General features: G+C 33.1%; 19 protein-coding genes across 29 annotated transcripts; 11 read left to right on the top strand and 8 right to left on the bottom strand.

Annotated features, from left to right (window-relative positions):
- Positions 1 to 3,220: 3,220 nt before the first annotated feature.
- Positions 3,221 to 4,906, bottom strand: LOC8278535. The gene has a single exon (XM_002518799.3). The coding sequence runs from the start codon at positions 3,964 to 3,966 to the stop codon at positions 3,325 to 3,327; it is 642 nt and encodes a 213-aa protein (XP_002518845.1). The 5' UTR covers positions 3,967 to 4,906; the 3' UTR covers positions 3,221 to 3,324.
- A 274-nt stretch (positions 4,907 to 5,180) lies between these two features.
- Positions 5,181 to 6,638, top strand: LOC8286244. The gene has a single exon (XM_002518800.4). The coding sequence runs from the start codon at positions 5,338 to 5,340 to the stop codon at positions 6,466 to 6,468; it is 1,131 nt and encodes a 376-aa protein (XP_002518846.1). The 5' UTR covers positions 5,181 to 5,337; the 3' UTR covers positions 6,469 to 6,638.
- Positions 6,639 to 9,856: 3,218 nt separating this feature from the next.
- Positions 9,857 to 12,088, bottom strand: LOC8286243 (B2 protein). Its single transcript, XM_002518801.4, has 5 exons — positions 11,004 to 12,088; positions 10,794 to 10,894; positions 10,598 to 10,681; positions 10,373 to 10,483; positions 9,857 to 10,279 (listed from the first exon to the last, which is right to left on the bottom strand). Exons 1-5 carry the CDS (start codon positions 11,854 to 11,856, stop codon positions 10,238 to 10,240), a joined length of 1,191 nt encoding a protein of 396 aa, XP_002518847.2. The 5' UTR covers positions 11,857 to 12,088; the 3' UTR covers positions 9,857 to 10,237.
- Positions 12,089 to 19,404: 7,316 nt separating this feature from the next.
- Positions 19,405 to 22,727, top strand: LOC8286246 (3-oxoacyl-[acyl-carrier-protein] synthase I, chloroplastic). Its single transcript, XM_002518803.4, has 8 exons — positions 19,405 to 19,991; positions 20,544 to 20,902; positions 20,999 to 21,430; positions 21,520 to 21,693; positions 21,809 to 21,922; positions 22,008 to 22,109; positions 22,202 to 22,268; positions 22,382 to 22,727. Exons 1-8 carry the CDS (start codon positions 19,850 to 19,852, stop codon positions 22,447 to 22,449), a joined length of 1,458 nt encoding a protein of 485 aa, XP_002518849.1. The 5' UTR covers positions 19,405 to 19,849; the 3' UTR covers positions 22,450 to 22,727.
- Positions 22,728 to 32,278: 9,551 nt separating this feature from the next.
- Positions 32,279 to 36,986, top strand: LOC8286247 (auxin response factor 9). Its single transcript, XM_002518804.4, has 14 exons — positions 32,279 to 32,962; positions 33,076 to 33,191; positions 33,381 to 33,476; positions 33,735 to 33,791; positions 33,911 to 34,066; positions 34,142 to 34,226; positions 34,368 to 34,458; positions 34,547 to 34,711; positions 34,844 to 34,957; positions 35,043 to 35,115; positions 35,239 to 35,392; positions 35,505 to 36,109; positions 36,192 to 36,379; positions 36,481 to 36,986. Exons 1-14 carry the CDS (start codon positions 32,914 to 32,916, stop codon positions 36,617 to 36,619), a joined length of 2,088 nt encoding a protein of 695 aa, XP_002518850.2. The 5' UTR covers positions 32,279 to 32,913; the 3' UTR covers positions 36,620 to 36,986.
- A 2,053-nt stretch (positions 36,987 to 39,039) lies between these two features.
- LOC8286248 (cellulose synthase-like protein G3) lies at positions 39,040 to 42,989 on the top strand. The gene is made up of 6 exons (XM_048375130.1): positions 39,040 to 39,732; positions 40,522 to 40,671; positions 40,754 to 40,879; positions 40,984 to 41,427; positions 41,525 to 41,872; positions 42,325 to 42,989. Exons 1-6 carry the CDS (start codon positions 39,118 to 39,120, stop codon positions 42,871 to 42,873), a joined length of 2,232 nt encoding a protein of 743 aa, XP_048231087.1. The 5' UTR covers positions 39,040 to 39,117; the 3' UTR covers positions 42,874 to 42,989.
- A 6,401-nt stretch (positions 42,990 to 49,390) lies between these two features.
- Positions 49,391 to 53,183, top strand: LOC8286249 (cellulose synthase-like protein G3). Of its 2 annotated transcripts, none has more exons than XM_048375117.1 (6): positions 49,391 to 50,011; positions 50,808 to 50,957; positions 51,030 to 51,155; positions 51,322 to 51,771; positions 52,023 to 52,370; positions 52,541 to 53,183. In XM_048375117.1, the coding sequence occupies exons 1-6, from the start codon at positions 49,436 to 49,438 to the stop codon at positions 53,084 to 53,086; spliced, it is 2,196 nt and encodes a 731-aa protein (XP_048231074.1). In that variant the 5' UTR covers positions 49,391 to 49,435; the 3' UTR covers positions 53,087 to 53,183. The 2 variants fall into 2 exon arrangements, with proteins under 2 accessions (XP_048231074.1, XP_048231075.1); XM_048375118.1 differs by having other exon boundaries at positions 49,877 to 50,011; positions 50,791 to 50,957.
- A 2,653-nt stretch (positions 53,184 to 55,836) lies between these two features.
- LOC8286250 (cellulose synthase-like protein G3) lies at positions 55,837 to 60,855 on the top strand. Its single transcript, XM_002518807.4, has 6 exons — positions 55,837 to 56,577; positions 58,320 to 58,469; positions 58,773 to 58,898; positions 58,986 to 59,432; positions 59,565 to 59,912; positions 60,122 to 60,855. The coding sequence occupies exons 1-6, from the start codon at positions 55,954 to 55,956 to the stop codon at positions 60,668 to 60,670; spliced, it is 2,244 nt and encodes a 747-aa protein (XP_002518853.2). The 5' UTR covers positions 55,837 to 55,953; the 3' UTR covers positions 60,671 to 60,855.
- Positions 60,856 to 61,540: 685 nt separating this feature from the next.
- Positions 61,541 to 65,391, bottom strand: LOC8286251 (probable E3 ubiquitin-protein ligase RHA4A). Its single transcript, XM_002518808.4, has 3 exons — positions 64,553 to 65,391; positions 64,364 to 64,449; positions 61,541 to 63,229 (listed from the first exon to the last, which is right to left on the bottom strand). The coding sequence occupies exons 1-3, from the start codon at positions 64,775 to 64,777 to the stop codon at positions 62,740 to 62,742; spliced, it is 801 nt and encodes a 266-aa protein (XP_002518854.3). The 5' UTR covers positions 64,778 to 65,391; the 3' UTR covers positions 61,541 to 62,739.
- Positions 65,392 to 67,477: 2,086 nt separating this feature from the next.
- Positions 67,478 to 69,676, bottom strand: LOC8286252 (30S ribosomal protein S6 alpha, chloroplastic). Its single transcript, XM_002518809.4, has 2 exons — positions 69,241 to 69,676; positions 67,478 to 67,968 (listed from the first exon to the last, which is right to left on the bottom strand). Exons 1-2 carry the CDS (start codon positions 69,616 to 69,618, stop codon positions 67,729 to 67,731), a joined length of 618 nt encoding a protein of 205 aa, XP_002518855.1. The 5' UTR covers positions 69,619 to 69,676; the 3' UTR covers positions 67,478 to 67,728.
- Positions 69,677 to 70,069: 393 nt separating this feature from the next.
- Positions 70,070 to 73,003, top strand: LOC8286253 (26S proteasome non-ATPase regulatory subunit 8 homolog A). Its single transcript, XM_002518810.3, has 6 exons — positions 70,070 to 70,319; positions 70,423 to 70,501; positions 70,664 to 70,766; positions 71,255 to 71,518; positions 72,156 to 72,267; positions 72,586 to 73,003. Exons 1-6 carry the CDS (start codon positions 70,215 to 70,217, stop codon positions 72,724 to 72,726), a joined length of 804 nt encoding a protein of 267 aa, XP_002518856.2. The 5' UTR covers positions 70,070 to 70,214; the 3' UTR covers positions 72,727 to 73,003.
- A 1,484-nt stretch (positions 73,004 to 74,487) lies between these two features.
- Positions 74,488 to 77,921, top strand: LOC8286254 (protein ABIL2). 2 transcript variants are annotated; one of them, XM_048374941.1, is made up of 11 exons: positions 74,488 to 74,847; positions 75,123 to 75,173; positions 75,249 to 75,384; positions 75,510 to 75,592; positions 75,717 to 75,867; positions 76,177 to 76,276; positions 76,488 to 76,577; positions 76,704 to 76,746; positions 76,821 to 76,906; positions 77,071 to 77,171; positions 77,411 to 77,921. In XM_048374941.1, exons 3-11 carry the CDS (start codon positions 75,274 to 75,276, stop codon positions 77,579 to 77,581), a joined length of 936 nt encoding a protein of 311 aa, XP_048230898.1. In that variant the 5' UTR covers positions 74,488 to 74,847; positions 75,123 to 75,173; positions 75,249 to 75,273; the 3' UTR covers positions 77,582 to 77,921. The 2 variants fall into 2 exon arrangements, with proteins under 2 accessions (XP_048230898.1, XP_002518857.1); XM_002518811.4 differs by having other exon boundaries at positions 74,490 to 74,847; positions 75,123 to 75,384; positions 76,497 to 76,577.
- LOC8286255 lies at positions 76,417 to 83,695 on the bottom strand. Of its 7 annotated transcripts, none has more exons than XM_048374937.1 (15): positions 83,253 to 83,695; positions 82,934 to 83,174; positions 82,780 to 82,833; positions 82,568 to 82,642; positions 81,951 to 82,048; positions 81,427 to 81,670; positions 81,101 to 81,198; positions 80,340 to 80,481; positions 80,082 to 80,144; positions 79,930 to 79,959; positions 79,729 to 79,842; positions 79,091 to 79,252; positions 78,940 to 79,001; positions 78,180 to 78,436; positions 76,417 to 78,031 (listed from the first exon to the last, which is right to left on the bottom strand). In XM_048374937.1, exons 1-14 carry the CDS (start codon positions 83,355 to 83,357, stop codon positions 78,281 to 78,283), a joined length of 1,644 nt encoding a protein of 547 aa, XP_048230894.1. In that variant the 5' UTR covers positions 83,358 to 83,695; the 3' UTR covers positions 76,417 to 78,031; positions 78,180 to 78,280. The 7 variants fall into 7 exon arrangements, with proteins under 7 accessions (XP_048230894.1, XP_048230892.1, XP_015574527.2 ...); XM_048374935.1 differs by having other exon boundaries at positions 79,091 to 79,339; positions 83,253 to 83,690; XM_015719041.2 differs by having other exon boundaries at positions 79,091 to 79,339; positions 80,340 to 80,472; positions 83,253 to 83,689.
- An 837-nt stretch (positions 83,696 to 84,532) lies between these two features.
- On the top strand, positions 84,533 to 87,859 carry LOC8286256 (cyclin-dependent kinase E-1). 3 transcript variants are annotated; one of them, XM_048374738.1, is made up of 3 exons: positions 84,533 to 84,703; positions 85,292 to 85,516; positions 85,630 to 87,859. In XM_048374738.1, exon 3 carries the CDS (start codon positions 85,753 to 85,755, stop codon positions 87,184 to 87,186), a length of 1,434 nt encoding a protein of 477 aa, XP_048230695.1. In that variant the 5' UTR covers positions 84,533 to 84,703; positions 85,292 to 85,516; positions 85,630 to 85,752; the 3' UTR covers positions 87,187 to 87,859. The 3 variants fall into 3 exon arrangements, with proteins under 3 accessions (XP_048230695.1, XP_015574522.1, XP_002518859.1); XM_015719036.3 differs by having other exon boundaries at positions 85,345 to 85,516; XM_002518813.4 differs by lacking the exon at positions 85,292 to 85,516.
- Positions 87,860 to 95,031: 7,172 nt separating this feature from the next.
- Positions 95,032 to 99,834, top strand: LOC8286258 (protein NLP7). The gene is made up of 5 exons (XM_015718982.3): positions 95,032 to 95,561; positions 96,350 to 96,921; positions 97,123 to 97,170; positions 97,303 to 98,245; positions 98,429 to 99,834. The coding sequence occupies exons 1-5, from the start codon at positions 95,042 to 95,044 to the stop codon at positions 99,565 to 99,567; spliced, it is 3,222 nt and encodes a 1,073-aa protein (XP_015574468.2). The 5' UTR covers positions 95,032 to 95,041; the 3' UTR covers positions 99,568 to 99,834.
- Positions 99,835 to 100,677: 843 nt separating this feature from the next.
- LOC8286259 (bidirectional sugar transporter SWEET4) lies at positions 100,678 to 102,692 on the bottom strand. Its single transcript, XM_002518816.4, has 5 exons — positions 102,566 to 102,692; positions 102,391 to 102,427; positions 101,656 to 102,034; positions 101,171 to 101,290; positions 100,678 to 101,013 (listed from the first exon to the last, which is right to left on the bottom strand). Exons 1-5 carry the CDS (start codon positions 102,606 to 102,608, stop codon positions 100,807 to 100,809), a joined length of 786 nt encoding a protein of 261 aa, XP_002518862.1. The 5' UTR covers positions 102,609 to 102,692; the 3' UTR covers positions 100,678 to 100,806.
- Positions 102,693 to 106,616: 3,924 nt separating this feature from the next.
- LOC8286260 (protein KINESIN LIGHT CHAIN-RELATED 1) lies at positions 106,617 to 110,485 on the bottom strand. Its single transcript, XM_002518817.4, has 3 exons — positions 109,362 to 110,485; positions 107,629 to 108,537; positions 106,617 to 107,096 (listed from the first exon to the last, which is right to left on the bottom strand). The coding sequence occupies exons 1-3, from the start codon at positions 110,033 to 110,035 to the stop codon at positions 106,862 to 106,864; spliced, it is 1,818 nt and encodes a 605-aa protein (XP_002518863.1). The 5' UTR covers positions 110,036 to 110,485; the 3' UTR covers positions 106,617 to 106,861.
- A 9,828-nt stretch (positions 110,486 to 120,313) lies between these two features.
- LOC8286262 (luminal-binding protein 5) lies at positions 120,314 to 123,959 on the top strand. Its single transcript, XM_002518819.4, has 8 exons — positions 120,314 to 120,548; positions 121,165 to 121,432; positions 121,517 to 121,731; positions 121,825 to 122,067; positions 122,153 to 122,632; positions 122,764 to 122,918; positions 123,002 to 123,084; positions 123,177 to 123,959. The coding sequence occupies exons 1-8, from the start codon at positions 120,494 to 120,496 to the stop codon at positions 123,670 to 123,672; spliced, it is 1,995 nt and encodes a 664-aa protein (XP_002518865.1). The 5' UTR covers positions 120,314 to 120,493; the 3' UTR covers positions 123,673 to 123,959.
- A 705-nt stretch (positions 123,960 to 124,664) lies between these two features.
- Positions 124,665 to 130,828, bottom strand: LOC8286263 (glutamine-dependent NAD(+) synthetase). Its single transcript, XM_015719018.3, has 13 exons — positions 130,375 to 130,828; positions 129,980 to 130,285; positions 129,622 to 129,845; positions 129,360 to 129,463; positions 129,023 to 129,157; positions 128,223 to 128,391; positions 127,594 to 127,729; positions 127,048 to 127,186; positions 126,515 to 126,691; positions 126,049 to 126,216; positions 125,603 to 125,698; positions 125,390 to 125,518; positions 124,665 to 125,302 (listed from the first exon to the last, which is right to left on the bottom strand). Exons 1-13 carry the CDS (start codon positions 130,566 to 130,568, stop codon positions 125,096 to 125,098), a joined length of 2,184 nt encoding a protein of 727 aa, XP_015574504.2. The 5' UTR covers positions 130,569 to 130,828; the 3' UTR covers positions 124,665 to 125,095.
- Positions 130,829 to 139,726: the final 8,898 nt, after the last annotated feature.

The following is a 139,726-nucleotide window of genomic DNA, read 5'->3' on the forward strand; positions in this document are numbered from 1 at the left end:
CGTTCACTAGAACTAGTCCACAGCAACTTGTGCGGCCTAATCACTCCAACAAACGCATGCGGTAAAAGGTACTTTCTGCTCATAGTCGATGATTTTAATCGATTTATGTGGATTGAGTTGCTCAGGACGAAAGACGAGGCATTCCGGTGTTTTAAAAAGATCAAGGCAGTAGCTGAGGCAGAACATGAGTGCAAATTGCTCGCGTTTCTCTCTGATCGCGGCAGAGAGTTCAACTCCGGCCAATTTGTAGAGTTCTGCGAGGAGAATGGCATTAAGCACAACACCACAGCACCTTACTCGCTGCAACAAAATAGCGTTGTGGAAAGGCAAAATCAAACTGTGGCTGAAATGGCTCGATGTCTTATGAAGTCGATGGCTATGCCCGAAATGTTTTGGGGAGAGGTTGTGAGAACTGCAGCATAGCTTCTCAACCGCGCGCCGACGAGGAGTTTGGACGGTAAGACGCCCTACGAAGCATGGCACAAAAAGAAGCCGAGCGTGCACTATCTGAGAACCTTCGAATGCGTCGCACATGTCAAAGAGTCAGACCAGGAATACACAAACTTGCAGATCGCTCGACGTTGGGGGTGTTCATAGACTACGAGGATGGTGCAGGCCTACCGGGTTTATGACCCGGCAGAGAAGCGGCTGTACGTGACATGAGACGTTGTCTTTGAGGAGGGCTGCACCTGGAATTGGGAAACATCAAGCTTGGAGACAACAACAACGTCGACCACGTTCATAGTGGTTTACTCAACGGAGACCAGCGCGGCAACAACAGGTGCACCACGCACACTGGCAACTAAGCTAACCACACGGAAGTCGAGCCGTGAACACCCATGCCCGTTTAGACGTAGGTTCAGTGGGCTACGCCACCCACACAAGATGAAAATCTTGACACCAACTCAGGACCTCGCAATATCGACGAATCTCAGACTTGTACAGCACCACCAATGAGATAACAAATGTCGAAGAAAATAGTCACTGTCTCTTATCAGCGGAGGAGCCGGCGAGCGTGGAAGTTGCACTTGCAGATGCGTCTTGGAGAAGTGCCATGGAGGACGAGATGAAGTCGATCGTTGACAACAAGACGTGGGAGTTCGCATCACTTCCGGCAAACCACCGCGCCATTGGGCTCAAGTGGATATTTAAAGTAAAAAAAGATATCGTCGGTAACATCGTGAAGCACAAGGCAAGACTCGTCGCCAAAGGGTACGCTCAACGTCAGAGAGTGGACTTCGAGGAAGTTTTCGCTCCCGTGGCAAGGATGGAGACAGTGCGACTGTTGCTAGCACTAGCCGCACACGGAAAATGGCAGGTGCACCACATGGACATGAAGTCGGTGTTTTTAAACGGTGACCTTGCTGAAGAAGTCTACGTCTAGTAACCACCAGGATTCATTAACAATGCCAACAATGGAAAAGTACTCAAGCTAAGTAAGGCATTGTACAGGCTCCGACAAGCACCGAGAGCATGGAACTCAAAGCTAGAAGCCTCCCTTATCTCACTTGGGTTCACGAAAAGCCAGCTCGAGCACGCTGTCTATAAGAAAGGTACAGCTCAATGTTTTATGCTTGTGGGTGTTTATGTGACGATTTAATCATTACAGGGACAAGTGTTCAAGAAATTATCAAGTTCAAAGCACAGATGCAGCAGGTGTTTAAGATGAATGATCTCGGTCTTCTCAGTTATTACTTGGGAATCGAGGTGCGTCAAGGCGATGGTGAAATCACGATATGCCAGGGAGCATACCTGGTAAAGATTTTGGAGTTGCCGGCATGGGTGGCTGTAACTCATGTCACACGCCAATGGAGAATCGACTCCGTCTAAGCAAGAAGGATGGGAGCACTGCAATGGACGCAACGAAGTATCGGAGTGTAATCGGAAGCCTCCGTTACTTGGTCAACACGCGGCCTGACATTACTCACGCGGTAGGGATTGCTAGCCGATACATGGAGGCGCCAAGCACACAACACTGGGTGGCTATCAAGTAGATACTTAGGTACATACAAGGTACACTAAGCTACGGGTATTGTTACAAAACAGGTAGAGAAAAAGTGGCATTGATTGGCTACAGCGACAGTGACCTCGCCGGCGATATCGACGACCGGAAGAGCACCTCCGGGATAGCTTTCTTCGTCGGGAACAGCATAGTGACATGGACTTCTCAGAAGCAGAAGATTGTTGCCTTATCATCCTGTGAGGCAGAGTACGTTGTGGCAGCGACTGCGGCATGCCAAGGCGTTTGGCTCAATCGTCTCATCGGCGAGCTAGTCGGGCACGAAGAACTGAGCTTCAAACTATTGGTGGATAACAAGTCGGCTATTGTGCTTTGTAAGAACCCGGTGTATCATGCGAGGAGCAAGCACATTGACACAAAATTTTATTTTATCCGGGAGTGTATCGAGACCGAAAAAATGGATGTTGATCACGTCAGCACCGATGGGCAGCTAGCGGATATTCTGACGAAGGCATTGGCTCGGAACAAGTTCATCGAGATGCGTCAGAAGCTCAGCGTCGTTCGAATCAACAGTGTAGCGAGCTTAAAGGGGTGATTTGTTGGATAAGCTCGTACTCTAGAAGTTCTAATTTCAGCAATGTGTTTTTTAACTAATAGGTGTTAGTTACTTTTTGACCTAGTCTTTAGGAATTTGCTAATTAATTGAATAGTGCCATGCACGTAGGAAGAAGGACGTGGTCATGAGTCCTATTTGTAGCTTTCTTTTCAGTATAAATAAAAGGCAACAACTATGAGAAAAGCAGTAAGTTACTGCACCAAATACTTGCATTCTCTAGCTTTCCTTCTTGTGCTAAGTTTTTCTTCTAAAGTCCAGCAACAGCAATAGTTGGTGGTTATGTATTTTGACAATAATATTAGTGGAGAATGTTAATGATGGTGGTGATTAGTTTTAAGTGGAGGCATTCGTGATTGGGTATAGGTTTTTTTTCTTAAAATAGAAAATGAAAGATTTAGATTTTAATTAATTTAATTTAATATTTATTTTAATTTTATTTAAAAGAATAAAAAATGAGCCACATGTTATAATATGATTGGTTTATATTTTAAGTGGTATCATCTTTAATAGAAATATTAACTTTGTTACCGATTTGGGCTTATTTGCATGTTTGAAAAAAAATAGGGTGGCATTGAGCTATAAGGGGTTTTCTTTGTACCTTATGTCAAAGAAAAATAGAAGACTTAAAGAAAAACGCACGCACGTAAGAGCATAAGCACATGCTGTGTAATCAAACATTACATCTACCTTAGTTCCCATATTTACATGATACTCAAAAGATCATTTTCCAGTATCCAAACATTAAACATCAGTTTTTATTTGCTTCCACATCAATAGGGGACACCTTGAATACATTAGAGATGCAAGGCTTCCAAGCCACTCCCCAAGAGCTCTTGCTTTTCCTCGGTGCCAAACTAGCTGCTGATGAGCTTGCAGCAGCAGCCATTCTCATCTTCTCAATCAAGGCTTCAGTATTCCTTTCTTCTGATAAGATTTCCTCTAATTGCTTTGGACTAATCATCAATTTCACCTTCCAAACTCCATTACTTTGTGACGGCAGGACCTGAACGGCCGGCCCAGCCACTTCATCATTTTGGGTAGCCAATGCTGTCTCAAATGACACTTCTGGCGACTCAGTCGCCAAGATATTTTTCTCCTTTCTTGCGAATCCCACGTCATGAACATGACTAGTGACCATAGTATCACATAACACTGGTAAATCTCGAAGAGGAAGCAGATAGTAAAATTGCCCACCAATTAAGTACTCATGGCTAGACAATGGAGATGACGAGGCATGTCCCTGCCTGAAAATGCCATAACCTGGGTGCCCAACAAGGACATCTTTAGCTAACTTAGGACCTCTGAGCTGTATAATTCCACCGGTATCTGTGAGTACCCGGACATTACTAGGTAACTCTTCAGCAGCCGATTTTAGAGAGCAATTCCCCATTTACAAATTTTGGTTTACAACTCCAACTTAAAAAGAATATCACAATTAAGCTCATATATATTGAGGAATCTAATTTAAGCAAAAACAAGTTGAAAGACAGTGAGAAGTGACTGTCAGAAGAGACAACGCAGGTTTGCTAATTTTCAAAAACATTAATCGGCGCCATGTGATAATAGACCGTTGAGATGATTAATAAAATGAAAAATCTTAAGGTGATCCGAGGCTAAAAGAATAGAATACATAGTTAAAATAATAGTAAGTAACGACATTTTCATAAGCGGCTACGTTCGAATTTCAGTGCTAGGGGGCGTGCATTTTTTACCCTTGAATTTGATTCTCAAATAGGCATCTATAATCCACGACAAAAAATTATGTTATCTTTGTGTCTGTCTGTTCTGCATTTGTCCTAAAGTAAACTGAGGACAAAAGTTATTACGTGTTCCATCATCATCCATTGCAACATGCATAAAGTTGTGAATTTTTGGATTGCACCCTAGTTGATGTTCTTGTATGCTAAGCATGGTTTGGGCTTTTCTCATCCTATCTTAACTGTTCATATCTCTCCTCTTGCTAGGCCGATTGGGATGACAGCAATGGTTATGGTCTTCTAGGATAGTTTGGGCTCATTGCGCCCAAAGCCTTCATGCATCCAACTAAGTAGAAACCAAACCCATTTTTTGTGCACTCCTAATTGAATATCCCCCTAATAATCTAAGAAAATAGAAATTTGCTAACTGACAGAAGACTAAAAATAGTATTAATTAGTATAAAATATCACGATTTTAATTTACAGATAATTTTTTGATTGTAAAACTTTTTGAGTTCAAATTATATGTGCTCGATTAATAATGCAAGAGACTACTAGCTATCTTAATTAACTAACACAAACAATTGAATAAAAACCACTGAATTTTGAGGTCCACATATTTCCTTAGATATTGCTCTCATTCTTGCCTCTATCTTTCCCATTTCAAATTTAGATTTTACCAAAGAAACTTGAACCCAATTATTCCTGTTTCATTGTTTTGTCATTTTATGAAAACGAACCTTCATAACTACAAGCCACTTAAAGAGTTTTTAACACCATGCATTAACAAATCCATCTTATTCTTACTTGGCACCCATCGGTGCGTATACTTGGCCAATCCACGCACCATACACCAATCCTAAGGCTGAAACACAATATTAGCAGACAGCTACACTCGATTAAGCGTAAAGTGAAAGATAAAGAGAGCCAAGCCTCCAATAAATCCCACCACAAAAAACATTCCTCTCCCGCCTACAAACCCTACCATTCTTCTACTTAAACCTCGATAAATTAAAGAAAGAACCAACTTGAGAAATTCATCATATCATTGCACGGAAATCAATATGGGGTGCAACTCCTCAAAAGCAATTGAAGCCACCACCGTAGCTATCTACCGTCCACCACCTTCAAGCTTTGCTGTTTTTGATATCAACTCAATACAAGAACCATGGCTTTCCATGGACAATACTACTCAAGAAAACCAAGAAAAGCCTACCCATCTGCCAGCTCCTATATTGGAGAAGCTCAACAAGTTGGAAGCTGATACTCCTCATACTTGGGACGAGGTTAGCAAAGCCCTTGAAGACCTCAAACCTGCTCTTGATAACAAAAGCCTTATCGTCCTGCCGCCACCACCAAAGCCTGATACTATAAAACAACCAACAAAAGATAGCACCCAAGAAAAGAAGCAAGCCCCAAAAAAGAGCTCGTCTTTTCACACAGTTGAAGAACTTGACGCGAAGTTATCTTCAAAAGAATCAAGACCCAAGAACGAGCTGAGAAAGTCAGAGTCCATGGGAACTGGGTTCAAGAAAACAGAAGTCATGAACAAGACGACTGATCAGTTATCAAGAGTGGCAGTTGAGCCAGAAACAGGGTCAGGGAAAGTTATCAAGCCAGTAAAAGAGAACATATTCATACTAAGAGATAGGCAAGAAAGAGAAAAAGAAGGGAAAATGGCGAACTATGACAAAATGAAAAGGTTGGATCCATTAAGTGAGTACCCAGAAAAGATTCCACCGAATGGAGGAGCTGAGTCAGTGGTGATTTACACGACGTCGTTACGTGGCGTACGCAAAACATTCGAAGATTGTAATCGTGTGAGGTCTTTGTTAGAAGGGCACAGAGTGGTGTTTGATGAAAGGGATGTGTCTTTGCACGGTGATTTCCTGAACGAGTTAAGGGAGTTGTTAGGTGAAGAAGCGAGTGTCCCAAGGGTTTTTGTTAAAGGAAGGTATTTTGGAGGGGTGGATAATGTAATTGAGTTGAACGAAACGGGTAGACTCGGCCGGATAATGAGTTGGGCACGTGTGGAAAGAGGGGTAGGGAGACAAGCGTGTGAAGGTTGTGGTGGTGCTAGATTTGTGCCATGTGTGGATTGTGGTGGGAGCTGTAAGGTTTTAGTGGATGGAGTTAAGGAGAGGTGCGGTGAGTGTAACGAGAATGGACTGATGCTTTGTCCTGCTTGCCTATAATTAATCTGTGGTGTTCTTTTGTGTGCTGGATTTTAAATTTTAATTATTTTGGTTTTGGCATTTTCTGGTGCAAGTGGATGAAGTGGTGCCATGGAGGAGCTTCTGAAAAAGTTTGTATTTGATATAATTTCTTCACATATTGTAAGAGAAATTGTAAATTACTGATCGTACATGCTTTCTCGCCTCTTTAATTAGAAGATTAAGTGATATCAGTAGCCTTAAACGGTTGTCACTCGAAACTAGCGGTCCTCTTCGCCACACAAGTGATATACAAATTATTAGCTTAAAGAGGAGCGACAGGTAAGGTATAATGAGCCCCCCTGACATGTTCCTATCAAGCCAAACTACAGGTACTCCAAGTGAAATAAATTAAATTCTAGATTTTTATAATTATTTTTAATAATAAATATAATTAAAGTAAAAGAAATTAGTTATAATATTTCTAATTATTATAATTATTAATTTATTTTATTTAACAATAAATTATATCATGAATGATATTTAACATACTAATAATATTGGCTAATAAAATTTTATTAAACATTTTAATTTATCATCCATCGACTACCGACTATTAGCCGCCAGCTACCAGTTATATTGATCATCCAAACCAAACAGATTTCTAAAAAACAGCAGCTGAAAACTAATTTAGTCACTTCAAGGCTGGTTCTGAACGCTGTGTAACATCATCTTCAACTCTCAATTAGCTACTAATTAAGTATCAATTAGCTACTGATTATATCAGTTATATTTTAAATTTTTTTCATATGAGCTGATATCTTTTATTTATTTATTTTATTTATTTAGACACTATTATTTTTATTAAAAATTATTAAAAATAATTTATTTTAAATTAATCTCATATAATTAAATATTTTTATTTTATAATAAATAATATTATTTTAAAATTATTCTTAATACTTAAATAATTATTAATATTTATAATTATAGTATTTGAAATTAGAAATATTTATTAGTATGATTAAATTTAAATTTTTACTTTTAAAATAATTTTTATAAATTTTTTAATAATAAATACAATTGAGCTAAAAGAATTAACTATAAAATTTTAATTATTATAAATTATTTTTATTAATTTGTAACATTAAACATAATATTATAAAATAAAATATATTTACCGATAAATTGTACATTCAATAGTCATTTAACATACCAACAATAACTGCTAATAAGATTTTACCAAATAGTTTAATTTATCAGCCATCAGATTCTAATTATCAACCATCAACTACCAGTTATCAGCCACAAGCTACCAACTGCCGATTCAAACATGCCCTAACCCTGACAATGGTCACTTCAGACGTGTATTTCTATATAAAGATGAATAGCGAATTAAGAAAACATAAGATTTAGTCAAAAAAAAAATGAATTAAGAAAACACAAGACTAGTAATAGTAATTATAAACAACAAAAGAATAAGGCATTTGCATTATTTCACCTATGGATAAATTATATTTAACATTAATTATACTTTCAATAGTCATTTAACATACTAACAACAACTGCTAATAAGATTTTATCAAATAGTTTAATTTATCAGCCATTAGGTTCTAGTTATCAACCAATTACCACTTATCAACCATCAACTATCAGTTATCAACTAGCAGCTACCAACTGCTAATCCAAACAGACTCTAACCCTGATAATGATCACTTCAAACATCTATTTTTGTACAAAGATGAATAGCAAATTAAGAAAACACAAGACTTCATAAAAGAAAAAAGAATTAAGAAAAAACAAGACTAGTAATAGTAAATATAAACTACAAAAGATAAGGCATTTGCATAATTTCACCTATGGATCGTGCAAATATGAACTCTAAAATATGGTTGTTGTTTTGTCTTTAGGATAACTAATGACATACAGAAATCTCATTACATGAATAGATATGTAATAACTAATTAAGTAATTAGTTTTTGCAAGATATAATCACTTCTATTTCTATTTTATAAATATTAATCAATTATTACAATACCATTTATATAATAATTCGTTACACTGTCTTTTTTTTGTTTGATGTAATGTTGTGATGGTTTGCTTATTGTACATACTTTTTGGTTGCTCACAAAAAAAATAAAAAAAATCTCCAAAGGCCTCTGTATAAACATGCAACATCTCTCAGGAATCATGAGTCTCAGCTTCAAAGCGGTAGTTATAGGTGTTAGGCTTCATCTGGGAACTGGAGAAGAAGGAAAATGTGTTTCAAATTAAGCATATGACTACTTGCATGACGAAACAAATATCAAAATCTTATAATAATAATAATAAAAAAAGTATGTTAATTTTTTGGGGTTGGAGACGAAGAACGCATAACCAATAAGTAAAAGTTCATTTGCTGCCTTAATTTATTTTCTTAACAGAAAGAATCGGATAGCTACTCAAGATTTGGTGAAGGAGCAGCAGTTGCTCCGGAAAGCAGCTAGAACATATTTGGAATGCACTTTGATATCTTGTTGGCTGCCCATTTATCACGTAATTGAGCTTAAAATCAACAACTGTGTTTTCTAAGTCCATCCTAAAGAAAATGATGATAGTCATCAGATGTCTCGTCGTTGATGGAGTAATAATAGTCAATATCTGAATAGGTCACTGCAATTGCTTTGCTTTTAACCATCACCGCCCTTTGAAGAAGTCCACTTCTATTTCCTTTCACCGTTTCTTTTTCCTCTTTGATATTATCAGCACACATAATTACTGGTGAAGAATTGGTCCATCCGTATACATACCGCTAAGTTTAACACATTTAAATGTTGGAGTTAGGTACAACATAGTTGACAAGGATATGCAGCGTCTATTCTTGGACTTTAAGTTTGATATGGCTGGCCTAACTACCCATTCAGACATCGGTTTTCTTTGAGTGGTGGTTTATTAATGCTTCCACCGGGCGACTGATTCAATTTTCAATTACCCAACGAAGGCGCTACCTATCTTGTCTCTGTCAGTGGTGCAGTGTTTCGGCTGCAACAAAAAGCTGTTGAATTAGGTTTTATTTTGTTTCTGGGTCTTATTGAGAATTGGATTATACTATTACCCTGACCCTACTTGCCAGTCTAAAGAGGATTCATTTCCTCAAAACCACAAGAAAAGAGTTTCAATATTTCCCGGCATTATAATATTCCCCTTTGGAAAAGTTAAATCCGTAATGGACCATTCTTTAAGTTTTACTTTTACGATTTGTCTATCTTAATGGATTCTGTCAATATTGCAGAACACTGGCATGAAACCCATGACTGGTTCCAGGCGCAAGCAGTCTCAATCCTCAAATCTCAAATCAGATCTAACCAAGGACCATAGCTTAGAAAGAGGCTCTTCCATGCATATCATAAGACACATAGCAACACAGAACTAGCTAATATTGAAAACTAAATCAAGTTTAACCTCAAGATTCATTTATTTTCAGTTCTCCATGTAACTACATGCAGATGCAAAAACCATTACTCTGTATATATAAAATACTATAACAAATATAGAAGTTCATCTCTTTTAGCATTGTTTTACTTATTTATGCCATTCCAGAGAACAAAAAGAACCATAACAGCCATTCATACAAAAGAAAATCATACATCACATTAGGCTGCTCTTTATGTACAGCCTTCTTCTAATTCCCATAATTCCTCCTTCCAGACTCTCCTTAAGCTTTCAATATATTATAGCTAAACAACTCTGTTTTTTTTATCTTCTATTCTGTATCATACTCTTCTTTTCACCTTGTACGTATATCTGTATGTCTTTTTGTATAGTAAACTGTTCAAGGGTTTTGTTCATCAAATATGTCCAGGAGAGAGAGTACCTGCAAAACCAAATAAAAAGATGAGCTAGATGAGGGTATGCCAACTAACCAATGTCAGCTTAATACATTCATCATGTTAATAATGTAATTTACCTCAGGAATGTTGAGTTCAAGCCTGAACTTAGGGCCATCATAGTGGTGGAGAATTGGCCTGAATGAGTCCTCTTCAAGTGGTTCACAAATTTTCCTCGTAACAACTCTCACCTGTATACAAATAGAATTGTATATTTTAGTCCAAAATGGTTTAATACTAAGCAAGACTTCATTGGTGTGTTAATATCTCTTATCCAACGAATACCCGTTTTCCAAGATATATACCTGAGCAGGGAATCGTGATTCTCCAGGGCATTTCTTGTCTTCCCAGGCTGTAGGATCAATGTTTGTTCCTCCAAAACTTGCAGCCTATACAGACAATTACAACATACGGTCAGTTGATTTGCGAAATTAACAACTAGTATTTTAAGACATAATAAGAATAATATTGAATTATGAAAAGGAAAGAAGAGACGCAAACCTCAAAGATTCCATGGAGTTGGTGAGTGGAGTAGTTATAGAGGAAAAGAGGCAGTCCTGGTGTAATTGCCCTCACTGAATCTCTGTAACGAGGAGGCAAACCTACGCATGGTAATTCAGACAACAGTTTAGAATACTAAATTCCAACATCAAAATTTAAGAACCAACGGTAAAACAGAAAAGAAGTGAGAAATTGGTAAAAAGAACTTACCAAAAAGCTGCCTCTTGAGATTTTCTTGCATAGTGTCATTGTTGCAAACAAAAATATACCCACCAACAGTTTCATTCCTGGGAAGAGATTCAGATGGTGGAAGTGTCTTAAACCTTTTATCTGTACCACTCTTGCTGTTATCCTTACCATCATTATTGTTGTTATCACCGCCACTATTTTTCTTGTTATTGTTCTTCTTGCTAGTTTTGACTCCAAATTCATCTTCTCCTTTGTTCTTATAACCCTTCAAATTAACATTGATATTGTTATTGATACTATAATTATTCTTTGAATAGATCCCCTTACTGAATCCACCATTGATCCCCACATGTTTTTGAGATCCACCACCACCGCCACTAATAGGTCCAATTGGCCCAAGTCCATAACTTTTAGATCCCATCTTCCAATTATCATTGAATCCATTCACATCAGAAGAAGTAACGTTAGATCCCATCTTCCAATTATCATTGAATCCGTTCAAATTAGAAGAAGTAACGTTAGATACCATCTTCCAATTATCATTGAATCCATTCAAATTAGAAGAAGTAACATTAGATCCCATCTTCCAATTATTGAACCCATTCAAATCAGGAGAAGCAACAGTAGTACCTGCTCCTGTCTTCCAATCATCATTCAGTCCATTCAAGTCAGACCCTTTTAGCTTAGTAGAAGTAGGAGCAGAATTATTAACTTCCCCTCCAACTCTTATATCAAAGTTCCTCCTTTCGTCCGGCCTTTTAGATCCATAAGAATTGCTCCATATAGAGTCATTGAGTGACAGATTTGCTAAATTTGAAGTCTGTACTCTAAGCTGATCACTGAATTGCCGAAATGATTGCTGATTATTCTCCATCTTGAATACAAACTCACTTCAAAATTAATCAAAACAAATAAAACAGAAACTGGGTATCAAAGGTATAAGAAGATGAAGTTAAAAAAGAAAAAAGAAACAGGAAAAGTGAAAGGTATGAGCTTTGTTCTTGATGACAAGAGGTAGAGGAAAGTGGGTGAGAAAGGAAATGTTAAATAAGAGAAGTGGAGATTAAAGAGAAGGGAAATTTCGAGGAAAGTGATGCGATTTGGGGAAATTAAAAGGGATAGCGTGTGGATTTGTCAAAGTGCAAAAACTTTACAAAAAGGAAGAGTGAAATTAAAAATAATGGTATACCGTATGTGTTAGTTTTTCAGGAGACAGATAAATTATTATTATTATTATTATTATTATTATTAAGAATTTAGTTGAGCTGAATAGGAAAGTAATTATGATGTGATGAGTGATGAAGATGATGGCGGCAAAAACGCGGTTTTCTACTGTGTGTGGGGTCAAGTGGTGAGCTGAGGTGGCAGGCGGAGAGTGAATGAGAGTGTTGATTTATCACTTACTTTCTAGAAGGTCTTCTAGGAACTTCTTTGGTATTGGATTGAGTTCACACTTAACACTTGACAATAATTTCTTTTTTTTTTTTTTTTTTTTTATAATTGTGTTTTTCTTTGTCTTTTTTAGTTTTGCTTGCTTAAGTGTTAAGGCTTAGAAAAAACTAATTAATTTCACAACTTAAATAAAATAAATTAGCAATATCTTAGTTATTAATTATATTTAAAATAATTTATCTAATATATAATTTAATTACAAAAAGTCAAAATATTCTTCTAAATTTATATTTCAAAATTAAATGAGTCTAATTTTTATTATTTAGCAATAAATTTATAATTTTTTATTTAAAAATTAAATCTTAATTTTAATTAAAACTGATAAAATTGATGGTAATTGTGTCAATAATTATATGAAAAGATAGCCAAAAGCAGTAAAATAAAGAAAATAATTAATAATTTTAATTTTTTAATAACATAAAAAATTAATTTTCAATATTAAAAATTAATATTTATTTGAATTTTATTTTATTTAATTAATTCAAATAAAAATTATAATAGAATATTTATAATTTACAAATTATAATTTTATCTAAAATCTAAACAAAAATTTTATATTTATTTATTAAATTGCACTTATTCTATAAATTCAGAAAATATTTAACCATTTTTTATAAATTTGTTTCTAATTTTATGAGTTTGTTTTGATTTTTTTAGAAAATATATTATTGAGATTTGCAAATTTAAATTTTAAAATTTAATCAACTAATTGAGATTAAGACATGTGAGTCCGAGGGAGAGAGGGGAGGGCACTAGTACTACACACGTGAACGGCGGGGCCTTATTTACACGGGTGTCGGCAGAGTCTATACGTAAGATTATTAGCGGACAGGCTTAGGAAAGTGTTTATTGTGTCGGAAATAGCCTCTCTTATGTCCAAATTGTTCTTAACGGTTAGACTTGTTCAACTCGCGGCTCGGGTTCCGTTTCGATCGGATCCAATCGGGTTAGAAATTCCAACTTTTTATTCGAATTAATATTTTCTACCGGGAAAACTTATTTATCATTAACAAGTTATAACTTATATGTAAATAATTTTATTAAGCCAATAACGTGAATCTGAAATCCATATAATTTAAATTGATTTAAGTTTGCCATAAGAAGTTCCTAGTCCAAACTGAGATTTTCTTTTTATGGTGCAAGCTCTCTCTCTTGTTCTTTTTTTTTTTAGCTTTTCCAAATAGTTGCGGTCGGCGGCTTTTTGGCCATCGGCCATTGTCTGTTTAATTATTTGTCCGGGTGTAATCGTTTTTCTACAAGATAACTCTATAAATTTATCTTGATATCCTGCATAAACTTGGTCCTAATATCTTCAGTAGTGATCCAAATACATTAATCCTTTCTATGATTTTATTTAGTTTCTTTTTTCGTTTTTTTTTTTTTTTGGGTGTTATAATCACCATAAAGATTAGTCATTGGATAATCTATTGTTCCTCTTTAAGGTATTTATTTAGGTTGCATGGGCAACTATTTTACACTCTTAATTTAGACTGTTTTTCTTTACCTACGAGGGTCATCTTTATGTTTGTTTTGCTTTGGTGGCGGTTGTTCTTCTTGTGATTGCTTTAGCAGCGCAGACGGATAGGCAGAAGCATATGGGCCATCTACACTCATGCAATGCAAAGTTACAAAGAAATAAAAGATCCACGTTCCAACGGGGCTCCACCCTTTAGATAATATCTGGACATATAATTATTATTATTATTATTATTATTCTTCGTGTAATTATCTTCAAGTCATTAACAAACAAAAAGCTATGATTACGGACCCGGGTAACACTTCTTCAAAGCTTTATTCTCCATGATGGACTGCATTAAGATAAGGACCACATGCATTAGAGCATTTGCCTATGATGTCCTTATTAGTCTACCATACTGTCTGTCTCGGTTGAATCTCAACGAAGCGGCAAGAACCGCTGTCCTCCCTGCCAGGTAAGAATAAATTTGAACGAACTAACTATCCTAGCATTTTCGACATTGATAATCCAGAGTTTATGTCACCTCCTCAGTATTTGCTTCCTCACGAACCGCTTGTTGGTAAATGAAGAAGACGTATAGTGGACAAAATCCTGAGATTACATCAAGGTCCAACCTTATATAAACCTAGGATTCGTTTGCCCAAGTATTGCAATATTTATATGCTGCTTATCTTGACTTGGACAAGCTAATTATTGATACTGCTTTGGAGCTTGTGATATCACGTGCTTGGAAACTGCAATTGACGATATCTCATTCGGTGGAGTTGGAGTTGGAGATGCATGCACTTTTAATTCATTACTATTCCTTTCTTATACATACCTTGTGCAATCAGGGATGATGAGTTAATTAATTAAGTTAAATCTGAGGTCTTACTCTTACTATATATGTTTCGACTTTGATTTCAATACTCTTAGGCTTTTTTAACACTTTAAATTTCATTAAATCTACTACAACAAATAGAAAAAGAAAAAAAAAAAAACAGATTTATAGAGGCTGAACTCAATATAATGCTTTTAGATATTACTTGGTACGAGATAAGTATATTTGAGGAAAGTATATATCAAAAAAAAAAATTGTTTTATTCGGTAATGCACTATCAAATTAACTTTCCCAGTTCTAATTCAGGGGAGATAGTTGAGTTGCACATTTATGACATATAATTACGTTAAATAACAAAACTTGTACTTTTGGTGAGTTCACAGTTCACTTGCGTGCTAAGTACATTTGTACTATTTCTTACAATACCCATTGGGATTCCAGTTCTTTATGCATATTCCAACATCACTGTTTAATCACCATCAAATCTTGGAATTCAGTTTCTTATACAAAGATAGATTTATAAAGAAAAACATCAAAGAAAGCACTCGCATACTTCAGCTACACAAGTAATTCTGAATGAAGTGCAAATTCATAGATTTGCCTCGAAGGGAAGAAGGACAAAATGGCTATATCTATGGCCCAAAGGCAGCACAATAAGAAAACAAAGGAAACAAAAGAAACAAAAGCTAGCAAGGTCAGATACTGTGGCATCCCAATCCACAATTCTAGAAAACAATTTAAGAAATTCGCATCCGAGATTTGAACCTCCTCTTCACTTGGGCAACTAAGACAGATTGTCTGTCTTGTTTAAAGTGAAAAGCCCAAAGGCTAAACACATGGGCCCTCTTTCAGGCCGTGAAGAAGTAAAACACTTATTTAAGAAATTGAATACTACAACTAAAACAACATTTCTTCCATTTACTAATTACTGTACTTCCTTAAAATTGAATAACAACACTTATTTATTAGTTAATGGATTTTTAAATTATTTGTCCCCTAATTGATAATATACAAATCGTATAATTTTTAATAGAACTTATGGTCCATAGTAAGAGTATTAGTGTCTGTTACAACATATGAGCTAAACAATAAAATTTCTTGTAGCACTTAACCAATTATCTTCGCTTAAAATCAGTTGAAAAATACATTACTTAAATTCAAATGAATAACAATTCAGATAAATAATTACATAATTTATTTCCTTTTAGACTTCAGATAACATCATTAAGATTTGGAATCGATAAGAAAATTGAGTGAAGCATGTACGTTAGTCTTTAGGAATTTCAAAATGGACTACAAAAGAGAAAATACTAGCTAATTTTAAAGCCTTTTCTTGAATTTCAGGACAGTCAAAATCAATGGTGCAATGTTAAAGGTATGATTAAATTAGTGGATTGATTGTTGATATACTTATTTATCATATTATCTACCCAATCTATTGATTATTTAGCCAAGTCGGTCTGTTGGGGATTCTTCAATAACAACTTCTCATAAAATATTACAAAGTTTTTTAAGTGTGGTTCTTTAATTGGAATTGCTTCAAGTGTGCCTTGTGACATGTCTATCAATTTTATCAGGGTTATCCACCGCTGCCTATACTGAAAAACCTAAAGCAATTGCAGCTCTCATTACATGGAGATGCCACCGCCAATGTAGTGGGTTAATGGAAGCTTGTCCCTTGTTGAGCAGAGCATCACTGAAGTTGAGATGACATCCAAATAATAATCTTGAATTTCCATGGCAATTTGTCCAGTAGATATGTGAGTATTTTTAAATAAGAAATTTATATCTTACATCGGTATGAGAAGGAATAATTATAAATATGGTGTTTGAACTTGTCAGAATTTAACGTATCTAAACTCATAAAAATAACAATTAAGTGTGTCAATTTGTCAAAAATGGCAATTGACTACATACCTTGCCCCCATACAATTTATGCAATCTTGCACATAGATGGCAGATCTGAGCAATATATTGACAATTGATATAACAAAGAAAAGTATTTAGAGGCTTATGTACATATGACACAACCAATGAACAATAAAAAGTTTTGGTAGAAATCTAGAAATGATCCTCTAGAGTCACCTCCTTTTAAAAAAATGCCCAATAAACCTGCTAGAAATAAGAGAAAGAAAGAATGTGGGAACGGTAGTAGATATAAGCTTTCAAGGAGAGGTAGGAAAATGATGTACCAAGTATGTTTTGAGAAATGATACAATAAGAAAACATATCCCATATTGAAAGCACAGCAGGCAGTACAACCTGAAACTCAATATGGTCCATTACCTCCATGGCAACAGACTGAAAAAAGCTTCCAAACTAGACCTTCAAAGCTTTTAGTAAGCATCTATCTATTTCATATTCTATTTTAGAATAAATATGATGTTATTAAATGTTATCTTGTATAATATGTGCACATTTTAAGCAAAGGTGGTAAAAGAGTTGTTGGAGTTGTTGTCCTAAGGGAATGCAGTGGTTCAAGTATTCCATCTCAAGTTGAAGTGTCCGCTGTCACTAATACTCAAGCAAATGAAGCTCAATGTATGTCAGGTATTGTATCTGATGTGAACATGAACCTACGCAGTAATGATAAATTTAGAAATGCATTGCCATATCAAAGGAAGAACCTGAAGAATCCACGGAAACAATACATACCTGGATTTGCAGTACAACCAGTGAGAGGTTATGGTATCTTCACAGATCTAGTGACAGACCATGTGGCTATAAATGTAGTAATACCAGTTCATTTTACTACTTTTAATTAGTAAATATTAAAAAGTTATATGCTTATAATATGTGTTTTGGTTGGATGTGTTATTTGCAACTAAAGACTAGTTCTCAAAGAATCATTTACAATGAGAGTATAAGAAGAGAAGGAAATGAAGCCGAGCCATCATTCATGACACAAAGAAAAGCAGGATTTTAAAAATTAGGGTAAATAGTTTACACTACTTCTCAATTAGAGGTAAATTTATCTTTAGTAAAAAAAATTCTTTGGTTAAAATGTAATGCACAAATACTTAACATATAATTATATTTTTACTATATCATTAGAAGAAAAAAAGGCAGAAAAAGATCTCATCACTATCTGATAAAGATAAAGAGAAACAAAGCACATAAGTTTCAGCAGAGAATTTTGTAAAAAAAAAAAAAAGAAATCAAATCACGATGATCGTGGCAAAAAAAGAAATAAAAGTAAGCTTGGAGAAAGTGGTACCAGTTTCACAACCTAAGAACCTCCAATGGGAACCCAAGAATCCATTGCTAAGGGACCAAATTAAAGAATCTCCAAATATCATGTGTTTATTTTGCTAAAACTTATTTTTTCATTTCTGTCTATTTTTGGTACAATTTATGATAGTGTCTATTTTAGCACAATGTAATATTAATCAGGACTAGTTGTAGACAAGTTGAGATCTCTTTCATTTTGTTTCACTAATTTATGATGTGAATCGATGGAACTAGTTATTAGCAAATTAATAAATATTTATTTTTTTGACAATGTGACTAGTAAATGTCTTAAATCTTGCTTTTTCTTTTTAAAGCTTTTCCTATATGTTTTGGTCATTGCTTTCTTACTACATATTTTTTACATTTCTTTTGAGCATTTTATTAAACACATAGTGAATACAACACCAATTATATCAATAAATCATTAATAAACAAAATTATATCAACTCATTCTTTTAAAACATAAATTCATCATATTTCATTCATCAAACAACAAATTACAAAGCTTTCTCCTTCTATTTTACATAATTAGCCCTAAAATACATATCATAAACACTACACTTTAGGAGGTAAAGTAGCAGTGAGTAACAATAAAAAATTACTTCATATTTTCCATGCCCATCAGTATTAACCAACCATTCAACATTGTCATTTTAGGATAGCCACCAATAATGAGAAAATTGCCCATGCCCATAACCACTTTTTCCTTCTCTAATTCCTTTCGAGTTCACCTTCTATGTTATTGATCTTCCGTAGTAGCCTAGATATGATTTGCCTAGCTCTTTCACATATTGGAGGACCAATCCACCCGAAATAATCGCAACCTCCATTTGCAGTATCAAATTTAGACAACATGAATCTCCTGCTTGGATTTCGGTACATCCAAGAAGTTTTAACCATGCATTGCTTGTCATGCGAGCAAAGTGAACCAACCCCGTTGATCTTTTAGTGCTTTATAGGGTTGTCTTTAATAAGAGAATAAGAAAGGTGAAGAGATGAATGAGAGAGGGAGAGTATGATTTGATATGAAATACAAACCCTAACCTATTTTATTTTTTCTTTCATCCAAATGGGTGTTTTAGTCTAACTAAGCCTGCTAAATCTTCTCTTTCTTCAACCTAAGCATGCTAAACATTATCTTTCTTCTACATCAGTTACTACTGTAGAGTAACCGGTTAGTAACCTGTAAAACAAACTTGTTCGTTTATTTTTAACAAGTTAACACACTCAATTGTTATTTTTAAAAGTCTAGACACTTAATTGTCAAATTTTGACAAGTTCAAACACCAAATTTATAATTATCCAATAGGAAAAACTTTGCCTTCACAAAAGTCGAATTAGAAGTCCAAAAACCCCCAACACTGCGGTGCTAACTAATTAGGAGGCTGTCTCTTCTCTTCCTTTTTTTTTTAATGTGATATATTTATTTTAGAATGTTATAATATGGGCACAAGACGGTTTGCACTAAAAAAAAAAAAAACAGAGTTTAAACCTTTCAAGTCACAAAAGAATTTTGAGTTGAGCAGATTTGTATGAAAAAACTTGTACATGTTGGCAAGTAGAGCAATTAACTGCCGCATGAATAGGTAGGCTGTAGGCATTTATATGGCAGGCCAAAGATTGAAGCTGGTGAGGGTAGTTAAGCAGCCAAAACAAAATGAGGAGACTACAACAACAACACGTTTTGCAATCATCGCCAAGCTTTTATTTCCCTACCAAAACAGACCTTCAGGCGGAGTCTCCAAACTCATATCTAACCAGCAAACAAAACTCTGTCTTCGTTAACTCCTTCTCTTCTGCTGATAACCCAAAGTTTGCAAAAGTTTAAATTTTTTTCACGTTTTTAAGAGTGAGAGAAGGAAAAGAGAGACTAATTGACTGCTAGAAATGGCAAGCATTGCTGGTACTTGTTCTTCTAATGTTCTGTGTATGAAAAATGGAGCTTCTCTTGGTCAGTTCAATGGTCTTAGGCCAGTGGAGAATATGCAGATGGCTGCAACTAAGCCAACCGGGTTCCTTTTCACTTTAGGTACAAACTCTCCATTTTCAACTCATGGACAGTAACTGTTGTCCGATAATGATCTATATATAATTTTCCTTAAGTGACAAGGCACTGAGGTTTTCCATTTATGTTAAATGCATCTCTCTAGCTCTTTTCCTGCCTAAATTCAAAAGCATAATGTACCTGTTCTTTAGCATAAATTCTGAACAACCTTCGTTAGATGTCTACAATATTTATAATAAATTAGCTTATCCGGAAAGGTCAGAGCTAAATGTCATGCCTAAACATGTTTATAATGATAGATTGCAAAAAAGAATGCCAAATTATTTTACCTCCAATTTTACTTTTGATGAGCCCTGACTACTTCTTTGTTTGATCAGGTGCTTTCTTATTGTTGCTTGATAGCTTAAAGATTAAGATTCTACAGTTGCTTGTTGTTGATGTATCAATTTTTTTTCCTTGGGATAAACTTAGCTACTTTTGCTTAAATTCTATAGAAGAATTAATCAGCCTATACTATGCCAAATCATTTGTGATGTTGCATGGAAAATAGAATCTGATTTAGTACAATGTGTTCAGCTCCAAAATCCGGAATAATCAAAGCAATGGCATCTCCGAATATTTCTGCTCCCAAACGCGAGAGAGATCCTAAGAAACGAGTTGTGATAACAGGAATGGGACTAGTCTCAGTTTTTGGCAGTGACATTGATACATTCTATAACAAACTTCTTGAAGGAGAAAGTGGGATCAGCCTAATAGATAGGTTTGATGCTTCTGGTTTCTCTGTCCGCTTCGCGGGTCAGATTCGTGATTTTTCTTCCAAAGGATACATCGATGGGAAAAATGATCGCCGATTAGATGATTGCTGGAGGTACTGTCTGGTTGCTGGAAAGAGAGCCCTTGATGATGCCAACCTTGGCTCTCAAGTTCTTGAGGACGTAAGTCATTTTTTACTCTTTGAGTTCCTTAATGTGATTCACCTGTCCATTAAACGGGAAAGTAGTAATTATAGCTTGTCAACATATGTTCTCTAGATGGACAGAACAAAAATTGGAGTGCTGATAGGAACAGGGATGGGAGGATTAACAGCATTTAGCAATGGAGTTGAAGCTCTTGTCCAAAAGGGATATAAGAAAATAACTCCGTTTTTCATACCTTATTCTATCACCAATATGGGTTCAGCATTGCTAGCTATTGATACTGGCTTAATGGGGCCTAATTACTCCATTTCAACTGCTTGTGCAACTGCGAATTATTGCTTCTATGCAGCTGCTAATCACATCAGAAGAGGCGAAGCAGATATAATGGTGGTTGGTGGCACTGAGGCTGCTGTCATGCCTACTGGTGTTGGTGGTTTTATAGCTTGCAGGGCACTGTCTCAAAGAAATGAAGATCCCAAAAGAGCTTCAAGACCTTGGGACAAAAATCGTGATGGTTTTGTCATGGGTGAAGGCGCTGGTGTGCTGGTAAATACAACTGCATTCTCTTTGATGTCCGATTCTTTTAACTTTAACTCAGAGACTTATTGGTACTAATTCTGTTTGAGTGAGAACAGATAATGGAAAGCTTGGATCATGCAATGAAAAGAGGAGCTAATATAATTGCCGAGTATTTAGGAGGTGCTGTAACTTGTGATGCTCATCACATGACTGATCCTCGGTCAGACGGTCTAGGAGTTTCGACTTGCATAAGCAGGAGTTTAGAGGATGCCAAAGTTTCCCCTGAGGAAGTAAGATTTCTGCTAATTTCTCAACAAAAAGAGAACTTTGAATTGTGTTTTTTTATTGAGATATCAAACTGGGCGTGGGTTGTAATATGCAGTTGTCTGAATTGATGGTTTACAGGTGAACTACGTTAATGCTCATGCAACCTCGACGCTAGCAGGAGATTTGGCTGAGGTTAATGCAATCAAGAAAGTGTTTAAGGACACATCGGAGATGAAGATGAATGGAACTAAGGTAAGACATCGTTATCCTTTTTCACATACTTGAAGTTGATGAATAAAATTTTGGCAAACTATCTTATGCTATTTTCTCGGGTTAGTCAATGATTGGACATGGGCTTGGTGCTGCTGGAGGACTGGAAGCTATAGCAACCATAAAAGCAATTACAACAGGATGGCTGCATCCAACAATCAATCAAGATGTATGATATCACCATATTTCTCATTTCTCTTTCGATAAATTAGTTTGCAATTTCTAAACAGATTCTATGTGTTGGATTACTAATAATTGTAGAACTTGGAGCCTGATGTCACAATTGACACAGTCCCTAACGTGAAGAAGCAGCACGAAGTTAATGTTGGTATGTGATTTTGTTCTGTGCAAATTGCAGGTTTTAAATCTAGTCTACGTCTGTCTGCTTATACACCTTGAAGTTCTGACAAATAAATTCTGATTTCATCAATTTCCTTGCAGCTATCTCAAATTCATTTGGCTTTGGTGGGCACAATTCGGTGGTTGTTTTTGCTCCATTCAGGGCCTAGCTTGATAGAAAAACTCAAGCCAAGAACAAATTATTCTCTTTCACCTTCGGTGAGACTTATTGGGTTCTCGGGTGTCATGGATTGGTAGAAGGTTGGTAGAGGGGTCAACAAATTGAAACATTCATTTGCATTTTTGCTGCTGTGATATCAAAAGACAGCACACATTCAAATGATAATTTTCCTTTCGACATTTTGTAACTCACAAAGGTAATGGTGGATTCAGTGTTAAGGATTCGTATCAGTTTAATAAACTACTTTGACCAATAAATTTTAATTCAGTCAGCAGCAGAATCACCTCTAGTGCTAGAGTAAATCTGTGATTTCAAACCCGATTAACTTGAAGTAAAGAAATATATGTATTTGACCACTGATGCCTTTACATTTCTAAGGTAACAAAATTAGTCGTGTGTCACTCTCGCTATGTACGGATGCGGGCGTAGCCGCAATTCAATGTGTCACTCTCAATCCTCCATTGATGGAACTAACAGAAAAAAGGTTTACTAAAAGCAGGAGTGAAATGAGAAATAAAAAAAAAAGAGAGAGAGAATAAATTCAAGATTATATACAAATATATTTATATTTGGCATAATTAATTAAGAAGTCTTTACATGGAATGACAATCTTTCGCAAGTTGCCCATCAAAAGATATTGTCGAAAAGAATAAATGCAAGAAAAGAAATCTTGTTGCTTGCTTCTCCTTAAAGGGGTTCTATTAGTACATAACCGGCATGATGCACTAAAATTAAAAATAAAAAGCTTTGACACCGACGTTAAGAGATAAAAAAACAAAAGAAAGATAGTGAATGAACCCACTTGGTATTAGGTGCTAATTACTGTTTTAGACGGTGGATTAGAGGAATCACCACATGGGAATGAGATAGTCCTTGTGATGGTGACAATGACTACTGGTAACTCGAGTATCTCTGTTTTATTAATTTAACCCCACATTATGCTTAGGGATAGATTAGGCCATCATTAGCTAAACTGCTCTTCTATGCCTATTTATGTTTGCCCTTTAAAAGCCCTCGAAGCCTAAAGCCATTATGAATTATTAGCTTTCAAATAAAGCCAAACAGAAATATGATCCTTTGTTTAGTTATGGGAATATTCTTTTACAAGGAATCTTCAACCAAGCGATGCATTCTTAGTTAATATTCACTTAATTCTCTCTCTCTCTCTCCATATATATATTTTGCAATATTTTAAAGGTTTAATTTTACAAATATTTTTTTTTTTTTCTGACAAGTTGTGCACGATGTAGAATTTTAAGAGGCGGGCTGTCTATTTAGAAGGCGACTCTAAAATGCAATTTTCTTCACCTTTCCATAACTTGAGCAATTATGATAACTACAGACAATTAATGCATATATACATATGTGCGTGTGTGGTGTAACTTAAGAAATATCAAGAAAAAAGAAAATGTGTAATCACTAACAAGTGGGAAAACAAGCGTGCCAAGGAAACCATTGATACTGGTTTAAGTGATATGGTTAATAATTACAAATAGCAATGTAGGTGGTTGGGGGGCTTAATACACAAATTGGGTCGTATTGTGTAATCCACCAAAATTTGACCATAATTTTAGCCTGATTGATACAGTTCAACCACTAATTATTTTTACCTTCAAATTGTTGGTAGGTAAGCTAACACCAAAGTGCTCAAACTCATAGGAAATTCCCATTCTCTCTCCAGAAAATCATATTATAAATTGCCACATTCATATATATACATATATAGTCTACTTCCTCAAACTAGGGAGAGAAGCATTTTACAAGTGTTAGATGTTAAGTAATCGTGTTCTCACACAAGCATTATATAAAATTAAGTTAATATATAGAAATACATAAGAGAAAGAAATTCTAAATCAAGTTTAATTTACACACTCTAAGAGTGCTCAATGATTAGTAGACACATCTTTAGCCCCATCATGCTTGATCGAGTTCGCAAGTAATTACCGCTCGATTGGATTTGCAGGTAATTACTGTTAGAAATTCAAATTGTAAAATTTGAGTCTCAATCTAAAAGTCAACCAAATCAAACTATAACCAATAATTTAAAATTGAAGTCTATTATATGACTCATTGAATTTTAATGATATCTTATGTAAATATTAAAGGTAGCTTCTATCGACTTTCAACAAGTACTTAATTTCATGCAACATTTAATTTCATATTCGAATTAGTAGGTTGTTTTAATACCAACTTCGAATCTACATAAATTACTGATTCAACAACTAGAAGTAATATTGAATCCGTCTATATATTTCAGAAATTAATCTCTAAGTATTAGTAGTAATTTATTTAGACTTTTATAAGCATTCTAATTCAAAATCACTTTTTAATATTAGATGGGATGTTATGCAAATAGCTTATAAGCAGACCGAATAAAAATCTTTTCCCAAAAGGAAGAAACAATTTTCCCTAAAGTAAATGCTTCGTACGGTCATGCCTATTGTGGTAGCACTTGTAAAAATTATATTCTCCAATGATCAATGATGGCATAAAGCTTATCACAAGTAAAATGGCAATTTAGTCATTGTTGGATGCGGATACCTTCTTTGACCTACTTTAAGCACTAAATTCATTGCTAATAGGGCTTTGATTAACCAATTAGCGAGCATTAACATGGATATTGACTTGGTTAGTGCTAAGTTAATTAGTGTTATATGATTTCTTTCCTCTCATTCATGTGTATTATAATGCCACTAATTACGAGTTCAATTTTTTTCTTTTACATTTTTTTTCCCTTAGGGAAGTTAATTAGTTTTATAGGAGGTAAATATTACTATGTATTTGGCTTAATTTTAAAAATATATAATATAAAAGATATGTATTTAGATTAAAATATTTATTTATTCTTCACAATTAATTAACTTTTAATACGTAAAAAGAATTTCTTTATTTCTCAGGCTCGATTTACAGGAGTTATATCATTTCTTTCCAAGAAGACTAACATGAATATGAATGGGTCAAGCAGCAATAAGTAATTTCCACATAGGATTTAGTGTCATTTCCTACGTTTGCAAAGGTAAGGAAAAAGGGCAAAAAGTTGGATGAAATTAGGGTCCAGTAGATCTCAAGATTTTTGGAATAAGAAGTAGGAAGTCCACATCCAAGGCAATGAAAATGTTTGGTACGAGATCCAACGGCTGGAAAAGCTTCAATTAGGTCAAAAGGAAGTCAATCTATAGGGGGGACGGGGGGGGGGGGGGGGGACCAAAATCCCACTTGGCCTTCCTTCAATTTAATTATAATAAGACTAATTATATTCTTACATGGAAACAATTAAAAGGGGTTTTATATTATATAAAACAATTTTAAAAGGGTATCATACAATCCCACTAATTGATCCATTTCCTAATAAACCCATGATTGTCCTCACATGGATTCCAACCCAAAATGCCACATTCTTTTATTAATTGTTTCCAAGAGCCATCCACCAAAACTTCATTATACCCTTGATTGCAATTTGCATTTTTAATTTCCAATTTGGCTTAATTAAACCCCACATGAGCAATGCTCAAGTCCTAGGCTGGGCGATTAGAAAGACAAAAGAAATGGGATAGGTCAAACTTTTTAACTTGTGGGGTCTCCCCATATTTTTGTGCAGGCTAGGGGCAGCCATGAAACACCAACCAAATTGGTCTCCACATGGGGCATACATTAATTTTTATTTTTCTTTTTCTTGAAATGAAAAAAAAAAACATATCTCTAATCATAGTACAAATCAATTTCAAAGGGCTTTAGTGCAATATAAAATAGATTATAATTAGGTGTCTATACTTTAGTGTAGTTTGTGTTAAGGAGAGTGTAAAAGCATCCTTGTTTTAGGGGCTGGTGGGGAATTCCACAGCATGTCCCTTTAAAAGACTGTAGCCTTGATTAACAAGAACAAGTCCCTTTTAGGACATCATTGATCATGCCTGCGTCTCAACCCTATCTACCTTCCGACGAGCCATTATTCTAACATTTCTTGTTTTAGTGATCAAACTAATCCAATCAAATTCCCTTGTGCATATTAAACTATTAATTTGAAATTAAATTTAAGTAAGAAATTATAAGCTCCAATATTTCCTAGTTACTTAGAAATTTACTCGTGTTTGCAATATATTAATATTCTCATGGTTTGTGGGTTTCACAGCCTTTCATAACATTGTAAAATTAACTTTAAAAAAGGAAAAATATATTGACATAAACTCTTCAAGGAAGCAAGGGCCGTTATTAAGCATTTGCCGTTAATAATTAATTACCATAAAGCAATAATTGAAAAAACATAATCAGGATTATATCATAATAAAAGACAGGTGTCGAGCAATAAAGTAATTTATAAGAAATCTCCCTTTGTTGCACAATTATGCATTGAGACAGGCAAACACTCACATATATAAACTGTGATTGGCTTGTCCTTATTCTCTGTTCATATTTCCTAACAAAAAGGGCTTTTAACAACTAAACTGAGAATGCTTATCCACATCATTAGAAGTTAATTACTATACAAAAAACAACAAACGGATGATGTGGACACACCAATTCTTTGTTCCACTTACTAGGAAATTTTTTGTATTCAGTATCAGACCAAACACAGATTAATTCAATAGCAGGTTAATCCTAGATTAATTTAACACTTTGGTGGGCATAATAATTTAATCAATTACATCACTGCACTTTATTAAGTGTATAAACCAAATTAGAGGTCATTAGATTTTCAAATCCTCCTTTTTCTTATATTTTGTGATGCATAGCTCTCTTCTTTGTTTGGAGAGTGGTGTCTACGCCACTAATTAGGAATTAGACAGAAGAAAGATATGTGTCCCTAAAAAGAGCAGAATACACAACAGACACATCTACTTGTAGGTATATATAGACATTATTATATACGTATGTGTAGTTATCATTCCCTCCTTTCCTTTTCATTTAAGAAGATTACCCAACATTTGGTTTGATATTTTACTAAGGTTTATTATATACTTTACAATAAATATTTTAAATTTTTTATAATAGTAAAGTAATGAAACATATCACCTTCGTTAATTAGGTGAGAATGACGAATTGCCTACTAATATGTTCTTTTTTAATAGGAAAAATTGGATCTTTCATCCAAGGGAAAATATATATATATATGTCCTCATATACAAATTCAATAATAAAAGTAATAATATAAAAAGACACAAAAATTATAAATTATAACCTGATGGGTAAGCAATTTCTAATTTTTAAAGGAGTCTATCAATAAGAAATTCATAGTAAATTTCTCACATTAATCAATGGTTCCGTAAATGATAATTTTATTAGTTATATAAAAGAATAGGTAATGCACCCATTTTAAAGAAGAAAAAAAATCCAACAAGATAATAAAAATAAATAATTTAATATTATATATTGAATAAAAATATGAAGAGAAAGGAATTCAACAAGAAAATTTATAAGAGAAGTAGAACAAATTAAATCTTTAAAAATCAAGACAGAGAAAGTTACTTTATAGATTAGCAATGTATGTTTTGAATGGACCGTGCTAATAGTATATACGTTTTGCCATCGTATAAGATATGGTTAAATTTTAAAATTAAATAAGAAAAATTGAAAGTGATGAAGAAGGAGCCCAATTATTTTAAGGTAGTGGACATGGAAGGCATCTTATTAGACTTATATATCCTTTTGCAGGGGACAAATGGAATTGCTTCTTTGTGATAAAAGGTGTGCTAATATATATTTAATTAAACTAATCTTCTATCAAATTCCTCTCTTCCTTCTTTAAATATCTCTGATTGAAGCTGGAGAATGAAACTAATACTTAATACTATAGCCCTACACATTATTGACCTATTTATTTTTATTTTGAGATTTATTAAGTTACAAAAATCTTTAGATATATAATAAAATTACGCTTTTAAGATATAGTATCAATATTATAAATTATATCAATATTTGCTAGAAATAATTACAAAGAAATACCATCCTATATGTTTCTTTTTTAGACAAGAAAAGCTTTTTACTATAAATTTTGACAAAAAAAGATATCTCACTATTAAAAAGCTTCGATTTGTAAAGATTTAACTATGTTTATTTCAATCAGTTATTATTATTATATTATTTGTGTTTGATAATATAAATTTAAAATTTAACAGTTTCTAACTCTCTTATGAGTTTAATTCGACGATTAAATCATGAAATTTTAATTCTAAAATTATATTATTAAACACAAATAACGAGATAACAATAATTAGTTGGAATAATTATAGCTGAATGCTTACAAATTAAAACGGTTAAATAATTTTTTATTATCACAATTTGTAACAACATATTTTTATTTGTCTGAAAAATATACACATTTAAAGTTGTAAATCATCCCTATTTATTAACTATTACCTTATTGTTATGTTTGGGGAACGCACATATCAACTCTCTGTATTATGTTTAGGTGCATATATATACTTAAAAAGAGTTTTTATCCAACTCTTATAATTGCTTTCTTATCAGAGACCAATTTGAGACTTTTTTTTATAATTTAGTATTATTTGTTAGTTTGATTAATTTCGTAGAATAAAAATAATTAGAAAATTCATATGTAATAGATTAGAAAGAATCTCTATTATAAAATCTAAGTCTAATAGGACTAGAAATTATATTCTTAATATGCTCTAAGTGAATTATTTAAATGTAAATTTAACAAGAGCCAAAAATTAGTAAATTTGAAATATATTATTTTATAGGATAAGGATTAATTAACACAACTGCATAATTTAGTATCATATTGCTAAGCTGAAGCATAAGAGGGTTTTTTTCTTGTTCAAAAGCAATTTTGTAAAGAATATTGAAAATCTATTTGGCCTGCGAAGCTTCATCCAAAAATTAGAATTTTCTAGAAAGCTGTTGGAAATAGCATACAAGTGGTTAAGAGGATGTTAATCATGTTCTTTAGTTCATTAAGCAAATAAAGCTAAGTGTTGACACCAAATATTTAGTCAGGGTTGTGTCAATCATCTTCCTAATTAATATTGCTACAACAAATAACATTTCTGTAATTATTAGTGTCAAAAAATGGACAAATATCTATACATACTCTTAGAATGTTATATTTTAATTCTTAATTTCTTTTTATTAAATTGTGAATTCATTTATTGTAAGGAAAGTGAGTAGAAAAGACGAAATGATCTTTAAAAATAATATTTGATCCAATTCTTTTTTACGAAAACAATTCACATATTACCAATTTTAACACTACCTTGGCAAGATTATATTTATTATAAGTATACTTTGCAATATATACATAAAACTGAAACCACTGCATATCAAAAAATTACTTTAATATACACAAAAAAAAAAAAGAAATATATTGATAAACATAAATATATGTTTATATATAGGCCTAATTATCAATTAATTTCTGACATTTTGTGCTTTTAACAAAATTATTTAATTTTTTTAAAGTTTACAAAATTAGATAATTTCTTTCAATTTTTTAACAAAAACAATTTCTGATTATTTAATTTCTATGGTGATGACACTTACGTGGCAACCGGAGCTATTAGTATAAAAAAAATAGCTAGTCAATAAAAATACATTTGGTGACTCATCACTTTATCAAAACGCATCGTTTTGTTAAGGGATTTAAAACAAACAACAAATGAAAGAAAGAAAAACCTAGGATCTGAGTGTTGTCTTCTTCCTCATCTTCTCAAATTGGGTTTATGGTTTTGATAGAATAAGAAGAATACAAAATCCTCATCCATCGTTTGCAAATTGTAAAGGAAGAAATTTGAAGCCCATCCTCTTTAGTCACCTCTTCTTCAAGCCACACGTGCCCTCTCATGTTGTTAGGCCGCCACCACAACAATATGAATTTTTGTGTATTATTTCTAGAGCTGCAAGGATCCTGTTATGCTGCAAAAAGAGGAAAAAAGGGATTGATTTGTTTCTTTTTTTTTTTCTTTCCCATTCCTCATTATTTATGAAGTTAAGCCGATTGTTTTGGATACAAAGCTTTTGAATATTTGGCATCAAACTCAATCTCAAATGGGGATCTTTTAATGGCTATAGGCAGTGATGGGAATTTGCAAAATAAGTTATCGGATCTAGTAGACTGCCCTAATGCCAGGATAGAATGTTGAGGTTGCCTTTCTATTTTCTGAACTGGTACCAATAACGGATTGTGGTTCTGAAAAATATGAGAGATAGCCACGCAATGATAAAAACAAGCAGTGTCGCCACTACAATGACATGAGTGCCGGTGTGACTATGGCGCCAATCTACGGCTGCGAGTTTCAGAAAGTGAAATGGGAATCAACACTAGATCTAGATGTTTTTTTTTTGATAAAGTGATGAGTCACCAAATATTTTTTGCTGACTAAGCTTTTTTATTTGACTATTAATTATGTCAATGCCACGTAAGCATCCTCACAGTAAAAACTAAAAGATTTGACCGGAAAATGTCTTTGTTAAAAAAATAAAAGAAATTTTATAATTTTATAATTTTTTTAAAAAATTAGATAATTTTATTAAAAGTGTGAAATATCTTGAATTAATTAGTAATTAGGCCTTATATAAGTATACCGATTAGAAAAATTGAGTATACCTCACTTAATAAAAATATATTAAAAAAAGATTTATTGACAATAGTCAATCATAAAATTATTGTTTGAGATTTTTGTTAGAATGATGATTCAAATAAAGAATTATATAAATAACCAAATATAATTATAGTAACAAGATAGATATTTTAATTAGAACAAAATAATTTTAACAACTTAATAGTTGATAACTAATAATACTAATATATTTATCAGTAATTATATTGTTATATTCTTTTTCATGTATGGCGTTAAAATTAGCATGTTATTTACTAATGATTGGAATAGTTATATATGTGATTATCCAATTTTGCATTTAGTTTCAATTAAAAATTATTTAATTTTAATTTATTTCATGAAACTCACTTAGTTATAATTTATTTTATATAATAGTCACTTAATTTTAATTTGAGTTGCATAATAATTATTTTAATTTGAGTTTCAATTTGTTTTATGTACCATCAGAATTTAATATTGACTCTCCTACTCAAATTATTCTTTTTTTATATTTATTAATGTTCCTCACTTTGCTCGGTATCCTCATCTAAAATTATTCCGCATCCTCATGTTTTTTATATTTATCATTTTCATTATTAAAAATTTTAATTTGTAAGAATTCAACTGCCTTCACTTCAATCAGCTATCATTATCATACTGTACATGTTTGATAGCATGAGTTTTAAATTTAATAATTTCTAATTTTATTGTTAAATAGTAAATTATAATTTAAAAATTAATTCGATTTGATTGTCAAATTATAATATTTTAAGTTATTATATTCGAAACTAAATGACCGAATCACAGTGAATTAGAACTTTTTAATAATGAAATATTTTTTATTATAATTTTTAATCATATATATTTTTTTATAAAAAATTATATATTAAAATTATCAAATATATACATAAAACTAGAAATTATTCTGCAAGTCTTGTGGTCCAATCGGCATCCAAATTACACCTATTTTTAATTTTAATTTTAATTTTTTTTTTTTTGGTTAGTCCGAGTTAAACATACAGAAACTCAAGTCTAAATCCAACCTTTTATTTTTTATTTATTTCTTTTCACGATATGAGTACGTATGAGTTAGTCAAGTACCTGAAACCACAGGTCTATTAAGATTTAAGAACAATAATCCAACCGTGATTTAACGGCAGTCATCCGTCACCTCGAACTTCTTCTATTTAATTGTCCTTTTTGAAACTTCCGTTACTTTAGCCGTCCAGTTAACCAGCGTCTCAAATAACCAGGGTTAGTTAGGTTAGCATTACCTTCCATTTACATAACACAACACAACACAAAACCAGACAAAGGAAGAGAGAGTGTGTCTCTTGTGTAGTTACAGGTGAAGCAAAAGAAAGAAAGAAAGGAAGAAAGGACGCGTAATATAAGACGCGCGCAAGGCGGTTTTTGTTTGGGATTCCCTTGTAACGGCGTTTTTATTGTGAGATACTTACTTAATTGTCTATACACTTTACACAAAACAAACTACTTTCTAGAGAGAGAGATAACAAGCAGCAGCTCCTCCTTTTGGAGAGAAACAGCGATATTTGTAGAGTGGTTTTTCGAGCTGATAAAAGTGGCTTTGTAACCGTTCAAAGTGGTTTAGCGTTACGGGTTTTGGATCTCTGGGATCGTTACGGAGACAGAGAGAGTAACGGGTGTGTTGTAGAAGAGGAAAAGTTTGAGCCTAATGTAAAAAAAGTGAAAATTAACGGCTTTGTTAATAAAAAATTTATAATTAACAGTAATAACAACAATAATTGTATTTTTCGTTGATGCTTGTTTTGGTGATTTAAGTGTATATAACGAGGAAAAAAATTTGAGGGTGGTAAGAAGCTTTGAATTTTTTTTTTTGGTGGGTTTCGTTTTGTTGTTGACTTGGTGGTGGTTCGAAAATGATGGCTGCAAATCGGGTCGGGTCGTTTTCTCAGGGTAACAGTGAAGGTGAAGTATGAAATGGCTTCTTGTTTCTTTTGATTTGTTTTACTTCTATTTTTCATTTTTTTTGTTTCTAGAGGAAAGTTTTGAACTTTCAGGATTCATTTCTTGGGTTTCAGGTAGTTGTGGAGATGATCTGTATACTGAGCTGTGGAAGGCTTGTGCGGGCCCACTTGTGGATGTTCCTAAAGATGGGGAAAGAGTGTTTTATTTTCCACAGGGTCATATGGAACAGGCAAGACAGATTTATTTTTTTAGTTTTGTTGTTTGGGGAAAAGTTTTGATTTTGTGGTGAAATGATGAATGAGCCTAAGTTGGTTTCATTAGGGGGTGAAAATGATGAATTCGGGATTGGTTTCTATTAATGGGCCTAATATATTTTTGGTTGAGAATTTAAATATGTCGCTATTTTTGGGCTGTGTAGTTGGAGGCATCAACAAATCAGGAGTTGAATCAAAGGGTTCCTTTGTTTAATCTGCCATCAAAGATCCTGTGTCGTGTCATTAACATTCACCTGCTGGTATTTCATTCTCTGATCTTAATTTCCTTTATGTTACTTTCTGGTTCTTGAATTTTCTTATTTGGATTGTTTGGATCCAATTTTTAAGTTATTATGGGAATAATATACTTAATCTGAGCTAAATCCCTCGACTTGGGCCCTGGAGAATATATGATTAATTTACGCAATTTATATATCTTAGTTACGGAGTGAATCTTTGATTTTGATTGAAGCAATGTGTTGGCTGGAATTTGTATCTGATTTCTTCTATTTGTGTAGGCGGAGCAAGATACTGATGAAGTTTATGCACAAATTACTTTGCTGCCAGAATCAGATGTAAGAACCAATTTTATTTCTTTGTATTTTGGATCTGCAGTATTGATTAGTTCAAAGTTTGATGATGTTAAGGCAACGACTGCATTTTGATGTCTTTGAATCATTATAAAACACTGCAGCAAACCGAGCCTACAAGTCCTGATCCATCCCCAGCTGAGCCATCAAGACGTCCAGCAGTTCACTCGTTTTGCAAAGTGTTAACAGCCTCTGATACAAGCACTCATGGGGGTTTCTCTGTTCTTCGTAAACATGCTACTGAATGCCTTCCACAACTGGTAATTTTTGTTTGTGTATTATCCCTTTGACCTCAAGATATCTGGTTACTTATTTCATCTGTGGGTGTTCTTCAGGACATGACTCAACCAACTCCAACACAGGAACTGGTTGCCAAAGATCTTCACGGTTATGAATGGCGGTTTAAACATATTTTCAGAGGTACTAGCTTGTATATGCCTTGTTTCCTTAGAATGATATGATTCTTAGGAAGAATGTTGCTGGCCCTTTGACCACTCTTTCCCTTTCTTGGCTTGTTGAATTACTACTCATGTTTCTTTGATCCAAATATCAAATGAACAGGCCAACCACGGAGGCACTTACTTACGACAGGGTGGAGTACATTTGTTACTTCTAAGAGATTAGTTGCTGGGGATTCATTTGTCTTCCTCAGGTATTCAATTTGGTTGTTACTCCTCCCTTCAATTATCTTTTCTAATACAAGGGTTAAAGCTCTATTCATTTAAAATTTAACTATTCAGGGGGGAGAATGGGGAGTTGCGTGTTGGAGTGAGACGTCTTGCACGTCAACAGAGCAGTATGCCATCATCTGTAATTTCGAGTCAGAGCATGCACCTTGGAGTGCTGGCAACAGCATCTCATGCTGTTGCAACACAAACTCTTTTTGTGGTCTATTATAAGCCAAGGTATCGCACAACTTCTTATCAGTACATCTTTTAGATTTTCTTTTGTTGAAAAATCTGTATGGTATATGTTGCTTGATTTTCTCTCTTTGTTTTAATTAGTTTATTCTCACTGCTCCTTGTTTAATTCATCAGGACAAGTCAGTTCATCATAAGCTTGAATAAATATTTAGAGGCTATAAACAATAAGTTTTCAGTGGGCATGAGATTCAAAATGAGGTTTGAAGGCGAAGACTCTCCTGAGAGAAGGTAGAAAGCTTTTCTTGTTTAAGATCTGCTGAATGAACTAAAAAAATTCGGAAGGATTTGTCATTAGTGTTTGTTTATTGATCAGATTTTCAGGTACAATTGTTGGAGTTGAAGATTTTTCTCCTCACTGGCTTGACTCGAAATGGCGCCAATTGAAAGTAATCCATTTCTAGATTGACATAAAAATAATATCTTTACCCTTCAGATCTGTATTTGAAATCCTACAATTGGAAACGTTGATATCAATAATAATCTGTTCGTATTTCTTTCCTCTTTCTCAGGTTCAGTGGGATGAACCTGCATCTATTCCAAGGCCTGATAAGGTCTCACCGTGGGAAATTGAGCCATTTTCAGCCTCGGCACCGTCAAACATTTCTCAACCAGTTCCATTGAAAAACAAAAGGCCACGACCACCAATTGAAGTTCCCACCCTTGGTAAATAGAACTCACGTTTTTCTTTTCAAAACTTTTTGCTTACAATTCAATTGTTTTCTTTTCTGACCTGTCACTGTCACTGCTGTTGTTGGTTCTGATTTTCTCATGGTAGATTTATCTTCAACTGCATCACCCCTTTGGAACTCTCGATTGACACAGTCCCACGATTTAACGCAATTAAGTGTTACTGCTGAAGGCAAACGAAATGAGAATCATATCATGTGGCATCACAAGCAAAATGATATTAACAGCCATAGCAACTCTATTTCAAGGACTCAAACTGAGGGTGGTTGGCTATCCTCTCCTCTTGTGAATGTTTCTCAGCATCTGTTTCAGGAAGTAACCGAGGATAGCAAAAGTGTATCCAACTGGCCCGTTGTCTCAGGCTATTCCACTCCGCAGTCATCAAAGTTGAATGACTCAATCCTTGACCCTGTGGAGAAAGGTAGAAAATCAGATGTGGCTACTAGTTACCGATTATTTGGAATTGAGCTCATAAATCATTCTGCAAGCTCACTCCCCACCGAAAAGGCACCTGCACAACCACTAAGTGTCTCTAGTGGTACTACTGAAGCACATGTTGTCAGTACCCTGTCAGCAGCTGATTCTGACCAAAAATCTGATATCTCCAAAGAAAGGAAACCAGAACAGTTACATGTATCACCTAAAGATGCTCAGAGCAGGCAAAGTTCTGCTTCCACAAGAAGTCGCACCAAGGTAACAAAGATGTCTTGTTGAAATACAAGTTCTTTTGTGAAGATTTTGATGCTTTAGCAGGTTTCTGAGCAATTGTCAACAGGTCCAAATGCAGGGGGTTGCTGTTGGCCGGGCCATTGACTTAACTATGATAAAGGGGTATAATCAGCTTTTAGATGAGCTGGAGGAAATGTTCGACATTAAGGGACAGCTTCACCCTCGGGATAAGTGGGAAATTGTCTATACTGATGATGAAGGGGATATGATGCTTGTTGGTGATGACCCATGGCCGTGAGTATTCTAAACTGTTAGCTCTCAATTTTCGATGCTACTGTTAGTGACAGTATCCACTGCATATTTATACTTATTGTTCAATTTATATTATGATTCAGTGAATTCTGCAACATGGTGAGGAGAATCTTTATATGCTCAAGTCAGGATGTGAAGAAGATGATGCCTGGTAGCAAACTCCCAATGTTCTCAACGGAAGGTGAAGGGACTGTGATAAGCTCAGATTCAGCTGATAACTGAATCATGGGACCCCTTTCTTCCTGTTTCATTTTTGTTTTTCTCTTTCTGTTTGCTGTTGTTGTTTGTTTGCTGGGATAAAGTAGGCTCTGGTGTGTATTTGGGCTCTGGAGGATAATATGCTTGGAGAGGAAATACTGGCTAATTTAGCAAGGCTCAGTTTTTTAGAGCTAACTACCGAAGGAAACTCTAAAAGATTATATTGACTGGGTTCTAAGTAGTGGGGTTTAAACTGTAGGGCTAGTCTGTAAATTTTTTGGTAATTTGCTGGTAGAGGGTGGGGTATATGTTTCTTGTGTTTGTAAATAATTATGTGATTTGGCAAAATGTAGTCTTGGTTTTTAGAGTGGAAAAATTTTTCATGCAAGAAGTTGCTTTGCCAGCTCTATTGTACTGGGATTGTTATAATTTTGTCCATGGGCTCTACCAATAATTACGTATAAAATGCCAACTTAGTTGAGGTGGTGGCTAACACTGCAACTCCAGTGACCCATCAGTCTGCTACTCTGAGCTCTCCCATGTTAGTGGCCCAGCGAGTGAAAATTTGTGGTGAAATTTTCGTGATGATGTTAACAGGTTTATCCCTTTTTATTGCATTATTTGGGCAAATGACGGCCCCATGAGGGATGATGGGAGGACAGTCTTCGGTAGGGTTGCTTTGCGTTATTACATTACCCTCTTCTTGCCTGATTGCTTCTGGAATAATTTCACTTTCCCAATTGGGCCCTGATTCTGAAACACTCTTGTGAAACAATATTCATTAAAACTTTTCTTTTTGGTTTCTTTCTTTGTCTAATGGTTTTAGTTGTCGGACTCCTCAGCGGACTGAATGTGCTCTTTAATACAAATGTTTTATATACTTTTCAATGGGAGTTGCAATAAGAATGTCGAGCATTTAGCATCTTTAAAGTGGAAAAGGACTTGATGATGATGGTTCTATGTGCTTAATTATGTCCCCAAGTGCAATCCAGAAGTATAGATAACCTAATCTTAATCTTTGTTTAATCCAATCATCTTTCCCTTGGTGTGAATTTTTATGGGGTTATCATCATATTCTCCTCGTGATTTTCTCGCTGCTTCAGAACTGGTTCCATTAAAATGGGCTTGAACGGGAGGTTAGCATCACATGGTCCATACTGTTCATTATTTTGGCATTCGTCTCCTTATAACATATGGGTCTCCTCTTCTAACATTATGTTATAAAAATGGCTGCAAATGCTGCTCTTTTTTTTTTTTTTTTTTCTTTTTCATATGTTATAGTCAGTAATGCTTGCACATGTGCGTTAGGATGCGCTAAATGAGAAATTATAATGACGACCACCAAATCTCCCATATTCTTTATTTAGTTTCTAATTAAATAAGCTGGTGGATTAAACACTACCCACTTGACTCACTTTCACATGCTAATATATCCTTTCTTTATTGGCAGCCACAGAGTGTTTGGTTGACGGACTCTGACGTTCCCCCCTTGGAATTACTTTATCATTAAAGTTGAATCCTATTTAAATAACTCTAGCAATTTAATTTTGCCTTGTTTAGTTAAATATAACAGTCTGTGTGAAATGTGTAATTATATTAGGTTAATATACAGAATAATAATTCAACGGATTACTATTAGGTGGATTTTTATAATGTAATAATTTAGAAAATTGTCTCAATGGGTATAAAATAATAATAAAAGTAACGTAAATTCCTTTTAATAAATACAAGGATAATATTTAGGATTATTGGATGGAGAACAATATAATTTTTCTAAAAATAATAACTTTTAATACACTCATTTAAATCATATGTTTTAGTTTTGCATTCCAACTTATATGGGAAAGAAAGTCTTTTCTCACCTAAGTGGGAAATTAACAGAATGGTAATCGGGAATTTAACATTTGAAAAATATAACTTACTTTAATTACGACCTTGAAAGGGAATTTTGTTATGTCAGATTCTACATCATAGGTTATATAAAAATATTCTTAATTATAATTTTGAAATGAGGTCCCTAGTCAATTTGCTTACTGTTCACGGTCATAGAAATAGAAGACTTTCATATGCACGTTTATTACTGTGTGTTGAAAGGGAACTCAATAGTTTACCCAATTCAATATAATAATTTTATTGAGAATATGTAATGATTTTGACCACCTAACTTCCCACTACTTATCTTTACTTTCTCCTCATGTCTTATGAGGAACACACATAATTTCATGTATCAAAGTATATATTATCCATAACAAATTAACCAATCAAATTCTCTCAAAAAAATAAAATAAAAATTAACCAATCAAATATTAATAGATCCTATGTGAGATGTTCATACTTTTTATTTTATTTTATTATTATTAAGATAAATAATGATTTCCGGTATAAGACCCATGATTTATACATTTAACTCAAACGTAAAAAAAGTAAACTATCCTACACATTTTATAAGCCAACAATAAATAGAACTAAAAGTGGACTTCATTAATTATCAAAACCTTGGAATACAGCGCCGACAAGATACTATGGAGGGTCTAAGACATAGGGTGTTCACCACCACCACCACCACTGCACCTCCTCTTCACACCGTTAGACCCATGCCCCAAACACTCTTCAACCGTTTATTTTCTCCAACTTACTCTTGTGCCATCCTCATTTTGCTCTATCACCATGCAGCAAACCTTCTCTTCTCCACAACCCTCATTTCTTTCTCTATAATCCTCATCTTGCTAGTCTCCGATCTAGTTCTTGCCTTCATGTGGATCAACACTCAGGTTCTTCGCATGTATCCAGTTTGTCGCGAGCAATTCCCCGAAAACCTCAAACAAGTAATGAAGCGAAGCGAATATCCTGGACTGGACGTGTTCATATGCACTGCAGATCCGTATAAAGAGCCACCAATAAGTGCAGTAAACACTGCTTTATCAGTAATGGCTTATGATTATCCAAGGGAGAAGATTTCTGTTTACGTTTCGGATGATGGTGGCTCTGCTTTGACTTTTTTTGCTTTAATGGAAGCAGCTAAGTTTGCTACCTACTGGTTGCCATTTTGTGAGAAGAATAATATTGTAGAGAGGAGTCCTGAGGCATATTTTGAATCGAAACAAACTTGTTTTTCATCAGAGATAGAGAAGCTTAAGGTGAGATTAATTTCTGTTCAATTCAAACTTAATTTCTTTTCTAATGCGTTGATACAAAATTAAGTTTTCTTCTTTTGTATATTTCTTGAATTGCCATTGATATTATTTTACAAGGAAAGTCATTTTGTCATTTTGTCATACTCATGATTATGATTATGGAGAAAATAAAAGATCAGTGTTACCTACCTATTTTCTTCAGAACTATTGAATATTTAATTTCTTTAAAAATGTTAAGCAAAAACAAATAACATATGATTTGATTCAATGTGTATAAATCAATGGGATCCTAATGCAAGACTGGAATATGCTAGGGTGTATTCACGTGTTAAGATAAGATTACTGGTGGTGTACTGATTGGCTGGACAATAATGCAACAAGTTGTTCTTACCCTTAGTCGTCACTACTTTTATCTTTTTTCCTTGGATTCTGCCTGCTTATTACAAAGATTGTTTGGTCTGGTCCGGAATGGTCATTCTTTAGTATACTTGTATATAACTTTACTAACATAGTGGGGGCAGTAGTCTGGTTATTGATAAGTTACTGCTTTGTTATATTATTATTGTAGAAATTCTTTTTGTACATATATATGTTAAACACTGAACATTTATAAATATTATGTCATGATTGGCCGAATTGGTATGTTACCAAAGGAGGACGCAAATTCAATTTGCAGCATTAAAAGATTAGATACTTATCATATAACTTATGAGATTTAAAATTCAACATTAACCAGAATTGAATGTTGATATATATTAGAGAAGTAATGAGTTTGGAAATCATTTTTCACAGATAATGTATGAAAGCATGAAAATCAAAATAGAGCACGTTCTTGATAGAGGAAGAGTTGATGATGAATATATAAATGGAGACCGAGAGCGTGAAGCCTTCAACAAATGGACCCATAAATTCACACGTCAAGACCATCCCACTATCATTCAGGTTTTGCATTTTCTCACCCCATTTTTCTTGCAGGTTTTATTTATACCTTAACATCTAAAGTATGTAGTTAAACTGTGATCAGGTCCTTTTAGACTCAAGCAAAGACAAAGACATCAGTGACAATCAGATGCCCAATCTAATCTATCTCTCTAGACAGAAAAGCAAGAATTATCCTCACCACTTTAAAGCTGGTGCTCTCAATACTTTGGTATATGCCTTTTCTTTTACTTTTTTTTTTTAAAATTATTATATTTTTCTGTGTAATCATATCCTTGTAATAATGTTTTAATCACTTGGAAAAAATATTTGCAGCTAAGGGTATCAGCTGCCATGACCAATTCGCCAATAGTGTTGACCTTAGATTGTGACATGTACTCTAATGATCCACAAACGCCATTGCGTGCACTTTGTTACTTATGCGACCCTGAATACGTTTCCAAATTAGGGTATGTCCAATTTCCTCAAAGATTTCATGGAATCAACAAATATGACATGTATGCTTGTGCATATAAACGTCTGTATGAGGTACAGCCAATGGGATTTGATGGCCTGATGGGCCCCAATTATCTTGGAAGTGGTTGTTTTTTTCCACGTAGATCTTTATTTGGTGATCCTTCAATTCTAGTGCCACCAGAAATCCCTGAGCTAAGGCCGGACCATGTAGCGGACAAAACCCTTCAGTCCGAATCAGTTTTGGCACTTGCTCATCAAGTTGCAACATGTGATTATGAAGAACAGACCATGTGGGGCTCCAAGGTAGGAAATCATTGAGTGTTTATTGATTGAGCCCTATGGATTCAAATTTCTTACCCGACCATTTAGCATATTAATTGTTGTTGATCAACCTGTGCAGATAGGATTTAGGTATGGATCATTATCCGAGGACTTCTTGACGGGTTTGCGGATGAATTGTGAAGGGTGGAAATCTATATTTTGTCATCCTAAAAGGGCAGCGTTTTTGGGTGATGCCCCACTCACCTTGATTGATCTATTAAGCCAACAAAAGAGATGGACAATTGGGGTTCTTCAGGTTGGATTTAGTAGATATAGCCCAATAACCTTTGGTGTTAAGCATATGGGTCCTCTGATGGGTTTAGGTTATGCACAGTCCACGTTTTGGGCAAGTTGGTCAATCCCAATCATCGCATATGCTTTCCTTCCTCAGCTAGCCCTTTTTAACAAAGTTTATATATTTCCAAAGGTATGTCCTAAAACTCATCAAGTAACTATCAATGATTTGATCAAAATTAACCTATCTTACTAATAAATCTTGACTGCATAATTTTATAATCATCTCTAAAACTATAAATTCATGAGTTTGACCACTGCACCTGGCCTAATTAATAATGATTATCACCCATAAACAAATTTTGAGTCTTTTGATTATTTCCTTTTTTTTTTTTAACAAAAAAACTTTCTCTTGGTTTCTTTTAAGTACTTTTTAGTTTTATTTAGTTAAAGCTTTTAAATTTAATATACTTTATTGAGTTTTTATGTTTTTATTTTATTTTTTTTATTTAAAATAAAAAAATAAGAACTCAATAAATTAAAATAAAGATTTAAGAGTTTAATAAAATAGAACTGAAAAATTTAGGAACTTAATAAATGGATTTTGCCTTCTTTATATTTATTAGAATGAAACTTATTGTGCAGGCATCAGAGCTTCCATGGTCTCTTCTATATGTGTTTCTATTTCTTGGTGCCTACGGACAGGATTTCCTCGACTTTATCTTGGTAGGTGGTTCAGCCAAATCTTGGTGGAATGATCAAAGGATTTGGCACATAAGGGGACTGTCATGTTACATATTTGGTTCGATAGAATTCTGGCTTACAACTTTAGGATTTTCAAGATTTGGGTTCAATGTGACAAGCAAAATAGTTGATAATGAACTAAGCAAAAGATATGACCAAGGGATCTTTGAGTTTGGGGTTCATTCACCTATGTTTGTTACCCTAACAATGGCAGCATTAACTAATTTGATTGCATTAGTCAAAGGTCTGGCTGATGTTTGTAGAGGAAGCAATTTGGAAGGATCACTTCTGCAGATGCTTATTACAAGTTTTGGCGTGCTGAATTCTTGGCCAATTTATGAAGCCATATTCTTGAGAAGTGATAAAGGGACAATGCCTATTAAAACTACTCTTATGGCAATGTTTTTTGTTTTTTGGTTGTACTTGGCTGCTTATTTCATACTCAAGTGAAAAGAAAAAGAAATAAGCTTGATGGAGATTATATTTTCTTTGTAAAAAAATAATAATAAATGCCAAACCTTGTAATACCAAAGAAGTTTGTATTTAAGGTAGGCCCCATTGCTATAGTCATGTTGCATTAATTCCAAAAGAAAATAAAAAATTTATGGGCTTGAGACAATTTTTTTTCTAATATCTATGTCAATAGAACTGAATTATGATAAATAGAAAATAGTCATTAAATAAGTTAGAAATAAAATATATTAAAGTATTTCATTTTTTAGTTATAAATGTGAGGATAGAAAATCTAACTTAAAATTTAAAATTTAGCTTAAATTGAGATATGTATAAGCTTGCATATCAAAATATAAGCTTTTGAAACAAATTCAAAAAAATTATTTTGCTGACAACATATATAAGCATCTTAGTTTAAGTTTAATAATTCATTTAATATTATGTTTAGTTAAAATTCATTAAAGAACTGATTGTATTTCAAAGAAATATATAAAATAAAAAATAAAATTGAATTGATAAAATTAAAGAAAATATTTTAGTATTATGAAATTGATTGATAAATTAACATGAAATTCATTTAAAAATTCTGATTATTTTATTAGAATTTAATTTAATTATAACCAATTTCATATAATTTTAAATCTCTAATTTTTTAATTAATTTTTACTTTATTCAGAATACAGAATTTAAACTTATAAATAAGATTTACAATTATTATGGATTTTAACCGATGATAATGTAAGTATCATTTTGTGGCTACCTTGTTATACATATGACAATCTTTTATTGTCTTGACCTAAAGCGACAATGTGATTGAAGTTTTTATTTTATTGTGGTTAAAAAGAGTCGGGTAACCATTTTAATTCCAGCGACAGCTTTCCGTATCACGAATTATATTTACAGTTGGAATTTGTTTATAGGAAAATATGGGGTGAAGAATATTTGTTGGGTTTTCTCTATAAAAGGAAAAGAAAAAAAAAAAAAAAGAAATCGTTGGATAGCAAAGAGCTTTTCTAATCTTTAGCTAGATTCCATATGTTTTGAGACTATAATTATTTTATATTTTATGTTATAAATCATAAGATAAAATTTATCTATGTTGAAATAAATAATAAAAAAATAATTAAATTACGGAGTAAATTTGTTCTGTTTATTTAATTTTTTATACGAAATACTAAATAATAAAATTGTTTTGGTTATCTTGGAGAGAAATAGGAAATGTATAGAGTAATCATGGATTAAGAGAAAGAAAGGTGGGAAGAAAAGAAAGTTAGAATTAACTTGTTGAACAAAGGTTCAAAGAGGGAAGAAATAAAGTTAGGTGTTATTTTCAATCTTCTTCTCCTTTGGAAGTATATAGGAAACAGCAGACATGTCTTTGTCTGGGCAAGCAACACCAGAACACAACATATCTTTGCATGAAGTCAGATCACGTGATTGACCACATGTCCTAGATGACGGGTGCAGTGCGCCACCATATTAACCGTTGGATCCATCGCACCAAATGAGGTTGAGCCCCCACTTGTTATTCGTCTAGACTTTCTCTCAACAATTATGAAGAAAACCTATTGCGAGTTTTAATTTATCTTTCTTGCTATTGTTTTTTGGTTACATATTTATTCCAGTCCTTCTCCAATGCACTTATGGTTGTTTGCATTTGGAGGTCTTTAATCTTTACATCATTTATTTTTAGGACAATGCTAAGTGCCTATAATCTAGCCAATTATAATTCTTGAAACATGCATTGACTATTAATGGAACTTCAATTATATTTCATGAATAATTCTTTTACTTTTTTAATAATATTTTTGTAATTTTATTTTTTTTATAGAAGGTATTATACATTAAGTTTTGTTAATAAATTATTGAATTTATAGTCAATTAATTGCAATATGGTATTAAATCATTTTCATGAATTATTATCCTACCATTATTAGAGCATACGGTAAGTATTTATTTATGAGAATTGAATTAATTTAGAATGGTTAGATATGAATGGCATCGATTATGATATGGTAAAAAATGGTAAGTGATAATTTAATCAATTGAAAACAGTTATATATTTTGATTACCTAGCGCATAGTAAAATTTTTATTTGTGAGAATTGAATCAGTTGAAAATAGTTAGACATGAATTATATTGATTATAGCTCAGTGAATATATCATAGCTAATTAATTTAATCAACTCAAAATATTAAAAGATAATAGTAAATAGTAATTATATAATTATGTTATTAGTTAGATAAATTAATTAGCAACTAAAATTAATACATAGCTACTATATATTTATATACAGTAAATTGAAATATTGAAAATTTAACTTGTTATGAGATATATATAGCATGCACGATTATAGTCAATATTGTATTTTATGTGGCTAAATAATTACATACTTTAAGACCATAAATAAATTTAAATATAACCTTTTACTTTTCCTTTATTACTTTTAGTTAAATTTTTTATTTGATACTCTTAATAAATTTAAGAACACAATTTTATATATAGAATAATTTTCTTTTAGAATGAGAAGCATAGGTAAACTTGTGCATAATATGATAACATACCAACTTTATATTTAGGATTGGTAGCAACATTTTTATTCTAATTTTTATTAATTCAAGTTTCATATAAATATTAAAAAATATTTTATTAAATTCGAAAGAATTAATATAAATTTATGTAATAATTACATATAAACTTAAAATTTATATGAATAACTTTTTAAAGAAGTTTTCTTCTTTTATTGGGAGTTGAATTATTAATTAAATAAACTCTCTTGAAAATATACCATAGAATAAATGAAGTGAAAGAATAAAATATATATATTAATTAAGCTTGTTGAATAAGCTAAAGGGCATAATAGTTTCTATAAAATACAAAAAATAGTAAATGATTCTACCATTGTTACTAATATACCAAAAAGGACACTTCTAGCTGGCCAGAATCTAGCCATCAAGATTCATCCTTATTTTTATTCTCACACTTAAATTTTATACAAATTATTTAGTTTTAAGAAGTCATTCTATAACCTTTAATAATATATTAAGCACAAATAAATGGACTATGACCTATTTTATCTATTACAGGCTCATACTAATTACTAATATAAAATAAAGTTAGTCCATTACATTGAACTAAGTCAATGGTTGAAATACAACTTATAATAATAAGTAAAAGATGGGTACGTCAATCAATCTACTAAATGTTGAGAAGTTAACAAGATAATGTTTTTTTTTTTTTCCTGTGAAGTAAGAAGGTTTTGGTAAATAGCGATCGGTTAATTTGTTTAATATACTTTATGCATACTTATATTTTCTTGACATGTCTCTGTTTTTCTTTTTCTTTTTTGTCGTTTCAAACAACGTCTAAGTTACGAAGGATATGAGATATACGGATCAGAACCTCTCAGTTTCTCCTAAACATGACTGGTCTTCTCTTGTTATCTTAATCTTAACATCCACTTGAGTGGGTGGATTTAAACTCCTATTACTAGCAAGAGCTCACATCTGAGGTTACCCGTCAATTTGATTTATATATACATCGCCATTACTAAACAAACCAATAAAATATAATGTCATGCATAGGTAGCCATTACACTGGAGCCACTAGCAAGACAAGTCCCACACAGTTATGGTCAGCAGTCAATTTGGTGTGCATTTCCATCGCCATAATAAATAAACAAACCGATAAAAATATAGGGTCAGGCATGTCGAGTCTGGGTCAGTTTCTGAATGAGCCGAGTCCTCCCCACCCCGAACCCAATACATAACTCCACTACAAACTTCAGACTTTCTTCCTCTCTTTTTCACAAGACAGACGCCTCAAATTCAAAGTGCATGCTCAGCTTATACATCATCTCAATCAAATTTTGTACCATTTTATTTTTTTAATTACCTATTGGACTTAATTATTCTGTTGCTGCCACGTTAGCTCTGCGCACTGTTAATTTATAACCAAGCACGAGTAGGTACTATCAGTGAAATTATTGTAATACGTCAATGTCAAAAGGATATAAGATTATTATTTTATTTAGGAGTTTTTCTGGTTTGTAATAAAATAGAGTGGGAATGAAAATGAAAATGACTGATTTTTATTATTGGTGTTTAGTTTATAAAAAAATCATTACAGAATTGAAATAAAATTATTCTATTAACGAGAATCATCCGTTCTTTCCTCTTTCTTAAAGAATAAAAAATTAATTCCTATTATAATCAATTCAAATTAATTACAAATAGTCAAATAAATAAATTAATAATTTATTATTTATATAAATATTATTTTTTTTGAAAAATAAAATATTTTTCTATTCTCATTTTCATTTTCAATAATTGATTCCCATTTAGATATTATTTTCACTAATAAGTGCGGATCAAATATATAGTTTAAGTGCTGAGATAATGGCTTTGAAAATGAAAAATCTCCATGTTTATATTGCTCGACTCAGGGACGGTATCATTCTCGCTACTGGCTTTTCAAGTAGTCTAGCTACGGAATAGGTCAACATAAAATTTTGTATATAATTTTAATTTAATTTTTAAATTTTAATTCATTCGCATCAATTATTCAGCTTCAATATTTATTATAATGTATTCATGCTTATTATTGATAAATTGACACCTTATTTTTTTAACTATTTTTTCATGTTTTAATTACTTTTTCTAATAAATATTTTGTGATGTATTATTCCTCATATTGATAAATTAAAATTTAAGAAATTAAATATAAAATTAAGTGATTGTTAATATAGTTAGCGTTTTAAAACGAAAATTCCAGAAATAAAAAACATGAGGACAAAATATCTAGGGCTGAGCATGGATCTCGGTGATTCCCGCCCGAACCGAATAACCGTACCGAAAAGTACCAGAACCGAAAAAAACCGAAAGTTTTTATAACCGAATTGAATTGATCCGAATTTTTTTACTATTACGGTATGGTACTGGTTCTTTAGTAAAAACCGTACCGTAACCGTACCAGAACCGATCCATCTTGTACTGATCCGGACCAAACCGTAGAACCGAATTTTTTACATATATTTATAAATAATTATTTATATTATATAAATAATACATATATTAAAAAAATAATACATATACTCTATAATATTTTATATTTATCATTTATATAATTCAAGCAATTGCTATCGGAAATATAAAAAATAATACATATTAAAAATAACTATAATATTATAATATACTTTATACTCTATAAAAAATATAAGTTACATATTAATATGTCACATAGTATATTGATACTAGTAATCTAGTATACATACTATAATACTAGATTTAAAATTTATTTACTATCTAGAAATCTTTGACAAGTTAATTAAAAAATTACTTAATTTAATAAAAAGTTATATAAATTAGTAAGATTTATAAAAGATATTATTATATAAATATAATTTTTGTTTACACTATTTATTAATAAATTAATTTTAATTATATAATATTTTTATATTAAGAATAATAATATTAATTATACTAAAAGTATTAATTTATATAAATATTAAAATTAAGAAATAAATATTATAAAAATAATTTTTATATTATTATACTAATAAAACTTAAAAAATTAAATATTTAGAAATAATTAATTTGTTAACTTTTAAAATATTATAAATTAAAATTAAAATATAAAAAATATATTAAATTATATTTATAAATTTAATTTTTTTTTGAAAAGGATCAAACAAAACTTGAGAAAAAAATTGTCAAAACATCTTTTAACAATATAGAAGTTCTTTACTTCCTACAACAGCGGAGGTCCTCATTTGTTGTCAAGATTGGCTTAGAAGTTCAAATAAACCTATCGAACTAGAAGAATCAACAGAGGATATTGAAGCATAGAGTCAGGTAACATTTCTTTACTTCTTATATATATTTATTTATTGTTGATGCTGTTAAGTCTTATTGACGTAATCTTTTACTTTTATTGTAGAAATTATTCAAGATCTTGAGATTGGTGAGTCCCTTGTGCCAAGATTAAATGTGGAGTGCTAATTTTGAGGGGAGGTAATAACATTCCTTTGCTAATTTTGGACATTTATTTTAGTGCTACATAAAGTTTGTAAATTTATTTATTTTAATGATTGTCATCATGAAATATTTTATGCTAGCAGTAATATATATTTTAATGGTTTGTATTTGAATATTGAATGAATTATTGTATTTGCAAGTGACTGAATTGCGAAACAGGTTGTTCAAGAATGTGATTGCAATTTTAATTCAGATTTTCATGCTACTTTTTTTAGGTTGATAATCATATTTTATCTAAATGTATTTGATTGAAGATAAAATTAAAGTTGTATTTTTTTAAATTTTTTAGAACCGAAAATAGCACCGAACCGAACTGTATTGAATCGTAAAATTGGTACAATACGGTATTGAATCCTTTTATGTTTGGTACGGTACTGGTACCTTCAATTTTAAAATAACCAAGGTTTAGTATGATACCGGTGATTTATAAATAACTGAATTGGACCGATCCGTGCTCAGCCCTAAAAATATCTATATATAATTGCCCTACTGTGATCACTTACAACACCAGACCACCAAGAACCATGGATGGCCATACTCCACTTCACACTGTTAAATCCATGCCCCATACACTCTTCAATCGTTTATTTGCTCCAATCTACGCTTGTGCCATCCTCGGTTTGCTCTATCACCATGCAAGAAACCTTCTCTTCTTCACAAGTCTCATCTCTTTCTCTATAACCCTCGTCTTGTTAATCTCTGATCTAGTTCTTGCCTTCATGTGGATCAACACGCAGGCTCTTCGCATGTATCCAGTCTGTCGGGAACAATTCCCCGAAAGCCTCGAGAAAGTAATGAAAAGAAGTGAGTATCCAAACTTGGACGTGTTTATATGCACTGCAGATCCATACAAGGAGCCTCCAATAAGTGTAGTGAATACAGCTTTATCTGTAATGGCTTATGATTATCCAACCGAGAAGATTTCTGTTTATGTTTCGGACGACGGTGGCTCTGCTCTGACTTTCTTTGCTTTAATGGAGGCAGCTAAGTTTGCTAGCTGCTGGTTGCCTTTCTGCAAAGAGAATAACATTACAGAGAGGAGTGCTGAAGCATATTTCGAATCAAGACAACCTTGCTCCTTAGAGACTGAGAAGATTAAGGTGAGATATATATATCTACAGTTTTCTTTGATTAATTATTAATTATTACAAGCTTTTAATTTTTGTTATGTGTATAGTGTTATACCGTTCTAATTGCATTGATGCGAGATATCCTTCTGTCGCTTTCATCAAAAAGTTTGTCGTTTTTGTTTTAAGTCCGTATGTTTAGACCGCATATTCCTGTCTTTTATTCTTGTACGTCCTGTCTAATTATGAATTAAAAAATGTTAAGTACATATTAACATTTAGTTTTAATTTTATCTTAAAGAAAAAAGAATAGCTTTTAAAAGATCAAACTGGTAATAGCTAAAAAGGATAAGAGAAGACTGATAATGCTTTAAAGGATAAGAGTGGATCGACAACTTTAATTTTGCTGAAAATTATATTTCGATATTGAAATAGGAAAAAGGAAAAGGAAATTGGTCACTATTGGGTCATATTAGTTGGACTTTGAAGAAATGGCGAATCAAATGTAGCAACGAGACAAATTAATCATGTCATCTTGTTCACCATTTCGGTGTCATTTCGTCATCTATACTGGGCACCCATTCCTTTAGACATGGAGTTACTAAATGCATATAGTTATTTATTAAGATTTTAGTGAATTGCCGTATTAACGCCGAGATTATTTTTTTTTTTGGAAAAAAGTTTAATTTAATTATATTATTTCAAATAATAATTTCGTATATATAATAATAATAATAATAATAATAAAAGCAATTTCCCCTCTTATTAAATATTTGGTGTGGTGTTTACAATAATCGTTGGTTCTTGATTAGTTGATTATGATGCACAGATGAAGTATGAGAGCATGAAATCTAAGATAGAACAAGTTCTTGAGAGAGGAAAAGTTGAGGATCACTATGTCAATAGAGATCAAGACCGCGAAGCCTTCAACAAATGGACTGATAAATTCACACGCCAAGACCATCCTACTGTCATTCAGGTTTGTTCTTTCCTGTAACCATTTCTCATATACCTGAAACTTCTAACATAGATATGTAATTGAGCTGAGCAGGTTCTTTTAGATACAAGCAAAGACACAGACATCACCGGTAGTCAGATGCCAAACCTCATTTATGTCTCAAGGCAGAAAAGCAAAACTTCAACCCATCACTTCAAAGCTGGCGCCCTCAATGTTTTGGTATGCCTTTTGCCCATATAAAATCCTGAGAAGCGATAAATATAACTAAATGAGCGATCATTTCCTAAGAAAAATGGTTTTCCTTTGTGTATGACTGTTTCTCTCGTGTGATAATTTTAATTTATTGCCATGTGTTTTTATCTTTTTGCTGTTGATACTTTTGCAGGTAAGGGTATCAGCAGCTATGACCAATGCACCAATGATCTTGACATTAGATTGTGACATGTATTCTAATGATCCCCAAACGCCACAACTTGCCCTTTGCTACCTATGTGACCCTGATCCTACATTTGTTTCTAAATTAGGATATGTTCAATTTCCTCAACGATTTCATGGAATCAACAAACATGACATCTATGCTTGTGAGTATAAACGCCTGTTTGAGATACAGCCAATAGGTTTCGATGGACTGAAGGGACCCAATCATGTTGGAACTGGGTGTTTCTTTTCTAGAAGAGTTTTCTTTGGAAGTCCATCAACTCTAGTGCCACCGGAGATCCCTGAGCTTAGGCCCGACCACGTTGTGGGCAAACCCCTACAGTCACAATCACTTTTGGCATTGGCTCATAAGGTTGCAAGTTGTGACTATGAGAATCAGACCGAATGGGGCTCCAAGGTAAACCATTGAATTTTGATTTTGCTTTTAGTTAATTCGGCTATACTGCCAAATTTTGGAACCCATGAATATGAGATTTTATAATTCTGACTTTAAAACTTTAATTGGAGTAATTGGTCCCAATAAAATAATAAATGCTAAGTTCAAAACCATATCATATCAATGGGTAAAATTTGAGAAAAGAAAATCACTAGAGCCTAACTCATAATTATTTATCTCTATCAGTACATGATTTGGTGTCAAATGTGCAGATTGGATTTAAGTACGGATCACTGGTTGAAGACTACTACACAGGTTATAGATTGCAATGCGAGGGGTGGAAATCTGTATTTTGCAACCCTAAAAGGGCAGCATTTTTGGGCGATGCTCCAGTCAGCTTGGTTGATTTGTTGAACCAACAAAAGAGATGGTCCATTGGGCTCCTTGAAGTTGCATTTTCTAAATATAGCCCAATAACCTTTGGTGTTAGGTTTATGGGAACTCTAATGGGGTTAGGCTATGCACAATACTCATTCTGGGCTAGTTGGTCAATACCAATCACTGCTTATGCTTTCCTGCCTCAGCTAGCTCTTCTCAATAAGGTTTATATATTCCCGAAGGTATGTCCTAAGAACTTATCTACTGTTGTGCTAATAGGTACCCGACTTTACTAGCAAGTTTTAGTAACTTTTTAGAGCTGTGAAATTACGAGTTCAAACCTGAAAGTGTGCTTGCTTTGATCGAGCTTGGATTTTATTAATTAATTTTAGAACTGGAATTTGATGTGCAGACATCAGAGCTACCGTGGTTTCTTCTGTATGTATTTCTATTTCTTGGTGCCTATGGACAGGATTTTCTTGATTTTGTCTTGGTTGGTGGGTCGGTCCAATCTTGGTGGAATGATCAAAGAATTTGGCACATAAGGGGACTGACATGTCACTTGTTTGGCTCCATTGAGTTCTTTCTTCATACTTTTGGCTTTTCAAGATTTGGGTTCAACGTGACAAGTAAAGTGATTGATGATGAGCTAAGCAAAAGATATGGCCAAGGGATCTTTGAATTTGGAGTCCATTCACCCATGTTTGTAACCCTAACAATGGCAGCATTAATTAACTTGATCGCATTTGTCAAAGGGCTAGTTGATGTTTCAAGAGGCAGCAATTTGGAAGGACCATTCTTGCAGATGCTCATTGCAGGCTTCGCTGTGTTAAACTGTTGGCCAATTTATGATGCCATATTCTTAAGAAGTGATGGTGGAAAAATGCCTATCAAAACTACACTAGTCGCAACTGTTTTAGCATGTTCTTTTTGTTTGGTAGCTTCTTTCGTTCTCTAAGAGCTCAAGAAAATACACCCAGAAATAAAAATTTATATATGGCATTATAAAAAATTATTTAATCAGCAATTATAAGATATATTTCCCTTTTCTTTTACAGATGATACACATAACACTAGTGTTGTTAATTTATACTCGATTTAATTAGTATAAGATAGCCATGGTATCTATTGAGAAATAAGGCTAATAATTACAGGAATATGAACAAACAATTAAGAAAAATAAGAACACAAGGATTTAACGAGGTTTGGCAACGTGCCTATGTCCTCGGAAACGATGAACGGCTGTATTATTTTATTAATCCTCTAACTAGATTATAAATATAAAAGATATATATAATTCTTGGCACAATTACAAAAATACCTTGCACTGTACTGCATCACATTTGGGCGTTGCTTTTTGTCTAACAAGGCCCACTCGCTCACTCCAATTCCGCTCCAAAGATTCTGTTCCTTAAACCCAGTATATGAGCGATACCTAACAGTATCAATTAATAGACGCTGCACACATGTGATGTATATATACACACACACGTAAGCTAGCCCTCTCAACAACCTAATAGAAGCGAATACTCTTTATATTTAGATGTCCTGAATATATGGCCAACTGCAACTATAATGTCATGTTAAGGCTCGAGGAGTTTAACCCAAGTACCGAATTGTCAGGCCAGTTAGCTAGCTAGTGGCATGGATGCACGGACCACATCGAGTCAGTCACATGGAAACCATTAATTCCTTTTGTACATTATGATATTTCTTTCATAAGGAACTCAGCTTAGCTTATCGACATGTGTATGGGGACTGGCACTAGTTGCATTGTTAATTACCAGAGCGTGAGGGTACGACATTAATTGTTGTCGTTCCATCCGTTCCAGATAGTGGCTCTCATCTTCGCTCAAGACATCAAACATGGATGTTCTATTTTCTCTCCTAATCTAAAATTATTTTGCTATGGTTGGTATGATGTAATAAAAATATACTATTATATTCATTTTTTTTTATGTAATATAATTTTCAAATAATTATTATATGTTAGAAAAAAGATTATTATTTTACAATATGAAATTTTCTTTTTCATATGTATATTTAACACATGAAATTAAAAATGATATGTAATTTTATAATTTTTTATATCGATTTATTAATTAATAAAGTACTTTATGAATTAAGAAAAAATTTTAATTTTAGATGATAATATTTTAATTATGTTTTACATACTATACTAATTAATGAAATAAATTTCTGATTATATAATAGTTTATAATTTAAAAAAGTTATTAAATAATTATAAGATATTTGATAATTTTTATATAAATTAATTGATATTGTTTACACTGCAAATATATGTAGATTGATTCTTAAAACAACAGTTCTACATCTCAGCTTATAAGAACCCTTTCTTTATTATGCAAATTTCAAAACATAAACAGATTGTTTTGGTGGCAACTCAACTTTATTTATGCAATTCAGTTAATTAGTTATGTCAAAATATTTATGCTAATACAGATATAAATATATTAAACATATTATATAAGATCATAACCGGATTTAGTGGCTTTATGACAGAGTTCTTTCCAAGTCTAAATTGATTAACATAAAATATTTATTGCAAGTCATTTTCATGTTTTTATGAGAAAATGACAATACCAAAATAATAATAATAATAATAATAATAATAATAATAAGAAAAGACAAAAAGCCATTTGATCCTTCTTTTCCGTTGCTTTCTAGGAGTTATAACATAAAATTTTATATTATAGTTTCCTATTCAAGGGCTCGTCAACTCAACTTATATAATCCGAATCCTCTCCACTCCAATATGGGTCTTCGCATAACTATTATCTATAGCACAGGTGAAAGATATATATATATATATATATATATATATTATGTTTTAATATTTGATTATTATTTATATTAAAATATTAAAATTAATTTTTATTACTATCAATTTAATATATAATCTGAAATCAATATTTAGACTAAACAATAATACTTTTCATTACATACTCAAGATATAAATATTATTTAGATATAGGTGAAAATATTCATATGGATTAAATAAGAATATTTTTTACAATATATTTAAAATATAATATTATTTAAATTTATTGATAATTAGTTATTTATTAGTGTGTTGCATTGTTGTTATTATTATTTTGATTATAAAATTAAGTCGATTGATATAATTTATTAAATTTTTAATAATTAATGTTAATTTATAAATTTAAAAAAAAATAATAAAATAATTATATTTTAATATTTTAATATTTTAATATTCTTAAATTTTTATTAATATAATAATATAAAAATTATTTATTTATTAATTTAGATACTATATAAATTAAAACCGATATTAGTTTAAAATATTATTTTTTTATCTAGAATTATTATTTAGTTATAAAATTAATTTATTAATTAAATATAATATTAAAATATAATTTATAATTATTTTTACGATAAAATTATATAATTATCTAATTAAAAAATTATTTATTAGTTAGTATAATATTAGAATATTTAATAGAGTTAGAATTAAATTTTGTGTTTAATTAGAATATTTTTTTTATTAAATAATAAAAATAATAAAAAAATTATAAAATTGAGTCCCGTCGTGAGTGAGTAAAAAATAAATACATATATTAATATAAAAAAATCTTAAATCTCAAAAATTAATATATAAATTATAATCTCAAAAAGTTATTTAGTCGACAATTCCTCAAATACCACCGCCACTGTTCTTTAAATATCTCCGCCCGTGTACTGAATAGGGTCTTCTACTGCTTGCACGTGCCTTCCCGAAATTGCTAATGCATAAGCAACTTATATGAACTCCTTTCGATCCATTGGCAGCACCACCTGAAAAACATGGAGGGTCTAACAGGCGGTGCCGCCACCGAAAGTACCCCTCGTGCTCCTCCTCTACACACAGCTCAACGTCTCCATATTGTACCCTTCAACCGCATCTTTGCCCTAGTTTACATGTTTGCCATCTTAGCTTTATGTTATCACCATGCCCAAACACTTTACAACTCCACAACCCCATTCTCTTTCTTTATCACACTTGCCTTGTTTTCCTCTGACCTTGTTCTTGCTTTCATGTGGTCAAGTGCTCAGGCTTCACGATTAAATCCAATTAAACGAGAAGAATTCCCTGAAAACCTTGACAAGGTGATTAAAACAAGTGATTATCCAGCTCTAGATGTGTTTATATGCACCGCGGATCCTGCTAAAGAACCGCCCATGAGTGTAGTGAACACAGCTTTATCAGTTATGGCTTATGATTATCCAGTGGAGAAGCTTTCGGTTTATGTATCGGATGATGGTGGCTCTGCACTGACTCTTTTTGCTTTCATGGAGGGCGCTAAGTTTGCTAGCTACTGGCTACCTTTTTGCAGGGAGAATAACGTTATGGAGAGGAGTCCTGAAGCATATTTTGAATCAAATTATCTTCTTTCTTCTTCTTCGTCACATGAGATCGAGAAGATTAAGGTAAAACACTCCTGAATCTTCTTAGTATTCATTTTGTTATTACCGCCATATGTGTTATGTTATTTGTGTTTGAGTGTTAATAATAATTTACTGATCTACGCTAAAATATTTCAAGTGGGACTAAAGCAATGAAAGAATGATTATATATATATATATATATATATAACAGTATTAAATAGTTCAAGTGTTAATGTTATTGACTCGATGTACTGAGGCATATAGATATAAAATAAAAAAACTTCATTAAATAAATATAACATTAGGGTTAACATATTTTGTATTAAATTTTCGCAAATAAAGTTAAACAACCAAATATTGACCAATAAAATATTAAATAGAAAGAAGAAGACAGATTAATTTAGTGGGGTTTGTTTCAATTATTCAAGTAACGACAATAAATACTTCAATTCTTTATCTTGATAGATAATGGGAAATCGGGAATCGCAAATATCAAATTTTCTTGTACCGCTCATGTAAGCATGACCTATAACTTGTGTAACAAAGATAATATTTAGGCGATAATGCAAACGTATGTCCAAACAGTCTGGCCTGATTTTTTGGAGATCTTATTAGGCGGCCCCTATTCGCCGGAGTTCCTTTCTACTTATTACTGTAAAGAGAAGAATCCCAACATCTGCTCCAACTTAAAACCGATGACAGTCGCTCCATCAAAATTTATAATTATTTTTACAAATTATTAAATTTTATAAAAGCAATAATTTTTTATTATATTATTTTCTTTACAATTAGTAACACCTAAAAAAAAATTTAATTTATGAAAAATAAAAAAAAATTATCAATTTTTATAATTTAGTAATATATAATATTTTTTATAAATTTATCAATTTTTTATAATCATTAAATTTTATAAAAATAATTATTTTTTCACATTTAATAACACTTACGAAAATTAAAAATATAAAAATAATTGGTATTTTTTTTAAAATATTAATTATTTTTATAATTACAAAATGATAGAGAATTTAAAAGGTTGCGGATCATTTTTATTCATAAAATTTAAAGAATAAAATTTAAATTAATTAAAAATAAATAGTGTTTAATATAAAATAAAATTACTCTAAAAAACACCATATATTATCATAAATTCATATATAATTATAAAATAATTAATAGTTAGTTATTGATTTACTAGTAATAAATATATATTCCATGTACATAAGCGAATTTCTTTTTAGAAAAAAAAGAAACAGCTTTAAACCGTTGCAATCTTTTTTCTTGGGTTCACTTTCTAGTAAAGGAAAGTCTAATAAAACCCAGTTGAAACTTAAAAGTAAAGCATGGAGAGGAAGAAAGTAATATAGTTTACTTGTTAAAAGAGAAAATCTCAAGAATTTAATTAAAAAGAAAAAGAAAATAAAAATCCAAAGAACACTCTCTCCACTACCACGTTGTCTTTCTATATCCTCTCTCTAAAGAATCTCGCCTTTCTTTTCTTGTCATTTTATCTCTTTTTTTATACTTTAATTAAATTAATTTTTTTGTAGTAAATGTATATTTAGACAGAATATCAATCACTTTTTATATTTTAATTTTATTTGTAATTTAATAGACACATTAATTTACTTTTTTGTAATATTTAAAATTTATTAAAAAATAAATTTTAATATATGATAAATTAAACTAAAAATTGAAAGTCTCTAAAAGATTATAAAAATAGAATTTAAATATTATTAAATTAAAAATTAAAAGGAGGAATTAATCTGTATATGGTGATATAACAGATGATGTATGAAAGCATGAAAATGAGAGTGGAGAATGCTGTGGAGAGAGGGAATGTTGATGATGAGTACATCACCAGCGATGATGAACGTGAGGCTTTGAATCAATGGACACATAAATTCACTCGCCACACTCATCCCACAATCATCAAGGTTTGCATTTTCTCTCCATCACTATAACCTTCTTCTAATTGCTCAAGAATTACCCTTGATTCTGTTCAATAATGCAATGCAATTTCGTCGCCTATCCTTTCTCATTCTGATTTCTAGTGTTAAGATAACCAGTTGAGATGTTAAAAGAGAAATCAATAATGACAAATCGTTATGTTGCTTCGTCCGAAAAGAACAATTTGCGCTGTTCCATTTAAGTATTCTCTTACTAGCTAGATGTTATCAACCATGAAATTGACCGATCTACATTTGCCTGCTAATAATTTCATCAATTTTTCAAAGTAGGTTTTGTTAGAAAATAGCAAGAACAAGGACATCAATGGGCATTTCATGCCTAACCTTATTTATGTTTCTAGAGAGAAAAACAAGAATTCACATCACCACTTCAAGGCAGGAGCCCTGAATGCCCTGGTATGCTATGTCACATTATTTACAGCAAAACTGTTCTTTCTTTTATATTTCTCAGACTAAATACTTTATATATTAATCTTTTTGAAGATACGAGTATCAGCTGTCATGACCAACGCACCAATAATCTTGACACTGGACTGCGACATGTGTTCAAACGATCCACGAACCCCTCTTAGGGCTCTATGTTACTACTGCGATCCTGATATGCGAACCAAATATGCATTCATTCAATTTCCACAGCATTTTCAAGGGACCAACAAAAATGACATCTATGCTAGTCAATTTAAACGTTTGTTTCTAATTCAAGCCATGGGGTTTGATGGGATAAAGGGTCCCAATTATGTTGGAACTGGCTGCTTCTTTTCTAGGGGAGCTTTCTCTGGTGGCCCGTCAAGTTTGATCTTGCCAGAAAATCCTGAGGGCAGTCCAGAGCATGTGGCAGATCACAAGTCCATACAATCACAAGAAGTTCTGTCATTGGCATATCATGTGGCAGGTTGCAATTATGAGAACCAAACCGCATGGGGCTACAAGGTAAGTTCGTTTCTTTGAATAAAAAGATTCTGGCTTTTGAATAAGTAGCCTTTAGTTTAATGATTATCTTTTTTATAATGCAGAAAGTCAATGAGCTCAACCTATATTTACCTTTCATTAAATAATGTGCAGATGGGCTTTCGATATGGGTCCTTGGTCGAGGACCTCTTTACGGGCTATCGGCTGCATTGTGAGGGCTGGAGGTCCATATTTTGCAACCCAAGTAGGCCAGCATTTTTGGGGAATGCACCAATCAGCCTGACAGATTTGTTGAATCAGCAAAAGCGCTGGGCAGTCGGTGTCCTTGAAGTTGGCTTCTCAAAGTATAGCCCACTTATCTATGGCATCAGACATTTGAGCCCTCTCATGACACTTACTTATTCACAGTATGCGTTCTGGTCCATCTGGTCCGTTCCAATAGTCATTTATGCTTTTCTTCCCCAGCTCGCCCTGCTCAGCAAAGTTTCTATATTTCCAAAGGTATGCAATCATAATCTACAAGTAGTTACAATCAGTAGCATAATAATCAAAATTTCTATATTAATACTTACATTAGATAGATAGACCCTTGATCATTTAGCTATTAATCTTAATGACACAATCATTAGACTCTACCATTAGCCAAAACTCTAGTATTGTCTATGCAAAATTGCTCGACTGTTTAAACATTTTGCAACTTTCTATTGTAGTTTTCAGAACCATGGTTCCTCTTGTATGGATTTCTTTTCCTTGGGGCATATGGACAAGATCTTTTAGATTTTTGCTTGGCTGGAGAAGGAACAATTCAGATGTGGTGGAATGATCAAAGGGTTTGGACAATAAGAGGAGTAACGTGCTTATTATTTGGGTCTATTGAGTTCTTCCTCAAATGCTTAGGCATTTCAGCACAAGGCTTCAACGTGACCAGTAAAGTAGTTGATGATGAGCAAAGTAAGAGATATGACCAAGGTATTTTTGACTTTGGAGTGTCATCGCCTATGTTTGTGACATTATCAATGGCAGCATTGATCAACTTAGTTTCATTTATTTGGGGGATAGCACGATTGGCCAAGGGCCACAATTTTGAAGGACTGTTAATCCAAATGTTCATAGCAGGATATGGGGTTGTGAATTGCTGGCCAGTCTATGAAGCTATGTTCTTGCGGAAGGACAAAGGTAAAATGCCTGCCAAGATTACTGTCACTGCAGCATTTCTTACATGGGCCCTTTATATCATAGCTTCTTTCATTTTCAAGTGACAAGTGTTTGTTAAACCTTCTTTGCATTTCTGTATTTTATTTGATGCGAAAGAGGAATATGTGTACATTGTCATACTACAGCGACAGTACTCTCCTCGTAATATTAGACAAAGATTGTGTACATTTGACCTTTTCTAGAGTCAGCCTAGAATGCGCCAAGCCTAAGGGATTGAGATGTTCCTGTCGATCTCTTGCCTTCTTTTTTTTTGTTTTTTTATTCTTCAGTCTCCTGTCCTGCCAAAAGCCCACTCCATCACTGCTAATTTACTTACAATTGATTATCTTATAATTAGTATGCTTGGTGAATTAAAATTACTAATTATTAAAATTTTTAATTTATTGAGTTTATAAAGAATGAAACTATAGAATGATTTGAGACTATTGCATCTAAAGTAAACCATATATATATATAAACAACACATTGTTTAGAAGTTACAAGTTAAATACTCAAGTCACTATAACTGACTCTTTTTAATAAGAAATACAATAGGCAGAATGCATATAATTTCGTTTCATTTGGTTTTAAATCTTTTATATATTATAACTTTTAAAATTCTCTGTGTTTGATAATCTTTAGAACAAAGTTTATCACCACTCATGATTAATAATAATTATAAATAATATTCTCTAAATTTTATTAATTATTGAATTGTAGAATTATTAATATTCAATAAGGAAAAAGTTGGTTTCTTAAAAATCTATTAAATTTATAGTTTTACTAAATATCAAATATAAGAGGGTCCATTATATTGTAAATGAAGATAAAATTAAGAAACATAATAACAGTCAAAAAAAAAAAAAAAGAAACATAATATATAGTAGGAAGTATTTAGTGAATCAGAGAAAGAGAATGATGAAAAGAGAAAAAAATAATTTTGAATAATATTTATGTATTGATTATTATCAGATTATATACAGAGAATATTAGTAACACTTTAAAGTGTCAATATAAGATTGAATCAGTGAGTTATCACAGTTGCACAGTGATTCATTTAATAGAAAAGGAGATTGCTATAATTTGTATTTTCTCTGGAGATGCCCCTCTCGGACTGACGGGTCTTTGGGAAAACTGCCAGTTTTGGTTCTGAAGTTGAGGAACTCAAAGGTGTCAAGAGCCTTGGTGAGTGCTTGCAATTTGTTGTGAGCAAGGAACCAGATGAACTTGGAGCTTTCTCGAATAAAATAACATAGGATTTGCTGCTAAGTATATTGAGCTACTGTTATCACAGTAGATAAAGAGGAGTTGAAATAAGAGAGATTCCAACTTCTTTTACATTTGCTGCTGCTGCCTATGCCTCTATACACAAATTCTGCACTTGAGCCAGATACAACTTTATGCTTCCATGATGACCGAGATTTATAAGGTTAGTACAAATACAAAAAGAAAAAAAGAAAAATCAATCACCTCCTAGAAAGCTTATATATAGAGAATGTTAGTAACAATCTATAGGTGTCAAATGTCAATACGAGATTAGGTCAGTTAGTTATAACAGTTCGCAGTGCTTTTTCCTTGGCTTATCAAATTCCAGAAGGACTCAACCGATTTACCAGTCATTTTTAGTTCTAGATTTTAAAGGAATGAAATTTAATATTCTACAAAACCATGGTATATAAAATAAAGTAGATATACTTTGTTTTAAACAAAATAACAGTAGAAAATACTTCGTCGGTATGTTTTCATATAAGAATGCAATTTCAGCAATTGCATGCGACACTCAATTCTCACTACCACTGATCTCTCCCTCCAAGTCCAACCTAAACTGCCTCCAAGAAAATTCTGGGAATAGAATAACTAATGCAGCAAAAAGAATGCAACGGGGTTAATTTTGAGGATCAGGCATCTGTATACAGTGTATGCCTTGAGGGCTTTCTCCTAGCTATTTTTCTTTTTCTCTTGTACTTCTTTTGTACTTGGAAAACTTTTAAAGGAGAAGAGGCCTAACAGGATTTGAACTTCCGACCTTCTGCACTAATGAGATAGGCACTCGGCCACGAGGTTCCTAGCCCGATGGGTTTCCTAGTTACTTTATTTCAACCTCATATAGAAGGAAAAAAGAATTTTGTATATGTTACTGTATTTGGATATGTATGGCAACGGATTCTTGACTTGAAGAACCTCTTTCATTCTCCACGGAAATGGACAAAACGGGACAGGAATCAGCAGCAGCAACAGAGTTCATTGGACATGCTCCTTCTGCACGCGAAGACGATTCTTGGATAGGTAAGAGAAGTTGCTGCTGCTGTTGTTCTATAATTTGGGTGTTGATGAACTCTTGTTGTCGTTGCTGCTGCTGCTGCTGTTCTAATGATGCAATCTGAATATGGTGGTTGGAGTTAGCATGGTCTTGGTTGTATGGTGGTGGTGGTGTATCAGGTCCACCAGATTGGTCTTGATTATCAAGTTTTGTGGTGGGGATTATGACAAAAGATCTACAGAGTGGACATGTTGTGTTTGAGTGAAGCCAATGATGTATGCATTCAATGTGAAACACATGTTTGCAGCTTGGTATTTGCAGCAGCTCTTCTTTCATCTCAAACTCTCCCAAGCATACACAACACCTGACCAAAGAAATTATCAAAAGTTAGAAATAATGATCATAGTTTAAAACTTATGGTTTGAGAGATTGGCAAGTGTCATGAGAGTAGAACTTTTTTATTATTCTCTAATAAGTTCAATGTTAAAACAGTAAGTAAGAAATCTGATTCAATGCTCATACATACTTACATTTATTATCTATCATTTTGATTCAACGACTGGCCTTACAGTGCACACGCCTACTGCTTTTACACGAATATAAAAAAGCTGAAAATTCTTAAAGTTTTATGGTTGTAATTTGTTCAAAGCCTAGTGTTCCGGACCAACTTTGGAATTTGATTCTCTAGCACTTTCCTTGGATTATAGGAGTTAGTACATATTAATTTTACCAAATCTGTGTTCAACTGTTCCCCACATGAAGAGAATCTTCAGTCTTTCGGCTAGGGTGCAAGTTCAGATTTCAATGATATATAGCCCATTTACATTAAAATAGAAAATTGGCAAGCAGAGCTAACTAAAACAACTCAAAACAATACACCAGAACTTGACTCGAAACAGCAAAAAGAACCTAAAAAGGTTATTAACTTCCATGGGCCAAAAGATTGCAAATGGCTCATGGCATTACTACACTGTACAAGTTTTATGTCATTAAATGCTTTTTTAAAGAATCTTTAAAAGGCCAACAGAGCAATTAGTAAACTGTTTTCAATCAAAGGTGTCATTTATCAGAAATTTCAACTTCTTTAACCAAAAATTCACCAAAAGTGCCTGAAAGGAGAACATAATTAATGGGTGTTATTAGAGATTCCAAATGCCACGATTGACTACAAATAATTTTTTTTTTCCTTCAGTTATAGCTTAATTAAAGGCGGGCGGTTCATGGGCACAACTTAGATAAACTTTACAGGAGTCACTTTCAAGGGTCCATTTCAAAATGATTTGGCCTTATCAAGATTAAATGTGATATAACACCATCTTTTGGACAACGCCTGTAGTGCATTAGAAATTATAGACAGCACTATAATATCAATGCCATAACCAAATATGATTATTTTATATGATCTTTCTGTATAGCATTACATGTTGAGAATAACTTGCTGTGCTTCCCTGTCAAATATTTTTATAAGAAAAAAATTAAAAGAAAGGGAATAACTTACTGTGACTCCCTTGTCTTTAAATCTTCATCAAACAGTACAATTGGAAGCTTGTCCTTGATCTCTTTTTTTAAACCAATCTGACAAACCTATAGATGTAGCAATTTAAATGGAAAAACAGAAAAGGTAGAATCAGAAAAACCAAAATTTTGGATTGCATGAGAGAAAGAGGAGGAGGAGTAGAGGACTTACAGATGGCAGTTGTTGAGCTGCTTGATTGGAGCTTGTAGGAAGAACCTGAGATGGAGAAGAGAGTGAAGTAGCTCTTCTCTTGAGGTAGAACAAGTAAAACAAGAGGAAAAGAATAATAGAAAAAAGGATAGGAATTGAAAAGATGAAAGCCTGATAAAGTTTGAGTTGAAGTGCTTGTGGATAAAGATGAGCATTAGGAGATGAAGTTGGAGGAAAACCCATCATTCCTCGAGCTTCTAAAGATTATGATCAGAAACTAATGTCTAGTTTAGAGTTGGAATTGACAAACATATATGGGAAATACAAATGGCTTATAGAATGTATTTATGGAGAGAAATAGTTGGTAATTTTACTCAAAAAGAGCGACAGAGAGAGGTAATTAAAGCTTGCTATTAGATTGGGAAAAAAGGATACTTTAATAATGCACACTTATGTTTAAAATATAGAAGCCAGCAGAGAGCTTTTGAGATGATCAAATTTACATGATGGTATATATTCTCTCTTTATCAGTGATGGGACAAGCCCATGTCTCTCCACTAAGACATGGGTCCTCACAACAAGCACTAGGGATCCATCTGTCTTCATTCTTCAGGCATGGACAACATTATCATTATACAGCAAAACTGCTATCCTAGACTAACTAATTGATATACACGAGGTGAAAAATGATTGATTTGGTAAAAGTAGTTGCTAAATTACTGCTGTTTTTCTAACAAATCAACTACATCATTAGATGGTAGGAGAGGACAATTAGTAAGTTAGTACACAGCCGTCCGCAACACTCTGAAGCTTTCTGAGTTGTGATTTGTAACATGACGACTGAACCACTCCAGTGGGTGGCCTGAACCTCCTTAAGTTCTCCCACATCAGTGTGGTTAATGAAAATAATTATAGTAGTCTTGCTTAAGGAAGATTGAGGGAGGGAATTGTCCTAAGTGGTTAAAGGCCTTATCCATGGTTGGCAGGTCACTAACCTAACAACTTTCAGAGAGACAAAATAGGGTTAGCGAGGTGGGTTTTGACTCAATCTCAAGTAATTGACATGTTACTGCATTATAGGTAACATTTTAAACATTTAAATAGAAAGATTAATGGAGACTGGCAATCCACTTTGTAAAATTAGGTGGGCATATGCATGCCTCCAACTGGACATTATGGTTTTGTTGTAGTTAGATGTTAACCTAACCTAATGTTCTTTTATTGTTGAGATACTCAAGGCAGAAAATGATTGATTTGGTAAAATTAGTTGCCAAATGCAAACCTGTCCAAGCTCAACTTGAAATTTATAGTTCTTTGCAATTAAAGCTGATGCAAGGAAATGGATAGATGTACAATAATGGCTTTCCCTCCACAGACAAGTGGTTATTAGATTTAAGGCCAAACTTTTCGTCTATACTTCAAAATAAAATTAAAGTAAGAAAATCAAGAATTTGTTCTTGTGGGAGATGAATGGAAGATCTATCTCCATGTGTTACATTTATTTAAAGAAGGAAGAAAAGAAAAGAAAAAGACAACAACAAAAAGAAAAGGGAACTTTTAATCATTACATAAACACCAGAATTAAGCATTAAATAGTCACTAAAGAATAGTCTTCAGTTGTATAATGGATACCACTAAAGCATTTGCTAGTTGACCCCATATTAGAGAGCTTATCTTGCCCATTTCACTATAACAATGTAAAACAGTTGCTTAGATTAACAACTGGGTTTTAATGTCTGGAATTTGAGTTTAATTGAAGCCAATTAGCCCATTGTATTATTATAAAATATAAAACCCTCTCAAACCTAGATTTTTAGTAAAATTTGATGGGAAGTAAAAAGAAAAAAAGGTTTAGGACAACAATGTTTTCAAGTGCATGCGTAGAAGAGACAGCATATTTGAAAAATGTAAAATGTCGAAATTCTTCCTTCAGATACTTGAGCACATTTTAGGCTTAACAAATATCTTGGCTTATATGATTTAAGACCTGCATTTACTTTTTGTTAATTAAATCAGACTATTTTAATGAATTTGACACATATTTTATGACACAAAATGGTGCAACTTGTCCTCTTTTATAGGATACAGTTTGATGTGGGCATGCTTTTCACTTTTAATATATTGAGAAGATCTCACTGTTGCTGGTGGATAATGGAGGCAGCTCTATCTCTCACACAAAGTGGAAATTATAAGATAAGATATATATCTCTAACTTCACCACTATATCAGATTCTTTTACATATAAAACAAATAAAAATAATTCCCTACGTACAAAAATTTTCATGTGTTAGTTTTTGACTGACCAAAGTGCTCTTCCACTATTATTAATTCCTAGTAGTCAGTCCCCTTTTATAATGGCAGCTATAGAATCTCTTGGAAACGAAAAAGTGAGTTCAAAACATTATTAGCTGACGACTCAAATCCTATCTGGAGATGTTTTAATTCGTTACTTGCTTCATACAATTGGCAGAGGCCAACATTGGAAAATCTTTGTGATTCAACTATAATATTATGAACTTACTTTAAGTTTAGTGCTTTCCAAGAAGGATCAACCACCACCCATAAAGGATCAACAGCAACCCATCAAGCTTATCAACATTTATTTTATTTTCCCAACACAGATACGAGGATTTAGATTCATAAAAGCTCACCCAGGACTCTTGCTTTAACATGATCCATCATAAAAGTAACACCATTTGTTATTACAAGGTTCAAAAAGCTAGAGAAATCCACTAATAATACCCCTCATGCAATTATCAGAAGAGAAGAACTACTTGTAAAACTACAACATTTCTTTTCAAAATTTCCAAAAAGAAGAAAGAAAAGCATCCTTTCTTTTTCATAGAGGCTTGGAATGGGGATTCCAATAATTAGTTAAAATAAGTTTCGGAAATGAACACCCTTGCATAGCAACTCATAGTTGCTTGATAGTTAGAGTACAAAAAATGGCTGAAACATGAAGATGTGAGATTTCAATTGCATTCCAATGCAAGACAATATTCCCAATGACAGCATACTTCTTGCATAATCTTTCGCTAGTATCATTGCTGATCTCATTATCTTACAAAAAAAAAAAAATGATGATTAGGAAGCAAGAAGATCCATAAGCATACAAGATCCCGTAGCCACTATAATTCTTCTCCTAATAACAATCTTTCCTCTCAGGGCTGCACAAAAGATTGAGAAAGCAAACAATTTCAAAACTTCCTCTTTCTTATCTTGAAACTGGATGATCGGATGATATCATCATCTGTATTTAAAGTTGCCTCAAGCATTTCAATGGACTCGGGTTTCGTGAAGTAGGTGAATAGGAGATAGATGCCGTCCAGATAAGTATTAGTCTCTCCTGCTTTATTTTTCTTCTTGATGCTGTAGGCTAACGGAATGACACCTCTGTTGAATACTTCCACATACATGCCACCTCCAGCAACAAGCAACTGCAAGAGGACCATCATTAGAAAGGACTATAAGAAAAAAAAGTGGGCAGGAGTATATTATTTTTCACGCAGTATTATACTACTTCACGATTTATTTGCATCTGATGGCTTATCACGAGTAAAAAATTATTTGAGAATGCAACTTGAGTCTTACTTAAATCCAAAATCTCTTTGCTAATTATATCTTAAATGCCTCCTGTTTAAGAAATCTGGCATTGACCATCTTTATGACGGATTATATGTCAATCTCGACGTCTGAACAAAGAACTAAAAACCTTCAGACCAACAATCAAAGATCTTTATGTTACAAATAGGCATGCTCCTACTGACTCTGACTAACTACCATTGTGCTTGACACTCTCTTAAATTAGAGTACTTACTATGACTACAAGAACACAGAGAATGAAGTTGGAGCCCTGAATAAACATTTGCTTCTTGAACAAGGCCAAAACTTTCTTAACAACTGCAAGTTTGGGTTAATCATCATCCAAGATGTACTTATCATAACTTGTTATTTAAAACCATCTAAATCTTTAATTTCCAATGTAGAAGTCATAATTCTACAGATCGAACAGAAAATCCCAGAGATTTAGAAGCTCTAAGAGGGTAAGAGCACATGATGATGCTCATTTTTATAACACACGATATCTGGGCTTCTCGCCACAATTTTCAAAAATTATTCAGTGCAACAACAAAAAGGGTAAGCAATGTCCATCTCATGCTTTAATTATTCATTCTGCATGTAACATTCCCCCTTTAGATTAAAGTATAATCAACTTCATTACTACAGAAAATATACAGTTTGGGAGTTAAAAATGGCATAAGGTAGAAGTGAAGTACTCCTCTAAAAGAGAGATTAGCAACAGACAGAATGCATATTCTCCTACTCTTACAGGAATCAAAGTCAAACACATACATATACAAACTTCTCTCAGAACAACCAACCTATCGTCAAACACATACCATTGTAATTAAACTAGATAGCAGCCATCCTACATATGCTTAAACAAGACATCCTTTAAAAAACACATTACTTCTGCAACAAAAGCAGAGGCCTTTAAGGTAATAACCCATTAATTCTTACATGCCATAGAGCAAATCCTTCATTTCGGCAGACCAACATATATTAACCCACAATAAATTTCAGAACTTATTGCCACATAATTATCTATTCAGAACACATTTACCAACCAAATACAAATAATTAAAGAAAAGATATTTCTTTTTTCCTTTTCATGTTTTATTAAAGCAATAAAAATTAGAAAACGTTACCTCCTCGTACTTCTGGGTAAGCGCAAGCCGTTCATCTTCAGACATATCTGGTCTCAAAACCGCCATAGTCTCGTACTGTCGGAGCCCAGGTGGACATTGTGGCGGCTCCTTGTCCTCGACAGCGGTCATACCCGACCCAGTTAGCGTCGGTGGGTCTTCCTCCGAACCGAACCCAGAACCCTCATAAAATGATCCAGAAAAGTCTAAAGCTTGAGACTTTATAGTCAGACTACGAACACTGTGCCTCTTCTTGATGGTGTGAGCGAAAGATAGCGATGGAAAACATGGGAATTTGGAAAATAATTTGGGGCACAATGGGGACGAATTTATTACAGTTGGTGTAAGTAAAGAAGAAGAACAAGAAGAAGAAGATGCCATCGATTCGAGCTCTGTCCCTTTTTTCTTTTATTTATTTAAAGAGCAGAGTAGCTTTACAATTGAATTATAGTCTATAGATAAGGAGAGCGCGCTGTGCGCATCATAGCGCGCATTAGCAAACAGATCCTGGGCCGAGAAATTAGGCCCGATATGATTTTTGGGTTTGATTTGGGATGGAATGGGATGGAATGGAAGATGTATAAAGCCCTCTATAGGCCCATACATGATTATTAGCTTGAGCTCGAACTTGATTTTGAACTGATGAGTAAAAGTTCGAGTTCTTCAAAACTCCATTTGATTATAACTCTAATTGTATAAAGATTTATCTAAAATTACTACAATTTAATGATTCTTGGATAATTCTTAGCCCATATGTTAGGGTTGGATAAGGGACCCGACAACGTAAGACCCAAATACTTATGGACCAAATAAACAGGGGGTTTGATTTTGAGGGGGAATATTGGAAGTTGGAACTGTAAAAGCCCCTGATATATAGAGACAGAGAGAGGAAAGAAAATTCTTTTCTTGAAAAAAAAGCCAAGAAAAAACTGAGCTCAAAAGGCATCAAGAAGCAGAGAACAGAGAGAGGGCGAGAAATGGATCCAAAGATAACAGAAGCATCGCAGCTATTCGAGAGATTCAAAGCGGCTTGTGTTAGAGAAGATGTTGATACTTGCACCAAACTTCTTTCCTCCCTCAAGGTGATTAATTGACTATTTCCCTTTATACTAATCATCTAAACCAAAAACCCTAATTTTTTGAAGAAAAAAAAATTTATGCGTGTCTATTTTGGTTTGTTTGCAGGTGATGTTGACAGAATTTAGAAGCTTGCCTCCATTATTTGAAGATACACCTAATGCTATTCAAGAATTGACATTAGCAAGTAATGTTCTTTTTGACTTTTGTCTCCTTTTGTTACTAAAGAGAGTGAATTTGAAAGTTCACTGAATCAAGCTGCTCTTAGGAGTTGAATTGTATTTTTGTAGATTATAGTTTCGTGTTCTTTTTTCAGTCTTAAATTAATTTATGAAAAATTGCTTTTTAGGGGATATATATGAGCATGCGGTTCTTCTTAACGTAAAGATCGGGGATCAGGATGCTTTTGAAAGGGATTTCTTTCAGTTGAAGCCTTATTATACAGATGCCAGGTTCACTTTTCGTTGCATTTACTTTTTATGTGTGAAATCAGCTCGAGTACAATGCTCGGTCCCATGCTGTTTGTTCTTTCTATATTATTCTTACAATAGCTCATAATGCAATGAGTACGACAAGCAATTCATAGAATAGCTTTACTGGAACACTAAGTGGATGCATAAATATAGGCTATAGTTTTACCATAATATCTTGTATGTGTCTTATAAACACTGTCCTGAAATGGAGGGGATCGACATTTGTTCTTTTAACTGAGTGGTGCCTTTGTTTAAGTGATATCTGAGTGGAAAGATTTAAATTTCATGTCAAATGACGCATTCTCAAGTCTGCCTGTACAGCTGTGCTACATTGCTTTTTAAACATTCCTTGCAACTAATTACTACTTCATATTAAGTTTGAGCAATGAATTTCCTGCTTTTTTTTTTCTTTTGGTTAATTACTTACTATTTTCGTGACGTATTTTTATTTGTCTTTGATGGAGCAGTGGCCGTCTTCCACCATCTTCCCAGGAGTACATGATCTTAGGTCTCAACCTCTTGAGACTCCTTGTGCAGAATAGAATTGCTGAATTCCACACTGAACTGGAGTTGTTGTCTCCTGCTGCTTTGGAAAATCCTGCCATCAAGCATGCTGTGGAGTTGGAGCAATCTTTCATGGAAGGGGCTTACAACCGTGTACTGAGTGCAAAACAAACTGTACCATACAAGGGCTATGATTATTTCATGGACCTTTTGGCAAAGACAGTAAGGTAATTTGCTCCATTTTATTGTGACAATAGCTTAACTAGCCATTGATATGAAAATATCATCAATTTGTTTGTCAGTAGTAATGGATTATTGGGTGATAAATGCGATATCTTGTTTTGTGCATAAGAAAGATAAGGTTATTATTTGATGAGCTAGGGAAATTGGTTGAGGAAATGATAAATTGGCCGCACCAGGTTTAGTTAGAATGACTGGTTAGATTAAAATGGACTCATTTAAAGTGCATGGTGATGGATTCTTGCTTATGGCCAATCTGTTCTCATGGATAGGTTTCTTTTCAAAAGCTGTTTGACTATTTGGAAGGATCTATTTATTGTTTGATATTTGTTCTTTTTAGCTTTGTCCTGTTCAAATATTTATCTCCTCATATCATTTTTCTTTTAAATCTTGAAACCTCTTTGAGAAGAGTTTTCTGCTTTTAAGTATTTATAATCAAGTGAATCATCTATTTAACATTTTAGTTTTTACTATTCTGGGACCGTATTCTTTTCTAAATGGAAATATGTATCAAGTTGGTACACTAGGGATTTCTTCTACTGCAGATTTATTTGATCCTCGGTTTTTTTCCCTACCATAATAGAGTAATTCTGGCTAGTTTATTTGTATTTAATTAATTCCCAGGGATGAAATAGCTGGATGCAGCGAGAAGGCATATGACTATCTTTCGATCAATGATGCCCGTCAAATGTTGCTTTTCTCATCTGATACTGAACTGTTGCAGTACATCAAGGAGGTACCAGATTACATCTCATATATTATGCTTATTTATTTCATTGCCTGTTGAGCATCACACATTGTTGAGTTGTTTTTCTGTAAACTGAACTTTTGAAATGCCTTGGGTGGTTCCTTTTCTCAAATATTGTAACAAGGCCTGAGGAAGCCTTTGTCACGCGCAAGTTTGCAGTGGTTTTGAATGCGGAGAGTTAACCCAGCATCTGAGATAGAAAAGCTACAAGTCTTAGGGCGCTGTTTCTTCAAGAGATTTAAATTGGTTTGCTCTTTTTGTTCTTCCAGGAGCATAAATATGACATTGTTCTGTTGGATTATGCAGGACCACCCAGAGTGGGAGGTAAAGAATGGCGTGGTAATTTTCCAGAAGGCAAAAGAATCTGCCCCTTGCAAGGAAATACCATCTCTACAACTCATCAACCAGACTCTGAGTTATGCTAGAGAGTTGGAGCGAATTGTGTAGAGTAGCAATCAGTGGCTGTGGACACAAACCTTCAACTCAAAATTGTTCCGCTCGAGGACAAGAACATGTTAATTTTCTTTTTGTAACACCAGTAACAAAATGTGTTGATCACTTTGTTTTCTTCTCTTTTTTCTGGAGTAGTTCTATTTTAGTTTTCAATGCTCTCTACTCTCCACATCTAAACTCCGGAAATTTAGACTGCATTGTTTACTACTGGTAGAAAGTCACATTTACCTATGTGGCAGCGCCTTTAATCGGAGAATTTGGATGGTTATCATGTTGGCTCTCTTGTTTTTATTAATTTTCTACGCAACTGGTGCCTTGTGAGCACGAAAGTTCACTATTCGCTTCAGTTGTTGAGGTTGGGAAGATGAAACCCGTTGTTGGTTAGAATTGATTGAAACTATTATGTTGCACCCACTGTGAATCGAGCACATCCCAGCTATCGCGGCAACTTGGGATGGTTCTCCGCAATCTGACTGCAAATGGTGTTTCTTCAGGCTTTTCTCAACTACGAATCTGATGCGTCAACTGAGTAAGGGTGTTCTTATTGGTGTTGGGTGTTAATTTTTCTAATTTAATATTATGATATATTTTAATATTTTATAATTTTTTTTTTTAAATCTGCTTTTCAGAAAAAAAATATTCGCATTTATCTGGTTTCGTAAAAGCATTTTTTTAAAATTCAGAAAAATAAAATACAATAAAAATTGATATTGAAAAAACACTTTTTTACTCTAAACAAATTCATGTTGCCAAACATAATGCTCTATTTTAATGGCTGTTGAAATGTGATAATCAGTCGCGAAGACCAGCATTCTGATAACGAGTCCTCAACTAACCTACTACGTCATTTTGTTATGTTTAAACAATCCTACCCACTGGTCTTTTAAAAATAATACACACTTGTAAAAGAAACCTCAAACATTGTACCTCGTCTTACTAAGACGGGCGAACTTATTACCGGAAGAATTGGTCTGCTGTTACGATTAGTATTATCAAATCTGTTAGGCTAATCATTTTTTTAAAGTTTCCAATTCAACTGGGTATCTGGCAAAGTTACTTACAGAACTTCGAAAGATAGTGACCGCGGACAACACTGCTTGAGAACACACCACAGTTTCAGTAAAAGAAATGTGTCTCAGCTTTGTTCCCGCATATAATTCAGAGCTCGTTAGTTCAACATTATATGCTTTTTATGTGGTGTGCTGGTGGCGTGTTTTAAATTTGTTTTGCTTCTTTTGTCAATTACTACTGTGTTTTAAGTCAATGTAATACAGTCACGTAGGCTACGTAAAAAATAATGGTGTTAATGCTCTAGTGCTCTTGCTCATCTCACTAGATTGACTTATTTAAGAAAAATAAATAGAAAACTTGTTACTAGAAGTTGATTCATTTTGGTGAGTATATGAATTACTACTTTAAATTATCTCTTCATTTACATTGTTGTATTCATAAATCACTCTCAATTGGGATCAGATCATGTCTTCTGGGTCTTATGGGTCTTATTCATGAATCATGAGCATATGCATGCCTTTACCAGCTGTATTTATCGGGGATTATATAGTTAACCAATATTGCAATTACTGATCCAACTAAATATAAGTGGGTCCTAAATTTGAAAATGATCAAACCACCACATGCCTTGTGGCAATTTATTGCATATTAATGATCTTCCTAACTGCAGAGGAAACAAAGTCTCCCTACTTTAAAGGAAAAGAAAAAATAAAGGGCAACGGAACTGTTAGTATTTTGCTTTCAAAACAGCAAGGAAGTTCAACTTTTACCTACAAAAAACAAAAGGCTTAAGATTCCCATACCTCATTCTCCTCTTGTATAGATTTCTGTCTTGTTCAAATCATTATTAGATATTTCTCTTTCTTTTTCTCATACACACAGGCTTAGAGGTATCATCTTCATAACTTAGTCTAGTGAAATTTCACTGTCCCCTTTTGTACTTATCTGACAATAAGTCAAGAGAAGAAGAAGACCTCTATTATGGCTCTTTTACAATATTTAGTCTGTGATGCATATGGCTCTCTGTATGGAACAATGACTTCACTTCAAATGAGAAAAGGGTTTTAATTTGCAATTTAGTAGCTTAAGAACAATAGGGACCAGGTTTGTGCTCCATTTCTACTACTTACAGCTTGTTTTTGTTTCCCATATAATCAACCATAACTTGGTCATCCAATGTACTTCCCAAATATACACAACAATTTATTGTATGATATTTATGCTTTCTCTAGATCTTCTGGTTTATAAAGGCAAGTCTTTGTTGATTTGCACACATGCTTTAATGAGGAAAGTTGTAGCAACAAATTGAGCCATCTCATTCTTTGTTTAGTTTATAGATTATGATGCACAGCTGACTTCAGGATTCGTTGGTTTCTCAGATTCCAAACGGTGGTTCCCAACTCTTCTTCAAGGTTTCGACTTCAGAACAGGTCAGCTTATGGTGTTGGCATTTTCTTTAGGGGAATTGATCTAATGAGTTGAGGTGGTTTATACAAGTTGAGCAGCTCAAGAACGGCAGGTTTCACTTTTATGGATAACAAAACCTCATCATCTTGGGTACCTGGCCCTGATACCGAAGAAGCTTCCAATCACGATGAACTTTTCATGAAACAGAGCATGCTCTTTTCTGATACTCTCAAGGTGCACACTCTAGTAATCTTACAGATTATGCGACTCTATTTCTTGGATTTTGAACTATCTTTCATTTAGTGTGACCCTGAAGTTTCATGGTTTGGGATAATGATTATTCATTTTCGCTTCTTCAGGATTTGAAGAGTTTGAGGAAACAGTTGTACTCTGCAGCAGAGTATTTTGAAAAATCGTACAGCAAAGAGGACCAGAAACAAATGTAAGTTGCACTTTTCAAACACCTTTACACACTTGTGAAAGCTTCTTAGATTTTGCGGGATAGAGAATCTCATGGTTTGTGTTGTTTTTTTTTAATTTTAATATTTTTCTTTATCCAAATGGAGAGTGGTGGAGACGTTGAAAGATTATGCTGTCAAAGCTTTAATCAATACTATCGATCACTTGGGTTCTGTAGCTTACAAAGTTAACAACTTGTTCGATAACAAGGCTGATGAAATTTCAGCTCTCGAGCTTCGGTTCAGTTGCCTAGAACAGGTAATCCTCTTAAGTTCCACTTCCATTCAGTGCTAATAAAGCTTTTTCAGCTCCACTTCCCTGTGTACTCGCACACAGCACACATAATAAATAAATAAATAGAATAAAACAATTATGAGTGTCCTCCTAGAGACATCATCATCATTTCATTTATAGCTATGGAGACCAAAATTGTACTCTTTAAATCTGTTTATCCTTGTAGTAGTACTAACTTACGAATCACTGCATACTCGTGAAATCATTAATAGTGACTTTATTTCTAAGCCGTATAGATCATTTACCTTCTTTTTTTTTTGGCTGGCATCTTAGAGACGGCAAACATGCCAAGAATATATCAACCATGGGGGACTTTCTCAACAATTTTTGGTGGTACAAACTCCCAAGTACCATAAACGGTACATCTTTCCAGGCAAATATCTCGACCTCCGCTATTAATTGTCCCCTCTTTCCTACTCCATGTAATATCTTGACAAATACTGTCGCCTGCTATGACACAAGGTTGATAATATAATAAATCACTACCATCTATAATTTACCGGTGGATATGAATAATAACAAACAAATACTTTGAATAGAATAACTGAGACAGTGAAAGTTTTGTAAAAGAAATTTCATTTAAGACTTTTCAGCTGAGGAGACCTTGGATACCAAATCAAACGTTCACAGGAGAAGCTTCAGTGCTGACTACAACTCGCATCAGTTTGAAAATGGTACTCCACATTTCTTTCATCTAGAAATTAAACCTAGCTGATCGAGTAGTCTATCAAGAACTATAATTTCACGACGCAATATCTTGCCTCCAACATTCTTTCATGATTGTCTTTTTTTCTTGCAAGCTGTTCGAGCAACAATTAGAGGGACTTCTCCATCTATTTCCAGGTAAATATTGATGCTGCTAACTTATCATGCATGTTTCACCATGATCAAGCTCTATATGTGTAATCTTAATGCAGAGGGAATTCTAGATTACAGTCTCCACAGCTTTCCTCAAAGCAAGGAAATTTTGTATTTGCACCTACTTCAACCAAAAAACGAGCAGGTTTCACAAATAAACTTTTCTTTTTCTCATAACGATCAAACTACTGATACATGATTCCTACCTTTCCCTTCTTAAATTTTTTTTGTGGGTAAAAGCTGCCCTGCGTAGTTTTGCCTTAATATTTTATTACTACAAATACTGTGCTGATGAACTATTTTAACCAGATACAAGAACTTCCTCTCCCCAGCGATTTCAACTTATACATACTGGAACTTTTATCCCTAGGAGATCAACATCTCCAAATAATCCTAATGCCAAACGACGGGTAAGCACATAACCGAACAAAATCTGGAATCACTTCTATATGTCATTTTTTATTTCCAAGGCAGACGATTTCCTCCTTTCTAATAATCCCTCACTCCAATGCCAATATGAGATAGAACAATGAAACTTTCTGCTACATAACTACTATAAAGTGGTTGAATGCAGCAGACGTTTAGAAGGAGGAATATATTCTGTGAATAGTAATTCTGACCTTAAGATGATCTTATCTGATCTTTTCAGTACCCATCAGAGCCCCGAAGATCAGTTTCATTGTCTACATATCCTGGAAGAGACAGGGGAAATGAGATTGAACAGTATTCCAGCAAAAGTAAACGCCTCTTTAAGGCATTGCTTAGCATGCGCAAATCCAAAAGGGATCGCACATTTTACAAATATTTGGATGAGGTTTGAAAGAAAGTCGAGACACAGCAGGAAGCAGAGAAAACTCTGTAGTCGTTAGCCCTATTTTGTTGCCTCTTTTCTTTTGAAGCTTCAATAATTGCATGTCGTTTGCCTGTGCTAGCGTGATCAGCCTTCCCTTGTCGCACTTCTGGCAAACATTGCTCTTTATCTCAAGAATTTGTTGGCCACATATAAATTTCCATTAACACACAACAGCACTAGTTTCTATTATTAAATGTACGGATTTTAATAGGAACTCATTTTCAACATTTTTTATGGTTCCATCAAATTGTACATATAAGCCTGATCTAATTCTATTACTTATACAAAAATCTCCGATTTTCCTGCAGTCCGTCATGCCAATTTATCTGCTGTTGGTATTGCTAAAAGAAATTACTTGGTTACCAGACTTAGATCCACCGTATAAACTTGTTTCTTCGCTTAGGAGAGATCAGTAACCTGGAATATAAACACATCAAAATTATTTGTGGATCCAAGGCTAAATAAATATTTAAAAGAACCAAGCATTTAAATTCCTATGTAATTGGACAGGTTATTTCGTGCATATACATGGCAAAATGGTGAGCACAATCTTAATTTGACTAACCTGTGCAAGGCAATTACCAAGGATAACCATCAAATCAATACTGTTGTAAGGTATGCGTAAACCCGAGATAGTTATTATAAGGATGTCATATCAGCCCATGCTCAAAATCCAAGATCAAAAGTTGGCCATTCATGGATTTCCCTTGCACTCTTAAGCTGCTCAGTCCTCTTTTTATGTTCATGGGCTAAACTTGAAAAACCAGAAGCAAAAGCTTCATCACGTTGTTTGATGTCAGCCTCAGCATTGTGTGGATGAGACTGCAAATGATTTCGACAAATCATATTGTTTCATGACCAAGCTAAATAGCTACCTAACATATTAGGCAATTAAATCCCATATAAAATATAAGCTTGTGCACTTGGTAAGGAATTAATTGATTAGTGATCACATAATTCGGATTTAAGGAAGGTTGAAATAAGATTTCTACAAACCCATTTTAGGTCCATGAGTGCTCAAGAACATTAACATTTAATTTTGTTCAGCTGCAAAGATGCCAGAAATTCATGTCATCAAGAGTCGGTCTGAAAAAAGTATTGGATGTTAAAACACTGTAATCATTCTATCTATATGCATGTGAGTTACTTTTCAGTCTTTTACTCATTTGTTCATGAAGAAAGACTATCAGATTCAGGCTTGAGACCGGATCAGAAAAATCACAAGATACCAAAAGGAACAGAAAGAAGTTGTACACAGTGAACAAACACAACATTTTGGTTTTAAAATTGAACTTTTTGGAGACCAAGGCGCACATGGCCCATACCTGGTCAGAAGTTCCAATTTGACTGTCACAGAAGAGTTTACCACCTCCAGTAGTAGCTATTTCTGCAAAAACCAATACTCATAATCTAGACATGGCGACGTAATCCAGAAGATCCAGTAAAGAACATTGCAGAATAACATCTACAACTTGCCTTCGTTAGGCGTAGGATTATAGTATTTCTCAATGCCTGCACTTTCACTTGATCCCCTATTATCCTTATGTTCACTTGGTCCATCATCTAGTAAAGGTGCTTGACAATCTTCAGGATTATGTATCTTGGTATCTGGATTCTGAAGCCCCTCAGCAGAGGAAACTGGTGCAGTCATGTTCTTGTCAGTACACTCCATGGCAACACGCCCGTGAGCTACAGGCTTTTGAAGAATAGACAAAATGTGATGGACTAGCAATGGTAGATGAAAATTCAATTAGTTTAGGATAAAGGAATGCGGCAAAGAATTATGGTGAGAACAATTGCCAGTAGGATACAGCTACTATTTAAGAAAACTTTAATGTAATACATCATCTCAAAATTGGAAAATGTGCTAGTAATTATTACTTTTTGTTTAAAGAAATGCTGATAGGTATGCAAAAATTTGAAAAGGGAACAATTAATAGCAGGATCAACAATGAAATATGTTGACCTAATCTAACTATGAAATGCTTAAATTTAGGTAGCATACGCAGACATGCAAGGATTTGTTGTCGCATGCAAAGCCCTTATTGTAAAAAGACGTCTTTTATGCAATCAATAATTTGCAAATATGATGAAGCAAGTAAGCACGGACTCACTGTCACGTAAGGATTTGTTTGTCGCAGCAATCTTGCTTGTTTTGGTCAGGTTTCCAGTGTAGATGCTACTTGAATCTTCATACTTCCCTGAATGAGCAATGTTTTGAATTTTTTCTGTCACAAAAGTCAAAAGAAATTTCAGAAGTTGTCATGTCTAGTAGGATCAAATTTCCAAAAAAGAAATAATAGCAAGTGAAATACCAAAAATTGAATTTGCAAAAGAAGAGTATGCTGTCAACAAAAGGACCGAAAATTAGGATGCTACATCCAATGTTCTTGTTATATTTGATGCATGATCATGTGAAGATTCATAGGCTTGTTCATAAGATCTGTTTTAGAAAATATGGCCTCACCTACATTGGAAATGTTAAAATTTGAACCTGCATCTTTGCTTGAATAAGCAATGTTTGCGGTTTCTGTAGAAGTCAAACCAATTAACAAGGAAAGACTTATAATATCAAATAAAGAACCAAAAGCAGTTAGATAGGAAAATTGCAAAGGTAATCACCCAACTGAAAGTGCCCTTTGATCAACATAAAATCCAAAAACCTTCAACACCAATAGTAAAATAAGTAAACGGTTGAACAAAACTATTTACTGAAAGATCATACCTCTAGGGCTATGCGGCTCACCAACTTCCACTAAATATTTGAGCAGCACAAATGTGCTGCCACTTCTGACATCTTCAGATAAATTGAGGAATTTACTGCTCAGAATGGTTTTATCTTCATTTAGTAAAGTCACCTGCCATATCTGAAAGGATTACTAAATCTAGGAAGTAATGGGAGGAGTGAAAAGAACTGAGTGATTCATTCCTTTATTTATCCTATGAGAATATGTGAGTTCAGTTATCATATAAGAATAGTGAAAGAGAAAACTGAAGTGACAGAACACTTCATGGCAATACCAACCAGATAGACCCTTCATTTTTTGTTTTCCTCCCACTACATGGATAGTTAATAACTGTGGTCTTCTCAAAATCACAGCAGTTCTTGCACAAAAGGATGCCTCATAAAATAACAAGCCACTTAAATTATCAACAAGTAGACATCTCAAAATCCAAAGACTATTTCCAGTGCAACAGGTTTTAGCATCAAAGATGAGTATTTGAACTTAACATAATTCCAAAATGTTAAAACAACTTTCCGCTTCATGAAGTTGGAAGTTTTTGTATATTTGCAGAAGATTGCCTCAACAGATTGCAAGAAGATACCATGTAAAAGGATATAATACCCTGCATCTTTCAACATTATTAGAAAACACTTACGGCTAAAAAGCAATTAAGAGTAGAAATATCCCAAGTTGTGCACCTCAACTTAAGTAAAGATAAAACTTATTGCTGGGAGCTATAGTAATGTAAAGCTAAACCAACCTGCATTCTGCAAGAACCAGAAGTCGTCAGCCTAAGGATGCCATTATGGAACTTCTTGGCCTTCTGAGTTATCTGACTAGTATAAAGCGTATGCCACTCTGCATCATAAGGAAATTGAGTGGAAAAGCAGTAATGATAGGACATGGGTCACGTATTTTACAGAGACTTTTCAGACAAACCACAGATGATGCTCTAACCAATGATGATCAAGAAACAGAAAGGAGCAATGGAAATGTGAAAACAAATCCTCAATGAATAAATGCATATAGATTAAAATAAGAACCATGTGAAATATGACATTCAAATAGAAGTTCATGCTGACTGACCTTTGGCCACAGAGCTGTTGGCTTCAAGATAATTCCGATGTTCATGCTTTATTCCTTTTTTGCCAACAACATTGGCAGTGTTACCTTGAATATTCAAATCTCCAGAGATTTGAGTTTCCCCTTCAGGTTCTCCAATGTCAACCAAATGAGCGTTAAATGTTATGGATTCATGAGATCTTAATACCTCATCTTTCGTAAGGAACCTGCTATCTAAAACTTCTCTCCTTTCATCATACAGCATAATCTGAATGAACACCCACCAAAATGAAGTTCAAGTCAACAAATGCCCTTACAAGGAAGCAAATATAACAAAGTGCTCCTTTGGAATACTCATCGGCAAATACACATCACCGATTTAAAGATGGGCTGTTATTGCAGATTTTTCTTGCAAAATTATCCACCCAGTCAACTGGCTATTTATTGCCAAAGGCAGCATTTGACGAGAATGCTTTTGCAAAATTGCAACAGCAACCCCAAACAAAAAATTCATAAATTGAGTAGCTAAAATGTTGTTAGAAATTAACCTGCCTCCCAAAGGATCCACTACTTGTAAGTCTCAAGAAACCATCATGATATTTCTTGGCCTTTTGAGTAATTTGTGTTGTGTACATGACCCGCCACTCTGAATTAAAATGGAAAACAAGTTAGGAGAAATTCCCTAAAAATGGGGCGGACAGAAGAACTCAATCGTAAGAGAAAACCAGGAAGACCATGAAAAGTTTGTTGACGGGGGATTCAAGAAAATATAAATGTATTCTTTTTCCAGAGAAGGTGAGCATAAAGTACTGCTTTTGAAGGCCGACTTTCGAGCTGTAGCTTTAGAACGACCCTATTATTAGTAAGATAGGTTGTTTGAGCGCATCTAATCCCAGTACTACTCAAAGACTGACTGATCTTTGGGAAGGCATAATGTGATCTAGAATTCAATAAGGCAAAGTTTTTCCTCAATGAAATTGGTTACGTTATTACAGACTGAGCACAGCTTTAAGCGGGCAAGCTTTCCACTTTCAGTAGAAATAAATGAAAACTGTCACTGGTTCATTACCAAATACTCAATAGTTAAGTGCGATGTAAACCAAAAAAAAGTAAAAAAATGGAAAACTTATGAATATGAGAGGCAGTAGCAGATTCTAGAACTAACCTGTGAACCCCGGTTTTACCGTATCTGGACAACTCTGAAATGCTCCATATCTTTGCAGTTCACTTTTCTTGAACTCTGAAATGTAAATTGTTTATTACAATAACACAATCAAGCTCTTACACAAACTGTTCTCTAACTTATGCCCTTTTTAACTATAATCCCGATAGTACATACAAATGTCAGGCCAAAATAAACAGATAAGTAGAACTAACCTCTAATAATTTTCTTCGACGGACTTAGATTATTCACCAGCGCATCATTCTTATCTTTTAACAAGATTAAAAAGAAAAATAATAGAATTTGGCCAAATCAAAGAAGTTCAGTGAAACCAAGCGGAATCAAAAGGCATTATTTGTCGCACATTACCAGAAGAAGAAATTGAAGGACTTCGAAACTTTCTTCGATGAATGAAATTAGGTCTAGGTCTCTCATCAGTTTTCTTATCTATGCTATGCAGAGACTTATTATCAAAATAAACCTCGCCTTCAGGATCTCCAATATCCACTAGATAACCGCTAAATGTCAATGTTTGATCGGAGCTAACAACTTCTTCGCCTTTTAATATCTTGCACTCTAATAGCTTCTCGCAGTCGTCAAACAGCTTCACCTAATAATCACCGATTTTAAGCATCCGTCAATTACAAATTAAGCAAAATATAAATATAAGTATGAAGCAGCAATTTACTTTGTTGGTTGCGATGTGATGGTCTAAGAAACCGTCTTGATAGACTTTCCTCTTTTGCTTCATGTGTTTCGTATAGGTTACGCTCCATCTCTTCTTCGACTCCATTGTTTGTTTGTCGTTGCAGAAATGAAAGTGTTTTTTTGTTTAAAATTTGAGAACTATTTATTAAACAAATTTTTTAAAAAAATTAGGTGGCGGGAATAAATTTAGGAAAAAATAATAATTTATCCAGTTTTCGAAGTAGAAGTAGATCCACCGAAATGATGTCGTTTCCTTCATGTCTCGTTTGAGATGGCTTGCTGCAGTCGCGATACGGCATCATTTCAGAGAATAGAGAACCGGGCTATGAGCATTTATAGTTATCCGATCCGGTTCGAGTGAAAATTTGAACCACCAGGTCTGTCTGATTTGTAAAGGAAAAATAACAAAAATATCTATTATATTCTTTATTTTTTATCAAATTTTTAGTGCAGCTGTGAAAAGCACCATTTATTATAACTAGACATATTATTGTTGGGGTAGCTTCACAACAGTAATTAAAAGCATTAAAGATTTGTTTATGGTATTGATGTTTTGTAAGGCTGCCAATTTTTATACCATCTCATTAAACGATACTTAATTCAATGAGATTAGATTTAGGATAAATAAATTCACCTCATAACATGTTCATTTATTTATATCATGAGAAAATGAATTAATCTATTTAATTTACGAGTGATATTAATAAATATGTTTATTTAAATAGTTTATAGATTAATATATATATATATATATATATATATATATTTATTTATTATTTCTTTTTATATATTTATATAAATAATTTTATAATTTATAGAGATACAAGTATGTTAAAGTAATAATCTAGATTTAAGTTATTTTATAATTAAATAAATATATTGTTTGAAGTTATAATGATTAGTTTTTTATTTTAAAAGATATTTATTTTAAAAATTAAATTTATTAAACAGGTTATACATATTGTTCAAATTAGTCAATTTTTATATTATATTCTTATCTCTGCGTGACATTATTAGATACGATACTCAATAATATTAACTTATTTTTTTTAAGTTGGATGTTTTGATATTAACTGATTATCACCCTTTTTTTATGTTAAAAAAGAAAAGAAGAAGACTGGTTGGTTTTACCTTGAATTGGAGAGCTGTGTGCTACAATTACCTCAAAAGTTTAAAAGGGTTAATTTCATTTTTAGCAATAAGTTTAGGGACCATATTGAACTTTATTCCGAACAAGCAAAATGACTTTTTATTTACATGAAATGAACAAAACGGTTAAACGACACAGAAACGAGGGATTCTTCTCTGCTCGACTTCTCTGCCCCTTTCTGAGCTCAAAATCAATCGCTCTCTCGCTCTTTTGATCTTAAAGCATACCAATACACTACCAATATAGAGATCGAATCCGCTTCTCTCTCTTTTTGATTTGAGGTATTTTGCAATCTTTGTGCTTTTTGTATTATTTATGTTTGAATAGATTTAAATTCAATAATTATGTTTGTATATGTGCTTATTAGTTCAATTGAGTTTCTAATTTGGGAATTTGATGTTTGAATCGATTTTTCTCTTTTTACTCCCTGTGGGAATTGGTATATTATTGCTGTTTAGTTTTGCTATGTCTTATGAAGAATCTTATGTTGACTAATGGACAATAAAAGTTGAAAAGTTTGAACTTTTCTTTTCAGTAGTAGATTTTTAGCTAAATATGACTAATTTCTGAATTTATCATGCTAGAACGTAAATGTGAAGGATTAGTACATAATATATAAAACCTCTGTAATTTAAAGTATAGGTGTCTATAACCTTTTGACTCACAAAATGCTATTAGTTGTTATGTGCGCGTTTTGTTTTCAGATTGTTGGTTAATCATGTATCTATCAACAAAGCAGCTGATATTGTGGCTCCCTATGCAAGATTATTTCTGTCTAGGTGTATGGACATATTTTGTCATGTCTTTCAAAAGTTTCCTCTATGAATTTGATATCGTTTGTGAACATAAGTTTTTTAATCCTTTTGCAGAAAATTTTTCAGTTAGGTTTTGTGGTTTTAGTCTTTTAGATTTTGGTACACAGGGAGAAAGGACTATATATTACAATATCAATGAAAACCTGATTAAAAGACAATGTTGCTCAAGGAAAAAGAGAGGGAAGGAAGGAAGAAGTTGATGTTTCTCAGAGTTTCAATCATGCAGAAATTTTTTGTATCTTTTGAAAGTTTCAGTATGTAAATCTAGCCTTACAAAAAGTATGAACATTCTCAACAAGAGCTATGCATCTTTCTAATTGTTTGACGTTTATATGTTATCTTTTGGATAATTTTACCGTTCAAGATTTATGCTCTTGCCTCGAAAACTTCAGGTGGCTAACGACTATATTACAAACTTCTTCGGCAAAGAGGTTCAACTTTTGCTTTTCAATCTGAGTGCTAGCGTGGCATTTATGTTTTAGGGCACCTACGGCCAAAGCTGTTATGCAGAAACCATGGGAGATGGCAACACTAGCAACACCAATAGAGGCATCACAAGTAACAGCAACACCAATGAGAAGCCAGAGTGGCTGCAACAGTATAATTTGATTGGCAAGATTGGTGAAGGTACTTATGGTCTCGTATTCCTGGCAAAGACCAAGTCTCCTGCTAATCGTGGAAAATCCATTGCCATCAAGAAATTCAAGCAGTCTAAGGATGGAGATGGCGTCTCCCCCACTGCTATCCGTGAAATCATGTTGCTTCGGGAGATTTCTCATGAAAATGTTGTGAAGCTTGTTAATGTACACATTAATCATGCTGATATGTCACTATATCTAGCTTTTGATTATGCTGAACATGATCTTTATGAAATTATTAGACATCACAGAGATAAGGGTCCCCATGGTATCAATCAGTATACTGTGAAATCATTGCTGTGGCAGCTGCTCAATGGACTGAACTATCTTCACAGTAATTGGATAATACATCGAGATCTGAAGCCATCAAATATCCTGGTTATGGGTGAGGGAGATGAACATGGGGTTGTCAAGATTGCTGATTTTGGACTTGCAAGGATATACCAAGCTCCCTTGAAGCCCTTATCTGATAACGGTGTCGTGGTAACGATTTGGTATCGTGCGCCTGAATTGCTTCTTGGAGCAAAGCACTATACGAGTGCTGTTGATATGTGGGCTGTGGGGTGCATTTTTGCTGAACTTTTGACTTTGAAGCCACTTTTTCAAGGGGCAGAAGCCAAATCCATGCCAAATCCCTTCCAGCTTGATCAACTTGACAAGATTTTTAAGGTCCTAGGCCATCCTACGCTTGAGAAGTGGCCAACTCTTGCAAACCTTCCACACTGGCAATCCGATCTGCAGCATATCCAAGCACACAAGTACGAGAATACGGGACTGCATAATGTTGTGCATCTCTCTCCAAAAGGTCCTCCATTTGATCTCCTATCTAAGATGCTTGAATACGATCCTCGAAAGCGAATAACAGCTGCACAAGCTCTAGAGCATGAGTATTTTCGGATTGAACCTCTACCAGGGTGCAATGCCTTGGTGCCCTCTCAACCTGGAGAGAAAGTGATCAATTATCCTACTCGTCCAGTAGACACAAATACAGATTTTGAAGGAACTACTAGTCTACAGCCTCCACAAACAGTATCATCTGGAAATGCAGTTTCTGGAGGTATTGCTGGCGGTCATGGAGTGGCAGGCAGATCTGCTCCTCGACCAATGCCTATGGGCATGCAGAGAATGCAACCTCAGGCTATGGCTGCTTATAATATTGCATCTCAGGCAGGAATGGGTGGCGGAATGAATCCAGCTGGCATACCAATGACAAGGGGTGTTGCTGCCCAGCCCCATCAGCAGCATCTTCGAAGGAAAGATCCACCAGGATTGGGGACTGGATATCCTCAACAGAAATCCAGGCGCCAATAGAGAAATAACTTCTTGATTGACAACTGTAATTCAACCTTTATTGAAGAACAACCCCGCTCTTTGCGGAAGGATTCTGTTCAAGGCATCCAAGGGAACTAAAGAATGTTTTTTCAATCATGCCTTGTATTGGGAAAGCTGGTTTATTGTAGACCTATTTTGATGACATGGCAACCACATCTGTGATTGAAGAGTATCTTAAATGATGCTTATGAAGAAAAGTTTCAAGTTACTATATCCAACAGACAATGAATCATCGCTCTAGCCAAAGGTTACTTGAAATAGTTGTATTTGTGCTCATTCTGTGGAATGTCATTCCTTATCCTTTCAAGGGATGTTTATGCATGTATGAACATGATAACTGAAAGGGCAAAAAAAAAAAAAAAAAAATGGGAAATAGGTTTTTGTTGCTTCTGGAGCAGAATACATTTATGGCATTTTGGAAGTGAAGCAGGATGAATTTCAGCGAGGCCTTCAGCCTATAACTCAAGAGAATCTGTTATATTAATAGTTGCAGATATACTTTCTTTCAGTGTCTCGATATTAACATAGTCTAGGGGAAAAGAAAGAGCAACCTTTACTTGTTATATAAGATTCTTAAACATCTGTACACTTGAATGCATGACAGGGTTCCTTTTGCACGGCTGATAAAATACAATCACTGTTGGCTGAGAAAGAGTGGTAAAACTTGCATTATGATTGGAATGCTGTGTGGTATATATTATTTTGACAGGCACTCATCTTCTCAACTTGCAACCGAGTATGAAATGATAGGATTAATTTAAATTCTTTGATTAAGCAAGTTGTACCTACACAAAAAATGTAAACAACATAGATCTAAATAAAAATAAGCCTTGCTTACAAGATAAGTATAAAGATACAGCTATTTGCAATGAAGATAGATGATGACCCCTTGAATAATCACCATCCCCAAAGTATTGGAACAAGGCTTCCATGTTCCACTTGACTATTGTTCTATTTATTTATAGTTTCTGTTTCTTGTACAACTTGCCAAATGTTTTCTTCATTTTCTTTAATTTTTTTTAATTTTCAATGTCTCAATACATACATATATATCTTCAATGTCCCTAATACAATCATTTTATTTCGTTTTCAATTGTATATTTTATAGCTGCCAAGTCGTTGTTGCAACTCTTCAAATTGTTCATCCAGCTATAACCTGCATCGGCTTTTCTCTTTTTTCTTTTTAATCTGACTCGTAATATTTAATTTTTTGGTTGACCCCAGACCATTGGAATAATATATTACATCATAAAACTTTGAATAAACCTCCATCCTTATTATTAACTGTAGTATATATATATATAGTAGTTGATTTCATAATTATAATTGCAAATTTAAAAGGCTTTTCTATTGACATATAATGTGCATATTATTATGTCTATGCTTTATACATTTTATTTTTGTCAATAATTACAAGCCTATATGCATGACGTTCCGAGTTTTGTAATTCAATTTAGTTTTCTTTGTCAACCCATGATTAACTTTATGATTTGACATATCCATTTCGTCTTGCCATAGATGGAAAGGAGGTGTAAAAATTGAAATTTAATTATTATGAGATCACCAATAAGGATTGACTTTTGTTAAAAAGGTTCTTCCATTTTTATTATGTTTTATTGACGTGGTCATGCACTATCAAAACTTATAGGAGCACTGAATAAAGGTAATGTGATGTCACTTTTTTAAAAAATGTATATTATATTTTTCATTTTTATTATTACCTTTTCTTTCATGTGGAATTTGTTAAATGGGTGCTTTAGGGGCACTTGTTAATAACCATTAATTACAAGAAATTCTGAAATTTCACATGTTGAATCCATTAGTTGGACTATTATTTAGCACTTAATTAATATAATAATCTTTGCTTTTATTTACAGCCGACTTCTCATCTATGGTGTTCTTAACATATATATTTCACTTGTCTTCTTGTATTATATAATCTTGTGCCAAAAACTATAGTTGGTAATGATGTAGTTTATAGGAGAAGGTGGGGGTGCCAATAGAGATGATTGGCCATGGATGATTCGGATCTTAATTAGTGAAATAGTTTAAAGTCTAATTATGTTGAGTTTGTGGTGGGTTTTCAAAGAAGAATAATAAAATCTTGCATTCATCTAATTAGTATAAAGATTGATTTATGGAATAAAGAAAATGCTTCCTATAAGAATAACAACATATTAAAATTTGATGCGCCATCCAAAGAAATCGGATGAAAGGAATAAAATCCAAATATATAGCATATGATATTGATATTTCTAAGTATCCGACCATATTTATAAATTTTTTTTTAAAATAAACATATTAATTATTTTTAAATTATCATATGAATATTCTTATTTAATGAAAAATAAACAAGTGATATGATGGACATAACATGCAAGAAAGATTGATAGGTTATTCGACTTCTTGTTAAATCTAAATCGCCAATTAAAAAAATCAACATGCTCACTAAAAATATATATTATGAAAGAAAAATTAAAAAGTAATAATTTTAAATATTTTTAGATATATTTTGATAAATTTATTTCAGAAGAACTCATTCAAAAAATTATTAATAAATCAAAACTGTGAACCAGTCTAGAATTATTTATCCTTAAATTACAAATCAGATAATTTTTATTAGAATTTGAGTTGAAGATTGAGGACCTATTTGAAAATTTAGCCCACCCAAATCTATCATAAAATTGTGATTAATATTAGAGGAGGATGTGGACGAAGAAACCTCCAATCCGGTTTCGTAATTCTTGGATAATGAAAAATAATCATCAAGCCAAACTCTAATTACTATTGTTAAAGATCTACGAATGATACAGATATGATATTTTAAAAGTAAAAAAGCACACCTGAAGCACAAAGTAATTAGCAAAAAAATTAAATCAGAAAACTCCAGATTTCAGGGTCTCGACAGTACTGCCAGTAGATAACAAGAAAATCACAAGTAGATACCAAGCAAGCATCAAAATGCAATTAATTTTCAAAAACAGAAGAAGAAACAGGAAAAAGAAAAACTTGTGCCATTTTCTATCATAAATCTTAATATTTCTGCCCATACTCTCTGTAAGAGAAATTGTGAAACAAAAAGATATCAATATTCTATTTCTACAGGAATTGCAGTCAACAGCTTGCAATGGAATGGAATATTTAGATCCCTTCACCACTAGATGAATTCTTCTTGCACAAAGATTCCTAGTGTCGTCATAATTATCAAAATTTAGAAAAAGAGAAACCCAACATTGAGTAACCAAAAAAGAAAGAAGAAGAATAAAATACCAAATTTAAGGCAACATTGACAGGAATTGACCATTGCTTGCTCCTGGCTCAGTAGAAGACAAAGAGAGGAGCAGTGAATGGGAATTGCAAGTTTGGGTGCAGAATGCATCATCAAACACACAACAACCCCACTTGGACGAGATCCAATTCTTTCTTCTATGATTGCTCATTTTGGGTTGATTTTTCAAAGAAAAATATGCATTTCTTAAAGAAGAGATTTAACCTTATTTTCAACTAAAAGTTCTTATTTCTTTATTGCGCATTTCACCATTAGTGTTATTTCTCTTCTCTTTTTCACTTGTCCTAATTTAACTAATGTTATTGGTGGGGAATTGCGTAAGCTTTTTTTTTTTTCTTTAAATTATACTAAACAATAGCGCAGATCAGTATTTCAGTGTGATAAATGTACCTTCCCATGCTATTTCTTTGGTGGATGTTTGCTTTTAATACAACTGAAGTTTCATTTTATATTTTCCTTCAACACCCGAGAAGGCTTTGGCATGTGTGATATCAATAACAAATATGATTGGAGAGGGTGGCTCATGACCCTAACATCAGGACCATAGGCATCTCCAAGTGCAAACAAACACAAACAATTTGGGAAGCAAGTTGGACTAGTGGGTCATTTTTGCCCACCACAAAGGGTAGTTGTAAAACTGTTGTCATTTACCCACAAAGAAAAGAAGAAGAAAAAAAAAGCATAAATACCACATGTTGTCTTTTGTCTTCTTTCTTCTTCCTTTTCCATTGAGAGAGACCTATATTTTATTAAATTCCCCATTTTAGTTTAATTTTGGACATGATTAGCCAAAAGACTCCCATCGCATATTTTGCTAATAATCAACCAGGTTCTCTTAACTTAAAAAAGAAAAAAAAAGAAGATGAAGATGCCTAAGGAAATTCATCAAATCTCTGAATGATAATGTCTTATAAAATAAAAATAAAATATTAAATTAAATTATAAACTTCACAAATTTTTACATTTTATTCGTAAGAGACCAGTAAAAGTTAACCTCACATTCAAAACTTCTTTAATTATCACAAATGTGAATATCAACTAATCACTGTTAATTGATTATGATAAAACTTTCTTATATAATATTATAGAATAAGCACTAATGCAAGGAACCAATTTTACCATAATGATTATAATAGTAAAAAGGATGTTTTGTCGAAGTGTGAGTGATTAGTGCTAACCAATGGTAGTGAAACTAGAAATCGGGACGGGTAATCTATATTTGAGTTCAGTTAAAATATATGTATTCGAATCTGTCTCAAATCTGTTTAAGAAATTGTCATTGTTATGGAAATACATTCCACACCCGAATAAAATTAAACGTATACTATCCGAACCCGATTAAAATCAGTTTAGATTAAATAATTAGTAAATATATTTATGGATATTTAAATGGGTAAATAATACTCTACCCATTTATATAGATATTCAGATAATTAAATAGATATCCGTTTACTGACCTGTTTATAATAAATAAATTTTAAAATATATTAATAAAAAATAAAAAATATAAACTAATCAAATTTAAATACTCAATATATTAATACAATTTAAATATAATCTAATAAAATTTAAAAATAAAAATATACTATAATATAATTAGATTTAAATAACAATAAATATCGGCGAATTCAAATTCAAAGCCATCCGAAACCTTTTCTAGTCAAACCTGTGGCTGCGTAAAACTGCCGAGGGAGGCTATAACTGGGAAGTAGGAGTGGAGACATAAGGTAGGAATTAAGGCCAGCGAACACCTTCAAATTAATTTATCTCAGAATCAAAAGAGATGAGATGTAAGAAGAAGAAAGAAGCAGTGTCGAGATATCCCTCATGCAGAAGTGAAGTGATTGGTGGAGAAAGGTTCCACGTGGCTATTACGGGGAGTGGTACCATACGTACTCCCATGATATCCTCCTCCATCGTCAACCTCATACCTCCTGGTCCAGAGGCAAAGATCAATTCGTATACACATTTCTTAATTGGACGGTGATGGATATTTTTTGTTGGCTGTGTGATATCCTTCCCTCCAGGGATGGAATGTGTAATTACAAACATGATAAATGAAAAAGAAGGGTTTTCTTCTTAATCTATTATTATATAAAAATAAATAAATAATTACTCGATACATAATATTTAAATTTAAAATTTCACTTTTACGAGAGTATTTTAATTAAATTTTGAATATAAAATTTATTAAGTCGAAGTCATATACCCACATCTCCAAAGTTAGGGTTGATAAGATTAAATTATCATTGTCGAATATTGGCCCCATCATATCTCCAAGAAAATAATTTCTATAGATCCTATCCAAATAAACAGCTCTCATTTTTATTTGTTTCTACACTCTTTTTTTTTTTTTTTTTCTCATCTCATTATCATTAGCACATCACCATCTCTACACATTGTTTTTTCTTTTTATTTATTTCTAATTATTGTCATTAAGATCATTAAACAATAATTATCAAAGGAAACTTCATGCTCCTCCATTTTCGCGACTATTCTTTCTCTACATACTTTAAAATAATAATCTACCACATTAGGGTTTCATTGATAACAATTCCATATGGTGAAGGATTCAATGAGAAAGATGTAACCTTTATTATTGGCATCATATTTCATACACTTCAAGTTTTATGATATTCTGCTAACTAATAATCTCAATGTATTTTGACTGAGAAACTCATATTTCCACTAATAAAACTCTCTTTTCTTCTCCTCCTGAGTAATACTTCCACTAAAAATATTGCTTTGCATATAATATAAATACTCCACTTGTAATTAAAATAAAATTTACAAAGAATGATGTAATGATTTAGTGGAGTCATCATAACAAAAAGAAAATAAGTGAAATGTAAAGTTAATGTTTATTAATATTTTTTCTTTAGTTTGTCCATACACTAGCTTTTGTTTTTGTTTGATTGGGGGACTAAATACTTTTAATAATCTGATTTCTGTCTTAATATAGTGGATGTCAGAATTTTAATTTTATAATAAGTCTTTCCCTCTTCAATTTTCTTTTTAAAAAGTAAATCGAATAAAAAAAAAAAGAATTCTCAAACTTTGTCTAGATCTCCTAATTTTTGGCGAAGGATTAATATTTTATATTTTTAAAGGACAATTTCAATCAAGTCAAATTAACCACTCATAGTATATTAAAAATAACTTAAAATTTTTAATATCCAACGGATAAAAAACCCACATTTTCATATGTATTAATAAATCTTTTCATTATACTTTATTAACATAAATCACTATTTAGTGTCGTATAATATTGTTGTCATAAATTTTTATATTTTAATAAAAATAAAATTAATATTTTTAAAAAAAATTTATACAATAGTGTAATTTGTATTCATTCATTGTAATATAATTTAATAAATTTAATGACTTAAAATATAAGTGATACTGATATCACATGATACTAAATCAATTATCCATTAATATATAATAATTCATAAACTCACATAAACTACAAGTAAAACCGTCTCAGCTTGAACAAGAATTTTTTTCAAACAAATTTAAATAATATTTTAAATTTAAATTATTTTCCTCGCATTTGGAGTTTAATATGAGAAAAGTGTTACTCATATGCTTAGTTAATATGTGCAATAAATTTTAAATTTTACTGAAACATTAAAACAATATTAAAAAAATTCAGAATAATATATTTAGTGCATCAACTTCTTTTCAGAAAACATATTTCTCCAACAACTTGTTTGTATTTGTTGTCTTTAAAATGACAAAACCATATTCCAATGCAGGAAGAAAAGAAAGGAAAGAAGTGAATGGACACTGTGCGACAACATCATAGTTAATGTTTTTCAATTTAAAAACATGCATCACTGCTGTTAATTAATTTATCACCACATACAATTAATTGTTGATCAACAGATTTTAAAGGTAAAATTAGATTAGAAAGGGACCACTGTTGACGTGATCCTAACATGTTCCCCTATGCACAGTTCCTCAAAAGTATTGCTCCACCTGCATTTTGATTGGCCCAAGTAAGACCACCGTCTCTTTCATTTAATTTTTTTTTTCTCCTATGGCGTACATTATTTCCACTTTCAATAATTTATATTTTAATTATCACCTTAAATCAAATGAATACTATTATATTTACATAAAATTTTAAATTAAATAGTTGTTTTGTCTAAAGCTAAATCAGTTTCATTCATCTAAATTAAAATTTAATATTTTTTTATTTTTATTTTTTTATATCTTCTAGGAACTTTACTAGATTTGTATTCACTTGGTTAGAAGTCAAATTAAGAAAATAAATAAGAAAGATTGGAGTTAATATATAAATTTTGTTTCTTAATTATAGTATAATTTCTCATTGGATTGCAAACAAAATTAATAATTCTTAATAGTATTATTTTAGTTCACTTTTGGAAAATGGTAGGTTAGGTGAAATAATAATTGTTTACATTATTAGATTAAGAAGAAAAAATTAAAAAAGCTTATAATAGTAATGGCAACAGAGAATAAAACCTCGTGCTTTTAGCATTTTTAATTTTCTTGCAACTAGTACAACTGTAGGATTCCATGGCAAAATGGAATCACAGTCTGCAAATTACCCACAAAAACACAAACGCACTTCTCTTTCTCTCTATCGTATACGGCAACATCATCCATATCTCTCAATACCCAGAAAAGAGAGAGAAAGACAATAATTTTCCTGATTTTCATAGCCACCGTTCCAGAGAAAAAATGCCTGAACAAGAAGACGATAACAAGTCAAAGGATAACAATACACCAATTCTTGGAGTTGGAGATAGAGAAAGAGGAGAGAGTTTTATGGACTTGGATCTTGATCTTGAAAATTCATGGCCTCTAGATCAGATCTCTTATCTTTCTAGTAACATCAATAATAATAATAACAGTCTTTTGTCTCCTTTTCTTTTAACTTCTTCTGACCAGCAGTTGCCTTGTTCTCCTCTTTGGGCTTTCTCTGATGGTGATGATGATAATAGGAATGCTACTTCTGCTTCTTCTCATGCTAATACTACTCCTCTTGCTGCTTCTGCTGGCCTCCGTTTCTCTGATTATCCAATTTTTGTCACATGTCAGTTGCCTGTCTATTCTTGTACAAACTTTTCTTCTTCTTGTTTTCTCTGAGTTGGATAGAGTGATAGTTTTATGACCTGTACCATCCTAACTTAATTGAAAGTTTGATTTTTTTGGCCGATTCTTACTTTTTATCCTACCTGCCTTTGAAAAATGTATTGTGAATCTGATTTGTTATGTATATGTTTTTTCTTCTTTCTCTGATTTTATTTCTGATTTTATTTGGCGGTTTTGTTGACTTAAATAGTGCTTCAGTTTTTTTTACCTTTTTGGTTTTTCCTTGAAGTTCTTAATTTTGTTGATATAATGTTGTAAAGGAAGTTTGTAACTATGGAAAAACTTTTCCCATCTTGTTATGCAATATCTTTTCTCTTAGCTTGTGATTTGTCAGAATTTTAAAGTTTATTTTTTAAAAGCTCCTGTTAAATACCATCTGAAACAATGAAACAGAAATATTAATCACACTTCCTTGTTGTTTCGGTAGGCTACTCCACAGTCTGTTGGAGAAGAAGAAACCAAAAGATAACTGTCAATTTGCTTGGCTTGGTCTCTTATGGCCTTATTTTAGTCTACCTTTTGTACTGGATGTTGCTCCTATCCAGCCTAGTGTTTGGTTTGGTGACTTTGTTCCTTTTAACAACAAAGTCATAAGCAACCTAGTCTTACTCGTCTTGTAGATATCTTAGTATTTATCATCTTGCACTTTCTTCGTGCTATTGCAGCTCACCGAGCACGATGTGGATGCAAAATGGTTTTGTTTTTGACTGGAGATTTTACTCAATGCAGGCAATCCTAATTCAGGTTATAATGTCCCTGCGGAAAATGATGATAAAAGAAAGCTTCCTTCCCCACTTTTGGGATTGATGCCCATTGACAACCCAGATGGGTATTGCATAATTAAAGAGAGGATGACACAAGCACTTAGAAAATTCAAAGACTCAACTGAACAGCATGTTCTAGCTCAGATATGGGCGCCCGTGAAGAATGGGGGAAGGTATGTGCTGACGACTTCAGGGCAACCCTTTGTAATTGATCCTCATAGCAATGGACTTCATCAGTATAGGATGGTCTCTGTGATGTATATGTTCTCGGCGGACGGGGAGAGTGACGGGGAACTTGGGCTTCCTGGCCGTGTTTTCCGGCAAAAATTGCCAGAATGGACTCCTAACGTGCAGTATTACTCTAGCAAGGAGTATTCACGGCGTGATCATGCTCTAAATTACAATGTTCAGGGAACCTTGGCCCTGCCAGTCTTTGAACCTTCAGGACAGTCCTGTGTTGGTGTTATTGAGCTCATAATGACTTCACAGAAGATTAATTATGCACCTGAGGTTGATAAAGTCTGCAAGGCACTTGAGGTTGGGTTTCACTTCCCTTGTATGCTTATTGCGTCTAATGTTTTTACCCGTTATCAAGTGAGCTAACAACCTCTATGTGTGGGTATTTCTTTTAGAAAACTTGTGCTTATTTTTTATATTCTATATGTTCCTTGGCAAGAACTTATTGTCTTGTGAGCATATTGGTACACCTCAGTCACATAATTTTTAGTTGTTCTGCAGGCAGTAAACTTGAGAAGTTCAGAAATATTGGATCATCCAAGTACACAGGTGAGCTCCAACAAGATAATGTATGATAAATCTGATATTCTTTTGTAAATCAGAAAGATAAATCTTGTATGCTTCTTTCATTCTTCCTCCCTTGTTCTCACAGATGTGTGCTTGGCACTGCTTTTAAACCAGATTTGTAATGAAGGTCGTAAAAATGCACTGGCTGAAATATTGGAGATATTGACAGTGGTTTGTGAGACTTACAAATTAGCTTTGGCTCAGACTTGGATTCCATGCATGCATCGTAGTGTTCTAACCTATGGTGGTGGTCTGAAGAAGAGCTGTACCAGCTTTGATGGTAGTTGCAATGGCCAAGTGTGCATGTCCACAACTGATCTTGCATCGTATGTTGTAGATCCTCATATGTGGGGTTTCCGGGATGCTTGTCTTGAGCATCATTTGCAAAAGGGTCAAGGTGTTGCTGGGAGGGCTTTTTTATCCCACAATGCATGCTTCTGCCAAGACATTACCCAATTCTGCAAGACTGAGTACCCCTTAGTACACTATGCACGCTTGTTTGGATTGACCGGATGTTTTGCAATCTGCTTGCGTAGCAGTTATACTGGAGATGATGATTATGTTCTTGAGTTCTTTTTGCCCCCTACCATCTCAGATAGTTATGAACAGAAGTCTTTGTTGGGATCCCTATTAGCAACAATGAAGCAGCATTTCCAGAGTCTTAACGTTGCTTCTGGAATGGACCTTAAAGAGGAGGAGGGATTTGTTGAGATTATTCAAACTTCTACAAGTGGGAGGCTTGATTTGAGACTTGAATGTATTCAAATTCCCCAGTCTCCAAACTCTCCGCCTAATACTAACACATTTCCAAAGGATGGACACGTGACCCTTCCACATTCATCAAAGCATCCATTAATGGTGGACTTGGATGTTGTAGATAATGGAGGAAACATTGGTCATGCAGAGGGAACACATACTTCTCCTCCTCCTGTGGAGAACAAAGGGACCAGAAAGCCATCAGAAAAGAAACGTGGGAAAGCTGAGAAGTCTATCAGTCTAGAGGTTCTCCAACAATATTTTGCTGGAAGCCTTAAAGATGCTGCGAAGAGCCTTGGTGGTATGCTTATACACTTGCATATTCTTGCTTGCAATTTTTGTTTTGCCATTTCAAAGATGTATGTATTCTGTGGCATATAAGTGGAAGTTGGTATGCTTATATACTTGCATGTTCTTGCTTGCAACTTTTCCTGTGGCATATAGTATCTTTCTTAGATAAGTTCTTGTCTTTTTTACTTTACAGTCTGCCCTACTACAATGAAGCGCATCTGCAGGCAGCATGGGATCTCTCGTTGGCCATCTCGCAAAATCAACAAGGTTAATCGTTCCCTCACCAAGTTGAAACGGGTGATTGAATCCGTTCAAGGTGCTGAAGGAGCATTTGATTTGACACCTCTTGCTACAAGTCCACTTCCTGTCGCTGTTGGTTCTATATCTTGGCCTTCAAATCTGAATGGGTGCAATCAACAGAACTCACCGAACTGTAAATCCCCCGAACCTCATGGTGAAAAGAATGGATCACCCATATGCAAAACACCGGAAAGTGATGGACGAACTGGGGCTGTCGATCAATTGCTTGGAGTTAGAATATTGAGCCAAGAAGAACTGGCTCAGCAAAATGGGTTTCCACCAGAGTTAGGCCAAGGCGCAAAGAGAATCAAAGCAGGGAGTGGCTCAAGGGAAGAGAGTGTTGGGACTCCAACCTCTAATGGTTCATGTCAAGGCAGCCCAGCTAATGACAGTATGCCTGCAAAGGATGCATCCGTTTCTCCTGTACATAAACAATGCATCAAAGCTGGTGGCTCTCCTGAATTGGCATTCCAAGCAAAGGGGGAGCTGAATCTGGCAGCTGCATACTCAATACCTGATGTTCTTGTTGCAACAGAAGCTCGAGAGCCATTTGGAGAAATGTTACTTGAGGGTGCTGGAAGTTCAAAAGATTTGAGAAATCTTTGTCCCTCAATTGCAGATGCTTTTCTAGATGAGCGGATTCCAGAAACTAGTTGGACAAACCATCCTTGTCAAAATTTACCTTCGACACAAACAATGGTGGCTCTTGAATCGGCAATTTCACTGCAAGAAATAAAGAGTGTAACCATAAAGGCAACATACAGAGAAGATATAATAAGGTTCCGGATCTCTTTGAGTTCTGGGATTGTTGAGTTAAAAGAGGAAGTGGCCAAGAGGCTGAAGTTGGAGGTAGGTACTTTTGACATAAAGTACCTCGATGATGATCATGAATGGGTTTTGATAGCCTGCGACGCAGACCTGCAGGAGTGTATTGATATTTCAAGATCATCAGGCAGCAATATAATCAGATTATCAGTTCATGATATGAATGTCAATCTTGGAAGCTCCTGTGAAAGCACTGGTGAGTTATGATTAATTTGTATATATTGGCAGGTTTAGGGCACCATTTTCAGAGTCATAGGTTCTAGGGAAATGAAACTGTAGATTTTGGTTGCAAGAATTTGCTTCAGTTGTAAGAAAATTTTCCATGAAATTGTAGAAATCCCCCATTCCTCTATATTTGTGATAGAGTGACTGGTACAAGTTAATCCCAGTCGATATATATAAGCAGTTTTCGTGTAAACTCTTGTACGCAAGTAAAAATGCATCTGATATTTATGCTGACATTTTAGAGGTTAATCTACGACTCATTCCACTTTAAACGCAAGTCAGACGCATCTCATTTTTGTGCCTTGAATACACTGATTGATGATAACCTTTCATGGGCTAATGGCGAACTTTGGACATTGAATATTCATTGCTGGCATTTGTTCATAAACAAAAATGAACCTCTCTGGCTCTCTCTCTCTCTCTCTCTCTCTCTCTTGTTTTTCTTTAAAGAAAAAAGGAAAAGGAAAAGAAAAATACAGATATACAAAAAAATTGTAGATGGCAACCGTGATGTAAAGCAAGATCATAGCTTGTGAAATTTGAGTCAAATTAAAATAAAGACATGTTAATTAATTAGGAATATAGATGAACCTCCTCTGTATTATTGACCCTTAATTTCCTTGATACTAAAAGAGGAATCACTCCCAACATTTGACCCCAACAAAGCTTTTAATAAAGACTTGGTTAGTTGGCTTTTCGTACTTTGAAGTTGAATCTTTATGCGTAAATGAAATCAGATGAGGAGACAAACCAATACAAAAGACTTGTATTTGTTCACTATTTTGTCGTATTTTTCTTGGTGTGGTAGGAACGCAACCAACTTCTTCTTCTTTATTGAAACAGCAGTGGAAAGTCTTCTTGATTCTGAAACTTTCTCTGAGAGTTTGTGGTTTTGTTTCAACTTAATTAAGCTATTGCATCTCCATTATTACTAATAGTGTTAATGGATCAGTAAAAGGAGCACATTTCCCTGATAGTATATTAATGATCGAGATAAATCCAAATTTGTAATGTGTTATTCATCCATTTGGTTGGTGTGTACACTTAGAAGTAAATAAAATCGTATCAAACAGCTCAAATAAAGAAAGAAACTAGCAAAACAGAGACTTGATTATAAGGCAAAAAGCCAAGGTTGGGTGGGTACACACAGCACATTGTACTTTTCGTATGTTACCCAATATTAATAAAAGTACGGATGTATAATTAGACAGGTCAGTGGGTTTATGCCCCATTGATCTCAGAACCAAAGGCGTTCAGAGGTTCAGGGCCTGTCCTTTTGGAATTTCCATTGCCATTCACAACTACTTCCGATAGACCCACCTCCGCTTTCCCTTGCCTTGCTTCTATCTGCCTCTTTGTAGATTTGTAGAACACTGCATACAGTGCCAGTTGGGCCAGAGCAAATAGTGTACCCAGTCCATTTGGAATCTAAGAGAAAAAGAGAAAAAAGACCAATGCCACATGGGCCTGTGTCAATTATTACAAGGCACTGCAAGAGTATGGGTGTGCTCCTAATATGCACGTGCACGGTAAATAAAAAGCTTTGGTAAATGATTTAAGGAGAAAATTAAAAAGAGGGAATTACAAAGATGAAGGGGTCAAAACGGATGAAAGCATAGGAACTCCAGGCAACACCATTGGCTAAGGAAGCAAGAGATAGGAAGAATGGCATGTACTCCACACTTTTTGTTGTAATCACCATTTTCTGCATTGCAACCGTAAAAGAAAATCAACTAAAAAAGGTATGTCTTTTGCCCATAAGGTAACATAATCTCTTAATATACACACTATTCTTGCCATTTATATGACCAAGTGAATTCATGGCCATGTATAAAATATACAGCCCAAATACACCAAATGAGTGTACCTCAATTAAGGACGTCTCTAGATCTGCAAAGTCTTGCACTTGAATATTATCTTTAATAAAAAAAAATATACATATACAAATTCAAATCCAATACTTACGCATACTATATATTGGGTCAAAAAGTGATTGAAGATGATGAACCGTGAACGAAACAAGTAAGAAAAAAAAAAAGATTTATGTATGATTAATAGGAGATCGCTAACCATGATTGAGAGTGGTGAAGCATACATCATGATGTTAAAGCAGATGCAGACAAATCCAACAATCATAGACCTCTTCTTGGTGGTGTGGGCTAGAGTTAGTACCAGAAGAGCAAGAACAGCTACGAATATAACTTCGACAAGAACAGCTAATACTACTTTCAACCTCTTTTTCTTGTCTGAATAGACAATAAAAATAATTAGATAAAGAATCTCAATGGCAGTTCCTGTTCCATTAATGGTTATCACCAGCAAGCTATTAGGATGCACCATTGGCAAACCGTACAATACCCAAACCATGCAGTTCACTAGTGTCGCAAGATATGGAGTTGCTGAGTACTGCTCCACCGCCCTTTTCTTCCATATTTGAATAAAAGTCGGCCTGAGGAGAAAATGATCACAAAGCAAGAATCAGACTCACTTTTTAAAACAATATATATATATATAGCTAGTTCTTAGACATGGGATTGTCTTAGCTAGTTATGGCGTTTGGTTTCAACTCACAAGAACAGGTGCCTTTTTTTTCTTTTCTTGAAAATTATTTTTCCAGTTTAAGTGACCTTTAGGGTGAAAATGTTGGTTTGCTTTTTGGGTTCTTGACCATCTTATCTTTCTTCCTTTCTTCTTATAATAACATGTTCTTTATACAGTGTGTCTGTGTGTGAGTGGGTGGTTTGTTTTTCCTTTTTCTTTTCCCCCCTCTTTTATCTCTAAATGCAACCATCACTCAAAGCTTACACAGGCGATAAGAACAAGAAGAATGAGATGATGTTTCCTGAAAATAAGAAAACAAACACATCAGAAAAAACTTGAAACTACAATAAACATGATGTATATAGAGGTAATAAAAAAGATGAAACATTTTCTTTTAAAAGGAGAAAAGCATAAATGAATAAAAGAATAGAATGTATACCAAGGATGCCAACCACATTTCTAGCAGTGTCTGAAGAAACCATGGCTGTGAGGTGAGAAGGAGAAGAAAGAAGAGCAGAAAATAATACTTATGCTTATTTTGAAGATTTTATGATGAAAAGAAATGGAGATATGGGTCTTATATATAAAAGGAGGGGTCCAATGACTGTCGCTCGTGTCTTTTAGTTTAGTGAACTATATAATTACCGAATGTTATCTATCACCGTTTACCTATTTATGGTTTAATTGGATTTTTAATCTGTGGGTAATTATGGTTTTAGGGGTGTGTTTTACTAATTATGAGAATTTTGTAGAATTAGTCTGACTGTAATTAGATAAGATTATAGAAGCTTTATTAGTTTAAGCTTAATTGTTGAAAACAAAGGGATTCTATCTTCTGCTAAAAACATAGTTTCACCTCTGTAATAAGCTTAACTATAGTATAGTATTAGTACGTGAATTCCTGTGATCTCTACTACCTACAACGTGGAACAACATCTTTAAACTCTTTAAGAAAAAAACGTAACGATGTTTCTCAAAAAATGTGTATAATGATAAAAGAAAAACTTAATAATTTGTTATATTTTAATAAATTTATTTTAAACTTTGTTTGATCATCGCTATTTATAGGTCCAATTCACACTTGAAAACGACTTAGACATGACATAATATTTATATATTAAAATTTTCATAATTTAATCACTTTATTATTTTAATTTTAATGAGAAAATATTAATAATATATAATTTAAACACTAAATAAAATTTAAATATGTAGATTAAATTAAATTAAATAAATAAAAACATTTATTGGGCTTTTGATATATATGGGAAGTAGATATATATGGATGTAATTGTCAGTTGTCACTTGCTTGCCCCGTATTGTAGCCAATGAAAATTGTAACAACACATGGAAATTGTTGTCCTTGAGACACAGAGAGAGTTGGCACAGCAATCAAGAATATTTCAGAACCCAACCCTTCAGAAAACGACCGTTTTCCCTTTTGTGCTTTTCTTAGAAAATGGCCAATTGAGAATTCAATTGCAGCTCTGTCCAAATTCATGCAAGTTTTAATCTCTTGTCAGTCAGGTCTGTTACTCGAGTGCCCCCGTTGTGAATTTCTCATTTCTCTCTCGAAATGGCACATCCACTGCTGGCTGTGACCTTATTTGGAAAGGCTAAAATTGGATTCTAACCCTTAAAAGAATGGACCTTTCATAATTTCGCACCAACTTCATGCAGTAAGTAGGACAGCAGCATGTAATACTAATAATACATGAAAATACATATTCTTATATTGTTTATAATGACATTTATTTTTATTCCTTTTCCTTTTCTGGCATTGGAGAAAAGGATTGCCCGATTAAGTATACGAAGTTTTTAGCAAACTTTTTTCGAATTCTGATTATGATATGGTAATTGTGAGCAGGTAGATCATGGTTCGAATGTGAAATGGGCATGCAATTAGTGTTGGATATCAAATTATCTACTCCAAAAATTTCCTTTTCTTTTTCAATTTAAATTCATTGAATCTTGAGATATGTAATAAAAATAATTATTTATAAAATAGTAATGTTTTATTAATGTTCCCTCTATTTCCTTCTAACTTTTTTTTAATTTATTCGAATTAAAAAAGTATTTAATAGAAAAAAAAAACTAGTTATTACATCTATTTTAATATAAAGATGAAATAAAAAATAAAAAAATTAATGTTATATTGAATATATAAAAATTATTAAAAAAAATTATATCATTAAAGTTGAATGGCATTAAATAATGGTAATCAATTTATGGAAAGTGCATCAGAATGTTTATATGACTTCACAAATGGCTCCCGTGAATGCTAAAAACGATTAGTGTTGCTTCCCATAAGTGGGGTCCATATCGACTTGTGACTGGTAAACGCATAGTTTGCAGTAAGAACAGTTTCTGAAATTAGTTTGAATTAAAAGAGATAACAGATACCATAGTAGTTTCTACGCATAGTAATAATAATAATTGACTATAACTAAGTATTATAGAGTCCCTTAGTAATTACCCACTGGAAGTGAAATTCTATTTGGCATTTTTATTGTTATCTATGTAAATTCTAGAACCATAAAAGATTTTGTTAAGACTCTAGCAAGAATGACTTGCTTACTTTACTAGTTATATAATTGATGATAGCAAATGGCAGCAGCATTATAATGGAATAGTAGTAATTATTGAGCATCCCAATTCATTTTTTAAGTTTGCAAAACAAGAAGAAAAAAGGACAGAAAAACAAAGATCAATAAAATAAAAAATAAAAGAGCAAAACAGGAAGAATACCATCGTAAAACAAGAAAAAACAAAAGAAATGGAAATCAGGAGAGGAGGGAGGGAGGTGTCGGGTAGCAGTATCACAAGGCACATTGTGTTAAATAATGGAATGGAATAAAATCATTCGTGGAAGTCGGTGTTCAAACTGAGTCCCTTACGTTGTTTGAAGTTACTTTGCAGCAAGAGCAACACACCCTTCGGCAAATGGTCGGTCACGGGTCATATGCATATATCACCATTTGTCCATTGCACTCAAAGTTCCCACCACTCCCTTACGTTTCCCTTTCTTTTATTCCTTTCTCAAGAGAGATATCCGAATTCAATTTCTTCTTCTACATGCATCATTCTGTCCTTTATTCCTTCAATTATCAATTTACAGTTTCAGCCTTCCTTTTTCCGGGCAAACCACACACATCACTAGAGTTCACTAGTTTAACATTTATAGGAGTCGGCAGGCACCACTTCTTACCACACTCGTTGCGTTTTCTAGGGACCTTATTTGCGCATTTTAAACCAGTGGTGGCATCTCATCTCATCTTGCCAATACATCAATTAGTGGGCTGAAATAAGTCAGCCCTGTCATGTCAATAAACAGCTTCCAATCCTAGCCTAATTCAGGCCTTATATTTTATAATACACGAACAAATTCCTTACCCACGAGAATGTTCTGTTTCTCCAATGAATCAAATTCTTATTTGCCTCTTCTTTTCTTTCTTTCTTTCTTTTTTGCTTTAACGTTTGACGCATGAAAGTGATGGTGATGATTTTGGTGGTTCGAAGAAAATGAAGCTGACATATGAGTATTATGGTGAAGACCGAGTTTTATTAGGGATGCTTCTTTCAAGCACAAGAACGGAAATAGATGAAGAATAAAGGCAGTGTCCAGTCGCATGCACCATTTCCATTTGAGCTAAAGTCTCACTTGGCAACTGATCTTTTCAGTGGGTTGTTAACTAATGACTTATCCATCATCTTCTTCTGACTTTTTTTCTTTTCTTTCTTAATCTGGAAAGGCTTATCTATACAGAGTCTAACCTGTTTTCACTAAAAGAGGTTCTGGACACAATATATACTCGTAACCTTTTATTCTCCATTGTACATGGATTATATACAGTTTTGCCCGTTAAAATTATAACCAGTGCTACTTAATTGGTTGTATAGCAATGAAGAATATGAAGAAAATGTTGCCAGAGACAGTCTGTCCCAATGAAGAATAATTGGAGAGGATGGAAAATATTATAAGGTATCAATTGAAGTGAAGACTTCGAGCAAGCATACTGGTTGATCACAATCTCTTCTAAAAGAGTCGGTCTTCGCAACAAGCCATTGAGCTCTAGCCTCAGTGCTTCTCTCGTAATACAGAAGGTTAGGAGCAACCCCCAATCTTACAGACTGTACTAAGATTTATTTTGCACGTAACCTCAACAAATGTTGGCATATTAGAATATCTACTTCCTGGCTACATGAGCTATGGCTGGTAGCCAGTAGCCACAAAAAATTAAATATCACTAGAACAAAACTTCCCAGCGCGAGAAGCCATTCTGGCCGACGTTATACTTAAAGAATTACTCTTCCTGTCTTGCAGAATAAATGCAGCATTTAAGCGAACAGCTGGGCCATTCCACGCAGTTATGGTGCGTTGTGCAGAATTTGGTCAAAGAAAGATTCCATGCAAAGCAGTTGAATGGACGGCAGCATTACAGAAAGTTTCCGGGTCCACTTTGCAATGGGCAGGATATACGCATTAACACTTAAAACATAAGAATATCTTCAGAATTTATTTGCTCAAATGAACAGTATTGTTTCCAATGAACAGCTTCAAGTCACAACACAGGCAATCAATAAAAACAATTAAATTCGGCAAACATAAACAGATTTCAGAGCTCAAGAAATAGAGAGAGAATAGAAAACCCACCAAATTACAACAGACACTATACATGATCTTCTATGTTACAGAATGTGCAAGTGTGGATAAATATGAATGATTAATACATGTTCAAATTCTAAAACCAAGGCCGGGCCACCTTTTTGTCGACTCTTTCTTCGTCCTCTTTGAGTTGTTATCTATGAGACTTTCCAGCGATTTTGCCTTTTTGTTACGAGCTCTGCCTGCTTCTTTAAGAAGCTCAGCTAGCCTACTCTTTTCGTCTACAAAATCAGGATTTGCAATCCCAAGTTTTTCCTCTCTCAGTTTAAGAACATACTCCAGTATCTCAATTGCATCATCAACCCTGTAATTAAAGCCACATCACTCAGCATCAGAATAAGCATTCTCAAGTTGCTAAAAGATTCAGCAAGCCAATTGTAAGCTTTACCCACATTATATACTTTTAGAGTAATGAACATCAAGAAAACACAAATAGAAGTGAGAAAAGCAAGAAGCTGGAGAGTGTCTTAATGAAATGCAAGTTTATCATTTCAAGATTTATCCATAATGCTGTCTATTATAAGCTATCAGAAAGTGGAAAATAGTCAAAGATTAAACCCATCATAAGGTTTCTCATCTAATTGAAACATCAAGGAGAGGTGGGTAAGGGCACAAACATTGCACTGTTTGCAGCATTCTTGCATATGTTAGCACAAACAAATCCCAAAGAGAGCAAGAATCAAAGTAATAACATAAACTCAATGAAGCAAAATTAAAAGTAATAACTCAAACAGCATTCATCTCCCAAAAGAAAAGCTCTTTGATGTGAATAACTCAATCGTGTTAACAATAAGCTAATATATAAGTTGAGACAGTAGTTTGTAAAGGTATATTACCTCCCCATAGCATCATAGGTTGCTGCAAGATTGCTATATACTCCAATGGTATCTTGATTACAAGGCCCACATTCCTGCTCCAATATTGCTCTCGCTTCTTCAAACAACTCAGCAGCCTCATCTATCTTGAATAGCTGCACACAAGCCAATCCCATCTGATTCAGCACAACACCAAAGAAGGCCGACTTCCTTTCGCCACTAGCTCTAAGTTTTGTTACAGCACTCTCAAATGAGTTCCTTGCTTCTTCGTATCTCCCAACCATGTAAAACATCACTCCCATTCGAGCTTCAATTCCAGCAATGGTGCTCTGCTGTCCAGGTTTGTCCTCTAACAATTTCATTGCCTTCTGCAATAGCTTCAAAGCCTCCTCTGGCTCATCTGCAGACTCATAAATGGCTGAAATCTCAGTCAACCCACCAGCAATCTCTTCTGCTGTGGTTCCAGGCACAGGTTTAGCATATATTCTCAGAGCATTTTCACAATAAGACTTTGATTCTCTGAGCTTGCCAGTCCTGTTATATAGATCAGCAAGCCGTACAAAGACAGAGGCAACAGACGGGTGGTTGTCACCCTTTGATGACTTGAAGACAGTGAGTGCCTTTTGGTAAGAAAAGACAGCCTCGTCGAAGCGGCAGAGAGACATGTAAATATTTCCAATGCTGACATCAATAGCCGCAACCTCATTGTCCTGTCCATTTGCAATCATAGCCATGCTGGCAAGAACAAGGTGCTCAAGTGCTGATTCATAGTCTCCTTTTGCCTCGCATATGAGGGCCATTAATCGACGATCAGCTGCCTCTTCAATAGATGCTGGTTCACTATGCGCACGATGAATTTCAAGTGTCTTCTTGCACAACTCTTGTGCTTTATCAAAGTTCATGGCTTGAACATGGGCCTCAGCTAAGTACCTGTCATTTTGCAAATAAATATACTGAAATTGAGTTCAAAGATATAAAATAAGCATGCTGATCTGACTATACTGCAACCACCGTGCAGATTAACTTCAAATGGAAGATGTGATAAAATTGCAGCATTTAAAATATGTGAAGATAAAATAGTACATACATTCAAAATTAATGGCATCATACGGTCAAACAACTTCTAATGTAGGTTGCTAAGCTAAAATTGACCAACACTTAGATCTTGTCTTTTCTTCTTTCCCTAAATGCTTTTTCCTATTCGACTTGCAAAGGAAATGAGCATACGACTTTCAATTCCTATGTTGAGATAAACAATGATCCCTCCTCCCAGACTTTTTGGTTGGTCCTCAGAATTGCATCAGCAGTCCAGATTATGTGATTGCTTGCGTGTATATAGACTATATAGTAATTTACATGCATGCATATGGACACATCATTAGTTAGAGAATGGATTAGACAAAGATGAATAACAAAACATACATAAAATTCAAAGCCAGAAGTTCTAATCAAATTTCTGCATGCCTAATGCTAAATCTCAATCTTTTTTGTCATCAAACTGAATCTTACACAAGTATACAATTCTCTGACAAGACGATCAAGTTCCTAATACACAATAGAAAAATCCAAAATAAGAGAAAAAAGAAGACAAATAAATCTAAAAATAGAAACTTTAGCCCAAAGCAGCAAACTTCAAAACAAAATTTACAAAAACATCACAACAAAAAATCCAAAAATAATAATAAATACCGAAATATCTAAATCACACAAAAAACAGAAGAAAACACGTAAAGTTTCAAAACATTACACACTACCTGCAAGTCTCTCCAACTCTAGGATCAGTGTCACCCAAAGCATCAATCTGAATTTTGAGCCCATCCTCATAACAGCCGATGGATTTATCAACTTGACCAAGCATTGAATAAGTATCACCTAACTGCATATACCCAGAAAACGCAGCAAGTGCGTGATCCATTCCTCTACTCAAATCCGGCACTGTAATTGCCCTTTCAAGAGCAGGTACAGCTTCATCAAACCTACCTAAACTGCAATAAATAGCAGCTAAAACATGTAAACTCATAACAAGATCCAAACTTGGCTCTCCATCAACAGCACATCTTTCAAAAGATTTTGATGCTCTAATTGCATAGTCTAAAGCTTTACTTGGTCCTTCACCAGATGCAATTGTGTCACGTGCTAGCTTTAGTAAAAACGGGCCAAGATCCGGGTTGTCAAGAGAAGCGTCAGCTAAGAGAAGCGGGTTCAGTGAATCGGGCGGGGGTTTCTTAGCGGAGCGGGTCGGAGATGGTTTGGATCGGGATGGCGAAGGTGATGGTGGTTTCTTGTTGGGCGTTGGCGTCCTTAGTACTGAGGATTCTGGTCGGGCTTGGGGCGGAGTTTGGGCTTGGGTTTGAGGTTGGATCTCGGGAACGGAGATACGTAGTGGCGGCGCATCGGGGGGTGTCTTGACCGAGACAAGACCCGGCATTGTTTGGTTTTCTTGATTTTCTTGCTTTGGGATCGGAGAATTGAGTTAGAGCTGCAGAGAAAGAAAAGAAATAAAAGAAAGAAAGAAAGAGTAGAGACTGAAGTGATTAAGGACAGGCTACCAAGATAAGAACTGACAGACAATAATGCACTTACAGAGAAGAGAGATCTAATTGAAGATGAGATTCTCTCTCTCTCTTTCCCGTTACTTCTGCTACGGCTATTGGGAGGACAAAATGGTAAATTAGAGCAGTTAGTTTTCTTTACTAATAATGTGTTTTAACTTTTAAGTGGGTTTAAAGTGGCTACATCGAGGATTAAGGTGTTATTAGTGTTTTTTCTTTACTTCTTTTAGACTGGACTTTAAGATAACTCTCTCTGTCCTCGTCTGCGTCAGATGGGATGATGAGTTAGTGTCGGGTGATTAAACGTTGTCGTTTCAGTCTTTAATCCAGTTGTGTGTATCCACGTGTCGAAATCTTGTTGCTACTGCTTTTGTCAAATGAAAAAGGCCGTTTTGTTTGGTTGTTTTTTTGTAGCCATATTACTCTCTTCCTATTTGACAGAAGAACTCTTTGCTGAGTGTTATTGATCAGTCTCTTTAAATAGCATTATAGCTATTTTCAAAGCTTTTGTAATTTCCTCTACTCACTTATTAAATGTAATTTAGGTACGACAACTCTTCCTATTTAAAAAATAAAAAAGACAAAGAAGAAGTCTGAGGATTAAAGTTTTGATTGGACTTTATATTGTGTTTGAAATGAACAATCTGAGTGATCATTGGTAATTTTCTTTACTTTCTTTAAGAATTCATGGAACAAGTACTGCAAGCATAGGCGAAACCACATAGAGGCCGGGATAGTATGTAGTTTAAGAAATAATAAAAGAAAAAAGTTTATTCGATCTATTCTAATTAGAAAATAATTTGAAAATATTAACTATAATTTAGAGATAGTTTAAAAATTGTTATTATGAAAAATATATATTTATAGTTTAATCCAGAATAATCAAAATTTCTGATTACAACATTATAAGTTATTTACTGTATATATCAAGAAATGAAAAGACAGACAAACGGATGTAGAAAATAAAAGGGAAGAAGAACATCTGAGCATTGCACCACTCGCACCCACAATGACTACAAAGAGTTTCATATTATTCATATATAATTATATCCACCCACAGTAGTATACATATATGACAAGCTCATAATCTATATGCACTATCACTGATCAGCGAGCATGTTGCAGGTGGTCAAATACACCCCAATGCTCATATGTTCATACTCTTTCTTTCTAGCAAGAGCCAGTTTATTGCAGTAATTTTATAAAGCTCTTATGGCGGAAACACATGATAATTAGTTCAGGAGTTGCCACCATTAGGTTTTCCAATCTTTGGTGGTTCGTGTTTGACATTAGCGTGCCCATCCTTTTCATAGTCCAATAAAGCCTCTATATCTATGAGCTTTCTCATCCTCTTCATTTCAGCAATGGCCTGCAAACACAACCACAGTAATAATAGAATGCATTCTTTCACTTCAAAATAATAAGAACGAGCGAGAAATGTGGATTTTTTTTTTCTTTCAGGACAATAATTTTAGAAATAAAAGAAAATGATTGAGTAAATTTCTTGTTTATAAAAAATGGCTAAAAAAATTAAAAGTGAAAATTAATTTCCCTTAAAATAATTTATATAAAATAGAAAAATAAAAATAATAAAAAGAGAAAAGAAAATTCTAAGTGACAAAAATAAAGGAAATATAATTCATTTAATGTGTAGAATGAATTAGTGGGAAGCTTTTTTTAAAATGGAAAAAGATTTGAAAGTTAAAAGACATAAATCTGTAAGTTATCTTTATGTATATATAACAGATGAAGTTGAAACTGAATAAATTTAGTTACCTCATGACTTGGTAAGTTGGCATGATTCATGTCTTCTGCAACATCCAAAACATGGCCTACAAAGAGAATGACATGGAAACCGTAAGTTACTTACAATGAATATATAGTTTGCAAGCAAGAGACGTGAAATATGGAGAAGTTATCTGACCTAATGATAAATCAAGGAAAAGGAGAAGGAAAAGAAGAGCTGCTAGGGCTTTGGTGTGATAATAACCAGCCATGAGAAATACAGTGGCGATTGCTGCAATAGATAGCCAGGGCTAGAGAGGAGGTACGCGTTGAATTTATAATGGATAGGAAAGAAGTGGGACAGGTCTATTAATTCATGGTGCTGTGCTGCTGGGTGCAACCTGTACTCAAAAGCTTTGTAGAAATGAATGATGGCTGAGAATGCAATACCCATTAGCAAACACAGTAAAACAAGAAAGTCAACACAGCACTCAATTTCCTATCAAGGCTTTGCCTCCTTTCCTCAAAAAGCCTATTGTTAGGCGCCAATCAATGTTTCTTGCATGGCGCAAGTTCCACCAGTGTGTGTGTGTCTATATGTTATATCTCTACTCTTTTTTTAATCTTATATATCGAATCTTCATTAATTCTCGGCTAGACTTTAATTCACTATTTAGCTAAATGGTGTCCTGATCGACAACATGAGCCATTGGAATAAAGCCCCACGTCCTGTCCTGTTCATTTCATATCTTAAATATTTAATGCTTTAGTGTATGGTGCTCCTCATCTTTAAATAGAGACTTTATACTTAATAAATCAAGATGCAAAGAAAATAACTAAGAATCCTATAAATGAAATCATTACATAAGGAATTGGAATTTTATTAGATTAGGTGAACCAATAGTGAAGGCCACTCGGAAAATAGCCAACATAGGATACCGACATTGCATTTATGCGCAATTAAGCATAGAGCAGATCAAATAATATAAACTACAAGTTGTGCAGCTCTAATTTATTTAAACTATCATAATTCTTAAAATTCTTTTTTATATTTTATAACCTAAAAAAACCAACTAAACAATAAATTATTAAATATTATAGACGATAACTACCTTATTTAGATATCAAAACCTTCTATCAACTGTTTTTATAGGCACAACTTTTATCTACTTTACATAAATAAGCTTCGATCCATTTGACTAGACTATGGCAGTAATGATCTTCGTCAGGGTGTACTCAAACAACTAGAAACTACTATTAAGAACACTAGTTCCACATATTTCCACCATTAAAGGCTGTATTGCAAATTCTAGCTAGCACTTCTATTGACATTTGAAACGAAGACCCCTAATTGTTCAATGCAGCTGGCTTTCCTTTATGTCCCCTAACAGTGCATGAAACATCCTGCATTAGTCGCAATATCCATTTTCCAAACTAAATTCTAGGCAAAGAAAATTGAATCCCATTTTGAAGAGAAGAGTGTCAAGAGATTGTCAAATATATAGAGGTCACTAGACATGATGGGTACTGTTTATGTTGCATGCTTACTGTATACCATACTGTAACATTGCTTCGCCATATATTGTTCTTATAAATTAAGGTCATACTGTGTGGTAATGGACAAGGCTTATCATCTCTCTCCCATAAAGTGGGGGTCCCTAGATAAAGAATATGTGCCCTTCTTATTTTTCTTGGCACTAGGATCTGGATGGTGGCAGTCATATCACAATAGGTCACAGCACCTTCTTTAAGTTGACCACCCAACCTTTCCCATCTTTTCTTTTTTCTTCATAAAATTCAAATCCTCTACTTTTAGCAAGATTCAATAATAGCTTAAAACACCATCTAATCTCCCATTTAGCTTTGTAGACACAACATTATTTTCAATAGTTCCTTGTCTACAACATTTGTCCTTTTGGTTGTGGATTTCCAAACCACCAAGACTTTTTAACCATGAATGGAAAAAAAAAAAAAAGTATAAAGCAGAGAAATTTTATATTCATGCTTAGGTTTGTGATTTCGCCTTTTGTTCTGTCTTCTTTTTGTGAATACAAAATTAGACTATTCTAGGATTCAATTCATGTAAAGCTTATCATGAGTATATATGTGGATTTCATTTGTTAACAAGGGTGCTCTGCATCATAGAACTTTAGTTGGTTTGCTTTGTTTGCAAGTCATTTGTGTGGTAACTAGTTGTAGTCTATGTAATGATTTTAATAGGAAAGAAAGAAAAAAAATGCTTGAAAGGTGGGCATTTTTTTTTTGGCATGACAACTAAGTTCTGCCACATCATGTAATTTGCTGGCTACAAATTTACTTAGCTGGAAATTCTTTTACCTTTTATGTTTGTATGCTACATTTCATTATTGGATATGTGAGCTGTATTATATATGACTTGAATATTTTATTTTTACTTGATTTTCTTTCATTGGTGAAGCCAGAACATCATATAATGCATATAGAGAGCAAGAAGGAGGCAATTGGGTGTAATGTAATTCAAGAAACTTACATAGTTTCCTAAGGTCAAAGCAAATTAACCTACCAGGGGCCATAGGGTCTTATATTCTTTTGGCTCAGAAAAAGGACAACAATCAACTGTAAGTGCTGAAGCAAGACTACATAACACTCATAAATGTGGTAATTACTACATATGAAAGAATAATCTAAGCATGATCTATAGATATGTTGCCTAGTTGCTAAGCACTACAATCCTTAAATTTATATCACTCATTGTTAAAAAAGAAAAAGAAGAAGCTTGTATCACTTAACTAATGAATTTACATATTTTAACTTTTTATCAAACCGTTCCGAATATGTCAAACCAATAGTGAGAATTATCACATATAATACTTCAAAGTCTATTCTTAGCATAAGCTAATTAAAAAGTCCGACATAAGAACTATAATGCAATAGGACACCATTTATAAAATAAGAAGTACCCGATTAAAGACAAGAAAGAAGACCCAGAGAAGCATCTATTTGAAATACTTAATGGCTTGTCAGGTTTAAAGGGTCAATTAAGCTTCTTCTTTCACTTTTTCTGACTTTTTACGTTTATTAGGAGATTACTCGTGAGCTGCATGTGTAGTTATGGTAAAGATTTATCTAAAATTGAAACCTGGCAAGTCCTGAAGCTTATTTTCATTTATTATACAAAGAAATTATAAGATGATAGAAGACGAGTAGTACTAAAAAAATCAAGATTGCAGGTCAAAGCAAAAATAGACTCGAGCTGGGGCCACAAGCTTTAGTTTTTTGGCTCTCAGAGATGGACAACAGCAAGTTGGCTCAAATATCACAGCTAGATTTTCTTTATCGGCAGTTAAAAAAGATCGAACACTTCCCTCTAGTGAAAAGATGTAACAAAAATCAAAGGGGGTAGATAGAAGTTAGTGAAGCTTGCTTACCCATAAGTGATTAACATAAATACATTTGCAAATGGCTAAATGATATGGACATGGCCAAAGCTTAAAGATGGACTTGATGAAGAAGACAACAAGAAAATCAAAGATAAAGCTAAGGATTCATTGAGCATGCTACAAGGCCCAATTACAAGGTCAAGATTCAAGAAGCTACAAAAAACTTTAATTGGCTATATGCAAGATTGGGCTAGTTAAGGAAGCTCAATTGGTCATGGTAGAATAAGCCCAAGTAAAGACACATCTGAATGGACTTTATTTAATGTTTTGCAAGTCCAAATACATGAAGACTAATGTGGGTTAATATTTGGGCTGAAATCTTTTATTTAAGTTCAGAACAATGTTATTGTCTATTTTTATTATGTGGCGGCTAGGGTTAATAGTTTTACTAGGATTTCTTATGTTAGGTGGCTATAAAAATGCCCCTTAAGGTGTGTTTTGGGGGATTCGAATTTTGATTAAATTATAGTAGTTGTTTTCTTTGCATATTTGCTTGAATTCTTAAATTCTTGTTGAATGCATAAACCACTTATCAAGGAATTGATCTATTCTTGTGGCGTGTTAAGGGTTAGGGTTTAAAGAACTTAGTTTTCTTTAGGTTTTGATCTTGACCAACCATACCTTGCAATCTGATTTAAGCGGTTCTTGGGTTTTGAAACTCAATTTGTTCTTGGGTTTCTAAGATAGTAATTCACGGGTTCATAATCATTAGGGTTCGTGGTTCTAATCCTTGGAGGTTCTTAACACTTAATGTTATCCAGGTAAGTATTACTCACTAAACCCATTAAAGGAGGAATATAAAATTTGGCTAGTACAGTTTGAGAAGTTAAGTAATATTTGTATTCAACCTTGCCAGGGATCTATAGAAAATTAAATAACAAGCTGGCAGGTACCTACCGGAATATCTTGAAATCAATTTAAGATTCATTAATTCAAATTTTATACATAATTAATACGATATGATCTTATGATAGGCCTAATCTCATATTATGTATAAAGCTAGTACAGTTGCCATGGAAATTTGAGTTCGAAATCCTGCTTTATTAAAATACTATAATGACTTTCAATTCTTATTAGTAGAGAATATTATCATATGACAATGTTTATTAAAATTAAATCTGAAAAAAAATCATATGGAAGTATAGGGCATAAAGAAAACCTGGTTTCACTTTTACCTTAACTTGGTCTACATATTTCAAAAAAAAAAAATAATAATAATAGTAGTATTATGTCCGATGCAGAAACCGCCGTCGCCGTTTTGGTACATAGTTTCTCCGACAATAATAATATTACTAACCACTACAATTTTTTTTTTCCGAACAATAACTGTAAAATCCATTTAAACGACGCCGCTGCCATTTGCTCGCACACCCCCCCTCCCTCGGTATACAGTGTTCAGAAACGTGAACAGATGCAAAAGTCAATAGAGAATGGAAAGTAGTGGAAACTACACAAGGCTAATAAAAAAGCCCACTCCAGCAGCCAGATAATTGGCTGCTAACCACTATACATAAAACCAGCTGCATCCAATATAATTAACTCGTCTCTGTTGGCAACCACTGTACCATATATTATTCACAAGAATTCATTATCCCCTGCACGACCAAAAATGTAGCCAAGTTTTTATACTTGGCTGGTGTTGGCAACAACTTTAAAAATGACAGTTTCCAGGTTCAGTCAAGCATCTGGTTACTTAGAATGTCTTAAGTTCATAATGTACGTATAAAGGAATCGCAATTAATCTATAGACTATTAAAGGAAAGAGCCAATGCAAAAGGCATCATATGTTATCAATAATCATCTGCTAAGTTTCTTTCGGGTGAGCGGTTAATTTGCTTTTGGGTTCCAAAACTGGAGCTGTCAAAAGTTCAAAGGTATTCTAATCCTTGAACATAATAACAGACTAGATTATGTAACTGTTCATGACATAGAAATTCAAAGTCCGGCGAAATAAGCAAATTAAGTTTGCAGAAATAAAGATATGACATTATGGTAGAGGTAGTAAAATATCGACATACTGCCACAGGATTACAGGAGGAACCAAAAGAATCATATAGGAAGGGAAAACAATGCAGCGTTGAGTTCAAATCTCATTCTGATAATCAACTATGTGCACCTCTAGGAAGATGATTTACACGAGAACTTTCTGTTTCAACATTAACAGTTGCGGTTACTTCATTAGCACTAATTGGCTAATCCGCTTCTCAAAAATTGCTTGCTATAGAAAGGAACGTATCTGTTTTAGGCCTAATTGAACAAATTCTGAATCTTAGCTAATTCTTTCCGAGTTTAATTTTTTTGAAATTACTTTCCAGTATGTGGCACTAGAAGTTAATAAAATATTAAAAACTCAAATTTTGATGACTTGATTTTCCAAAACACTCTTTAAACAAAAAAGAAATTATCTTTTTCTCCAAATCCACGGTCAATATAATTTTTTTTTTTATCATTTTCATAATAGGTTTCTGTTTAAGGAGTGCTTTAGACCTATTTTCCAAGTACATAAATAAATTAACCAAAAAAGCAAAATCCCCTCTAATATAGGTATATATATATTATTTTTCTCTTTGAAGTTGTTAGTTTAATTTCCTTATTGTTGTTGATTTAATTTTTCTGCTGTTATTTTATTAAGTTTTTATATTTAGACATCTAAAGTAAAAGAAATAAGAGAAACTAGTAGCAAGAAAAAGAATTGAAGAAAATAATTATCTCTTTTAATCTAAATAGATGGTGTTTTAAAATTTTAATCTAAATAGATGGTGTTTTAAAAAACTAATTTGCCGAATCAATAAATCAATAAATATATTAATTTCTAATTTATGAGACCTAAAATTTTTTAACACGTGTGTTTAATTTTTAATATGTAGAATTTTTATTTTGACATATGTATTATTTTTTTACACATAGGATTTTCAAGCTTATATGTAATTTTATATTTTTTTATTAATTTATTGATTAATAAGTCACATTCCTAATTAAACTCTCATTCTAATTCTAAGAAATAACATATTACCAATATATTAGTTTTCTAATTAGATAATAATTATTCTAAAAGATAACATATTAATTAAATTAACTAACAAGTTAGTTTTCTAATTATATAATGATTCTAATAATAATAAATAATACTTTTAAATATTATACTCACTAATAAATTAATTTTTAATTATATAATAGTTTCTAATTTAAAAAAAAAAAAAGTAATATCAATTATATTGATAATATTAATTGATACAATATGATAAATATTTTAAAAATAATTTATTGATAGTATTAATTTAAAGATAATATTAATAAATAAATATTTTATTAATATAATAATATAGATATAATATTAAAAAATTAAAAACATTTAAAAATAGTTAGTTTACTATTATTTTCAAAATAAATCAATGTTAAATATTAAACAATTGATTAAATTATATTTATAAATTTAATTTTATAATTAAAATAATAATAACGGCCGTACAATGCACGAATAAATAATTAATTTTTTATTAATTTCTGGCTACATTAACATTATAACTGAAAATTGTAATAAAAAAATAATTTAAAAAAAAATCTTATTTCAATATACTGCTAAAAGTTTAAGAAATTAATTAAAATTATTAAATAAAATGAAAACTTAGAATTATTTTTTAGTAATTCGGCCTTATTTTATAAAGAGAAGAAGAAGCACTAGAAAAAAAAAAATAACAATTCTAAGTGCAAATGGAAAAAACAAAAATGACGGAGGTAGAAAAATAGTGCCAAATTTTATGGAGCGAAGGATAACAGTATTAAAAGAAAACAGAATAGTGAACCCCATAAATTTTGGAATTAAGTTATCAAAAGTAAAGTAATTCTTATTTATACGGCTCTATACATTGTTAAATATATAAATAATTTATATTTTAATATAGAATAATTGATACATAATCAATTAATTAAAAAAATAAATATAATAATTATTTATCCACCTCATACAAAAAGCAACTATCCACTTTATAGAATAAACACAAATATAGAACGTTAATTATTAAATACGTCCAAATCCTTTTATACTTTTTCAAATTTATCTAAACCTCCTAATTTTGATAATTTTATTTTAATTTAAAAATTTAATTTTAATTGTATTTAACTGGAGAAATTGAAAATTTGTATTGTGTATATGCTTAACGTATCTGCCAACTAGAAAAAAAAATATTTTTAATAATACCATTACTTAAGTGGCATGTAATATAAATTTCTCAAAATTCTAGATATTACAATCATTTCTCAAATTCGTGATATCTTTAGAAATGTCATTCTTCATCCAAAAATTAAAATTTTAAATTGATAATAAAAAAAGAAGCACTTTAAATTTTATTTTTTTTATCATTACTTTCCACAAAAAAAAATATAAATAATTAAAAAATTTATTCTTTTTTTCAGGTGGTAGATACGTAAATTATAGCCACAAACTAATTTATAAATTTAACCTGGCTAATACAATTGAAATCAATTTTATAAATTAGGGTAAAATTATCAAAATTAAAATATTTGGGTAAATCTGAAAAAATGCAAAAATGTTAGAGTTTATTTGGTGTTTTAGCCAATAATAAAATGACTTATAAGTGGTAAAAAGTAAACAACTAAAGGGATTAGTTTTATAATTGGACTCAAGTTTTATTCAATTAAATTCTTTTTAATGGGCTTTGTCTCTGCACATGCTCAGTTTAAGTGTTAAAAGAACTTAAAGAAAAAATGTTGATATGCAGTGAGAGAGCGGGTCCAGAACCTGCCAGTATAATGTGGATATTTGGGCTTGCAGTAGCCCAATATTGGCCCATCAAAAAACCGTCAAACATTAGAAAGAGAATGCAAAACAGATTCGACACGTAAACCCGTCCAATGATAAACGGCCACGATGATCACAACACAAGAATGAATTCAATTGGTTAAAAGATTTGATTCCGAGACTTGATTGGTCCACGTCATCATTGATGACATGTTCCCGCATTTGGCATTCAGCTGATTTTAGTAAAGAGAGACGAAGAAGCGGTATGATGGTCTATAAGAAGTTGAAGCCCAGCACGCGCGATTCTATAAAGAAAGGAGTTCGCGGTTGGCAACTAATAGAAGCCTTTTAAACACAAAATATACATTAACCACTTGAAGTAAAAACAGAGAGAAGCGAGCGAGCGAGCGAGAGAGTTTCAGAGAGAAGCGATGGCCGGCTCTTGGAGAGCACGCGGTGCTGTTGTATCAGCAATTGTTCTGTTTGGTAAGTGCTGTTTCCTTAGATCGTAGATCTGATTTTCTTTCTTATATTTATTTAATTTTATTTTTATTGTTCGTTTTATATAGAATAAAAACTGTAATGTTACGGATCTGGATTTGTTTTAGTGCTTATATTTTAGGTTATTATTTTCAGTTTACTTAATTAGATCTGTGTGTTTTCTTTTACTGTTTTCTATCATTAGAAAGAAATGATGATCTAATAATCTATGAAATGATACGACGGCGTTTAATTATTATTAAGCGAAATGTTAAGCTAGCGCTCAGGTCACGTTCTTCTGTTTTATGATGTTAGTAATAATATACTTGCTTATTTTTTCATTTCTTTAATCTTAGTTGTTCATCGTTAGCTCTCATGTCTTTAAAACCTATTCATGATTGCGTCATTTCCTAAACATACATCAACTTTTAATTTGAGAATGATTTGTTTTTAATGTGTCATTTAGTGTTAAATAACTGTTTGAATACTGATATTTTATTTGCTCGAGCGACTGAAGCGATAACATGAATTACATGATGAATCATTACATTATCACACCTTGCATCATCTATTTTATGTATTTAAATTTGGTTTTTAATGTAATTCAATCTTGCATTAATAGGATGTCTTTTTGCAATCTCCATTGCGAAAGAGGAAGCTACAAAGTTGGGAACAGTAATTGGAATAGATCTTGGAACTACTTATTCTTGTGTTGGTGTTTACAAGAACGGTCATGTTGAGATTATAGCCAATGACCAAGGAAACCGTATCACCCCATCGTGGGTTGCTTTCACCGACAGTGAAAGGCTCATCGGTGAGGCTGCCAAGAATCAGGCAGCTGTCAATCCCGAAAGGACCATCTTCGACGTCAAGCGACTTATTGGAAGAAAGTAATGCCACTTTCAATTTGTTCTTGGTCTATTTTTATGGGACTTCAGTAAGTTGTATGGTTACTGAGGCTTCTTCTTTTACAGGTTTGAGGACAAGGAGGTCCAGAGGGACATGAAGCTGGTTCCGTATAAGATTGTTAACAAGGATGGAAAGCCTTATATCCAGGTCAAGATCAAGGATGGAGAAACTAAGGTCTTCAGTCCTGAGGAGATCAGCGCTATGATCTTGACTAAGATGAAGGAAACAGCAGAAGCATACCTTGGGAAGAAAATTAAGGATGCTGTGGTTACTGTTCCTGGTGAGTGAAAGTATCAATTTGTTTTGACTGATTTTGAGCTTTATACGCAAATACTTTATGTCTGCTAATATGGTCTTCCTTGTCATAATGCAGCCTACTTCAATGATGCTCAGAGGCAAGCTACAAAGGATGCTGGTGTTATTGCTGGACTTAATGTGGCTAGAATTATTAATGAGCCAACCGCTGCTGCTATTGCCTACGGTTTGGACAAGAGAGGCGGTGAAAAGAACATCCTTGTTTTCGATCTTGGTGGTGGAACATTTGATGTCAGTATCTTGACTATTGATAATGGTGTTTTTGAGGTCCTTTCAACAAATGGAGACACTCATTTGGGAGGTGAGAATTGGCTCTGCCTTATCTAGTTACCTTTTCATATGTTTTGCATGTTGCGAGTGTATGCTTATGTTACATGTTCTTCCAGGTGAGGACTTTGACCAAAGGATTATGGAATACTTCATTAAATTGATCAAGAAAAAGCATGGAAAGGATATCAGCAAGGATAATAGGGCTCTTGGAAAGCTCAGGAGGGAGGCTGAACGGGCCAAGAGAGCTCTTAGCAGTCAGCATCAAGTCCGTGTGGAGATTGAGTCACTTTTTGATGGCGTAGATTTCTCTGAACCACTCACCAGAGCTCGCTTTGAAGAATTGAACAATGATCTTTTCAGGAAGACCATGGGACCTGTGAAGAAAGCAATGGAAGATGCTGGTTTGCAGAAAAACCAGATCGATGAAATTGTTCTTGTTGGTGGCAGTACTAGAATTCCCAAGGTTCAACAACTCCTTAAGGACTACTTTGATGGGAAAGAGCCCAACAAGGGTGTGAACCCAGATGAGGCTGTTGCCTATGGTGCTGCTGTACAAGGAGGAATCTTGAGTGGAGAGGGTGGTGATGAAACCAAAGGTAGTTTATTCATTTTCTATCAAATGCTTAGTGTGGTGGAGTTATTGATGAAAGTGGCATTATGATTTTGACAAGACGCCATGTTTGGAGACCTCTGACTGACAATATTTTTTGCTGCATGCTTGATGCAGATATCCTTCTCCTGGATGTGGCTCCGCTCACCCTTGGTATTGAAACAGTCGGTGGTGTGATGACCAAGTTGATTCCTAGGAATACTGTCATCCCGACCAAGAAATCTCAAGTTTTCACCACTTACCAGGATCAGCAGACTACTGTCTCCATTCAGGTAGAATTATTTCCTTTTTCTTACGTGCCTTTGTTGGACACTTTAGGTGAACCTCAGCTTACTTGCTTCTGGTGTAATATCAGGTGTTTGAAGGTGAAAGGAGTCTCACAAAGGATTGCAGACTGCTTGGGAAATTTGATCTTACTAGCATTCCTCCAGCTCCAAGGTATGTGCTTCCCTTCATTTATAGATTTCCCTCGGCATTTGCTTCACCAGTTAGCTGGAGGTTTGACATTTCTTTATTTTTTTATGCAACAGGGGAACCCCTCAAATTGAGGTTACATTTGAAGTCGATGCCAATGGTATCCTGAACGTGAAGGCTGAAGACAAGGGCACAGGTAAATCAGAGAAGATCACTATTACCAATGACAAGGGCCGTCTTAGCCAGGAGGAAATTGAGCGCATGGTGCGCGAGGCAGAAGAGTTTGCTGAGGAGGACAAGAAGGTGAAGGAGAGGATTGATGCACGCAACAGTCTGGAGACATACATCTATAACATGAAAAACCAGATTAGCGACAAAGACAAGCTTGCCGACAAGCTCGAGTCTGATGAGAAGGAGAAAATTGAAACTGCTGTGAAAGAAGCCCTAGAATGGCTTGATGACAACCAGAGCGCTGAGAAAGAAGACTACGAAGAGAAGCTCAAGGAGGTTGAAGCTGTGTGCAATCCAATCATCACTGCTGTATATCAGAGATCTGGTGGAGCCCCAGGAGGTGGTTCGACAGAAGAAGATGATTCACATGACGAGCTGTAAGAATCTATGATTCCATTGATTCCCTGCTAAGATTAGATGGCAGGATGATGAAATGAGGATTTAGTCTAGGCTTGAGGTTGGTTGAGAATACTGTAATTTTTCTTATGGTAGAAGCAAAAAGGGGATGGGAAATTTCCCTTTTGTGCAGCAGTTTTTTTGTTGGAGGGTAAAACACGCTGAAGATAAATGCCTTTTTTCCTTATGTTATTACTAATTTGTAATTTTGTTCTTTGTTTTAAAATCTGCCTTCCCGAATGCAATGTAAAGTTGCATTATCTCTTTCTAAAGTATTGTTACCGTTTTAATTTTAATTGAATAAGCTCAAAATTACATACATAAAAATTGCCTCATAAGAAATAAAGCGGAGCCTGGATATGTTACATGCTGCATTCTCTCTTTCTAAACATCATGTGTGAATAATCATATGTATTTCCCTAAAATCCATTTATTACTCACTCCGTATATTAATATGATTCCTGATAAACACTTCCTATGTTTATGTATATTTGCGGCAGAAATTCTGACCCTTGACATTTTTTTAGCATATTATATCAGTATTTTCTGCTTTTTCAATATTATATTATTATATCTTTCATTTTTAATTCGTTATAATAAAATATTTTTTTTCTTATGTATTCACTGATTAATTATTAATCTTAAAAATTTAAAAGTTTTTCCGAGAATTCAACTGATTAATGACTAACTCTAAAAATTCAAGAGTTCAGCAATCAAATTCACCCAAATAAAAATTTATTTTTAAATAAAGAGATTAAACTGAGCCAAAAGATAAAAACAAATCTATTTTAATTCGATAAAAAGGACTCATTTACAATGACTTTAATATGGTATTAAATCTCTTTTAAATGTGCCAATTAAATCCCTTACTCTAATTTAGTTGTTTAAATAATGGATTGATAAATTTGATTGCATCTCATTAACTAGTTGATTTTAGCAAAAGGAAAATGTACGGAAAGATTATTTGGCGTAACAAATTAAAAATGGAATGAGACAATAATATATTTAATATTAATAACACAGAAGTACTAGTATAACCCTCCAAAATACTAGAGGGTGTTTGTCGTTCACCCTATGTAGAAAGCAAATGCAAATAAATCGAGTAGCCAGAGCAGAAGGAGCTCTCTTCTCAATTACTCTTGGGAGTGGCCGGTGGGCTGAATGCAATTGCCGGAGGGGAGATATGACGTGTCCAAGCCTTTCGCTATACAAAGATAAAGAGGAATACGCTTCGCAAAAAAAACATGCAACCAAATTACTTTTTATCAACTTCGGTGAGATACATGAGATTTTTATTAACACGACAACAGTAGTTGAGATGCGAAGCTTATTACAACGAACTGCAGCAAACAATTTATTGAGACATGATTCTGTGGGATGCAAAGTTTATTTTGTGCCCTTTGTAAATTTAAAAGCCAGCTTTGGGATCACCTGAACCTGCTGCCACAACCCCCATCCCTACTCCATTTGACAACACCCCGTTTGATTCTGAGAGAGCAACTCTCTCCCCATCTAACTCTTCAACTATTTCATCAATCTTTTGGAATTGATAGGGCCATCTTACATTGTATAGAAACTGTCGAAGATCGAATCTATTGTCCTCTGGTGAATAACTCTGCAAGCAGGATACCTCACTTTAAGTCTTTTGCATAAAGTTTAGTAAATACGCATATTATATTGTCTCTCTTTAATACTTAAATACCTCGGCGTGATAAGAGGGTGTTAAGACAGTCATTTTGTGACGATTAATTGAATAGTACTTGAAGAAGTGCTTCACTTTCTCAGCAACCTCCGATGGAGTTAATCTCGAACCCCATCTATAGCAGAGATTCTGTAAAAATCACCATCGTATCTAATAAGTAAAATTTCGACCACAGTACCCCATTTATGTGACATAATGAACTCAATATCTCACCTTAAACATCGAGACTGGACCACAGCGGTAAATTTTTCGCAACCTTCCATAAACTGAGAGTTCTTCGTATGTCATTCCCATGTCCACTTCATCAAGCTGCTCCATGCAGAAGATAGCATTAACATATTATCACTCACATAAAAGGAATGCTTGTCATTCTAGTGAGGGAAATACATGCAGGTCAGAAGCAGTTGCAGAGTCAAATCTATTGACGCACAAACATCATATTAGAAAAGAAAAAAGGTTTCTCGGAGCAGCAGAAAAAGCAATATGGTAGGTTAAAAAAAATGCATAGGGAGAAAAATGAACAACTTTGATTTTTAGTTGGAAGAGAGAAATGTTAACCGTCCTAGTAATTTTATCCATCAATAGTTACATGCATTGGCTACGTTTGAAGAAGGTAAAGGGAAAGAATTGACCGTTGACTGTTGTTCGCAAAAGAGTACCTGACTGTAGTCAGAACGTATCGGCTCCAGCTCAGCCGTTGGAGGTGCTGCTTCAACATCTGCCAAGGATGAGTAACCCAGATGGATGGCAGCCCATCGCAGGAATGCCCGAAGATCCTGCTTACTGATACTTCCAATTGGATTTATATCTGCTGCACTACAATCATACTGCAAAAAGAAATAAAAAGTGAGCTCTTATAAGGAAATAGTTGCGACAGATTAACTACTGGTTGCATCAATATCACACAGAAAGGTAATATCATCACAACTTAAAAGATTGACGCCAACAAAGAAATTTCTCCAAACAGCTTAAGAAAATATAAACAACAAGTTTCAAGTTCAAATTACTAGTTCAACTCTACCCCATTTGCACATTGCTAATGACCAAAAGCAGTTTGCTTTAGAACCAAGAACCAACTGAAATTGCTCAATATTTGCCTTTCAGACAAGTTAAAATGAGAATTACCTTTGTCAGATATCCACGCAATCCTTCATCCACATTAGAGCTTCCTAGGACGAGATAAAATCCTGGCTTATTGTGAACCCAAGGCAAGAGTGAGGCTAACATAAATGCTAGCACCATTCTTGTTCGAGCTTGAATGTTCTGCAAACCTAGGTTCTCAATATTAGAACCCCCATCCACCTGTGAAAAGAAAACCAACAAAATTTTGATAACACTCGCTGTAAATGACACATCAAGGCAACAGTGACTGCTTTAAATACTGAAACAAAGTCTAATATAAAATAGCTTTTATTTCCCAAACATTGAAGACACTGAAAATAAGTCACAGTAAGATTAGAACCTATGTGAAGATTTCATTGATGACAAAAAATTAAAGTAGGAGCATATGCAGACATAACAATGCAAAAGTGCAAATTTAAGTTTTTTGCCTGAGCTATCATAGATGCTGGATAAAATATTGACTGGGGATGGACGGAATTATATTACTCCACAGGACTGAGGTGAAATCTTCTATACCAAGTTAAAAACCCGGTTACCTTATAACGTGGTCGCTTGCCAGTTACTTTTTCAAACAAGGACAGAAATGCAGAAACAACACCATCTATTGGAACATCAAGGTGCCATGAACCAATCTCGTTTGCAAGAACCTTTGCTCGTTTTCTTGTGGATTCAGAACTGTAAAAACCAAGAAAAAAAAAAGTTACTGTAAAACAATGTCATTGCAAAACATTCTCAATGTGAAAAGTAAAAGAGAGGCTTTCTCAACACTCCAGCAATAGAGAATTGATACTTAACATGAAGTTTTAAGGACTAAATTGAATTTTATTTATTGATTAAATCCTTTCACTGAACTTTTAATTGCTTTGCATAATGCGTGGAATCCCATCTCTTAATTTTGTGGGGGCTTGGATTAAATTGGCAGCTTTTGCCAAGTTGGTGGGTAAAATGGACCAAAAGTTAAAATCCGAGTAGATTGACCATTGACTCCAAGTTGAGGGGGCAAATTGACCTTTAAACCCCTAACAAAACTACAAGAATAGTACAGAAGAACAAAAGCAAGAAAACTTCCTACAAACACCAACCTGTTTTCAGACCCCATATATATGGTATAGAATATGCGCCTTGCAAATTCTTTACTGTCAGTGGGAAATTGCCCATTGGTGTAACGTCCAATTCGTACAGCATCAGCTTTTACTTGTTCATCCCCATTCGCAATCTCTGCAAGCAATGTTCAGAATCAAAAAATGAATGGAGAAAAGCCTTATGTCTCCACTGCACACAAAAACTGCTAGCTGCAACTCTACTAACGTGACAAACAAGAATTCACCTCTTTCAAACAATAATAGCTTCAGCTAAAAGTATTTCAAGGCACTTGCAAAAACTAAATAGTCCCAATCTAATGTCACAACACCGAAGGACAGGATTTATTCCAAAATCCAAATTCTCCCTAGGACCATAACTGGGCAATAGCCTTGATCAAAGTAAATATTGCCTGTTTGTTTAGATATATTACAGAAATCTGTCTCTGCGATTAGCTAGTTGACATGGGTACTAAATTCAGCTCTTAATACCTCGTTGTCTATGTCGATATCCCTTTCCACTTAATTGGGGTATTAAGCTTCTAAGACCTTACATTAGTTGGTTTTACCTTGTTCTATACCATAAAAATTTTAGTACTAGAATATTCAATATATTAATTTCATGAACTGACCTTTTACAACCATTTGGCACATGCAGCCAACAATAGCAGCCACAGAGGAGCTATCTGCTCCACCAGAAAGAGGAAGCAAAAATCCAGAAGCTCCACTTCTTCTTAAATAGTCCCACAGCCAGCAGCCAGGGCCAAAGGCTATTTCCTCTTCAGGAGAATGATAATTGATCTTCAAATAAGGAATCATTGGTCAATTTAATGGACTTGGTAAGATGACTTGCAGATGGCACAACTAAGATGTTACTCATTAGTTTATAAACTTGCGAAAATGTACAAATCTTATCAGCTTCCACGTACAGGAAACAAAGGAAAAGAAATAGTTGCAACAATAATTAAAATAGACTCTGCTCTTTTGCCCAACAAGTAGGTGTCTATGAACCTTACAAGATCTGAGCTTTCAAATAGCTTCTGGAATTTATCTTGCCAAAAGATTATATGAAGCCAATAATGACTGGAAGCTGTTCTTGCAGAAAATTTAAGTTAGTTAATGATATAAGCCATTTTCCCATCTTTTTAAATGGATTGGTATTAGGAAAGACCAAAACTTGTGAGCATATCAGTTTTCATAAGGAATTGATCGAGGTTAACTCAGAAAATTAAGGTTAATAAAAGGCACTTCCATCGTTTCAAGAATAATGGATTAGCAGGACCCTAAAGCATCAGGCTGACAGAAAGTATTGTAATTTCAAACACTATCTTCACTTAAAAAAAGTAGAGAAAAAAATAATCAGGCAAATGTTTTAGCTGTTGACATCAAGTAATCATTGATTTAACATTAGTGTGCTGCATAAACAACAAACCTTAATAGGGCTGGAAAGGGACATTTGCAGGTTAAAAGGCTGACAAAGATTGTAAGGGACTGCTACTGATGATACTTTGGATTTGGAACTCGCTTGTTCTTGAAAACTACTTATAGAACCCCTTAGGCTAGCAACCTGCCGTTGAATGAGAGACTAGATGCATTAGAATCACATACATAATACAAATAATGAGAATATGATGGCGGTAAGTGTCAAAAGCATATGAAATTTCATCAAGCAAAGGAAAACTCATTAACCACAGTTTTGAGTAGAAGTGAGATAACTCGAGAATTTAAGTCCACAAACAAGCTGTCAAGCAATAGAACATAGAGCATACCGCATCCAGATCCACTTGAGCAATCACAACCTCAACATCCCGTAAAGAAAATTGGGATCCTTGAGCAACCACTTCTCCATTTACAACAACGCCAGAACATCCATCTGAAAGGAAGAAAGTATTAAGGAGAGTTATTAATCGGCATAAACAGCAAGCTTAATAAAAAAGAATAAATTTGTAATGATTGATTAACAACTTGTTGGAGATTCTTGTCCTATTCAAACGAAAACAGCATCTATAAATTTAAGGAGCATTTGTATACCAAAATAAAGGCGACCGCCATCACATCCTTGGTGATTACTGTACATGTAAACCCCTCCTCGAGCATTAGTAGCGCCTATGAAAGAACGAAGACGAAGATCGAGCTTCCTCAACTGATGGTGACTTCCACTTGCATTCATGAATATTTCAACCCCATTGAGAGCAAGCTCAGCATGAGGAGGGACAGGGGTGAAAAGTTCTTCACAAACTTCAGCAGCAACAGCACTAAAGCACCCCCAAAAAAGAAAAAGAAAAAAACAAGACTATTAGCTTCTTGATAAGCAGCTAATCAGTATAAAAATAATAATAAAGAAAAACCAAGAAAGCCCATTATCAAGAAACAATATTTTGTTACTTACGTATCTAAAAACTGCATAAACCCATAACCAAAAGGCACAGAATTCTGATTTATAGCCTTGGAAATATCACTTGGTAGCTGAAACTCCACAAGCTGTTCGTTTTGCTTCCAAGCAGTAAACCATCTTAGCTCTCTATAATTACCATCATTAGCAAGCCACATTTTTGGACGAATCATTATAACCTTTCTATTCAAGCATAAAACTTGACAATTATAACGTTCTGATCCTTTAAGAACAGGCATCCCAAAACTACACAACAATCCATCAGTCCAGTCACCAAGTAGAAGTTCCTTCAAGCATTCCCATCTGCAATCAATCAATCAATTAAAAATAATTAACAGAAACCTACAAAAATTAAACAAAAAGTACGCAATTTACAATTTGAATTAACTTACGCATGATTGACAGTATCAATTTCCAAAAAATGATCTTCGCAGCTATAACCAGTGATTTCGAGCTCAGGACCAAGTCTGATAACAGCACCAGCTTCTTTAGCTTTAGTTATCGATTCTTTTATGTTATTTAAGTTACAATTGAAGTCCATAGACCATTGATTCAAATTACATGCAGCTACTTTCAATAGCCTCATCTTGTTTCTGAAATTCTTTCAAAAGAAAATAAAATTAAAGTGAAAATTAGAAGTTAAAAAATAGAGAGAGAGAGAGAGAGAGAGAGGGAGAAAAGAGCTTTAGACAATGGAGATATTGTGGGAAAGGAAAATGGCAGTGACTAAAAAGATGAATTATGTGGGTGTGTTTTGTTTCTCTTTTCGTTGGGTGAATCGGTGGAGTTGGATTTTGATAATTGGGATTTTTGTTTTTATAGGATTTAGCGACAGTATATTTGATTTTTTTAATTCATGTTTTTGGCGACGTTTTAAATGGTTCGGAGTCAGCGTTCCTGGATTCCTGGACGGGTTGAAAGAAAATTTCGGGCTTTCTTCTACATGTTTTGCTTATATTGACGCGTGTCGAACTGGGATGGACTGTATTGAATGTTTAGTCATAGTAACAAAAAAAATCGAGAAAAAGAAATTTGGATTTCATTGTATCACTTCTTAAAATGTATAATACAATTTGTGAAAGTGCCCCCATTATACGATTGGGTTTCTTTTGACAGTTAAAACTCTCCATAAGTTAAAATAAAAATAAAATATAAATTAATTTTTCATTTTTATTTAGCCTTTTTTATATCTTATTATATTCAAATTTTCTTATTTTCTTATAACTGCTAATGACATCACAAAAAAATAATTTATTTTAATTTATTTTTTATTAATTCGTAGTCTTTTATATTAAATAATTAAATTATTTATATTTACTTTTATATTTTAATTAATTAATTGATCTGAATCATTAAAAAATTTTAAAAAATTAATCGATCTAACTATTATTATATTTGTCAATTTTAAATTTTTATGAAAAGAATAAATTCAATAATTTTTTTATTTCTATACTTATAATATTATACTTTACATTTTAATGAATGAAAGAAAGATATAGAGTAAATTGTGAAATACTTTCTAATTATATTTTAGTGAGATTTTCTTTGGCTAAAATTATAGTCACACGTATCACACACAATTACTAGATAAGATCCATATATCTCTCTCCATTTAAATGTAAAATACTAATCTATCAAAAGAAATATAAACACTCAATCATATATGTATGGGCCTAAAGTGAGTGAAGATGGGCCAATTAGATTCAGATAAAAAAAAAAAAAAAATCGGGCCAGCCTATATAATTTATTTTTTAATGGGCCTAGGGCTCTAAAGTGGGTATACATACCACATTCTAAAATACATGTTGGAGGCTAGAGTAAAGTTAACTTAAGAACCAGTAATCATATTTTTCACGAAATAATAATTGATAATAGTTGACATTTTAATGAAATAATTGTTGGTAGTGATCGAGATGTAGCGTAAGGGTCCGACTGAATTTTGCCAAGTAATTTTCGGTAGAATTAGAATGGCTTAGTCCCACACCGCGTGCGCTGTTGCCCAGCAATTTCGTCAAAGACACCGATGAGTCCTTTAACTTTCATCCAAAGTACAGTTGAAGTCCTAAACTTTAAAGCAGTTCTACTTCGCTCTTAATATTTGAAAACAGAACAATTACATCCTTGACGCTAACTCTGTCAACTTCACGGTATAATGACATGAAACTCGGTTAATTTTAGGTGTTAAATAAACCATTTAGCTCTTTCCAATTCATTTATTTTGCACCTGAAGAACTATTAATTGCGCCTTGCTAAAATAATAATTTATTCTTCACTTTGATAAAATAAAATAAAATTAATACAATCATCGTTAGTTAAAAAAATAGCTAATTGCGAGAATATAATTATTATGCTTTCAAACTTGCATAGTACAATTGAACTCCTTTGAAGTTTAAAGGTTTAATTGCACTTCCACTAAACTTTTTTATACCTTTTGTTATTATTATATGAAACACTATATAGGTGGTAACAAAAAAGACCCTCTTTGTTTTGAGTTTTTCAACTCCTTTTTTTCAGCACAACATAACTGGTTGGAGGAACTTATCAATTTATAATGTGTTTTCGATGATGAATGAATCTCTTATCTATTGGGAAGAAAAAGAAAAAAAATCGGACCCCAACCTGGACCAAAATAACTCCACTAATAACTAATCGCAGGATTGAAAATGTGAATTTAAAAAACAATTCTAAAAATATAATTAATATAATAATTTTCAAAATTAGATTATTATTTAATTATAAAAATGATTTATCCTTTAATATATTAACAATATTTATATAAATCAAGACTAAAATATAATTGATATACTATACTTAAAATTAAAATCACTGTTTAATAGAAAAATTAATTAATTTATATCAATAAAAGTTAATTTAAGATATAATCAATCTGTGATTTGTTAGAAATTATTTTGTATATAAATACAAAGCTGACTAATTTTATGAAATTAGCAATATATCAGTAAAATAAGTTGTACACGTATTAAATTCTTAACTAATATAGATTTAGCAGAAGAGCTTTGATAAAAAGGAAAATTTGACTTGAAAATTTGATCTGAAACTTTGTAGTATACAAAATGAACAGTAAACTTTAAAATTTAAAATATAAGAACAATTTGCGTAATGACCAAGAAATGAAGAGTTAGGTCAGAAATTGTTTGAAGAGAAATAGACAAGGAATCATGTAAAAACGACAAAAAAAGAAAACTAAAAGTAAATGCACTTTTTTAAAAAATAATGAAGATATTATTGACTACTTTACAAGTAAAAGTAAATCTTTTATGAATAATTTTAATGTATATTCTTCTAATGCGGTATATGTTTGGTTAAAATCCATTAAAACAATTTATCTCATTTAAAAAAAATATAAGAAATAGAAAATAATAGATTTTAAAAAAATATTTTTGTGTCATATAATATATTAACTTTTATTAATACAGAAAATTTTATCTATTTTATTAGAATTTAGTTTAATTATAACTACTTCTATACAAATTTAATTATATAGAATTTTAAATTAATTATTATTTCTTTTAAAATACTTAAACTTTTGATTTGTAAATAAATTTCATAAATTTTATGGATTTTAACTAAATACAATGTTAATAATCACTAAAAAGGACAAAACTAAAAATGGAAAGTAATATCTTGATATAATGGTAGTTTTATTATCAGCTAAGTGTTAATCTCTAAAAGTATTATTATTTAAAAATTATGTTAAAATTCGAACAATATCAATTTTATATGCGGTAATATGGATTCATATCTATATTTATATAAAAACTGACATATAATGATATATGCCAGTAATTTTGAATGTTGACATTTATATTAATTAAATAATTAATTTATTGATTAATAATTAATTTTCATAATGAACCAATGTGTCATATTCTAAAAGATATAAATTTTAATTATATTCTTAATATTAAATCATGAGTTAAGTTCATAATTATATAATGACTCTTAATCGTAAAAATAAATATTAATTTTATATGTTTAATATTAGTGACATGTGATTGATAAACTAATTATTAAATGTTTGTTAACATAATTTTTTTACTTAAATTCTTAAGATTTAGAAATATTGTAGAAATTGGTGTTTATATTGAAAGATAGTGAATAAATTTAAGATATAAAAGAAATTAATAATAATAATTGGGTAAAATGAAAAGTAAAGTTATCTTCTTGAAAAGATGAACAGTAGAGTAAGTGCAACGACCTGCTATTTGAGATTGGAAGTTTTTGCCAAAAAGCAATTGTCGTGACATGTGAATAATTGAAATGAGATAAAGACCCACTCCACTCTTAAAGAAAATAATAATATCAGCTCAAGAAAGATAGATTTAATAAATAATAGGAGACAGTGGTTTTGCAAAAAATGCACAGCAATTGTTATCCGCGCCACACATTCTGTCGAATATCGACACAACCATATGGGGAAACCTTGGCTTAATGTGCATAATCTTAGCCCCACTGACATGAAACCACTAATTTCTGATTGGAAAACATGATCTATTCATTGCCAATCATTGTTCTGCTTTCCTCTACTATGGCTATTTATAATTATACCCAAAAAAGAACACCATGAAATTCTCCTCTGATTTTATCTAAAATATAATATGCATTAATAATTGAACCAATACCCAACAAAACCTGAATGATTATGCAAACGAAAGCAGAGGCAGATAATTGAGAGACCTACTAATTGCCACACACGACTAAATGATATTAAAATAATATGAACAGATTCCACCATATTATTCATGCTCTACATATCCTCTCACACAATTTTGTTAAGAGTGATGACTACATGCAATGTTTATTCTTTGGAAAAAATTAAAATATATATTTATTATCAGATTAAATTCATTATCTTTATTTTCGATAGCGTAGGTTATCTTGAATAAAGTGTTTAATGGACCCTCCAAACTTTAAGAAATTACTATATAGTATTTATTATTTGTTAGGAACAAATTCTCGGAGGTTGATAAATTGACCTTCGCAATAATCAAGTAGCTCTTTGGTTGTTTAGGAAAAGAAAATGAAAGATGCTAATTGGTTTTCCTGAAGCTTAAACATGTTATGATTTAATACTAATTTTTACCTTTATTTCACTAAATAATATTGATTCTAAAAATTTCTTGATTTTTGCTTTTGATATCAATGTTTATTTTATTTTGTAACTAATGAGTTGATTCGTGATATTAAATTTAATTATAAAAAGTATATAATTCGATTTATATCACTGTTTTACATTTATTTGTAATTTACATAGTTGTATATTGTTAAAAATAAAAAACAAAAAATTATTTCGTTATATGGCAAATGATGCGCGATTAAAAGATTTGGCGGCTAATTAATGAGTGCAAAAAATCAGCAACACGACATGCTGATTTAGCCACAATAACCCTATAATTCTATTTTATTTTGTGTTTTTTGTAAACCCCCATACAGGAGAGGGGTTCAACCCAGCAAGAAAAGGAAGTAAGGGGAAGATCAGCACTAAAAAGCTTAAGCATTGAAACCCTTTCTAAAATGCATTATTTAAATCGTGCACTAATAAATTTATGTACGAAGTAATTTTTATCTTAAAATCTCTTAAATGATTATTTGATATCCAAGTTTTCTTTAATTATATAATAGTTATAAATAATATTAAATCTGAATAGATCGAGTATTAATAAACTTTCGTTTGAAGGTAAAATAATGTTTAAATGATTGAGTGTTATATTGATTGTCTTTTTGGTAAAAACAATCGAGTGGTTAATAGATTTAGAATGTGATAAAACCTTGTTAGGAAACAAAAATTAAACCACCGTATCTACAAATTAAATTGGTGGACCATTTTGAATCCTACAGAAGCTGACTAAGATCTCAACCATTATTCGTATCATTCATGTGTTAGAGGACAACTCTGCACTTGATAACCATAAGATTCCCTTGCTGCATTATTGAATGGAACGGCACAGTAGTGTGAGCACAAAAAAGCAAACAAAAAGGTAGCCAAACTAAACCAAGAACCGATCAACTCTTTTGTAGTTAAAAAAAATAAGAATAAAGTTTCAAATCAGTCTATTTTCTTTTTTTTTAATAGTATGACTGAGTTAATCCAATCTTGCTAATCTGTACGCATGGATAGGACTATAAATAAGTTGCGCCGCTCGCGAGCTACTCGAAGCTCATTCGTCATGATAAATGAGTTGAGCTCGAATTTTATTTTCGAGCTCGAGCATAGTAGTGCTCGACTTGTGTGAACTCGTGGCTCGTGCATTAATTCAATAAATAAATAAATAATATATTTTAATTAAAAAATAAATAAATAGATCATAAGAGCTCAACTTTTATTACATTAAAACAATAACATATACCAACAAATTAGATTTTAATTATAAATTTTTTTATTGAATAATTTTAGTACTACTTAAGCAAGTGCTACTTTAATAACATTATTAATTAAGTTAGTATTTAATTATGGACATTTAATTATTATTACTGTCTTACTAATTTATTTTTTTGTTATAAATTAATTTAAGTAGAATATAAAATAAAAACTATGCATGAAAATAATTTAGTTTATGTATAATATAATTAACTATATAAATTATATTATTTTACTATAAAATTACATAGTTTTAGTATTGAATAAACAAGCATGTATTATGTAAATATTTAAAAATATTACTATAAGACTACGTAGTTATAGCATTGAATAAACAATCATATATTATATAAATACTTAAAAATATTTAAAAATTATGGTCTATATATTTGTAAATTAATCACGAGTAAATATTTTTACAATATACTTAATATGAAGCTTATAAATAGAGTAAGAACTTTATAAATTAACATAAAAGGTATTATAATCTAACTAATAAAGAAAATGTACTGGAGTAAGAACTATTATAAATTAACATGAGTAAATATTTTTGTAATATGCTTAATGTGAAGCTTATAAGCTAGACTCGACTCATTTACACTCCTAGTCCTAATTGAATTATAAATAAATTTGAATCGAGTTTGAGATAGAATTCTATGGAGCTTTTTTTCTTTATCAAAAAATTGATTTAATTATTTTAATTTTTCAATTTATATGCAGATTTTACTTTTCTATATAATTTATTTATAATTGTAAAATTTACAGCTATATATTTGGTAAAATTGAGCTGCCCTAACGAGCTTAAAATCTAGCTTGCTTAATGAGCTCAAAATCGAGTCGGTCCCAAGCTTAGCTCGTTTATATAAATACCGAGTTCGAATATATCAAAACTATAATAAGTCGAATTCGAGCTCTAAAATATAAAAAATTATTGAGCTCGAGCTCAATTAAATTTTTATGAGCTGAGTCTAACATTGAAAAGCTTCGCTCGGCTCGACTCATTTATAGCCCTACGCATGAAAGTACTAAATCTTTTTGATGACATGTTAAGATAATTTTTTTTGCAAAGGTAGAATCAGTCAAATAAATTTGAGACTTGTGATATTTTTTATGGTATCTATATTTCTGCATAGGAAAGAACATGTATTTGATTCTTGTTACTGCACATGCGTGTTATTAGTTTTATTTATGGTAAAATATGGAGCGTTCAAGCTTGGAATGAGAATGATTATATTTTATAGGTTGTTTGGTTGAATAAAAGATAAAAATTAAATTTATTCATGATTGATATTAATAATAATATTTAATTATAATTTAAAAATAATAATATTTAATCTCTAATTATATGCAATAAACATAAAAATATTATTTAAATAAATAACAAATTATTATTCCATTTATTTTAACTATTTATAATACATTTAATTGAATTTCTATAGGAACAAACTTATTCTTCTTTAATAAAAAAGAAAATAGGAACTCTATTAATAGGGTAATTTCATTTTAATTCCGTAGTGATTTTTAACAAATCAAACACCAACGATAAAAATCAGCCGTTTTCTACTTTTCGACTAACTAAACTATCCCTAAACTTATAATTTATAATAATAGTATGGTTTATACTTTATGATGATACGGTTCACACTGACATTATTGCATGTGTTTAAAGATAATTTGTTCATCTTTTTTGATCCAATGTGTTTAAAGATTTTGGAATGGGTTGTTGTATATCGTATAATTAATGGAAAAAATAATTGAAGAAGTGCTAACAAGACATCTCATTGCTGTCGAGAAGGAGGGCCAGGTGCAAAAGAAAAAGTTGTGATCATAATTTACTGATTTCTATGATTTCATTTTTCTTAATATAATAAGTCAACAAACAGATTGAGTATGCTGCTGCTGTCTCTGATATCAATTGCGACGAGGCAAAGTGTGAATGGATTAGAATATTCAGGAGCATATCATCTTTTTATTCCTTGTGAATGGAATGTGTTTCACATTATTAAACTTCTTATAGTCTTTTTTTCTTTTTCTCCTATTTGCCACCACTTTTCATAACTGGTGACGCCTTTGTCTGTGAAAAGGCAAAGAAATAGTTTAACTGGTATTATATTCTGCATTTAAATGGACCAACCGCTCAAGCAGAACGTGCATGACTTTAGCTGTATGATTTCATTATGCCAGATTGTATTCATTAATATATTATTAAAAATAATAATTGAAATTAACTTACCTAATTAACAAAATGTTATTTATATTTTTTACTTGTTCAACTCACTGCATATGGAAAACAATAATTGCTTAATCAGGGAGAACTCAATAATATACATAAATAATACACGTGTGCAGATAATATCTACAACTGGGTATAACTCCGTTTCCACCAAGTCCATGATTTACCTATCACCGTCACCTTGATTTCTTCTTTTTCATTTTATTTTTGTTCTGTTTCTATTCGTTGTGATTTGATACGTTCTTTTGTTTGTTTATTTGTTTGCCATTTGCTTTCAAGCATTGGCATGCTCTTTTAAGCTTGGCCTCAGTTAGATATCAAGACAAATACAGTGATACTGTTGCTTATTATATATTTATTTCCTTAACTAAGAATAACAAAGGTCGGATATAGACAGGATAGTGCCATATTTGAACCCTACATATATATATATATATATATATATATATATATATATATACATGTATATATAGGTCACATGTGATAATATATATTGGTGAGACAACCACCTAAATTATGCACATGCACATCCGAATTATTTCCTTTCATCATTTCTGTTAACATCACACTTTGGCTATGATCGTTATCGTCCTTGGCATTGGAAGAAACAAAGTTATTTTAGTGGAATTTGAATTATGATATCCAATCCCAATTATTCCTATCCGAACTATGGTTTCCAGTATAAGTAGCAAAGCAATAACACTCGTAAATATTAATGTGATTCTATGTACAAGGAACTAATTTTAATGAATGTGTAGCTATAAAATTATAATGTCGCAAGAATGATAGTGGCCACAGCGAAATTGACAAAGACCACTGCCCAGATAAATCTGAGGGGCCAACATGTTATCAAAATCGGGTTCCTCCGAAATCTTGAATAGCGTATCATAATGCATGGCTTAAATTAAAAGTAGAGAATGGACACACAGAAAATACCATTCACTGGTTTCTGTACATCGAAGGCTAATTGTGAATGTGGCATTTACTGGGTTTTTTTTTTTTTTTTTTTTTTTTTTTTTTTCATTCTGATAAATTTTTGTTTTTATTATTGAAAACAATTTACTGTGACTTAAGTTTATATTTGTTAGATTACGATCTAATCGATTTGGTGAAAGAAAAAAATTATTATCTC

The sequence above is a fragment of the Ricinus communis genome, chromosome 5 (assembly GCF_019578655.1).
Source record: "Ricinus communis isolate WT05 ecotype wild-type chromosome 5, ASM1957865v1, whole genome shotgun sequence".
Taxonomy (NCBI): Eukaryota; Viridiplantae; Streptophyta; class Magnoliopsida; order Malpighiales; family Euphorbiaceae; genus Ricinus; species Ricinus communis.

Bases quoted from the DNA above. Each gene is read 5' to 3' on its own strand.
- LOC8278535 (XM_002518799.3), bottom strand. From the start codon at position 3,966: ATGGGGAATTGCTCTCTAAAATCGGCTGCTGAAGAGTTACCTAGTAAT.
- LOC8286244 (XM_002518800.4), top strand. From the start codon at position 5,338: ATGGGGTGCAACTCCTCAAAAGCAATTGAAGCCACCACCGTAGCTATC.
- LOC8286243 (XM_002518801.4), bottom strand. From the start codon at position 11,856: ATGGAGAATAATCAGCAATCATTTCGGCAATTCAGTGATCAGCTTAGA. The intron at 10,484-10,597 runs GTATATATCTTG...ATTTGTATACAG, and splicing joins AATCACGATTCCCTGCTCAG to GTGAGAGTTGTTACGAGGAA. The intron at 10,280-10,372 runs GTAAATTACATT...TTGGTTTTGCAG, and splicing joins TTGAACTCAACATTCCTGAG to GTACTCTCTCTCCTGGACAT.
- LOC8286246 (XM_002518803.4), top strand. From the start codon at position 19,850: ATGGCAAGCATTGCTGGTACTTGTTCTTCTAATGTTCTGTGTATGAAA. The intron at 21,694-21,808 runs GTAAGATTTCTG...GATGGTTTACAG, and splicing joins CCAAAGTTTCCCCTGAGGAA to GTGAACTACGTTAATGCTCA. The intron at 22,269-22,381 runs GTATGTGATTTT...ATTTCCTTGCAG, and splicing joins GCAGCACGAAGTTAATGTTG to CTATCTCAAATTCATTTGGC.
- LOC8286247 (XM_002518804.4), top strand. From the start codon at position 32,914: ATGATGGCTGCAAATCGGGTCGGGTCGTTTTCTCAGGGTAACAGTGAA. The intron at 35,116-35,238 runs GTAATCCATTTC...CCTCTTTCTCAG, and splicing joins CGAAATGGCGCCAATTGAAA to GTTCAGTGGGATGAACCTGC. The intron at 36,380-36,480 runs GTGAGTATTCTA...ATTATGATTCAG, and splicing joins GTTGGTGATGACCCATGGCC to TGAATTCTGCAACATGGTGA.
- LOC8286248 (XM_048375130.1), top strand. From the start codon at position 39,118: ATGGAGGGTCTAAGACATAGGGTGTTCACCACCACCACCACCACTGCA. The intron at 39,733-40,521 runs GTGAGATTAATT...CATTTTTCACAG, and splicing joins CAGAGATAGAGAAGCTTAAG to ATAATGTATGAAAGCATGAA. The intron at 40,672-40,753 runs GTTTTGCATTTT...AACTGTGATCAG, and splicing joins ACCATCCCACTATCATTCAG to GTCCTTTTAGACTCAAGCAA.
- LOC8286249 (XM_048375117.1), top strand. From the start codon at position 49,436: ATGGATGGCCATACTCCACTTCACACTGTTAAATCCATGCCCCATACA. The intron at 51,772-52,022 runs GTAAACCATTGA...TCAAATGTGCAG, and splicing joins AGACCGAATGGGGCTCCAAG to ATTGGATTTAAGTACGGATC. The intron at 52,371-52,540 runs GTATGTCCTAAG...TTTGATGTGCAG, and splicing joins AGGTTTATATATTCCCGAAG to ACATCAGAGCTACCGTGGTT.
- LOC8286250 (XM_002518807.4), top strand. From the start codon at position 55,954: ATGGAGGGTCTAACAGGCGGTGCCGCCACCGAAAGTACCCCTCGTGCT. The intron at 56,578-58,319 runs GTAAAACACTCC...GTGATATAACAG, and splicing joins ATGAGATCGAGAAGATTAAG to ATGATGTATGAAAGCATGAA. The intron at 59,433-59,564 runs GTAAGTTCGTTT...AATAATGTGCAG, and splicing joins AAACCGCATGGGGCTACAAG to ATGGGCTTTCGATATGGGTC.
- LOC8286251 (XM_002518808.4), bottom strand. From the start codon at position 64,777: ATGATGGGTTTTCCTCCAACTTCATCTCCTAATGCTCATCTTTATCCA. The intron at 64,450-64,552 runs GTAAGTCCTCTA...CTACATCTATAG, and splicing joins CAGCTCAACAACTGCCATCT to GTTTGTCAGATTGGTTTAAA. The intron at 63,230-64,363 runs GTAAGTTATTCC...TTCTTTGGTCAG, and splicing joins TTAAAGACAAGGGAGTCACA to GTGTTGTGTATGCTTGGGAG.
- LOC8286252 (XM_002518809.4), bottom strand. From the start codon at position 69,618: ATGGCATCTTCTTCTTCTTGTTCTTCTTCTTTACTTACACCAACTGTA. The intron at 67,969-69,240 runs GTAACGTTTTCT...GTCCTCTTGCAG, and splicing joins TTACCCAGAAGTACGAGGAG to TTGCTTGTTGCTGGAGGTGG.
- LOC8286253 (XM_002518810.3), top strand. From the start codon at position 70,215: ATGGATCCAAAGATAACAGAAGCATCGCAGCTATTCGAGAGATTCAAA. The intron at 70,320-70,422 runs GTGATTAATTGA...GTTTGTTTGCAG, and splicing joins AACTTCTTTCCTCCCTCAAG to GTGATGTTGACAGAATTTAG. The intron at 70,767-71,254 runs GTTCACTTTTCG...TTGATGGAGCAG, and splicing joins CCTTATTATACAGATGCCAG to TGGCCGTCTTCCACCATCTT.
- LOC8286254 (XM_048374941.1), top strand. From the start codon at position 75,274: ATGGATAACAAAACCTCATCATCTTGGGTACCTGGCCCTGATACCGAA. The intron at 75,868-76,176 runs GTAATCCTCTTA...CTGGCATCTTAG, and splicing joins GGTTCAGTTGCCTAGAACAG to AGACGGCAAACATGCCAAGA. The intron at 76,907-77,070 runs GTTTCACAAATA...TATTTTAACCAG, and splicing joins TTCAACCAAAAAACGAGCAG to ATACAAGAACTTCCTCTCCC.
- LOC8286255 (XM_048374935.1), bottom strand. From the start codon at position 83,357: ATGGAGTCGAAGAAGAGATGGAGCGTAACCTATACGAAACACATGAAG. The intron at 81,199-81,426 runs GTCAGTCAGCAT...CTTATGATGCAG, and splicing joins CAACAGCTCTGTGGCCAAAG to AGTGGCATACGCTTTATACT. The intron at 78,437-78,939 runs GTATGGGCCATG...AATCATTTGCAG, and splicing joins AAATTGGAACTTCTGACCAG to TCTCATCCACACAATGCTGA.
- LOC8286256 (XM_048374738.1), top strand. From the start codon at position 85,753: ATGGGAGATGGCAACACTAGCAACACCAATAGAGGCATCACAAGTAAC.
- LOC8286258 (XM_015718982.3), top strand. From the start codon at position 95,042: ATGGCAAAATGGAATCACAGTCTGCAAATTACCCACAAAAACACAAAC. The intron at 97,171-97,302 runs GTGAGCTCCAAC...CTTTTAAACCAG, and splicing joins TGGATCATCCAAGTACACAG to ATTTGTAATGAAGGTCGTAA. The intron at 98,246-98,428 runs GTATGCTTATAC...TTTACTTTACAG, and splicing joins TGCTGCGAAGAGCCTTGGTG to TCTGCCCTACTACAATGAAG.
- LOC8286259 (XM_002518816.4), bottom strand. From the start codon at position 102,608: ATGGTTTCTTCAGACACTGCTAGAAATGTGGTTGGCATCCTTG. The intron at 102,035-102,390 runs GTAAGCTTTGAG...TTTTCTCCTCAG, and splicing joins TTCTTGTTCTTATCGCCTGT to GCCGACTTTTATTCAAATAT. The intron at 101,291-101,655 runs GTTAGCGATCTC...GTTGCAATGCAG, and splicing joins CTTCACCACTCTCAATCATG to AAAATGGTGATTACAACAAA.
- LOC8286260 (XM_002518817.4), bottom strand. From the start codon at position 110,035: ATGCCGGGTCTTGTCTCGGTCAAGACACCCCCCGATGCGCCGCCACTA. The intron at 108,538-109,361 runs GTAGTGTGTAAT...GCAAAATGACAG, and splicing joins AGAGTTGGAGAGACTTGCAG to GTACTTAGCTGAGGCCCATG. The intron at 107,097-107,628 runs GTAATATACCTT...CTTTAATTACAG, and splicing joins ACCTATGATGCTATGGGGAG to GGTTGATGATGCAATTGAGA.
- LOC8286262 (XM_002518819.4), top strand. From the start codon at position 120,494: ATGGCCGGCTCTTGGAGAGCACGCGGTGCTGTTGTATCAGCAATTGTT. The intron at 122,068-122,152 runs GTGAGAATTGGC...ATGTTCTTCCAG, and splicing joins TGGAGACACTCATTTGGGAG to GTGAGGACTTTGACCAAAGG. The intron at 122,633-122,763 runs GTAGTTTATTCA...TGCTTGATGCAG, and splicing joins GGGTGGTGATGAAACCAAAG to ATATCCTTCTCCTGGATGTG.
- LOC8286263 (XM_015719018.3), bottom strand. From the start codon at position 130,568: ATGAGGCTATTGAAAGTAGCTGCATGTAATTTGAATCAATGGTCTATG. The intron at 128,392-129,022 runs GTTTGTTGTTTA...CCTTATTTGAAG, and splicing joins CCCTTTCCAGCCCTATTAAG to ATCAATTATCATTCTCCTGA. The intron at 125,519-125,602 runs GTGAGATATTGA...TGATTTTTACAG, and splicing joins GTCCAGTCTCGATGTTTAAG to AATCTCTGCTATAGATGGGG.